Source organism: Dermacentor albipictus, chromosome 2 (assembly GCF_038994185.2).
Source record: "Dermacentor albipictus isolate Rhodes 1998 colony chromosome 2, USDA_Dalb.pri_finalv2, whole genome shotgun sequence".
In the NCBI taxonomy this organism is placed as follows: Eukaryota; Metazoa; Arthropoda; class Arachnida; order Ixodida; family Ixodidae; genus Dermacentor; species Dermacentor albipictus.
Genome location: NC_091822.1, coordinates 93,895,931 through 94,017,826, shown reverse-complemented (window position 1 = coordinate 94,017,826; position 121,896 = coordinate 93,895,931). Strand labels below are relative to the sequence as shown.

General features: G+C 46.5%; 1 protein-coding gene and 1 long non-coding RNA gene across 7 annotated transcripts in view; both read right to left on the bottom strand.

Annotated features, from left to right (window-relative positions):
* Window positions 1–358: 358 nt before the first annotated feature.
* Window positions 359–64,301, bottom strand: LOC135902744 (uncharacterized). 5 transcript variants are annotated; one of them, XM_065432962.2, is made up of 6 exons: window positions 63,772–64,300; window positions 35,816–36,042; window positions 9,577–10,049; window positions 8,816–9,002; window positions 5,264–5,349; window positions 365–869 (listed from the first exon to the last, which is right to left on the bottom strand). In XM_065432962.2, the coding sequence occupies exons 1-6, from the start codon at window positions 64,229–64,231 to the stop codon at window positions 446–448; spliced, it is 1,857 nt and encodes a 618-aa protein (XP_065289034.1). In that variant the 5' UTR covers window positions 64,232–64,300; the 3' UTR covers window positions 365–445. The 5 variants fall into 5 exon arrangements, 4 of the variants coding, with proteins under 4 accessions (XP_070389088.1, XP_065289035.1, XP_065289036.1 ...); XM_070532987.1 differs by lacking the exons at window positions 35,816–36,042; window positions 63,772–64,300 and adding an exon at window positions 12,534–12,628 and having other exon boundaries at window positions 359–869; XM_065432963.2 differs by lacking the exon at window positions 5,264–5,349 and having other exon boundaries at window positions 364–869; window positions 63,772–64,301.
* Window positions 64,302–113,664: 49,363 nt separating this feature from the next.
* LOC135902746 (uncharacterized) overlaps window positions 113,665–121,896 on the bottom strand; it is a 17,442-nt gene continuing 9,210 nt past the window's right edge. For both annotated transcript variants that reach the window (XR_010564582.1, XR_010564581.1), the window contains exon 3: window positions 113,665–113,866. This is a non-coding gene — a long non-coding RNA (uncharacterized lncRNA). The remainder of the gene's footprint in view (window positions 113,867–121,896) is intronic.

The following is a 121,896-nucleotide window of genomic DNA, read 5'->3' as shown; positions in this document are numbered from 1 at the left end:
ATGTTGCGAATAGCCCCGTGGAAGGTTGGGTTTCGGAGCGGACTGCACACAGCGGTGGCTGCGCGTTTCTTGATGTCATACAAGACTTGCTAAAATAGCTGCCGCTGTTGGTTGGAAAGGCTTAGAGGCAGCTACTCGGAATTGAAATTTAGGTTTATTATGTACGCTAAGAGCGACTGTTTATTGCGTATATAGCTATGTTCGTCGCAGTACTCTCAGTTACAATGACACAAAGACAATTTAAAAAAAATCATATGGCCTTCTGACAGCGCACTGGCTATTTGCAGCCAATGGTGAACAAGATCATCATGCCAGGGTCGATAATTGTGAACTATTTATTAAACTGAGCACCATACGCTCTTTCACGCACAAAAACGCCCTCGCCAGTTAATTCTTCGCGATCTCTGCGACGTGCTTTATTTTTTTGCCTTGCTCGCGGGCGGCCTCACTCGATGTGGTGCAGCATCTGGTAGACGAGCACCGCATACGTGGCCAGCATAGACATGGCGGTGATGGTGCTGCCGCGGTGTGCGTCGAAGCAGTTCCAGCCCGACATCTCCACTCGTGCTCCTCGCACGGCCGTGGACAGCATCAGCAGCTCCTGATTCAGGGCCATCTCCTCGGCCTGCGTGCGGGACGCAGAGGCGCCCGCGTGGTGGTCGCAGCATGCAAGGCGCAGCACGTGAGGCGTCAGCGAGTCCTTCGCCAAGCGTCCGGGCTCCGAGGCCGCAACTAACAGGGCCACGAGGAGGACGACGGCCAGGGTGACGTCGATGGAGGCCGCGGCGTACGCGCCTGGCTCGTCCACGTCGGCGCGCGACATGATCCAGGGCACGCCGAAGATGAAGCACAGCACCGTGTCTCCGCACCTGAGCGAGAAAGTGAAAAAAAAAACGATGACAGTGTGTACACTTCCAGCGTGTGCCCTTCCTTCTAGCATGGCCATGCGACAACGACAGCAAAGGTTCAACCATATTGAGTGAATTCGAGCAAATTGTGGAGCCTTTTTTAATATGTTCTAAGGGGATAAAGAAAGACAGCAGACTTACTCGATCTTGCGGAATCACACCCTAATTTTCATCGAAGCTGTTTTTGCATTGGTAACTTAAGTTAACGATTATTACACGGTACAATTTAAGATGTTTCCCGCTAGTTACTCGCACGTTTGAAGACTTGCCCACACATGACGCTTTCGAGCACTAGTCGACGGGATTTTTTGCTTACCGAGCCTGCAATTCATCCCCGCACATTTACCGTGTCATCTATTTGTTATGAAGTCCCCCCAATTTCATCTGAATTTGACGTTGGTGTCACTTACCGTTCATCTAGGTCTAAAAGGGCGTCGATGGAGGCACCGTTCTCCTTCGTTCGTAAAACACACCTATAAAGCTCCGAAGCTCCTCAATACGTAATATACTGCAAGGGCAATCAATAACTGACCGATACACCTCGAACATCACGTGGACATCAATCATAACTTTCACTTAAATTTCACTAAAGCTAAACAAGCGTTCTCATTTAGCTTATCTATGAAACCTGGTAACAACCTACTCTGAACTGCCTAAAACACATGAAAATATTGAGAAAACGAAAGGTCTGTAGTTATATACACAGCTTCCGATGTAAATTAACTTAAATTTTAGAGTTTTACGTGCCAAAACCACGATCTGAAATTGAGACACGACGTAATGGATTATTCCGGATTCATTTTGACCACCCAGCGTTCTTTAACGCACACCCAATGCATGGTACGCAAGCGTTTTTGCCGTTTTCCTCCATCGAAATGCGGCAGCCGCAGCCGGTATTCGCGCAACGCGAAAGCCACTACGCCACTGCGGCGGTTGCAGCTTCCAATTCGACAAGAACTATGTTTATCTGCGCATTACATTACGCATTATTTTCAACAAATGTAAACTCGGTGTGACTTGGAGATTTTTCGAAAGAGCTGAAAATACAGGGAATAATGCTTTGTCTATAAGCTTCAAACGCTTCATAAAGGCATTTTTTTACAAAGGGCGTGTTTGATGCATACAAATTGACCTTCGCATATAAATCGTGCATTACGTTTTGTTCTTTCTCGCTAAATTTGATCTGGATGGCTTTTATAGTTCCCCCAGGCCTGCGGGATAAGTTCCGTGCCGTTTGTAAAACACACATATAACGCCGCAGAGCGCCCCTGATAAGTAATCTATTGCAAATGCTGTAAATAAACCCCACACCTAGCCCTTCGCCTATGTATCGCCCACAATATGCAGCTTACCTCCACCAAATGTAAACAAGTTATCTAGTACGTTTTTTGAAAGCGCTAGAGAAACATAACACTCACCTCAATCAAACTCACTGATACATTTGTTTTCGCTCAATTGCTCGCGTAATATGAGTAGGTCAACCAATGAGCATAGCTTACCTCGGTCACACACAAATGCTCGAAGCTGGTAGTGTCGTAACGAGTGACGACCTAAAGAAATATGACGAGCGATATTAGGTCTATTCTATACTCCACTACTACACTTCGAAGCATCTACGTTCTAAGCCTGGAGCGTAGATAGCAAGGCCCCGGCCAACACAGCTGCTTCGAAGAGAGTGTGTCGGAAGTCATGAGCTGTTTTTCGGAAAGGCGCACTGGTACTTACGTTCCAAACATCACGGTTTCCATAGCAACCGTGCTCGTGAAACTCTCGCTGATCCTCTCAGCCATCGAAAAGTGAGACACGATTTTTCGGCACCGGTATTTCTCGAAGCGCATTGCTTTCGTAGGACATGGTGAGTTTGGAGTGGGGTGTGTGAGCCTGAATGTTGTCTTTCGGGTCGGTGGGTGTGTCAGCCGACAACACAGCCACTCAAGTAATCACGGCACGGGTCCTTGTCGTCTTCCTCAACGCGCCATGGCAGAACGCATGGGCGTGTCTGCTTCACTAGCACTGTTACAGACGTGGAGTAGGTTTCATTCTTACGCACGCCACAAGCGCACACTTCCGATGGCTCGAAGCACTGCAAGTTCAGTGCTCGCGCCATTTCCTCCGGCGAGCTGATTGGAGACACAAAGGGAGGTGTCAAACCAACATGACCGCACTTCTGTCTTCAAAATCATGACTTCAGAGCGTCTCCTTTTCTCTTTCTTTCCTCCATAGTATGGAGCCTTCAAAAGCACCCCTACGAACAAAGCTGGAGCGCATGTGCGCATAAAGACAAACAGAAAGGACGAAATCTGCCCCCAGTATTCTTAACCCATTAAAGACCAGCGTGGTCACGGTAGTCTGCACAGTGGATTTCAATTAATTACGATTAACAAAACGGCACCAAAATCGCCTTTGACGTGCCGTTTGACAGATTAGAGTTCCCTTTATGGATACCAAGTGACAGCAGCTGTCAGTCGTTTTGTTTAAGCCCCTCGCAAAGGAGGGAATAAGTGTTGCTCTGGGAGGAGCGTTGCCATGCATTGCTCCAAGGGGTAAGCGTGTTTTTTTTTCACTACATCTTTAAGCAATAGTCAGATATCCTTACCTCCGTATTGTTCTTTGAATATATGTGACCTTCGATGAGCAGTTGTGAAGGATTAATGTTCGATTTATCCATGAACCAGCGTGTTATCTTGCGCGTTGCCATATGGTCACTCTGGGCCTTTAGGCTACCTAACTGTTTATTTATTTTTAACTGCATTCTCATCCCTTGCACGGCTGTTGGCGTGTTCTTGCAGTGGTTATTTCCTATTTTATTGTCTGAATAGGTTGATGTTGGAAGAAATAGCGAAGCAGTCGTAGAGGAACATGACGACGTGTCAGTGATTTATATCAAGCCGCCAGAGGCTAGCACCTATTCGGGTGAAAACTCGGCCGATGAAGACTCAGGTGGGCTCATTGACATTCTAAGCAGGGCTCATCGACATTCTATTAGCCGGCGCTGAAACTGTTTTCTCCGACGGACGCCGCATTGGTGGATGCAACTCGGACGATGACGACCCCGGCGAGCGAGGTGACAGAATATCAGAGGTTTCTTCTTCTGTAGTTGATCTGGCCATTCCGGCAAAATTATCCACTGCTTCTAAGTGGACGAAGGGTGATCTCCAGACAAGCCTTGGCATATTTCCCGACCCAAACTTTGCTGCTTACAGGGACTTTTCACCTGTTGAGTTGTTCGATCTTTTTGACAACGCCGTACTCGATAGGGCAAGTACTCGTATGTTGAGAAGAAGCGAATCAAGGTGGCCCATCAAAACACTGTTGCTAAGTACGAGATTTATAGGAGGTACGGCCCAGATGGATACAAATGCAGGCCCCTATAGGATTGCAATCCGTGGCAAAAAGTGGTGGTGGCCGATTTTCACTTCACTTTGTGATGTATCTATCAGCAACGCTTGGGCGCTAATTCGTAGCACAGGGTTCAACGTCACGCAGGTGGAATTCCGCAGGCAAATTGCACAAAGCTACCTGATACGATGGGACAATAAGCCTAGAGGACCTGGTCAACGCAGAATACCAAAGACTTGTGATGCCCTGACTGGTACGCGGTGTGACCAAGTGGCCCACTTTGTTGCACCGATACCTAATGGCAAGAGGGGGAGGTGTGCATGAGATAATTGCAACAGCGCGGTGCACACACAATGCACAAAGTATGACGTCGGCATGTATATTCCAAGATTTAAACCATATCACACTAAATAAGTGCTTGACTATTCGCTATAAATGTTTTTTGTGATGTTTAATGGCTTGAAATGAATGTTTTTAACTTCGCGTATTTTGCTGTAGCGTAAGGGCCCAGTGTGACCATATGGTCACTGGCTGTATTTCGAAAACTAATTACGCAAGAGTAATAATTTCTTGCATGTGAATTATTAGTATAAATGTCAGTTAAGATATGACATTTATTTCAAGATAGCAAGAAAATAAAGAAACCGGTCCCTAATGGGTTAAACGACGCTCAATTCGAAGCTTTTCCTTCACTCCACTTAGGGGAGCATAGCGCCGCCCTTCGGCTGATCAATACGCTTTCACTTCTCAAGAGTCGTGGATGAAAACGAAATGCCGTGACCCCTTCTGTCGAGGGGTGCCGCTGCTATGTACTTTCGTGAACCGAGGCAGGGTGTTAAGTGGAGGAAGGTTCTACAATACGGGAGTGAAGGCACGCAATGGCACGTCCCTGAGAGCCCAGTGAAAAGGCCCCTGTATGCGATAAACCATACCCGTAGTCAGGCACGTGCGCTTTAGTTCAAGTGGTGCGGGTTTGCAAGTCGCGTCAGTTGCGTGCGCGGGCCGGCGAGACGTACCAGATGAAGAGCAGCCAATTGTAGAGGTCGTCGCAGCGGCCGATGGCACGGCACAGCGACGCATGGTGCAGCCGCAGCTCCCGGACCTGCGTAAAGCCCCGTTAACGTATTGCAGAAAAGCTCCGGTGGTAGTTTGACCATGTCATGGTAATGGCATCCCTAGGTTCCCGAGAGCCTCGTGTCCTGCGTCTGATAGATTGGTTTCGAAAATTCAAAAATAATTCTAAATAAACAAAAAGAGAGGTCGAAAATGAAAACGAAACATGACCGAGCAGCTGAGCGAACCTCTTCCTGCAACGTCACGAGTGGCACACTAGTGGGGAAAGTGCTCTAGGCATGCAGGTCAAACCAGCGTGAAGAACGAAAGCGATGAAGAGTAGACGCTCAGCAGATTCGTGACCGCTCCGGACCATTCGCGGAATGTCTTCGGGTGACAAGTGCCAGCTGCACCAGCTATTTGGAACTGCCAAACAGTGACAGCTGCTATTTCGACGAATTCAATAGCCATGATTCGCCGTTCTAATTCGAGCCGCCACCACGACAGCCAGCGCCCAGAATAACACATCGCGCTGCAACATAAAACCCATGGTAGCACTAACCATTGAAATGATACGTGCTGCTTGCTGTTTTAGGTGTTTTCCCCTTGTCAGGGAAAAGTTTCACATGCTAACTATGGGATATTGTGAATCGCTACTTTCCGCATTTGTATGTCAACTTATAGGGCACTCAATTTCCAGGAACAACGTCGTTGAGTGTCCGGAGCACCGGTGAACTTGTTTACATCGGCTTGGTACAGGGACTGCTCGTCGATCCCTTTTAATATCATGCAGGCCATTCATCCGTAACATGAAATAATATCATAATGTAGCGAAACACTGATATTTTGTGCATCTAAGCACTGTCGCATCATTCGGAGTCGCGCTGCTGTGAGCGACTTGACAATTTCGAAAAGAGCAAGTGGGAGACCGTAGCACGCGTTGTTATTCTTCCTACTCGTCATTCTTAGTACTCTTTTGATGCACACAATTGATGTGTCCTGTAAAATAGACACAGATTAAGACATTGCGCATATGATCGGTCATTTACACAACGCATAGTTCTCTCGCGGAAACGCCGAGGCCAGTACTGGCACCTTTGGCGCAGCTGAACGAGGCAGCCGATTGACTAAGCTTCGTTATCGAAAGTGACTCCGCATGTTGCGAATTTGGGATCTGAGGCAAACAGTGCCTCTAGGATGGAAAATAATGAGACAGCATAAGAATACCTGAAAATACTACCACGGGCGTAGGAACATTTATTTTAACGAAGTGCTGGGGAGGGTGACTGGCAGCGTTCGAGAACACGGCGACGTACCTATTTTGATGGTGCGCCGTGTTGTTGGTTCTCGCTTTTTGTTTGTGCACTGTACCAAATGTAGAATAGTTGCTTTTAAATACGTATGTTCAAGGCTGAACTACAAGAGCGGTTTTCTTCGTCCTGAGGGCTTTATTCGCTTCAGGTAAGTCGCTCAAGAGCGCTTGTACGACCTCGGCGACTGTGACAAGCCCAACCTCGTGACAGAACGCGTTCGGCATCGGTTCAAGCTATGTGCGCTACTGGCGAGGGCTCAAGTTCGCGCAGGCAACAAGCCAAGACGACTTTCCACCTACCACTTGCCCGCCTGCGCAGAATGTAACTTCTCAGGACAACAGCTTCTCACGCGAAACACAAGCGCACCATTGCTGATTATATTCGACGCTGTTGACCCTGTGCTGTGTATGTCGCCTTTTACACATAACACAATGTGGCTAGTAGATGAGGAGCAAGCAAGGCACGTGGCTCGAAGAAATGAACAAAATTTATTTGTTCTGCGCAACTTTCAAACCTGCTCTGTTTGAGGGCATGAGGGAAGTGTGCAGAGGAACGTGCCCAGTGAATTTCACCGACACCCGCTGACAATAATATAAAAATCGCCGGAATTACCCTTCAATGGTAATTCCGGCGATTACCCTTCAATTACCCTTCAATGGTAAACCCACAACCTTCGCATTTCGCGTGCGATGCCCTACCATCGAGCATCGCACGCGAAATGCGAAGGTTCGGGGTTCGGTTCCCACCTGCAGCAAGTTTTTTCATCCACTTTAATTTCCAATAATTTATCGTTTCATTATTTCATTTAGTAAGCACAAGTAATTTCCCCTATGTTGTCCTTGGTGTCAGTGTTTGTTGGCTTCTTATGAACCGTACTGCAGATATCACAGCCATGAAGACTAACCTTTCTCTCCCATTTTTAAAATCTCGCCGTAAAATCAGTCACCTCACTCTATTCCACAAGGCATATCATCACGTCACGCTACATGACGATTTTATTTCACCACGGGAATACATCTCCCATCGCATTGATCATCGGCACAAGGTTAGCATCGAAAAGTGCAAAACTAAAGCTTGTTTTCAGTCCTACCTTCCCCAGACATCTGTCGAATGGAACCGCCTCCCTCCCGATATTGCAGCCATTGAAGATAATCAACGATTTCGTGGTGCACTAACAACCTTTGTTTATTTTGGAGATTGTTGAAAATGTGTTCTAACAAAATTCACTGTATTGTATTGTCTTTGTAACCTATATTACCCAGTCCGCTCTGTAATTCCTTTTGCACTGAGGGTATAATAAATAAATAAATAAATTTAAGGATTAGTTATATTCCGCACATTACTATATCACCTGATTGATAGTCTGAATATGGTCTATTGTTGAGCAGCCTTTACGAAATGCTGCCTGGTCCTTTAGTTGACAGAAGTCTAAGGTGTTCCGGATTCTAAGGGTTCCTGAATTCAGATACAGCCAAATAAACGGTTCCTTCTCTGCGACCGCTGACAGAGAGAACGACAGTATGGTGGACATCTTCCACAAGTACTGAGCTAGGATGGAAGCTTTGCTTCACTTGTGCTCTGGTTTGCCTGAGCTTTACCGTCGTCAGTGTTAGAGCGAAGCTGCTTAGGGGAACATCGCTGGCGTTTTCATGTCAAAGCCGACGTCATGGTCAAAGCCGACGTAACGCGGTGTACGCTGTATCAGCCAGCAATGTAACTGCGTCAGAGTCTCAACTTTACCTTCTCCATCGGCACGTAATTCTAAATTATTGCTAAATAATATGTAGCGTGCGTATGCCTCCCTCGACTAGACAACAAATTCTTTTCGTATTTTCTTTTACCCAGTAATCCGTTTTTCTTCCCACGTCATGCTCCACCAGATTCATGCAGAAAGTCTGCTAAGAGTTAGTACGTCTGCGGTGGTGGAAACTGACGGCTTGATCAGTATTAAATAACAGTCGAAAATAGCCCGATTGGGTGCCCCGAAGCATCGGTGAATCAACGCCCGACGAACGAACGCTAGTAAAGAGGCCTCTATGATACTTCCGACGAAGCACGCGAAGCTCGCTTATGCAGCTTCGCTGTCTTTGATGAAGTATCAGTACTTCATATTGGCATACAACTAAGAAGGAGTACGTTTTCTCTCGCTGTGGGTGTAATATGCAATCCCATACAATATCCATTAATAACAGCGTCGAGTACCTCGGCGGCTGCGAGCTGTCTCTCCTGTGGTTCGGCAGCCTGTCTCACGCTGTCGGACAGCTGCTCGGCCATAGCGCCCAGGAAGAGGCAGAGGGAGACGTGCAGGGCGATGCTCCAGCGAGGCACCGCCATAATAGCCCCGTACAGCAGAGCGTCCAACGCCGGCACCACATAAACTGCTGGTCCACTGGCCAGAAACAAACAAACTTATTAGCAGCAAACGGGCGGTATTCCTCCGTCGTACTCATTCGGCAATGTCAGAACGGTTTGTAGGAGCAAGCTCCAGACAATCTTTGGACATATCATTACGGAACGTGGCCGGCCACTGGCGACGAATGAGCCTTATCAATTACGCAAAGGTTTTTGACTGCGGCCCCTGCTATATCGAAATCTCTTTTGTCACGCATGAAAAATATTACTAATGCCCATGCGGATTACGCCAGCTCTCATAAACGTTAGTGCGCAGAGCAACCACGGACATTTCTTTATTCCTTGTGCCATTTTTTTTTGCGTGCTTGGGTGACATCACGCTGTTCCACTGCAGTCAACTGCACCATCGGTTGCAGCTGTTTGCCAGGGGTACCCCTGACGCCCATGCTCGCCCTTTTCTTGACGCCACATTACCTAGCAACTCGCTTGCTACAGAGTGCTTGGGCGAGATGGGCAAAGCCGAGGCATTGAGGTTGATCAGGCTGCGCCTTGTTTCCTTTTGACAACGTACAAAACTTTCGACGTATAGACAGCGACAAAATGTGCCTCACCCATCACCGCCGTAAGGGTCAAAGCCGTACAGGTACGACACGCAATACTCCCGCGGGCCTCGACGGCGGAGCGTCGAGATACGGAGCCCCACGAACACCACCCAGCTGAGCAATGCAAAGCCGCTCGAAGCCATCACGATGCGGCGCATGGCCGACCATTTGGAAGGCTTGGCGAGGTGAACGCTGGTCGAAGGCTGGCGCCCGAACATGGCGGCTGCCGAGTGACGCAGCAGGGCAGACACCCTGGCGCCGTTGAGGGCTCCGTGGACAGCTGTCAGGGAGGACACGAGCGCCCGGCAGAGGTCGGACACGTCAGGCACGACAGCCATAATGGTGTCCTGGTCGCGCTTGAGGGCCAGATACAGGGAGGCCATGCAGTGGACCGCGTATGCCGCGCAGACTGCTGGGCATGCGAAAGCTGCCGCACGCTCGAGCAGTAGTCTTCGCCTTTTCTTGATGCCGCCTGCACTGGACTGAAAGAAGGTGAAAATCACTGTTGTTAACTTGGCGACAATGTCTCTAAATTTAGCCAACGTGTAGTCACGTTAACGATAATGTCGCGTTTTCTCGAATCTTTCTGGAACTTTTCAGTGGCATTATTTTATTGGCATAAATATCTAGTCATTTCGATCAGTAAAAATAGTGAGAGGGCTTCGGTTGTGTTTAAAGCTGCGCTTCCTATATATCCCTATATGTAGCCCTCCAATTGGTCTCCGTATTTCTAAAGACATACCGCAGACCATTTTATTAGTTAGTCATCTCGCTACATATCAAAGCTGCTTTCCTAAGTTAAGCAAAATTTTAAATGTAATGCCAATTCGCAGAATCAGCTGCTGTTTTCCTGTTTTACCTTCGGACAATGATTTCACCATCGCAGGGGGTAACTTTTAGCTTTCGGTTAAAGCAAAATAAGCAGGACCTACGGGAACAAATTGGGGGAGAAATCTGAGCAAGTATTGATTATTTCTCAATTTTGTTCTAAATATTAGGCGTATTACGAAATAACCAAGCAAGCTCGTGAAAAAAATTATTTACACTGTTGTGAAAGCTCTGTACTTTACGAGTCTTCATGTAACACTAAAGAGAAATGCTAAATCAATTAGCACAGATAAAGTATACATCGGAAATTCTATGTTCAGTAATTTCGCTTTAATGAGGTGATTAATAAAAGAGAAAATGAAGGACAAAGTTCCATTTCTTGAATTTTGCGCCCTAAGCCCAGGGCTGGCGCATCAGTGCAACACCCAAAATCGCAACTATTTCTAATTTTCCATATAAAGATACTGCTGTTGTCTTTGCATATCTTGTGGCAGAAATTGGGACATTGTGTGGGATTACATACATAAGTTTTATTGCGAAGGTTGAAGAAGCAAACTGCCATAACAGGGTACGTATTCACAAAACGTCTTGCGCTAGAATTGTTCGTAAGGCAAAGTTTTCGCAAAATCTGATTCTGGACACACAACTAGCGAAGACGGCAGGCCAATGGCGAAAAGCAATTACGAAATAAAAGCTTTGTGAATTCAGCCTCAGGTTACTATGCTACGAAATAAAGAAAGAAATGCAAATATTACACAGCGATACAGTAATGGACAGGTCCGATAATTAATCGCGCAAAAGAAGCCTCGGAAACATTTTACAACGAACAACGGAAGGCGTGCAGATGGTACACTGCGTCAATTCACATTTCAATTCTATGGCGAATGCCTTACGACATAGTAAATTACCATTGAAAATAAAGCAAAAAAATAAACGCCACAAGACAACGTCACGAATAATAGAATGTCAAATTAAATTCAGAAGACCCTACTGAAAACATTAATGACGACATTTGGTTACATTCTCTTACTACCTTAAGAAGAAAAAAAAGTTTTGGTATCTGGGCCGTTCAGGCTTTATAAGTGTTCTCGAGTTTTACAAATATAAGTCGGTGGCTTTCTTATTTTAATGCAGTCGATCTCTACCGATAAAAAAAAAAATTGGAGGACGCTTAAGCTTCGCCTTCAAGAGTGGGACGCGACAGCGTTCCCGTCGACCCGCCAAGGGGTATAAGACAATGCGCTACGGCACAGCAATCACTTACGATGCGCCCCGCATCGGACTTAGCGCCCACCTATCACGCGGTGAACGTCGAGCAACGCAGCGTTCGGCGCGACAACGAAACGTGCGCCTGAGCGAACGAAACGAACCAAAGAACTCGGTGTCTCGGAGGGGAAACGATCTACGCCAGCCAAACGTCGTGATCGGCACGGGCAGAGAGATAGATAGTAATCTAAACCGGAAGCACGGCGAAGCGTCGTCAGGGGAGAGGGAGTCCCGCGACGCGCCTGGCAGCGGTCCCAATGCGCGCGCGGCGCGCCTCCTGTCGGGGCAGCGCCGTACATTGAGAGGAGGGGGTCTTCTGTGTTTGCCGCAAGATGGCTCTGCGTGTGCGGAAAGCGCAAAAGAAATGCAGCGGAAACGCACTTCGCAACTCGTGTAATTGTGACTTCTGTACGTTACATGTTCATAATTACCGATATACACCGCAGTATAACTTTCCACGGCTGGTTTCGAAGGCAACACCGCATTCACTAGAGGCGCGTTTGCACCGCTTGGAAGCATCGAACTCGTGGCTGAGTGGTAGCGTCTCTGTCTCACACTCCGGAGACCTGGGTTCGATTCCCACCGGGCCAATCTTGGAAGTTGCTTTTTATTTATGAAGCGCCTGCCGTGATTTATCGCTCACGGTCAACGCCGCCGACGCCGACACCCGACGCCGACGACACCGGCTTTTCTGCGACACGAGCTCCTTAACGCTATCGCGTTAAAACAACTTGGCCCACTCAGGCACCGCCAAAATCCGCCAATCGTCAGGCCGAGGTTGCGTCAGCACTCGTCTTTCTTTTTTGCGCCGCTTCTCACTTGCTATAACGCTACGAGTGGCTTTTTAAATCTATAAGCATTTCTATGCCTACCCAACCAGGAAACCCGTTACGTCCGTCGGTACGTCGTGAAATACAATCGCTTTCAAGGTAAAGCCCACAGCAGCGAGGGAATTGGCCTTCGCGCTGCCTCCTGATTCAACGCGAATTAACTGACAAGAACTGAGCGCACACGAAGGTATCAGCTCTCGGCACACTCTGTCCCCATCGCAGATTTCTTTCAAGATAGGGTTCGCGCGGCCGTGCCATACGAAGCTGCCGCCGCCGCAGTATGGTTGATAACGGCTGGTAATGGTTCGCATCAAAAGGAGGCAGCGTCATCGACCACACCTACGTACGAGGTCTACCAAACGTGACACCGTTCAATTGCGTCACATGATGAGCACAGCACGCATCGGCCAGGGCTCATTTTCCACGAAGCAGCGGCATCATCGAAACACACTATCATGCGAATTTGAAGATGATGAACAATAGTAACAAGAATAACCGAACAAGATAAAGTGTTTAATAAATGTTGTATATGTTTGCGTCATTTACAAAATGTCTTTCATCATTTCGACAGAAGACGAAGTGCCTTTCAGGCAGAACACCGAGCCTTCCAGCTTTACTTATTTTGTGGATTTTTTTTTGACTTTGCCAGTGAACTGCTATTTCCTCCTTAACTGTGATAGAGATGGAGTCTCACGCATGTCCGCCGGGCTCGGCAGTGCCAGTGGTGGCTGCCTCCAGGAAGCGCAACGGCACCGAGAGCGACACTGACAGCGACGACACCATGCACTACTATGTCAGCGATGAAGATTCTTGTGACGAAGCCTTCGAGCTGGTGCGGAGTCGTAAAGCAAAACGAAGGTTTCACAGCGCATTCTCGAATTCGAGTAAGTCCACCGTGAGATCTTCGCGGAATACCGAGGAGCTCACCATCCTGTTCACGCCAGTTCTCGCCACTGACAACCTGAGACGCCTCCACAGACAAGCCGTGTCTTCACATCTAGACGCGTTGGTTCCGAATGAAATCAAAGACATCAGAGTGACTACCCGTAAGAACGTCCTAGCGATTGACGTAGAACACGCGGCTGCTTTGGATTCTTTGCGCAATGTCACGGAACTTGACGGGATGAAAGTCCGCCCTCATATTCCGCTGGGCAAACAAATCAGTAGTGGCGTAATTTACGATGTTGATGAGACCATTGTCGACTCCTATTTGTCGATCTTAAACAAGCCTGCTACAGAAAACACCAGCACCACAAACGCGTTTCGTCTCGGCACGTCACGGTGTGTCAAAATCATATTTAAAGGGAAGCTGAAAGGTTTTCCAGAAAAAATGAGTGAACATCTGTACATAATGGTTTTCAACCCTCCGAATTCGAATATCGTATCGAAATTGAGCGAAAGAAAGCCCAAATATATTTTATTTCGCCGAAAAGTGCAGCAGCGGACACGCCCAGCTCGCGCGTCTCGTTTCCGCCTGTGATTGGTCGGTGCGCCTCATGACGTCAACTCTGCCGCTGCCGACCGCTGCCGCTACACATGAAGCGCGGTGCCAGGTAGTTTGGTGCTGTTTTTCTGAGACGGTAATGGAAAATTTAGAGAGACTGCGTTTTTCTGAGGAGTTCGGCGTTACTCCCTACATGTACGAGCCGATTAAGAAGAGCCGGCCTCTCGAAGGAGCAAACGATGCTGGTGCGAGCAGTGCTTTCGACGCGAACGAAAGCAAAGTCTTGGGATCTCCTCGTGTTGGAAATGCTCTTTGGTGAGTATGTTTTTTGCAAAGTGATCTAGTGATCTCGCCGATCTTTCACCGATCTAGTGAGCTAGTTGCCGGTCAAACAACTGTAGTGTTGTGTTCCTGCATGCCTCCTCGTGGAACGTAAGCGGGGATGCGATCGTCGGCATTTGTGCGCTGTCCAAAGCTGTCGGCAATCTACAAAGACGGGTTAAACGCGCGAAATGCTTCCCGGTTCATGCAGTACGTGTAGTGACCTTCATCTGTTGACTACCACTCACGTTGACTACCACTCACGTTGACTACCACTCACGTTGATTACCACTCACGTTGACTACCACGCACGTTGACTACCACACTACATACACGCAGACGCACCAACAAAGGAATGCAGGGTCGATCGAAGCAGATTACGATGGCACGCACGCAGAAACAAGCGCGGTCAGGCACGGTCGCGGGCGCTGCGAAGGAACGAAGCAGAGTTGACATCACAACACCGCGGTTTCCGGTCTCCGCTCCGCTCGCTCACTCAAAGGGGGGCGGAGCTACAGCGCAATTTTACCCGACGATTACGTCGCTCCTAATTGAAAAAAAAGAACCCAAATTTTACCTACATGGTTTATAAGGGTCCCGCATCCGTATATGAGCGTCTTATTGAATTCGACAGACTCTTCAGCTTTCCTTTAAAGGTGAATCGCTACCATCACATGTAAATTGGGCCACTTCCGACACGCAGTTCGCCCATTCATACCAAAACCGCTGCAGTGCTGGAAGTGCATGAAGTTTGGGCATGTGAGTAGCGTGTGCAAAAACACTACCGTCTGTTCTCGCTGCACTGGGCCCCACACCACTAACACGTGCGAATCCAGCGTGCTGAAGTGCACAAACTGCAGCGGCCCTCACGATGCCTCCTCGAAGGAATGCCCTTTAATTCGCAAGGAAATGGCAATATTGAGCAAAATGGTTAGAGACCACTCGTCTCACCGAGGAGCAGCAATATCTATTAGGCGGCGACGATCGCGTCGCTGACGTCGATCACGAACCTCCAAAGCCTCTGCAGAGCGCCAGCCACGTACACTGCCACCTACTCTTCCGCCCAGGCCAAACGCAGTCAGATCAAAGAACAAAGATGCAGCGAACAGCCCTGCTGCTGACGCGTGGCCTGCACTCCCGAGGCTACATGCTCCTACTGAGCGAAATCAGACTTCTACAGCAAGGGACACTTCGACTGTTCCTGATAAACTGACGGACCAAGATCAACAAATTGTTGTCATGATCAGCTCTCTGGTGAATGCTATTCGTCTTCTTCTGGACAAGATACAGACACCAACAGCTCGAAGTGCGTTGCAAGTGCTGGATGCCATCAATCCCGTTCTAGCGAGCCTTCAGAAGTCCAGTGCTTGAGAACTTCTACAGCAGAACCATGGCTCATCTACAGCAACAGCGATCGTTCCGGGATGATGTCAGAAGTGCCTCCATATTCCAATGGAATGCGAGAGGCCTAAAGTCACGTATTTCGTATTTTCGACAGTTTGTGTTTGACTACCACTTTCCTATACTGGTGATCTGTGAACCGAACTTAATCAGCCTCCATAAGACTATCAGGATATGAACCTTTTGTTTCAACAACGTGTGTCCGTAGTAGTAAGGTTCTGGTCTACATTCGCAAGGACCTAACGTATTTTTCGCAACCCGTAGCGCCACACGACGGTAACCAATACGTCTGTGTTAGTATGAAAAAGAAGAGGCTGTCTTTTACTATTATTGGCGTCTACCTATCCCCAACAAGTCAGTTTGACAGCAAAAGACTAGAAGATATTATGACTACTACTCCCGGTCCTTGGATAATAACTGGGGACTTCAACGCTCACCACCATATATGGGGAAGCTCCAGGATAAATTCGAGGGGCAGGTCACTAATATCCTTTGCATCAGGCCACAACCTGTGTCTTCTAAATGACGGAAGTCCGACATTTCTGCGAGGAACAACGTACAGTAGCTGCCTTGACTTGACTTTGGTGTCACGTTCCCTGACTTCGAGCGTGCAGTGGTTCACTGATACTGAAACCCATGGAAGTGATCATATTCCGACCTATGTGAGAATCAATGGTCTAGACGCCGCATTACCGGATGCATCACGCCAAATCGATTGGTCAGTCTTTCAAGATCGATTAGAAGACACCTGCAAGAAACATATCCCACGAAGATTAGAAAATATAATTGCAGACGCAATGCAAGATTGCACGCGTTGCTTCACACATTCGAAAAAGCGTACAGAGAATGTTATTGAATTGGAAAGGCTTCGTCGCCATGCTGAAAGGAGGCACAGGCGCACGATGTCAATTCTTGACCTCAGAGAAGCTCGGCGCATGCAAAAGAAGATAAGACGCCGAATGGATAAGCTAGCGGATAAAATATGGAAATGCTTTTGCGAGTCACTAGACCCCCGCAAGCCATTGTTCCGTGTTTGACATACCCTACGGGGTCTTTGCTCAAGACCCCAGCAACGACACCCTTTTAACACCCTTGCTCTCTATCAAAACCGCCGTGAGATAGACGTTGCAGAGGAATTTTGCGCGCGAATCGCCGGCGGCACACTTTTAGTCTCTGACATGGCTTTAAGCTACATCCCCGGTCCACGAGATGCCAGTATGGAGGCTCCATTCTGTATGGAAGAGTTAGAAGTTGCTATGGCGCTCTGTAGGTGTTCGTCTTCACCAGGGCCCGATAGCATAACATATACTGCTTTGCGCTACCTAGGCCGAGAAGCACGAAGAGAACTCCTCAGACTTTTTAATAGTTCGTGGCAAGATGGTGTCGTCCACAGGAATGGAAATGCAGCCGCCTGATACCACTAGTAAAAGCAGGAAAGTCGCCGCTCGAACTGGCATCGTATCGGCCTATAGCACTTGCCAGCTGCGTCGGGAAACTCATGGAACGCATGACCCTCATGCGTCTCGAGTGGTACCTAGAACACCACAAGATTTACCCTAATTCTATGGCGGGATTTCGACGAGGCCGTTCGTCGACTGACAGTGTCATCGATTTATTGTCATCTGTAGAACAGCAAACATTTTGGAAACAATTATCAGTAGCGCTCTTTCTGGACGAGAAAGGCGCTTACGACAACGTTTCCCATCAACACATTCTGGACGCATTTTTGACAATTGAACTAGGAGGGCAAATATATCGATGGATCAGAAACTACTTGACACAAAGGTCCTTGCTCGTACGTACGGAAGATGGTCCTACTACCGACCACTACATATGCCGAGGAGTTCCCCAAGGTGGGGTTCTAAGCCCTATTCTTTTCAGCCTCGCGCTTCTTGGGCTGGTGGAATCCCTACCGGAAACAGTGAGTGTCTCAATCTACGCCGACGACATCTGCATCTGGTCATCAGCGGTCACTCGTCTGTAGGTTCGCGCAAGGCTGCAGAAAGCAGCAACACAGGCATCTCACTATCTTCACACACAAGGCCTTACCATCTCAACAGAAAAATGTGCGTTAGTCGCTTTTGCAGGAAAACCAATGTCTCGTTTTCCAGTATGCATTAATGGCCAGCCTATTTCCTACAAGAGAAATAGTCGGTTTTTGGGTGTCATTGTGGACCGGGACCTCTCTTGGAGCCCTCATGTTGCCAAATTGAAGAAGAAGCTCACATCTATTGTTCATGTCTTCAAGTTTATCGCCGGGAAAACGTGGGGATCGTCAGTGGGCTCCATGCTACAGTTATATCGAGCACTTTTTATCGGATCGCTACGTTATAGTTCTCCCGTGCTTGCTAAAACATGCAAGTCAAATCTTTGAGAACTACAGAGCGTGCAAGCACAGGCACTACGTGTTTGCCTAGGACTACCGCGGAGCACCTCAATAGCAGGAACCATTATAATGGCTCAAGACCATCCGATCACGTCTTACATTAGCATCGACACGCTTAGGGCCCATGTTCATCATGTTTCACGCATGCAATCAAGCTCTCCTGCCTGCCTGCCTGAACGACCACCACAGGCGTCCTTCTCCAACGAGGTCAGCATCCATCGTGCCTGTCTACCATCGGGCTTCACACCCTCAGCACGTTCAACCTCAGCTTTGTGGTGTTTAGAACAACCTCAAGTGCGTCTCATGGTTCCAGGGATAAGAAAGAAGACCGACCTGCCTACCTTGGCCCTGAAGCAAGCAGCTCTGGATTGTTTGAACACTTTCTACTTTGACTGAGTCCACATATATACTGTGGGGTTCTCCTCCCGTGCTCTTGGGACAAAGGAATGACAACACAGTAGTGCAAACAATCACAAGGCCCCGCAGGGGCGTCTGCGCAAGCAGGCGTTTGGTGTGTTGCGACACCACGGACCCGAGCACACGGGGGTTGGCCCCTCCCGCGTGTAGCCGTGCGCGGCTTAGCCGTGTCTGGGGAAAAGGGGATCCTGGGGGTTGAGCCGATGCTGGGTGTTTGGACCTTTAAGGCCCCCCGGCGGAGGCAACACACCTCTTCGGCCTCGGCTTCACATAGACGGCACCTCCAGGCTGACCCACCTGGGGGAAATCGGCAGTCGCCTTTTCCTGTCTCTCTCTTCGCACACCTTCGTCTTTCCCTTTCCCTTTAAGTCTTTCCTGTCTTCTTTTTCTTCTGATAACTTCCAACATTCCTGGCGGCGAGGGTTAACCTGGTGTGCTATAACCTACCTTGGTTATAACATATGTGGTTATAGCGACGACGTACAGTTGGCATGGCAGGGCTTGTTTCACCACATACCTTGCCTTGTCCCCTTGTTGGGCTCGGTGGTGGGTGACTGGCGTCGTCGCTGAATACTCAACACATGTCATGGGAACTTCCAACCCTTTTTCAACCGATCGTCTCTCTAAAAGGGGGCGCACCGATGCTACATTTCAATTTTCTTTCAAAGCCACTCAGACATTCCCGAAATTTCACGTTGTTCACAGTGAAAAACCTGACAAGAAGGCAAGAACGATTTCACCATTCGTTGTGACGAAGTATCTCACAGAGACCATTGGAGGCGGTTATAAAATCACCAAGCTGGCCAGTGGCGACTTATTACTCGAATTGAAAGACAAAACACAACATGACAAGCTAACGAACCTTGTAGAACTTGGAGACATCCCCGTCAGTGTAACAGCACACCGAACCATGAATTCGTCCAAAGGCGTAATTTCTGACATTGACTTAATGGACTTGACCGAAGAAGAACTCCTGGAAGGATGGAAGGACGAAAACGTCATAAACGTACAAAGAATAAAGATCAGACGGGACAACAAAGAGCTGCCAACTAAGCACCTGATAGCTACCTTTGGCTCTAGCACATTACCAGAGACATTAGAAACTGGATATATCAAAATCAGAGTACGACCGTACATCCCCAACCCGCGACGTTGCTTTAAATGCCAGAGGTTTGGCCACGCTTCCCAGAGCTGCCGAGGGCGGCTAACATGTGCGAAATGCGGCATCAACGATCATTCTGCAGATGACTGTAAGGCTGAGCCCCGTTGTAGCAATTGTAATGGTGGCCATCCTGCATACTCTCGAACATGCGAAGTCTGGAAAAAAGAAAAAGAAATAATTGCGATAAAGGTAAAAGAAAACATAACTTTCAGAGAAGCAAGACAACGCATCTCATCAACATTTACACAGACCGCATCTTTCGCCGAAGTGGTACGTCGGGGGGCAGCACCACAACGGCACTTGGCGAACGCCAGCACCACGCATAGCGAGCGTGCGGCAACGCCACCCGCCCCCACGGTGGGAGCAGCGAAGGCTGCCCTACCTCTCCCGAATTTGACCACAGTGGAGGCCTCTGCTAGTGCTGGCACCAGTCAGCCCAGCTCCGAGGCCAAGAAAAACCCACCAACCACCAGGATGGTGGGCTCCAAGGCCTTGTCTTCCGAGACTAGGCTTTCACGTAAAACACACCGCTCGCAAGAGCGGCTGTCCAGTGCCTCTCAAGAGGCCATGGACACAACACCGAGTCAGAAGGCGCACTTGACGCCTAAGGAGCGGCGCGACTTTGTCGACCGCTCCAGGAAAGACAAAACTCCAGTTACAGGGCCTCAAAAGGGCGCTGTAAGCTAAATCAAGTTCTCTTTGACACATAGCACAACATTTATTTTAATATGGATACACTAATTATTCAATGGAATATCAGAGGCCTGCTTTGCAACCTCGATGATATCCAAGAACTCCTCAAAAAACTAACTCCAAAAGTGCTGTGTGTCCAAGAGACTCATTTGAAATCTAATCATAAACACTTCCTACGTCAGTATGTTATTTTTCGGAAGGATCGCGATGATGCCCTCGCATCATCCGGTGGTGTAGCTATCATAGCTGACAAATCTATAGCCTGTCAACACTTACGGCTACAAACACCCCTTGAGGCAGTGGCCGTTCGTGCTGTACTTTTAAATAAACTGATAACCATTTGCTCTTTATACATACCGCCGCATTTTCAGCTTCACAAACAAGAATTCCACACATTAATAGACCAGTTACCCGAACCATATCTTGTGCTTGGAGACCTAAATGCCCACAGCAATCTATGGGGCGACTCGCGCTGCGACGCGAGAGGTCGCTTGATTGAACAGTTCCTTTTTTTTCCTCAGGTGCATGTCTTTTGAATGAGAAGGAGCCCACGTATTATAATGTGGCAAACAAAACATACTCCTCAATAGACCTTAGCATTGCATCTCCTACTCTTCTACAATACTTTAAATGGAAAGTTATTAAAAACCCTTACGGGAGTGACCATTTCCCTGTAGCTCTATGCACACCAATGTCTAATGAATGTCCCCCACAATTACCTCGCTGGAAAACTGACTCAGCTGACTGGGAAAAGTTAAAAAAACTTGCTTCCTTATCCTGGGACGACATGAGTGCTTTAAGCATAGATGCTGCGATTGAATATTTTACGGGATTTCTCCTTGACACCTCCACTAAATGTATCGCTGTAACAAGTGGATTGTCCACAAAACGCCGTCTACCGTGGTGGAATGATGAGTGTTGATTAGCGCGTAAGAAGCAGAACAAGGCATGGCGTTTACTTCGGGATTCTCCGACGGCAGAAAATCTAGTCAATTTCAAGCAGGTCAAATCCCAGGGTCGAAGAACGCGGCGACAAGCTAGAAGAGAGAGTTGGAGAAAGTATATATCAGGCATTAACTCTTACACGGACGAAACAAAGGTTTGGAACAGAGTTAATAGAATAAAGGGTCGACAGTCTTACTCTCTGCCTTTAGTGAATACTCAAGGCGACAGCATGGAAGATCAGGCGAACTTTCTTGGCGCACATTTCGAACAAATATCCAGCTCGTCGCACTACTCTGAAACATTCCAAAGGTACAAAAGGCAAATAGAAGGACAACCATTAGAACGGAAAAGCACAAAATACGAGGCATTCAATAGACCCTTTTGCATGGCAGAGCTTCAGGCAGCCCTAAACAGCTGCAACCAATCTGCCCCCGGATCTGACCGCATCCTATACGAAATGCCTAAACACCTGCCGCCTGAAACACCAAAAAACCCTTCTTTGTCTCTACAATTCTATATGGTCGTCCGGCCGCATTCCCTCTGCTTGGAAAGAGGCCATCATAATTCCTATTTTGAAACAGGGTAAGGACCCTTCCTTGGCAAATAATTATAGGCCTATAGCACTGACGAGCTGCTTATGCAAAGTTTTTGAGAAGATGGTAAAGAGCCGCCTGGTCCACTATCTAGAAATAAACAAGAAATTAGACCCATATCAATGTGGTTTCAGAGAAGGCAGATCGACGACAGATCAGCTTGTGCGCATGGAAATGTACATCAGGGATGCCTTTGTCCACAAACAGCTTGTATTATCAGTGTTTCTTGACATGCAGAAGGCGTATGATACTACGTGGCGCTTCGGGATCCTTCGGGATCTTTCTGCAATGGGTATTCGCGGCAACCTGCTGAGAATAATTGAAAGCTATCTCTCTGACAGGACATTTCGTGTTAGAGTTGGCAACGTGCAGTCTCGACCATTCACACAAGAGACAGGTGTACCGCAGGGTGGAGTACTGAGCTGTACGCTATTTATTGTTAAAATGAACTCTCTCCACACCGTATTACCTCGCACACTCTTCTACTCCGTCTATGTAGACGATGTACAGATAGGGTTCAGGTCATGCAATCTTAGCATTTGCGAGAGGCAGCTTCAACTCGGCTTGAATAGACTCTCAAAGTGGGCGGACGAGAATGGTTTTAAATTGAACCCCCAAAAAAGCACATGTGTCCTATTTTCAAATCGGAGAGGTGTATTACCACAACCAGACATTAACCTTAATGGAGAAAGACTAACTGTTAGCCCTGAACACAAATTCTTAGATGTCATCCTGGACACAAAGCTTAACTTCGTTCCCCACCTAAAATATCTTAAAGAAAAATGCCTCAAGACCATGAACCTCCTCAAGTTGCTCTCTCGAACAACCTGGGGCAGTGACAGGAAGTATCTGCTGAGCCTGTATAAAAGTCTCGTACAATCACGCCTCGACTACGGAGCCGTGGTGTACCACTCCGCAACAGAGAGTGCGCTAAAGATTATCGAGCCAGTCCACAACCTCGGTATACGACTGGCAACAGGCGCCTTTAGAACTAGCCCTGTTGAAAGTTTGTACGTTGAGTCCAATGAATTGTCCTTACATCTACGCAGAACATTTCTAAGTTTATCATACTACACGAAGGTAAAATCAGACACCGAGCATCCATGTCATTCCACAGTTAGCGACCTGTCCACTTCCAGACTTTACACTAACCGCCCACGTATTAGAACTCCATTGAGCTTGCGCTTGGAAGCAATGGCAGAAGAAACAGACATCCATATCCCAGAAAATATCCTTATGCCTCCCACTCGCCTGCCACCTCCTTGGGAATGGCAGACCATGCAATGCGATATCTCTTTTATCGAAATAACAAAACATGCACCAGAGGCACACTTACGGTCACACTTCTTCGAACTGCAAGCGAAATACTGCTGTGCCGAGTTTTATACAGATGCTTCCAAGTCATCTGCAGGTGTCGCGTATGCAGCTCTTGGCCCATTTTTTTCCACCTCCGGTACTCTAAATCCCAACACAAGTATTTTTACGGCTGAAGCGTACGCAATACTTTCAGCTGTAAAGCACATCAGACATAAAAACCTGAATAAGGCAATCATCTTCACAGACTCATTAAGCGTAGTAAGGGGTTTAATGAGTTTTCGAAAACATAAAAACCCGTTTTTTAATAATCTATACACAGAACTATGCCTAGGCTTAACATACAACCAAAACATAGTCATATGTTGGGTGCCTGGCCATAGGGGCATAAAAGGTAATCTAGCTGCTGACGTAAGTGCAACGTCAGTCGTCTTTAATGAAACGGATGTGAATAAACCCATAGCAGCTACAGAACTTAAGCCATTCTTACGCCACAAACTGAGGAAGCACTGGCAGGACCAATGGGATAATGCAGTAGAGAATAAGTTACACCTTATCAAACCAAAATTAGGGAACTGGATGTCTGAAAGAACAGCAAGACATAAGGAAGTGCTTCTTTGTAGGTTAAGAATAGGACATACTTACGCCACTCACTCCTACCTTTTGACGGGAAGCGAACCTCCGACATGTACCAAATGTGGCAAGAGGCTTACAGTTATCCATGTTCTTATACAATGCACAGAAATAGAGGCAGAAAGAAAAAAGCACTTTCCCTCTGCTTATCTCCAACACACACCGTTACATCCAGCATTCTTTCTCAGCAATGAACCCCTTTTTACTTTTCAATCAGTATTAAACTTCTTAACTGAAACGGACACCTTACAAGTGATTTGGCCAGGCTACCTGTAGCACGGCCTCCACCAGGAGGTCGTAGCTGCAACGAAAGCATTATTTAGAGCACGTGTCTCCCAGCCCTTGCTTTCAAGGCCTTGCTGAGGCACTAGTGCTACAGATTCTACATATTTTACTGATCATCCCTATCTCGTGGAACATCTATTGTCATCGGAGAAACGATCAATCACTGTCATTTTTAATATGTAGATATTCTTGTTTTACGCACTTTAGAGCGAATAAATTTTAGGTCCTTTTACATCTTCATTGCACCACATGCATGTTTTGCGCATTTTAGTGAATATTTTAGGCCACTATACAGCCGCGTTTTATTACTCCTCGCATTTAACAGTCACAAATCATTGAGAAGCACTGATCATCGACTTGGCGCTCTTTGGCCACATCTGGCCCTTGCGCCAAAAAACTCTACTAATCAATCAATCAAACAATCACAAGGGCATTTATTGCACCTTTCATAGATCAAAGCCTGCTAGCCGAGTTGCTATCCACAAAACATGCCGATCGTCGCGCGACAAATCTAGAAGTCCGACTCAGCGCGACCGGAAGCGAGCGAATATGTTCGCCCCATGCTGGATCCCAACGCCTGGTCGTTCGCGTCTACGGTCACGCGAATAGTGGCGCGTTCGAATGCGGCCACGCGAGGCGGTCTCGCAGAAGCATGGGTCGGCGCGCGGGACGTCCTCGCTGTTAGCCGACCCGCCGAAAAAGAGAGCGAGCTCCGTGTCTCCCGGCGCCCAAGTCACCCCGCAGCTGCGCGACACTCGCGCCATCTCCCGCACTGCGCCCCAACCACATCGACCGCCACGGGCATCACGCAGGTCACGCGGCGAAGCCGCACTACGGGAGACGCGCTTTGCGGGAAAAGCATCGGGACGCGCGAGAGTCGCGCATCAACAATACGGATAGCTCTTCCACTCAGACCAGCTCCACCGGCACCGTGGTTATACCATCACGATCAATTAGCGTCCAATACAAGATTTCTCACATGACAACATCGACCGGATCGGAGGTTGTTGCCCTCCGAGGTGCCGTTGATTACATGAACAACCAACCCGCTTATCGGTGGGCAATATTCTGCGATTTGAAGGCGGCCTTACAATGTCTTCTGTCATCTCTTTGTCGCGGGTCGTGTGAACAACTAGTGTCGGAGATACGAGAAATGCACCATCGTATGATAGCGAAAGGACACGACGTCATGTTTCAGTGGCTGCCTGGCCATTGCGGTATCTCCGGCAACGACCTCGCTGAAGAAACTGCTAGGAAAGCACACGAAGGAGTAACCCTTGTTTCTGTACCTTTATCGCGGACCGACGCAGCCCAACACAAGGTAGCAAGGCCGCAAGGTAGCACACCTTATGACATTAGAGAAATGGCACACACCTCAATTCACCCAAGAACGATTGCATTGCCTCGATCCCTCTATGCCATTGCGGCTGGTACCAGGACATCTGCGAAATGAGGAAACAATGCTGTGCCGCTTACGCTTGGGCGTCGCATTCACCAATGCACATACGTTTCTTGATTGGAATGACTGATAGCGCCAACTGTAATGCCTGCGGTGCCGAGGAAACTATAGAACATTTACTGTGCTACTCCTCATCTTTTCAAAACGAAAGACATGACCTCTGCACAGCTCTCAATCAGCTGAATAGAACACCGTTCACCTTGAAGAAGATCTTGGGACCATGGCCTCGCATATCGCAGCTACAAAAGGCCACAAAAGCTCTGCTGCGATATTTGAAGGCTAGTGGACTGAGTCAGCGTCTGTGATCCGGACTGAGTGACCGAACGATATCCCCAGTGGACTTTCTCTTCTTTTAATCTTTCCGTCCCCTTTTCCCTTTCCGCAGTGTAGGTTAGCCAACCGGGCTCAGTCCTGGTTAACCTCCCTACCTTTGCTTTCCATTATCATTTGCTCTCTCTCTCTTTCGTCATTTCATCCCACGTCCACATCTATAACATGACTGAACATAGCTACTGCTCGCCTCTCCTTCGTCGTCTCATGTTGGCGGTCTCAGTTAACATTTTGGTGTTGCAACCACGCTTCTCAGTTTAACGATTCTTTCGCGGCGTTTCTCCACATAATACCAAATACAGCAGCATACGACAACGAAATAGCAGGTGATTAGTAGCTAATGCTTACGCGTCACTTGGATAGCTTCCGATGAAAATTCTACGTGTAAGTCTTTTTCTTATTGTGCATATTTACTAACAGAGCTTACAAGTTGTTTTTGTATTTGCCGTCCATTTACAAAGGAAGAAATGATTCGGTAATGCTTGAGCGAGGACTCAATCTCGGTTATGCGAGCCCTTTTACCTATCTTTTGCAGGGTCATTTACATGGGCGAGGAATGCCTCGTCAGTACTCAAGCCAGCGCAACTTCAGCCTTTCTTCTACTTCGCCAGCCTAATCTTTATTAATTAATTCATTTATTTATTATTCTATTTATTTATTTATTTATTTATTTATTTATTTATTTATTTACCTACCTGGGCGCAAGCAGGAGGGGTAAGCGTAACAAGCAGTAGAAAAGGAATCGAACATATTTAGAACGCAAACAAATCAATATCAAACTATAGAAGTGTGACATCAGTAAATAAAAGAATCTGTACTGCATATGAATCACAATAGTAGAATGTTTTATTCGCCAATAGTTCGAGGAAAAAATGAACTTTTAATATCTTTAGTTCATGCGTGATAGGAAGTTGAGGATTCGGGGTGATGATGTCAGGTTTGCCATGGTACTAATGGATGGATAAATGGGTAAGGCACAATGAGAATTCGTTATGAGGAGCGTAAAGACTCGGAACTTTCATCCGATGTTGCAATGTCTGGCCGCCATGCGTTTCCATGAAAGTTGTGGATGAGCCGGTTTAACGATACTCAAAAAGATACACCGAATTGCTTTCCCTTGAGCTATCTCAAGCGCGTTAATATTGTGTTTTGTGTGACGATCTCAGACAGAGCAAGGCTGTTGATCTTAGGTCTGATGAGTGACGAGTATGCATGAAGTTTAGTTTCGGGAGGCGCCTGTTTTAGTTTATGTCGTCGAAGAATACAAAGATTTCGCAATGAGACAGCACATATGTTAGAGACATGATAATTCCAACTTAGGTTGTTAGTTATTACAATATCCCCTAGTATATGGATTCATAAGTTTCAACAACAGGATGAGTAGAAAAAGCAGAAGGAAACATTAACTTACTTATCTTTTCGGTAATCTGCTTTCAAACAATTTTTTTTATGATTAAGCCTCATGTACAATTTTTCACACCATGAGTAAACGTTCTTTAGGGAAATGCTCAAAAGTTCCTGATCCTCTCGCCAAACAATCTCGTTATTCAAATTGCACTCGTCTGCAAATAAACGAATTTGTACTGAACCTTAAGCAACAGTAACTATATCGTTATTTTAAAGCAGGAACACGAGTGGTCTCAGCGCACGTTGCAGTAGCCAGGAAGTAACCGGTAAATATTGCGACAGTGACGGTTAACGGAAACAGATTGGACGTGGTTTTCTAACTAGGCGGAAATCCAGTTTATTACGAAAGAGGTGAGGGAGGCCAGTGTGAGTTAAAGGATTAATTTGTGGAGCGAAACAAGATCAAGAGCTTCTTGAAAGTCCAAGAAAATTACGTAAGTTTCCTCAGATTCACCTGAAACGCTAGTTAAACTGAATTGCTGTGGTTAGTTGTCCCAGCGTGGAAAACTCTTTCCCGAAGCCATGCTTAAAAGTGGAAATAAGGTTGTTGCCTGGCGGAATACTGGTTACGTAGTTAGCACCGATATGCTCAAGTGGCTTAAAGCAGGAAGAAGCAAGAGATATCGGGCGATAATCTGCTAGCTGGGGGCAGTGTCTCCTTTTTTTGTGTGTGTATAAGCGCTGCGCGTGTCATCGGCCACTCAGTGGGGAAATATAATGCGAAAATCTAACAACGAAACGTTCGTCTGCCTAATTTCTGCTCTATTATATTTGATTCATTTCACTTCATTTATTTCTTCTTGGGAAAGTACATGCTCATGAACAGCTCTACGCATTAGTATTGGTGCACTTGTGTTGCACAAAGAACATAAAACCGAAAAGAAAAACAGAAGCTCTCAAAGAACAATGGTACAAAATGCAACAAAAAATATCCGCAGGGTTGCTGAAGGGATGTTGAGGTTAAGAGTATCTCGGCTACACCCTTTCGCTACCTTTTACAGAAAAAACCAAGGCGTGGATGATTATATCAAAATATATCAATTTATCGAAAATTGACAATCGTGCTCCTACAATCGCTAGACTTTAAGAAGGTGTTTGTTTGTCCTAAAAGTAGACAATCCTGTACACTTCGAACACCTGCAATACCTAAAAAATATTAATTGGGCGCTTGCTTCGCTTTAGGTCCAAGTAACAGGCTTCATTTCTCGCCTGCAGACACGATGTGCTGTCTAAGACGCATGTAAATTCTTCGCTCTTGCCTCGTTGCTTGCTCCAATTTGCGCTCATCACTATATCATTAGGGAATAGGCTAGCAAACTGGACATATTTCTAAGGAACCTCCCAACCATCTTGTGTTGCTCTCTCTTTTGTTTTCACAAATTTCGTCTGGCTTCCAGTGGCCTAAAATACATTTTGCGGTGTCATGATGGCTGCCCTCATTGCCTGGTAAGCTTCTGGCGAAGGACGCAGAGCGCTAGTAAGGACATGTATTAGGTTTATTTTCGTTTCGTTCTTCCCGTTTTCTGTAATAATTTAGTGTTTCAGCTATTCGCACAACTTATTTGCTTTTACGGTCGCCTTATGTGTTTATATATGGCGTATGTATATATGACGTGTTGCACGATACGTCATTGGCTGCAAGTGCTACGATCCGAGTCTTTCTATGCGCTTCATCGGCATAACATGGCTCTTTCGTCTCGTCCGGCGCTTTCATCAGTGAGTCATTCAACGTGGCTGAAAAAGCGAATACGAACGCCGCCTATATTGAAAACATGAAAATAAACCAACTGATCAATAACCATGAAGGAAGCGCACGAAGGTTGCACTTCCATGCGAAGTATTACAGTATATATGCGTTGCACGTGCTGTAACGGATGAATCTAGGCATCAACCAATATAGTGCAAGAGAACGGAAAGCCTGCAGGTTACAACAAAACGCAAGACGTTTGAATTTTTACGGGTAACGCAGAAAATAAAAGTTGCATTATCATGTCAACGTGTATGACAGTCCAAATAATGCGGCTATTACTGCGACAACAGAAAGTTATTTAATAAATGAATCTTACTTCGAAAGGCACAATAAAGCTGGATACATCAGCTTCCCTTACAAGACGTGCTTCTTATAAATCAACGCATCAAGAGCATGCGCTTGGTATGTTGATGTGATATTGATGCTTGACGTGATATACAGGGTGCTTTTTTTTTAGCTGAAAGAAATTTTTTAAAGATGGCCTATGGCACATAACACAATTCTAGCCCTTCATCTGAATTACTCGATGAGGCGGCAATTACTTCTACGAGAAATTAAAATGAACAATAGAATAATTAACGTAATTACGTTAAATAATGTCTTGCTTCATTTTTACGCCACGTATTTCAATCGACAAATTATAGCGGCTGAGTTTTCACGGCGCATACACTTGGAACGAATTCTCTGAACCGCAGCAATTCCGAGATATTAATTTTCAAAGTGTCTGACAAAATCCTTTGGCGTTCCAGTTGCTCTTTTCGGAAACCACTGCTTTGTGCATTGACACACATAAGTAACTGGAACAACAAGGTGTTTGGATGGACACTTTGAAAATTAATATTTCGGAGCTGGTGCTATCCAGCGACTTCGTTCCATGTGGATACGGAGTGCCAACTCAGGGGCTACACATTGTTTGTTTGTTTGTTTGTTTGTTTATTTATACTGTCAGTCCAAGGATGGACCATTACAGGAGTGGATAGAAATACAACACATATACAAAATATCGGTACATGTTGAACAAAGAACAAAACAATAGCAGTATCTGTAAAAAGTGACATGCAGTGATCAAAGACAAAACACTCGTAATATGCGCATCAGAAACAAATGCTATGATGCAGTCATATCCGGAAAAATAAGATTCTCTAAACCAGCAGTAAAAGCACTGACAGAGGAACATGTGACAAGTGAATTGGGTAATTCGTTCCATTCCTTGATTGCCCTAGGAAAGAAACTATACTTGAATATATCATTCCGTGTAACTGGCGGGTGTATGTATAAACTGTGCTTGTGTCTGGAGCGTTGATCTGGTGAAATTATACAGAAATCAGTGAAATTAAGTTTAACCTGGTTATGAACAATTAGGTAGAAAAATTTCAGCCGGTCAAACTTAGTCCTTAGTTCTAAAGCGGATAGGTTTGCACGTCTGCATAGCTCTGTAGGAGAGTGCACGCGCCGATACTTATTAAATATGAATCTGGAGGCGAGTCGTTGAACTCTGTCCAATTTATGACGGTTGGTTACAGTGTGTGGGTCCCATACAATGTTAGCGTATTCAATAATTGGCCTTACTAATACTTTATATGCCAAGCTTTTCACTTCAGGAGTTGCGCTGTACAGTCTTCGCCTGAGACCCCATAAGACTTTATTTGCTCTGCTACACACCTGATTGATATGCGCATTCCATCTCAAATCTTGAGTAAATATTAGTCCTAGATATTTATATTCTGTTACTCTATTTAGTTCCTGTGGACCTATGCTGTATTTGTACCACAAAGGCACACATGATTCGTAGATTAAAATATCTGGCGTAAATTAATAAATTAAAAGTTAATTAGCGTAATTACGTTAAATAATAAAATGAACATTTTGACTTCTAGTAGAAGTAATGGCCGCCTCATCGAGTAATTTAGAGCAAGGGTTAGAATTGTGCGGTCTGCCATGGGCAATCTCTAAAAAATTCTGTGCAGCTAAAAAAAAAAACGCACCCTGTATAGTCTGCTATGTGAAAACTAATTGGCCTGTTTCGCACGAAGGTTGAAGCTTTGAACGTGATAGCAACGTATACAGCGTATACAGTCTCGTGCGCGACCGATGTCCGTGCTGCGAACGGCACTCCGGTGACGTCAGTTGGGGGAATCTCCTTTGTCTTCTCCCACGCTACCGCTACGATTACTTCACCTTCAAGCTTTTGCTCGAGCTCTGACTGCGTGCTCGCATAGCAAGGCGCTATCCAATTTTTATCGCTTTTTATGCGAAGCATATTACGAGGGCTCAACCCAGCTCCTCAGGCGCGGCGGTGACCATGAAATCACGTGACACCGTGACGTCACGACAGAGGAGAAGTGGCTTTGGCTCAACGCTTGCAAGACGGGCTGGGTGGGAATCGAACCAGGGTCTCCGGAGTGTGGGACGGAGACGCTACCACTGAGCCACGAGTACAACGCTTCAAAGCGGTACAAAAGCGCCTCTAGTGAATGCGGTGTTGCCTTAGAAACGCGCTGTTTCTAAGGCGTGCGTCTCTTGCTCAGGCGCACATTTCGTTGCCGCGCCGAACGCTGCTTTGCTCGACGCTCACCGCGTCCAATGCGGGGCGCGTAGTCGCTGCCCTGTAGCCCATTGTCTTACACCCCTTGGCGGGTCGACGGGAACGCTGTCGCGTTCCACTCTTGAAGGCGAAGAAGTAATGCATGAGTTGTTTCTTCGTCTAGCCGAACCAAATATAGCCAAGCAACAGCAGTTCACCAGGCTAAACAGTGGTTCAACAACTAAAATAAAGGCTAGTATGCTTCGCATCCTGGGCTTAACCTTACCTAAGCCACAGCCATTTTTTTTTCGAGTGTTTTATGAATGCCACCACTGGGAGGACAACAAAGCTCACATGTATAATGTATCTTTCATATCACCACCCAATGTGTTAGCCCGGCGGCAATCGCCTCGCGCTGCCACTGGGCTACAGCTCTAGGTGGCTTATTCGAGTGTGGCCGCGGGGGCCACATCTCGACTGGGCCAAACGAAGAGATAAAATTACAGTATTAAGCCATCTCACGATGACTGTCGACGGTATTGCGTTAGCATTAAATCAATGTACCTACACAACGTATCGCCACCGTCTAAACTAATTATGGAGGATGCGCGTACTATAGCGGGACTCCTCTCTCGCGCCTCCCTAAAAACACTCAGCGCCATTTAGTGACGCCGCGCGAAGCTTCCGAAACGCATGGAGTGCCGGTGCGTGCGAACGCTGACAAGCGCGTCACGCGGCAATCGAGCGCTTTTCTCGCGTTTCTTCTTGGACGCACTGTGCCATCTAGTGGCACTGCGCAGAAGTACGCGCATGGCCTCCGAGACGAGACGCCCGGCCCGTCGGGGCCTACGAAAGCTGAGAATTGTTTCCTCGCTTACTGCACACTGACTTTCCTCGCTTAATCTCGCTTACTGCACACTCGGTGGCGCATGCTCAGTGATTGATGTCGGCGAGATATTGATATTGATATTGTAGAGAATCACATGCCTGGCGCAGCTCACCAAAAAGCTGGTGTGAAAGGTGCTGTGTGAAAATCGGCTCAGATCCAGTGGATTTGTGTCGCATGGTGCTAATGCGTCTGGTTGCTATCCTTGAAGAAACATTGTGACGTGGTTTCGATATCGTTCACGATGGGAGAAACATGGCGCATCTTTTAAGGGAATTAAGAATTTAGAATTGAGAGTAAGCGTTTCTGTTGCTGCCCAACGAAGAAACCCGTCACTCTGTCACGTAATACGAATCGCTGTTGTGGAATTAATGTATCAAAAAGCTATAATTTCGGAATGAAAAACCTTGACGGTGGTGTATTTCGAACCTGCGATCGCGCGCTCAGAAGCCGATTGTCTTACTATATTCACCTTCTGCAAGAACGGCGGCCTCTTAGATGGCTGCCACGCATCGCCAAGTCTCGGAGGCCACAATTACACTGACTTTTTCTTTATTTATTTATTTTTGCGACCAGTAACGTTGCATGCATCATCCAGCGATTTCACGCAGGTACTTGCACCGCTGTTTACATGTTTGCGATGTTTAGCGGACAAAGCTGCTTAGATTTATGTTACTTTTATTTAAATTGCTATCCGCTACAATTCAAGGTGCAACTAAGCGCAAAAATCATACCTACTGTTAATGAGAAAGTAGAAGTTTATGGTTTGTGATATTGTACTTCAAATAACCCACACCAAAGCAGAATTTGAGAAAACCAGCGTAAAGTAGTGCGACGCAAACATGACGTAAATAAGAGACATCGCAACGCTGTACTAGCAGACTTTTTGTTGTGTTCGAGTCTCAATTGTTTCGCTGATTTTCTCAAGTGTCCGTACAAACCGACTTGCCCAGGAAGCAGCACTTTACAAAAAGAGCATCATATATAAATGCGTCATGTTCCATTAATATCCATCAGCTTGCTGGAAAACCAAGAGCACGAAAATAATTCTTGCATCAAAATTGTGAGAATGTGGCAGAGACATGTGACCAGGAGGGAACTGTGAAATGCAAGTGTTGGAACATAATGGAAATGAATGGTGTGATGGCAATACACATTACACAAGCTTAACAGCACACACAAAACTGTGAAAGTATCCAGATAATTTAGAAAAATCTACACAAGCAAGCTAGCAATTGATATGCTTAGAATGGGATTGTCTTAGGAAATATAAATATGACTTTCTTTATTGTGCATACTTCTATGAATGAGAATGAATTAAGGTAGCAAAGATATAAGAATGGTTGCGTGCGAAACTAACATGGCTGCATAAGCAATTGTGCATCTGCCAACATTGTCGTCTCTAATGTGCAATCCACTTAGACCCCCACTAAACGGCTACAAGATATTGGCATAACAGTGAATCAGGCACTTCGACTGTGCTGGGGATCTTCAGCTGTTCTCTTCGAAACCTTGTAATCGTCTTCTGATACTTGGAAACATGCCCTTGAATTTGCATACTGTCCTTTGGCTGTAAAGTGTAGGTTGAGTCAAGAATAGTGGATATTCCTTGCAATACATAGAATGACAGAAGTACAAGGTAAGAAATACTGGAGCGTTCAGATTTTAAATGTGGACGTTCCTTCTTGTGTTGAATATTTTTTTTACCTTACACAGGGACTATCTGTGGTATTATTGTATGTTATCAACGACAATGGTTGTCAAAGAAGCACGATTATATATGGCAAGAAACAAGAAACTTTCTACGGTAAGCACTCCACGCACAATTCAAACAAGAAAACACGTATCCTAAGCCCAATGCAAAACAGCCAACAACGCTCGAGCTCACAAAGCATGGTACAAAGGTTCAGACAGCGCGCATTATTGCCTTACTACAAATGTTGCACGTGCAGGGCATTAGAAATAGCCATTATTATTACGGAAAAATGGTACACAGTATTTTTCGGAAGCCTCTGTGCTCAACCTTCTTGCATAAATCAACATAAACTCTTCTGCTCTGATTGGCATGCGTTCATAGGCCGCATTTTTTAACGAACCGTTTCATTTGCCTATATTTTTTACTTCGCAATTGTTCCGTCGCAGTTATCGCTGGCATCGCCACTCACTGCTGCGCATAATAATAATAAAAAATACATCACAGTCTCGCGACAAGGCTGAAGTAATGAATGCAATAGCAGCATTTTAAAATACTGCACGAACTGTTAGACTCGTCGCTGTAGCGGCAGCAAGAATTGAAGTAAACGTAAGCTGAATAAGTCAAAGCGAACTGTTGTATTTGGGCTCCTCTGTTTGTATGCTGTCATCATACGATATCATTTATGTTTATTAATTGAAGCCAACGTACTTCTTAGCGACTTTACCATGACCTTTTCGTATCAGGTTTGTTTCAAACCTCCTTCCTGGGCCGAGCCCGGAGGTAGTGTCCACGGCGGCACCAATAAAATTACATAACTTTAAGGTTTGAGCTCGGCTATTGTAACGCACTTTTAATATTTAAGTCTGAGAAGTATTAAGATAAAAGACATGCGCTGTCGGTGTTTTGTTTCGAGACATTTGTTTGTGCGCTGCAAAGAATGTAAGACCTTGTCTGAGCAACTTCAGTGAAAGGTTGGGGTGGCAATATAACCCGCATATACCGCATGTCATATAGCACGGCATGACATTTGGCATACATATACCTAAATGTATACGAAATGTCACGGCGACGACTACGGCGAAAATTCGCTCGGTGGGTCCATATAATTGCGATCACAATAAAAAAGAATGCAAAATTAGGTTCATCGTTAGAAATAGGTAGCAGCTGTTTAAAGGTTCAATGCCGTCATGCCACCGTCACTCATTCATGTGGCCAACATTAACACAACGAAACACAGTCTTTAACAACGTGCAAAAGAACTTCCTCCGGCCTTACCATGAAACGGCGACGAAGCATTAGTGTCAGACGCTGGCAGAAGAGCCCAACAACGAACCTCAGGCGTATTTTACGGGGTATGCTGGCGTCGGGGTCTGAGTGGGCTTCGCACATGCTGGGTCGTGCCGCCTGTCAAACTGCAAGCCATGACCGCAGCCACCTCCTTGGCAAACATGTAGGGCCACTTGCCGGAACAGGCGAACCTCGACTTCGGGCGCGAAACGGCTCGAGTGGTCACTCTTAGCGTTTACTATGTTACTCTATGCACAGCGCGCGGGAAGCTATCCGCTCTCGGCGCACCCAGACTCTGTCCCCCACCGCAGATCGCTTTCAAGATAGGGCCCGGGAGGCCGCGCTCAGATGCGCCATATGCAGCCACCGCCATAACATTGCAGGAACGTACCTGTCCTCCATGTCCGGAGCCAGAGAAAGGAAGGCCGTGCAGCTTCAAGACCCAGAAAAGCTCTTTGAAGAGTGCGTCGACCCAGACGCTGTTATTCTCGAGATCGCTGTTCGATGGAGGCTCAGGGAAGTCAACTACTGTTGCCGATACTGTATCGACATAGCGCCGTCCCCTGGGTGGCTCACTTGTAGCTTCAGACGGGAACATTGCCTTCATGTCGTCGTAGCCTGTATTTATTAAAAGCTGCTGCGTATTAGATGCCATATTCATATTGATGAAACCTGTTCGCGAGTCAGCTTGTCAACTGTGGCCACTTGCGTGACATTGTTTGACTGCACACGAGTGGTAGTACAAGCGTAGAGCGTGGCACACCAGGACAAAAGAAGTGACAGTGCACACTATAGCGCCAAATTTATCCTGTCACTTTTATTTTGTCCTTGTGCGCAACGCGCTGCGTGTCTACTCCTTTCAATGAATCATCAACAAGCCAAAATTGCCACCTAAACCATACAATAACCAACGTATTGCAAACAGGGTGTCCCGCTATCTTTAGGCAAGGTGGCATACCCCCTCCCCCCCCATCCCCGCCCACGCCACCACTCCTCGCACACATTTCTAACGCAGCGCAATATCAATGCTGACACTTGGCAGCTATTCGGCGGTCAACGCTTTGCTGCCTTTTTCGCTCCTTTTGGATTGCTGTAGTTATCGGCATCTCCTAGAGTGTGAAGGCCAGTTTTGTCGTCGATTCGGTGCCCCGCGCGATTAACTCGAGGAGCGTTCAGTTCTCACCATTTATTTAACGGTAACGCGCATCGCTGTTGCTTGGTTAGTTCAGCCTTCCTTGTTTAGACTGAGCCAGGGACCAGGAAAGGGAGTCGGTTCGTGGTCAGCTGGTCTGTATGCTCGTGGAATGAGTTGCGGCCGCAGAAAACGCCAGTTGCATTTAACTTTTCCTTTTGCTTCATTATTTCATCGCGTGACGGCTCGCCGCGACGCTGGCAGATCCTCTGGACCATATACCCGCGATAGGGGTTAGAAAAGATGGAAAATAAAATTATGCGAGACAGCACCCATCATCAAAGCTTGCAATAACCCTTAAACCAAAAAGCAATATGACTGTCACCCGTTACCTCGTCTGGGATTTGTGCAGCATTCTTCGTGCAAAATTGGCAACTGTAAACAAGAATCGCAAGGGATTGAAACATTAAGCGATCTACTAAGGGAGATAGCCAAGGCAAGACCCAAACAGGAAGAAAAAGCGAAAATGAACAAATGTCGCAGTTATTTATTAAAATATTCATGAATCGACATCTTTTCATTTAAAAAGGAAGCAGAGAAAATGCCGCCGGATGTGCAGAACAATTCCGTGTGTTTTTAATGGCGCTTCTACAGTTATCAGTACAGCCGCCTGACGTAGCCACTTCTCTGCGGGGCGCAGTATGCCTAGAACCACAGTATCCTGCGCTCTACGCGATTGTACATATGGGACCGGCGGCCACGCATGGGTACGCAAGTTCCCAAATTACAATACGACTCGGTTTTGGCACTTAACTTGGTAGAGCAGTACACGAGGGATCCAATAGAACTGTGATTGTCCCGCAAAGATATGTTTCTCTATAATTCTTCCAGAGCTAATTCAAAAAACGTTACTATAGTCAGATACAACTTAACTCTACGGTGAAGGCCCGCTGACGGCCTCACAACCGCCAGCCACTGTCCCTCCGCGAGGCAGCAAATGATTAGTACTTCAAATTTTCCCGTTACCTAAATATGGTGGTAACCAGAAAAATAAAATTATTACTGCGTAATTTTACACGTTTTCCTTTGCCTATTATAATTATTTCTAATTATTTATTTACAAAGTACTTACAGGCCCCCATAGGAGTCTGACGTAAGGGGTGTATAAACGGAAACAGTACTATAAAAGCTAGTAAACATCAAGTAGCATGCGGCATTTATACATTTCTTATTATTTATTTACAAAGACCTTTAGGCCCTTACAGACCTTAGTGGAATGTTGAAAGCCTAATTCTTTATTGAAATAAAATGCTTGCTTCTCTGTAACTATTTATTTTCAAATTTCACTTCAGTTGGCAGTGAAGTTTCATAAGGAAAGCAGGCTCGGCAGTCAAACGAACTGTACCGCAGACTTTTGAAGAGTAAAATGCTCAGACTCCATGTACTTTGTCCGTATCTGTTGGACAGCTCACCGTTTCCACCGATAAAAAGACTCTTCAAGAACAACAGACGCCCTGGAGGTATCAAATACGACGCCATTTTGAAAAGGCCCCATAAGGATGATTTTGTTTGATTCTGTGCTTGGCTCGCGAAGTAACACAACCTAGCGCGGTCCGTGTGCCTTGGTTGCCAACTGCTGCTTTTTTTCAGTTGAATTCTACTATAGCAATCTTTATTTTACACTTTCCTTTGTAAACATGTTATTGCACACCGTAAGAAATGTTTACAGCCTTAAGGGTGTTTTCTAGTCACACTGGTACACTCTAAAAACAGTTGCACGCTTCGGGGTCTGTAGTTGCCAGATGACGATTATCGTCATCAGTCTTGCTTGCGTTCCCTTTTTTTTTTTTTTTGAAAACGCGGCGCTCGTTACTTTCCTGATGAGAATGCTATGTCATGCTTATAGCGCGCATGCCATTCGTGACTTGGAAGTATCGGCCTCTCAGCGTTAATGAAAGGAAATGCACGCAAGGCAAATGACAATTATCATTGTATGGCGAATATACACCCCAAAGGGTGCAACTGTTTTAAGAGTGTAAAACCCCTGTCACACAGACGCGGCTAAAGTCCTTTTAACTCCCTCCAACCAGGGACGTCTTTATCTCGAGGGAGATGCGCGACGTGTCACACGGCAGTCCTTTAGCAAAGGAACTTTAAGGAAGTTCCTTGCGAAAGGAGATGGACGATCTCCCTTGCAGACTGAAGGGAGTACTCTTGTTCCCAGCATGCTTGAATTTTGAGTCAAGAAATCGCCCTCATTTTTATTAATTTCACTTTTACCAGCAAACATAACTGTTTTTATTGCATATAATGAAGTATTTCAGCACTGACAAAGATATTTGAGTTGAGCAGCTACATTCGACTCTCGAACCGGGCGTTCTCGGAATGGCTGCTGCGTTTGCCCTGACTTCGCCTTTTTTTGTTGTTTTGGTCAGCGCGATCGCACGTCTCGCGCATGCGGAATGAATGATTCACGTCTTTCCCAAGTCCTTTTAGCAATAGTTAACGTGTTTCTTTCACGACTGCGTACGAGGTGAGCAGCGCCTAATGGGCCCCCAGAGGCAGCTTTCAAAAGCTCGCTTATAGGCCGTGTAACACGGGGCTAACTCCTTTGAGGTGAAACTTCCTTGTGGTCCTTTAACGGAAGAAAGTTTGAAGGAGGTCCGAGTTGCCCGTGTGACACGGGTATAACACCTTATCGTTAGGGCCTTACCAAAATTTATAGAGGACGACACTGGAGCTATAACCAGATGTGAGATGACAAAAGACGTAGTTGAAAAGAATGTAATCATTCTGACAGCTTTGGGCGCACAAAAATATTCGACCTGAGAGTTTCATATCTCTCCCGCATAAATTCTCTTGTCGCATATCTCTGTGCTCCCTAGGCTGTCAGAATGATTACAGAGTTTTCAACTACGTCTTCTGTCATCGCACGTCTAGTTAGAACTATCTTGCATCATCCATAAATTTTTGTAAGGCCCTAACGGTAAGAGTTAACCAGGTCGACACGAAAACAACCTTAAGGGTGTAAACATTTTTAGAGTTTGGCAGTGTTGTTCCTGCTTTTTTTTTCCTGCGCGAGTTCATTTGACGTGGTTGCTTGTTTGCCAATTGAACGAGAGGTGTATCTCACATGTACGCCGGTGAGATATTCTTTATTTCATTTTCCTTTTGCGTACTTATGCGTCTTTATGGGGAATGGTGGGCGTTATTCCCATGTGTACCAATAAAGGTATCGGCCTCCCTCGTTCGCATTGACAAGTGCAATATATTTCTGCATGCAGCAGGTGACGTCAATGTGATAAAATCGCACCAGCGTCTTTTGTGTACGCCTGTATCAGGTGCACCCGTAGAAAGCTGTAATATGCCTATGGCCAAGTTAAACCTCTTTAATACGTTTCTTTCGTATAACGGACTTAGAACGCAATATTCTGTGAATATGTGAGGCGCCGTGCGACGTCTCGTATGATGATGAAACACCTCTAGCTGAATCGCCATCCGCCCTAGCGCGACGCGACGTCAGTGCGCCACAGAGCATCCTATAACCTACTGACTGCGCATTGTGTAAACCGCACCTACTTGAGAGTGGGGGGGGGGGGGGGGGGTAGTGCCAGTTGCAAAGATGTTTAATTGATGTTGCACACTATATATTGAGACCTCTACGTAGTTTAAAAAAGTACAACGCGCCATTCTTGCTCAAACGTTCACTACATGGAAGATGTTAACGTGTACAGTGTGACCTACATGCCTGGCCAATCAAAGCGCGAACAGCCTAAACATATATGCACGTGGGCTTGCCTCACATCCGTTGCTGAAAGTCACACGGTCGACGCTGTGGTCGGCGTGAAAACAGATTTATTGAGCCAAATGAAATAGCAAATTGGATCTCAGTACTTTCACTATTGCCAATGCATCGTCAGGTGCTATAGTATTCAAAAGTGGAATAAATACAACATGCGTAATTCTAGATCCTGAAACCTGTTTAACTTTGACTGCCTATTGTTGTTCAACGTGCATCCCAAGGTTGACGCACTGAGATCTTTGCATGCAGCCCCCTAAGGAATCCGCTCATTGCTGCCATAAATTTAACTGGGGTGCCATCGTAATTAGCGCCAGAAACCCTTTACGCCGAGGTGAATACACGCGCGTACTTAAGTGTCGTCAGAAGTGGCGGTCGAACGTGAGCAACAGCTTCGCGACATGGTTTCCTGCAAGTATCGCAGAGTTTTCATAAGTCCGATCTTGGCATAAGGTGAGCCCATATGAACTCCTTAATTTGCGAAACATTTCTCCGACGTCGCTTAGCACAAGGAAAACATTGAACCGTACTGCTTCTCTAGGCAGAGTGCTTTCCCCAAGTCTCCTATACTGATATGCTACTAATGATGCAAGGTATCGCTGTCATATGATTATTATGTAAGGTATCAAAAAGAAAATAGAGTATACTATACTTGCTAAACAAGAAGGTAAGCAGTGTTTCTAGATTAAGTTTCAGCAGTGAAGTATGGCGATAACTACAAGAACGGTATTTATGCAAGCTCCCCAAATGCTGCGTGCGCAAATAGACTGTCGAGGCCATCAATGCCAACTATGAAATCGAGGTTATCACGGTATGTCGTCCAGTCTTCACGGAACACGCTTAAATATAAAGACAAATACCGATCACCAATAATGGAGTATTGTTAAGGTTTCCGCTCCAACACGGTATCATTGTTTATAATCAGACTACGAACGACAAAATAGTCGTCTCAACAACGTGACCGGTGCATCTGGAGCATACAGGTGACAAATCATTCCCAACCGGAGCAATGGTAGATACCTTGCAACCTCTACACGCTACGTCTCTCGGTCACGTTAAACGACGTACTTTAGCGACAGTTCTGTCGAATTTTTATGCTCATCATCAAGAAGTCTCTCATGTGGGATCCGGAACGTTATCACAAGTAATTTTTTTTTTTAAGGTACGCCGGCTTGTTTTCACCTTCCTCAATGCCAAATATGCACGGAAACACTTCCCCAACTATACATACCACGGGCTGCACACGACCCACTGGGCAACAACTGCAACACGGAGAAAGCGCAAGAGCAGCAGAAGACTTTCCTATGGGCGACACGTGTCAGACTGCACCAACAAAGAACCAGTCGTACTACTAGGTTTCCAGCTAGAGCTGCTTGGAAACGGAAGGAATGGCTAAAAAAAATATCCTCTACGGTCACCGATATGTGGGCGTCCTACTTCTTCCTCTAATATGTACATGGATATGTTATGCAAAATCGAACGGATGGCCTACACGTCAAATAGCGTGCATGCTCAGCAGATGACGACGTGGGCCCATACACAGACAGCGTAGCCATTTCCTTTACTCAAGGTTGTCTTCATTCTGGCCGCACGTGTGCTATAGTAATTCGCGTGATCCTCTCGGATCATCAGTGGCCGCGCGCTTAAGTACTGCCAAATGAATTTTTCGAAGATTGGGAGCTGCTCTCATACCTAATGATTGGGGTCATTGCTTATAATAAAGCAGAATATTCTTGTACTGTTATTTCTGACGTACATACTTACATACATACATACATACATACATACATACATACATACATACATACATACATACATACATACATACATACATACATACATACATACATACATACATACATACATACATACATACATACATACATACATACATACATACATACATACATACATACATACATACATACATACATACATACATACATACATACATACATACATACATACATACGTACGTACATACGTACGTACGTACGTACGAAGCTTACTCACTCACTGATTGCGCTCGCGTTATTCAAGCGCAGGGGCTCTGGCACACATGACATGCTTTAAAGAGTGGCCGGCAATTATTTCCCGTGAGTTTTATTTTATTACAGAGATATCGTAGAACTTCCTTCATTGTTCATTTCACGTTTTACAGTTAGACGGTAAAAAACAAAAGCAGCGCTGATTCCATTTTCTAACGAGCATTTTATTTTTCCTTCTTGTAGTGTGCCGAACAAAGGACAGTCGATCGTGGCGCCGCAGCGGCTGGACATACATCGGAGAGCGAAAATTTCGGAACGAGAAAAATATCGTAGCAAATCATTTAACCTTGGCCAAGGTTTCCACAACCCGCCGTGGTTGCTCAGTGGCTATGGTGTTAGGCTGCTGAGCACGAGGTCGCGGAATCGAATCCCGGCCTCGGCGGCCGCATTTCGATGGGGGCGAAATGCGAAAACACCCGTGTACTTAGATTTAGATGCACGTTAAAGAACCCCAGGTGGTCTAAATTTCCGGAGTCCTCCACTACGGCGTGCCTCATAATCAGAAAGTGGTTTTGGCACGTAAAACCTCATATATTATTATTATTATTATTATTATTATTAAGGTTTCCACAACGCAGGCATAAATGCTTTCTCTATAATCATCGTACGGCTCAAAAACACTACTGCTTGCATATTCAGTAGCGACCATAACTTGTTTATGCCATGCTCCTGCAGGAAATTTCATTAACTGCGTGATCATGGTGATACTACAGTTGTCAAAATTTGCATTATTTATTTATTTATTTATTTATTTATTCATTACTTTTCTAAGGTTCGATTATTCTAGGCAAGGAGCATGAGAAACACCATTCATAGCACAAATTTGAACATTATGCAAAAGGTGGAAGTAGCGAAATAATATTCAGTACTGGAGCCCATCACACTGAAGTAGACATGCAATAAGTCTGTTGAACACGTCAAAGAACAACTAGTCAAATACATCAGGATGGAATGTATTACATTCCCTTTTTTCCAACCAGTGGCTCTCGATTCTCAAGCGTCGCCTGCACCGCATTCTCAGTATGCTCAAGCAGTGGCCGCGGGTTCAATCGTCAACCGCGGCAGCCGCAATTCACCGAAAATGGAATGAGGTTACACTCACGTGTTCCGATTGCGGGCTTGGGAAAGGGACATTAAGCAGTACCACTGTAGGCAGTTCTGACCTCAGAGGTATGATTGCAAAAATGTGTTTGATGATAATTAGTGACAAAATGTTGAACGCTACCGAATCCAATCAATTGAGGCCAACCTTCCTTACCCTTTATTTCCTTTACAGTTACATAAAAGTGGAAGGAGCAACATGAACAACTATTAACATCCACAACTTGCAAATTACTACAACACAGTATACATAATCAAATGCTAAATTTTCTTGATAACCATAATTTTTTAACCGGTAATCAACATGGTTTTATAAAAGGATTCTCGACGTGCACTCAGCTGATAGAAACAATCCACCATTTTGCAACAACAATTAACCATGGTACACAAATTCATTCTATGTTCATAGATTTTTCAAAAGCACCTGACAAAGTTCCTCCCAACAAACTACTTTATAGATTACATAGTGTTTTCAAAAATAATCAGCTAACTGAATGGACTGATGCATGCCTAACCTACAGCAGAGTTTGCTTCCATTCGTAACAGTGTGTCTGCATCAGTAACGGTGGATTCTGGATTACCCCACTGCTCGGTGATAGGGCCACTTCTGGCCCTCCTAATCAATGATATTGTACGAGGTATTGCAGTTCATATTAAACTTTTTTGCCAACGATTGTGTTTTGAACTCCGAAATAATGCCAAATCGAATCAAGCATTGCTGAACAGTGCCCTTCAGAAAATTGCTTCTTGGTGTCGAGAATGGCAGATTCTGATAAACGTTGAAAGAACGGTTTTCGTCAGAATAAAACATAAAAACAAACATTTGCACTTTGAATAAAGTATTAATAAGGCTGTCCTGTCTGAAATTAGTAACTGTAAATATTTGGGGCTTTGGATTTCGAATGATCTCTACTGGAATACTCATTAATTCTCTCACTGCAAATGCGAACTTAAACTCTTTTTCCTCAGGCGAGCACTTAAGCTTTTTTCCCCTTCTGTTCACCCCTTGGCTTACAAATTTGTTGTGCTGCCCATTTTAGATTACTCTGCAATGATGTGGGACCCTTTTACAAAAACTAACACCGCCAAACTAGAGCAGCTACAAAAAAGAGCCGTGCATTTAAATTTATTGTGTGTGTTTACATTTACCAGTGGAAAAATTGCAGGGAGAAGCAAAGGAAGCATCACTTTAAAAAAGTATTTATTTTTTGGCGTACAGTGTCGTGTCATCTTGGCTTCAACGCCTCCTTTGCGGGATTTCTGAGCGGCGAGAGCCAACTGGCAGACTTGAGAGCCAACTGGCCGGCTTAATTGCCCACTAGACTTTCTGCCTTCAGGAGCAACCCCATCCTGTTTCCAAGGCGCGAACGGGCTATCAAGTTTACTACAGACCTACAAGACTGTTTTTTAGCCATTATGTGCGCCCTCCACAGCTATACTTTGGGTTTACTTCCTTTTTGCTACACTGAATTAATAAGTGAACGTGTTTTCGAATTAAATTCTCTAATAATGTTGTATTCTTGGTATCATTATCGTACATAGTCTACACAGAGTACTCAGCCAACCTCTAATGAAATGCGTAAAATTTTTTTCTGATTACGCCCGCCATTGTAATGCAGATAATCGTAACTTCAAGTCATTTTCTCAGAAATAAACGCTGAATGAAACGCTCACGTCATCCTGAACACGATCAACAAGCGCCGTAGTGCTCTAACTTATGACGCCTCTATTCGCAAGCTTATTCGTCTTTTCTTTTTTTGTGTGTGTGGGGGGGGTGCTCTTTTACCGTACAAATGTCCCCCAGACGTCTCTGATGTGATGAGCACGATAATCATTGCGCTACCACCTATATACTGTCACTTTGTAGTGGTGTGAAGAACACACTTCCAAAAGAGTGAGTCACGACTATAACTCATTATCAGGTGAGCTTTCGCTGGAAAACACTCAAAGGACAACGATGGCTGCGCGCAAGGTAGTGCTTCTTCTTAATCTGATCTACGGATCATGGCATCGGTTCATCAGATTGGAATGTCCGTACATTGCAGCGCGATCTCGGCTCCTCAAATGTGATGGAGAATGTGCGCCAGTAATGGCTTCACGTGCGCAATCTGATAAGATAACCCTCCTTCACTATAGAATCCGTGACAACGTACTGGATATTAGAAACACGTGCAGGCGCGTCTTGGGCTAACTGATAACTTCGGAACAGTAGCTAGAAGCTAAAGAAAGCTCCACGCTCCCGCACCCCCCCCCCCCCAATAAAAAAAAATTTGTATAGTTACGCTCAATATTAGCGGAAACATAGTGCTCGTTGTAAAAAGGGCCCCCAAGACTGCACAGTGGTGCCGACATACCAAAAATGCAAGTGCTAAACACTTTTCAATTACTGGTATTTATGAAACCAGCCCTTCGTGGTTCAATGTACCCCTGTAGTCCAAGGGCCAGTTCCAACACGGGTATTGTGCCGAAGCTCATATTTACGTCAGCATTAATTGTCGCACAAGCACAGTATTTTCTCTTTAAATCTTAACATTAGACAGCCAAAATACACCGCCAAAAGCCAAATACAGCGAAACCCTAATCCCAATACTTCAGGAATTTTTGTTCTAACGTACATGTTCGCGCTGATCCATATGTTATAAAAATATATGTTATACTGAAAATGTATTCAGTGCTTTCCTCGAGGCAGCTGTTTTTATTCCTGGTGATGCCAGGAAACAGAGCCTGATGCCACCAGCGCTCAGAAATCTCATCGAGAGGCCACAGTGTTTTCGCACACCCTGTGTGATGTATGGTAGCGCTCACGTGCTTCTTGTATCGGTTATAAAGGCAGAAGTGCACGGTTAGGCACATGTGCTTAAGCTCATGAAGTTTATTTGCGCCAGATAACCTATCCGAGCTTTCACACTTGCTTCATAAAAAGCCTTCAGCACCACCCGTATTCCAGCTGCTTTTAACTGCACCAAACAAAACTATTAAGCCAATACAAGTATTGGGGATATCATTTTATCATTAGAGCGCTCAAGGTGGTAAGCTCTGCATGCGGAGTAACTTGAGAAGTTGTGTGCATCATGAACAAAGCTACGGTAATTAGATTTTCAGTAACTGATCTTACGTGGCTAAACAAAATGAGGAGTTTGGAGCCGGTCCTCCAGATTATCCAGTCGAGAGAAGAAATGTTGATTAAACATGCTTCTGTAAGAGGCATGGGAACAAATATTTTCCAAGTAAACGCTCTTGGAAGGCGTAACTGACACAAAAAAGTACATCTGTAAAGTCACAGAAAGAACAGTGCTTCAAGATGGGACACAAAGGAGGAACCACACACAAACTGCGCTAACAACTTGAAGCGCTGTCCTTTCTGTGATAACAAAGCAACTAGCCTGTCAGTCAATCCTTGCAAACCTTACCGCACATAGCCTTTTGAGAGGCTGTCATCAATAGTATGGCCCCGTGACCATGTTCCTTGTGGCGAGTCCGCTTTCGATTGTAATGCACGCTGGTTTTAGAGCGCAGCTCTTTGGCGTCCGTTCCTGGGTTTCGCGTCGTCGTCGGCGTTGTCGTCGGCCTCGTAACCAGCTCCGCCCCCCTTTCATCCCCCCAGCGCTAGCAGCGACCGACTGATACCGCTGGATGCCGCTGACGCCGCTAGAGAGTCAAGATAACGTGACTGCATAGAACACCGTCGCCGCCATGCAGAAAGAGGAGGAAAGGGTCCCCCCCCCCCTGTTCTTGTGTGGCGGATAGGGTGCTCTTCAGTTGCCGACGCGCCGGTTATTTCACGTAGGCCCCGGCACGTCGACGAATACGTGACCACCTTCCCACGGCTAGACCTGGTTCTTAGCGCTGCGGAAGCGAGGGTATCATATTGTTTGTGTCGGCATCGGCGGCGTTGTCCCTGAAACCAACTCCGCAGCTGGGGTTGACTCACTATCGGCGTCAGCGGCATCAGTCAGTCGCTGCTATCTCTTCCCTCCTCCCTTTATCGTGTTGTCCGCTTGCTGCGCGCGCTTCTGCCCCCATCGTTTGCCGCTGGGTGTACACGCCGCCCCCTTCCCCCCTCTTCCTGCGAGTCTCCGGTTGTCAAAGCGCCGGCTCGAACTTAATTCCTTTCTTCGCTCCTCCTCCAATGCAACCCCTGTGCGGTGGCAATCAGAGAGCCAGATCGGTGGCGGCGGATCTGTATATGTGCACCGCCCGAGCCGAAATTGCCGCTGCCGTTCGCCCTGTGCGGTGGCAATCAGAGAGCCAGATCGGTGGCGGCGGATCTGTATATGTGCACCGCCCGAGCCGGCTGTGACAACCTCGCGAGGCACTTGTATAGATCTCGTCTTTGAGAATCAAGCATTGGTGTACCAAGTCGAACATATATCAGTCTATTTCTCCGACCACAAAGCTTCCTTCATGACTGTCAAGAACTGTTAGTGGAGTCTTTGTTAAAGGAATACGTGTGAAAAATTAAAAAAAAATTCTGTGATAGCGCATACATGTGTTGCTCGATTTCTTTGCCTCAATCTATCGAAAAGGTGAAACAGCTTATTTGCTGCGCTCAAATTTCGCATTAGGAAGTAACGTAATCGTCGGTAATTTTTTTTTTTCGAAGGCAAGCAGTTCAAAGCTTTAGTGTCAATATAGCAGTGAACGTGTGCCACCGAAAGCTTGCTTTGTCGCAGATGCGATGCATGACGCAAACGATCGAGCAGATTTAGCGCGTCGCTGACATCAAGACAATGTGCTGCCGCCAAGGTAAGAAAGATAACGAAAGGGAACACATTGGTAGCTTGGTAGCTGCTCACGAAGCCTTGCCAATGGTGATTGTGCCACCGTGACGTAATCTGGGGCGGCTGTATTGACGGATGAGGTGGTTTCTTTTTTTTTCATTTTTTATACAGCAAAGCGTCAAGAGGAAGTTTTAGCTCGGGCCCAACTCCAACGCGGCCTATTCAAACAGATGTAAAACACAGAAACAATTTTCTGAGATAACCACTTGTCCGATTTTAATGAAATTTGTTGGATTCGAGAGAGAAAGGTAAATTCTAGTGTCTATTGGAAGCGCAGTTTCTATTTGGGGCCTGAATTTTGGTAAAAGAATTTTCAGAAATTCGAAAGTGCGAAAAGAATAGAAGAACTAAGTTTATAAATTATGCGCGTCATGCGACGCAAGTGACGCGCATATCCTGCGCCGTCGAGACACCGCAGGAGAACGTCGCTGCACGTGGTTCACTTTCTTGCCTTTATTCCTCTGTGTACACGTGCGGCTTCTTCGATGTCATGGGCCGATTTTGTGTGCCAAACTGTAGAGGAAACTGCTACAACGGGCCAAAGGTCAGGCTGTTTGGGTTCCCAAGGGATCCCGAACGAAGGAAAAAAATGGCAGCGGGCAGTGCGACGGGACGATGTCGACGTTAGAAAACTGAAAGATCCGCTGGTAAGTTTAGTCTCGCTTTTTAATTCGTGCAGTGATGATTTATATAAACAATGTAAAATGAAAGTGTATTAGTGCAAACTACGATATTCCATTGTTATATAAATACGTTTTCAAGTGACCATTTATTTACACGTGTAAACCACGTGGGCTCGCGTGCGTTTGCGATGGTGTGTGTATATTCATTCGTTGAATGGCTCATGGGTCAGTAAAATGCGCTTTTCACAGATCTCGCACTTAGATTTATAAGCGTATGTCACAGTTTTGCAGGTGTCAAGGTGTGTTCATAATATGACGGCGGTGGTTGTTTCGCAGGTTTGGAAACGGCATTTCAAACTCGAGCACCTACGTACATCAATATGCACGGACTGCGACGGACGGGCCATCGAGATTCAAATGAAGCTCACCTGGCTTCCGCCTGATGCCATTCCAATGACCTTTCCTGACTGCCCACAATATATTTCGGATTTTCGCCAGTCGAGAGAAGACCCTTATGCAAAGCGAACAAGTGTGGAGAACGAACAGCTTCAAAGGGCCTTAAAGCAGTCAGCTTTAGCGCACAAGAACGAGGAACAAGAAAACAAAGTTAACAGCCTCTAAGACATCAGTTCACGCCTGCACAAGCTAGGAGGAAAAAGGTTTTGGACAGCGGTACCTTGCGAAAGTTGCATGATCTTTGCTCACATCAATGTGACAGCAGATGCTCCCGAGATTTTGGTGTCAGTGACTGTGTCGTCGGATATGTCTGTGCGTGTGTTTTGGAGTGGTGCTCGTCTTACATCTGACAAGTGTTTTGAGATCCCGGATCATATCCACGATTTCCGCGTGCTTGTTCCGCTCTTGGCTAATGTCGAGGACCACTGCACTAAAGGAGAACCACAACAAGTGGACAAAGGAAAGGCTGCACTGAAAATGGTGATCTCACTTCTTGGTGACATTTCAAGTGGAGCTAGACCTTCTGGAGGACGAAAAGGTGGGCGTTGTGATGTTCATCAAAGAGAAGTGCCATCTCCTCACGAAGAGTAATAATGCTGTTCGGTACTCTGCGGAACTTTTGGTGTTGTGTAGCATTTCGTACACTATTTCACCGCACGGCCAGTGGCGTAGCAACCAGGGGGGCCAGGGGGCCGTGGGCCCCGGGTGCAAGGGGCCAGTAGGGGGGGGGGGGTGTCATGTACGTCTGAAGACACCCCTCTTTCCGCCGGCTACACCCGGGGGGGGGGGTGTGACAGAAGACCTATGGGCCCCGGGTGCCAGACGACCTAGCTACGCCACTGCGCACGGCTACAAGTTTTTGAGGAGCAGTGGAAAGTTAGTGTTGCCTCATACCGAAACAATCAAGCCTGTCTGTGGTGCTCATCATGTTAGTCCTTTAAAGGAGCAAAATAAAAAGGGCTTCCTAAAATATATGAAAAGGAGGGCAAGACTGCTGAAAGCACATGAAAAAAATGCAACATTAATGGTAGATGAAATACTTATACAGCAGTTCTTTCAATACAAGGGTGACAGTATAACAGGGGCTGCTGCGAACTGTCTTGAACCTGCTAAGACAGTGCATGTATTTATCGTGCAGCCTCTCCTGCCACCATTCAAAGATGTTGCACGTATCCTTCCAGTGTCAAAAATTACTGCGCAGGAACTGCATGAAACTGTAAAAAAAATAGTCTTGAGACTTGAAGCGAACCTTCATATCGTTGGAGTCATCACAGACAATAATTTCATTTACCCGAAAGTAATGGCTATGTTCAGTGAGGCCCAGAAGCTCGAAATTGTGTACCCTCATCCAACTAATCCGCAGCAGCCACTCTTTGATATTATTGACTTTGTGCATTTGCTGAAATCTATCAGAAACAATTGGCTAAACCAATAAAATCCTGACCAATGTCTATATTACCCACCTTTTCCCTGTGGAACCACAGAAAGTAAGAAAATAAAGGGTGCTTCATTCACATCGCTCAGAAAGCTTCATGAGGCTGAACAAACTAATACTGTGAAAAGGGCTTTTGGGCTGGCGTATAAAGCATTAAATCCCACAAATATTGAGAGGCAGAACGTGAAACTTGCTCTGCCTATTTTTTACTTTTTTGTTTCATCTGCTTTGAGGATAAGAGGCGAAACCCTGCATCTGACGCTTGCAGATGGTACTGCAGAATTCATAGACCTAATTGTGCGATGGTGGAGCATCGTCAACGTCAAGACTCCCCATAAGAGACACAGAGAGAGAGAGATGCGTGGCAAGTACCAGTACGTGGAATCAATGGTGGGCAGCTGCAGTTCCTCGACACATTTATTACCTGGCTCGGCGACTGGAAAAGTAGGTGTGTGCATAGAGGTGCGTTGACAAAGGAGACCCACTCAGCGCTCCGGCTTTCCGCACACGCCTTGATCGAGGTGTCAAGATATTGTTTGGAGGAGCTCGGTTTTACGGTTTTACCGATCTCCTCGAAGCTCGCTTTGGAAAGTACCGGAAGCTGTGCGGGTCCCATTACAATGTGTCGATCACAGAAGTATTTGAAGCTGAGACAAAGATCCGCCTCCAGAGCAAACTTATCTCGCCAGATATACCAGCATCCACTGATACTTGCAAAGAGACGTGTGTTGAAATGCTGATTGACAAATATAACATAAAGCTAAGAAGCTGCGGCCTAAAGAAGCCCCAGGAAGACATGCCGGCATTGGTGTACATCGCTGGCTACTGTGCCTATGCTGCTTTGAAGTACCAGCCTTGCAATGACTGCTGCGATTTATTCACAATTACTGAGAGAGAGCTTGAACGCAGTGAGCAAGTGCTGGTTGATAATATGAGCAGAGGCGGCTTGAAATTTCCACAGCCATGTGTCGTTCATGTGGTGCTGTCCACCAATATTGTGCTAGAACATATTACAGGCAAAGAATATAAGAACATGTTTCATGCAGAAAGTAATCAGAGAGCTGCACTTCTAAGTGTGATGAAGTATTTGCTCTGTGACAGTGAAGACTTTGACACTTGTGCAACTGGTCACAGTAAAGAGTCAATGTTAAAGAACATCCTTAATCCAGCAGTAAACACTCTGGTGAAGAATTACGTAGCCTTCAAAAACGAGAAGGTAAACAAAAAAAAAGAATAATGGGAAAAAGAGAAAGTTCATTACCCTCAAGTGAAAATGATGTGTGATGTCAATATATGAACTGTGTGTTATGTTGTCTTGACTTCTCTCGAATTAAAAAAAATATTCTTCATTGTGAAGTTAAGCACATTTTTCTTATTAAGCTAGTGAAATTGATGTATGTCATATTTTATTGATGTGAGGGTAGTGTGTTCGAATGTCATTCTGTGATAGTGCAAACCAATGCCAAATAAAGTATGTGATATGAAATGTACAGCTGTCTTTGACAGACAGAAAAAATAAAAAATGTTTTTCCGACCCATCCTCTTTCTAGGCCCAAATTCTGTAGTGGATATTGTTTTATGGGGGCCATTGTCCGCTTTGCTCCGAATGCCGAAGTTGACTTGGAAAGAGCTTGTCTTAGTTCCTTAAGTCACGCCAGTGCTAAATTTATGCTGGATGCAAACGAATTCCGGATGTATAACTTCGAGCATGCTGCAGTATTGTCCTTTTTTTATTTCTCTCCATGGCAGCAGAAGCGGAGGCAGACGGGCTGAGTGTGGTGACGTAACGGGAAAAGTGCCGAGGCCTTCTCCTAGTCTGGGTGGTACTAGCCTGACACGTCGAATGCATAATTCTCTCGTTACAAGTCCAGCTCGCTCTTTCAAAAACACTCGGCGCGCATTTCTCGTCTCTCTTTCTCGCCTTCTTTCCTTGTGACTGATCGCACTGTGACGTGTCGTGTTTGACTGCACAATCTCTTGGATCTGACAACTTCTCTAAGTAATTTTGGCGTAGGCGTTTGCGCTACATAAAAAGTGTGCAACGTTGTGCCGACTTCATGATTGCAGTCGCTAATTACATATCGACATTTATTCTCCGCAGCAGAAATGTCATCGTTGTTCTGACACACACCACATGGTATGGCCATAAGTGGTTACGAATGTACACCACAAAGTCGCTGGCCGAAACTACAATTAGTGTTTCTCACGCTCATGCTCGTCCACTATACCTATGTAGAGCCCAACAATCGGCATGTGGTAAGCTCGCGTCGAACGGCCGTTTTAAAAATAAAGACATTGCCGCCATACGATCCTCTTCAACGTGGTCATCGGCACGCTGTCGGCGTCACACACCTGTGATCCCGGCTCCCACACACACAGCAAGTCAATTTGCAAAAGCATGTTGGTCTATCTGGAAGCGATTTGCGAAGCCTCGAACAACACTGGACAGCCTGCACAATGCTTCGCATAATACCGGTTCCCTAAATGCGTGGAATGTGCACAACTTTTTTGAGCTAAATAATTTAAAATTGGATTCTTGGTGTTAGTGACTACGATGTTCCTCTGGTGAGGTCCCAGATTCTATTCTCGACCACGGTGGTCGTATCCCGGTGAATGCAGAAATCATCAACGCCTTTACAATGTTTTGGTTGGCCTTCCAGCAAGGTGGCCCAGCAGGATGGCCCCTCTCAATCAGCAACGTTTTCTGCGAAGCCCAAATTGAAATACAGCAGGTTCTCAAAATGATTCCGTAGCTCTCCATGACAGCGTACGTCATTGTCACTGCGTTGCACGTGGGCAGGTAAACCCACTCGATTAGGCATTGCCCTTTTCTTCATGTTACATACATTCAAATGGCCAACGTTTCACTGTAGCTGAAGCCTAAAGGAGTACTGACACAACAATTTTCGATCGTGTCTGTTCTGTGCAATAAGTAGCTAATGACCCAGTAATCAGGACACGAAACATCATTGGCTTCAGAGTACAACACGTAAATATTTGGAGCCTTGTTCGCAGTGACTATTCCACGTTTCGGCTTGAGAGAGCAACGAGATGGGCCTAAGAAGGAAAGTAAACACAGCTGGACACGTGATCACACAAAACTGTGACGCACGCATGCCGGCTTCGTGTTGCCAGTTCGTCTGCTACGCCTGCACGTGCTTTGCTATGTCGTCACCATCATCATCGTCCTCGTTCTCGTCCTCCGGCGGCGACTATTAGCTGCTTGCGATGGTCGACGCCAAATTAGACGTCGCCAACCACATTTGATTTGAACCACTACAAAGCAACGACTCGGAACGTGCGGCTAGCGACAGCTATAAATATATCTACGAACCGGTACTAGTACGAGCCATTCGTCGAAGGCAGTTTGGGAATGAAGCATAAACCGGAGCAAGACAAAAGGCGAGGTAAAAGTCGACACAGCATCAGGCTTGGGGGCACGTAGTCTTGGTGGAAAGTCATCGGACAGTTCTAAGCTCGGCCGGTTGCTTTTATACTAAGCGCGCTCGAAATGAAACGAGCAAAACTGGCTGCTCTTGAGTTGGGTCCATTCTAAGCGTCCAGCGGCGCGCACGAACTTGCACCACTTCCGCCGCTTTTAATTTAATTGAACAAATTTTAGCCGATTTTTGTGTCGCCGTCAGTGGCGAAAGAGGTAAGCGTCACGACGAGGGGAGAAAAGAAGACCGGGACGATCGCAGTCGCGAGAAACTTGCTCGCAGGACCCGCCCCGACGGTAATGCAAACTCGTGACGTAGCGTTTCCTCGGTTTCTTACATTGCTTTCTTGATGTCGTTGTCGCGAGGTGCTGCGTGTTGCGGTTGGCTGCGCGCACGTACTTTAAGATTGATTGTAAGTATATTCTGAGATATATTCGCCGTTGATATGTTGCAGACGATGTGTGTGTGACCACATAAGTCAATATCACACGTTAACTCGAATTCGAAATCGTGTCAGTGCTCATTTAACCAATATAAGGCATCGCAGTCCCAATCCTGCAGCCAACGATTACAACCGCAAAAGATGGAACGCCTCGTATCGATAAACAGTAAACGCCTCACTGTAGGCGTCATTTATTATTAAGTACAGTGTTTGAAGCCTTGTTCGCAAAAAAGCGGTCTTCGCTAAAATAAAATGCACGTACCTGTCCTATAATACGCGCACTATAAAAAAGGTACCCCCACTGCCGGCACGCTATTAATAGAGCAGGATGTCGTGCGTGAAGGCGCCGAATGTGAAGAGATGTGGGAAGTGTCGCCGCAGGGGCCTTGCAGTGATGTCCTCCTTGCATCCCTCCAACGCCACGCCTGCGGAAGGCAGGCTCAGCATCTCTCTTGGCAGCCATAGCTGCCATGCTAGGTGGGATGTCTGGGCACTGGAAGATGGGCTGGACGCCTCCTTTTTTATGCAAGGCTGACTGCAGATGTTCGTTGTCTGTGCGTTGTCAAGTGGGCTGGGTGCCTCCTTTTTAACGGAAGGCTGGCTGGAGATGTTCGTTGGCTGTGCGCTGGAAGGTGGGCTATGCACCTCCTTTTTTACGCAAGGCTGGCTGCAGATTTTCATGGGCTGCGTTCTGGAAGGTGGGCTGGCTGCCTCCTTTTTTACGCAAGGTGGGCTGCAGATGTTCATTGGCTGGTTGGGAAACAGGGGAGAAAGGCTCTGCCCTCGAAGAAACTGGTCCCGGACGCTGTACGCTGCAATTGGAAAAATATGAGGCGACGTTGGCTGCATTCATTCATGAGATAGGATAGGGTGTCCGGTGTTTTGGTACATGCAAAGGCCTTTGCCGATTACTCGGTTACAGGAGGCTTAAATCAGAGCGGCCGCATCGACGGCGCCACCTGCTGGCGCAAAGCGTTACCAGAGAAACGTCGCCATCGCCTTCGAGATTGCACGGGTTCACAGATTTTGCTCCGGTCGTCGGAGGCGGTTTGGGCGAATTACCGGACATGCAGAAGCATAAACGTGAGCGGCCGGAGCGGTGTAGCCGCCTGGTGGCTTAGACCTCAACCAGAGACAAACATTACCAAAATTTCAGGAACCTGCTATATCCTGCTTCGTTGCTGGTGCAAATTTTCGGCAGCGACGTAGTTGTAAAGACGATTACACCGCTGTCGAAAATTACAGACCTTAAGCGTGCCTGCTATTCCGCCAAACGGGGGTTGTTCGGGCGGATTACCGGATGGTCTGGGGCGTAAACGTGAGCGGCCGTACCGGTGCAGCCGCCTGGTGGCGTAGAGCTCAACCAGACAAACACAGAGCTAAAATTGCAGTAACCTACTATATTCTGCTTCGCTGCTGGTGCAAAATTTCGGCAGCGGCGTAATGGTGAACACGATTATACCACGCTGTAGAACATTTACACTAGCAGAATATATAGTAACTGGCTCTGTGTTTATGTGGTTGAGCTCTGCCCAACCAGCTGGCGCCACCAATCTTGCGGCTCACGTTTATGGCCCCGCTCATCCGGCAAAGCGCCCGCGCTCGCCGGAATACCGGACGCACTCAAATTCTCTATTTGCACCAGCAGCTAAGCAGCATATTGTAATTTACTCTGTGTGGGGGGTTGAGCTCTGCAACACCAGTTGGCGCCACCAAACCGGCCCCTCACGTTTACACCCCCGCTCAACCGGCAAACTGCCCGCTCTTGCCGGAATACCGGACGCACTACAATTCTCTAGTGTTATGTTGTCCGCACCCCGCTGCCTTGAAATTACCGCGTTATGCAAAGGCTAGCAGTGACCTCGGAGTCACTGCAGAACCGCAGTCATTGCAAGTGTACGTAATGGTACAATATAATGAAGTAGGTTTGAGGTAATGATCTCGATCTTGACAAAATGAGATATGCAGAAGAGTAGATACCGATAGATATAAAACTCGACTAATTAAAGCAGGCTAGCGGACCTGTTGTCCCTGCCCCGTTTCAAAGGTGATACCAACAAAGATCATCATCATCAGCATCATCATCTGGCGGTAGTTGTACGCGGTAGTCGAAGGCAAACCGCACGACATCTCAACGTGCGCATTGCCTCTTTTTACAGCGAAAGCTGTACGTGACTAACTTTACGTTGTTTTTTAGGCGTGCGGCACCAGAATAAAATCACCATGTGGGACAAACCCAGTGATAGTGCAGCAAGGGTCCAAGCTCAACGGCACATACCCCTGTGGGCTCGGAAACCTCTAACGCGCCCTTGCATCATCATGTGGGCAGATCCAGGTGAGTGTGCAGAAAGGGTCCCAGTTCAATGGCACATACCCCTGTAGGCTCGGGAACCTGGAACGCATCCTTGAACGATTCTTGTCACATGTGGGACCCAGACAGGTCCCAGGCACACGGGTAAGAACAGTTGTTTTTGAAATATTTCTAGTGCGTTAGAATTTATGATGCCACACCTGTGATCATCAACGGAGACTTCAGCGTGGACATTTCTAAGTCAGAGAAGAAATGGTTCATGCAATACATGTTGGAACAGTTAGGCTTGCAAGGTTACTTTAACTCCACGATACCTACCACGCATCACCGGACATGCATTTATTTGATTCTAGCCAAGTACCACTGAGCGTATATCACAGTGATCATAAAGCAATCGTGAATACCCTGACTAAATAAGGAGTTTCCATCGAACATCAACCATTGCCTTTAGAAAATCGTCCATTCAAACAAGTGACAAGCATTCCACTCTGCGAAGATTGAATGGCAGAGAAAGTTGACGACTGTCAAAGCTCTCAAACGAAAAGCAAAGAGCTTTCGCTATCATTGCATCTTCACAGAGTGGAATATTAGTCATTTTCATTTCTTCCGGCATAGTTCCTCTGCATATATCCCCGGCTATTTTGCAGTTCTCTCTCGTGCTCTGCATCGAAAATTTTGCCATCACAACCGTCTAGACAATTGGTCCCTTTATTTAGAACTGTAGCTTTAGAACTAAAGCCGCCACCTGCGGTGAGACGGAACCGAGCGGTACTAGGGAGTATCATTTCCTTTGATGTCGGTGCAAAAGAGGTTGCATTCGCCGGTGATATCACGCCAGCGATACTCCACTTGTGCGTTTTCTGATTATCTCGTTCACATCGGGGCTCCCAATTTCTTTAACAGTTTGTTAGATAGCTTTGATGACCGTGAGTTTAAGGGCTAAATATAGCCCAACGCAGCGCGCGCCCACGCTACGTCACGTTGGCGAGAACAGCGCCTATAGTTCGATACACTGGCCCAGCCAACGTAACCGGACGCGGCCAACGCGCTCCAAAGCACCCGGCGTCTAGATGGCTCTTGCTCATCCGCGCGTTGGTAGCGCCCACGACACCGATCTATGATGCAATGCGCGAAGAAAAAATTCGGCAGATCTCATGACCTGCAGGAATTCGATGTTATGCGAAGCAGTGTGCGAAGAGCCTATCAAGTTAACGAAACTACCATGGGAGCACCAAGACGTAGGTGGCTGTTTCATGACCTGCATGACACGCATGCCACATGTCATGAATGATCATCTATATTCGTCATACACTCTTGTCATACTATGCGAATTTGTTACTTTAAAGACGTAGGCGGCTGTTTCATGACCTACATGAGACGCATGTCATGACAGTCATCTTATGACCGATCATCTTGTTCTCCATACACTCTAGTCATACAATGCGGATTTTGGTACATACCAAATTAACAAAACGGCCATGAGAGCCCCACGACGTAGGCGGCTAGATAGATATTGACAAAGTGGCAAATGTTGGCCAAGAAATACTTTGCATTTAAAACCGGCGCCAACGCTGCTTCGCCGGGAGGTGAGGCCCTACCCCCTCCGCACGCTAGGAGAAAAGTGTGGAGGAAATGACGCAGTGGGTTCTCCTTCTTTTGCTGGTTTTTTATCTCTTTGCTATACCGGCCACGCTTTTCGGGCCACAATGGCGGCTTTGTTATAGTTTTGTGCGCTCACACGTGTTGCTCCGTGGGTTTCGTACCGTGGCAAAGGCGCCATGCGGGCAGGTCGGCGTTGGTCGCCGTGTTTTGTCACACTGCGTCATCTGGACCGTGCTCTACCGGATGTTGCTGTGGCCAGGTGGGACAGGAGGAGCTAAAATTCGTGAAGTGAACGCGCATGCAACGCTGTGTGCAATGTACCGCGCCATGGCAATGGCGACCGACGAAGTAATATCCGCGGGAAATTTTGCTCTCTTCAACGGAATCGTCCTAACCTGTTATCACAGGCCGAAACCAATGCGTTTCAGAATCTGTATAATGAGCGCTTTGCAGGTCAGTCATTGTAGCTTTTGACAGCGCATATGATGAATTTGCGGCACGTAGAACGTACGTTATGAATCCATATTTCGTGTTCAGTAACAACTTGCTTTTGTGCATATTAAAACACATGTTACTTAACTGTTGCTTGTTCCTCGCAGTACTCGCGACAGCACGAAGCAGAGCGCTTTCGAGGTTCATGCACACCCGCACAAGCGTACCTCAATACACGTGCTGATAGAGCGTTACACAGAATATGTGCATTTTCCTGACCTCGGCACCGTGCGCCTGCCAGCCGACGCTTCATCCTGGAAGATGGGAAAGAAGCAGCTGCTTTGGCTGAAGGAACGAATCCTCCCTACCGCAAACGTATGTTATCTGCGTGCGTGAGAAGCGCAGGAAAGTGAAGGTTAGCGGATGCGCTGCAAGAGTCGGCAAGGCTCCACAGAACGTACGCCTGCGAACACATCAAACGGCTGTTCCATGGTCGCATGTAGGCCGGTTCCACACGCGTACTGTTCTACACCGTGCGCCGGCTATCGCAAAACTTTGGTTCCGTGATGCTTCACTTACCGTGGTAAGTAAGAAGGCACCTCAGGCCGCAGTCAATGAATCTAAACGCGGAGTCAGAAATGACATTCTGCCTCCTCGCTGACGCGCTGTCGTAGTGATGCGGGGCCACCCGAATTTTGTTCTATAAAGCATGACAACTCCTCAGGCGAGAATGAGTTTGTGCTCATAAACTCCAAATGGATTGCAAATGGGTCGTTGTGTCATACGTGTCTCCATTGCCAAGCAGATAAAAGCAAGTAGAAGGTAGTGATAGGTAACCTTCTTTATAAAACACACAAGAGCTGGGCAGCGGCCTTTACCTGCGGTTGATGAGGACAGTTCAGTTGGCTGGCCTTATAAGGCATGCTTATTTTCATAAACGCCGGCAAAAGCAGCCGATCCGACCTCACGGCACAATTTTCGAAGTTCATAGTGAGCTTCTTTCAACATGACTTCGGCAACGGCAATGCAATGAGACATCGCAATTGCTTATGGTATCTTCGACTGGTCGCTTCTATCCTCCGAATCAGAGTTGGGCAGATCCGGCGTTCCCCGAGCTCAGAGGTAGAGGACGAGCGCGCAAGCCGAACGTGCGACTCGCTCTCGCAGGAGGCAATGGCAGATGCTAAACCACGTGACTACTACCAACGTCCGATGTTTCGCTTATCGAAAGCTCCCGGCGCTGCCGCGAAAACCGGCAGACGCGCCGGCGGGACGAGCGTTCGTCGCAGTGGCCTAGGTTGCCTAGGTTACGGTGGGCCATCGCCAACAGCAGCGACGCGGCTCTGCGATGACGTTTCAATCTCTATGACTGCTCCGACGACAGGGCTCGGAGCGCCTCAGAGCGTTCGAAGAAGGAGGAGAGCAATCGAGAAGAACCAGCCGAACGCAAGGCGGGCACCCTCTTTCAACCAGCCGAAGACAACGCCGCTCGCGAGAGCGCTCCAGAGTGCTCAGAAACGACCAGTCCAAGATGGCATTAGTATTGCTGAGCAGCGCGCGCGTCCAAGCAGCCCGGTTCCCCGCAGCGCAGCGTGGTTTTGTGAGAAGTGTAAACAAGAGAGAAGAGCTGTACCGATAAGTGCAGCCACGCCATGAGCAACGTCAACTTCCAGCTTCACTTGAGCTTCACAAAGGGTGACGTCAGGGACTCTCCTATGTTCGCTTCTGACCCTTGCGGCCGCCAGGAGTGCCGCGTCACCATCGCCGCGCGTCTGCTTCGGCTGCTGCGATGGATGACGGAGCACCCTTTTTGCCGCTCACGACACCGTCTGCATGAATGTTAACTTCCAAGAGTCTTTGGCAGTCGAGCATTACGATACAACATTTATTTCAACTCGGCCAATGCCAAGTGAGATTCTATTTACTACGAATGTAACTGTTCCGTGTTGCGCTTTTGTTGCGCAGAAGCTCATGGTAGTGGCCCGCAGAGATTTGTGCCTAATTTTTTGTTACCGTTTTCCCTTAACACAAGGTACTGTGTTTCTTTTCGCGTACCATGCACTCACAAAAATCAGCACCGCTGCCGAAAATGTATGCTGTAATCACGTTACGCTGGCAGACTGCAGACGTCACGTAGACTATATATGCATGGTGGTGTCGGGAATAAAATGGGAAACCATAACCTCCATAAAATGTATTTACGGCAATGGTGAGACATTGTACACCCAGGTGCGATTTTGAAGATGAGGCCGTACCAATGGATCCACACACGTAAAAAAAAACGCACACAATAAAAATAGGCAAATATTGTTGTGTTGAAATTGAGGCCCCTTGCTCAAATAAATAGCATAGGTTGGCAACTCTCTCACATAGCTCTTAATGTCCAGTGAATTGGCCTTCTGACTGCGGCGATTCGTTGCGGCATCGACGCGTACAGAGATTTCCCAGTTGCAGGCTCTTCTCTCAAAGCGTCCCATGTTTGATGAATTTCGCTCAAAGGAGCATCGGCGTTGGCGATGTGGAGCTTACGGGCTGCCAGGCGCCTTTACATTATGCCCCACAAATTCCCAATTGGGTGGAGGTCGGCGCCACACGGAGGCCGTACGGTAGCCGCAGCACACCGCACGAGTCTACAGTAGCCTCCATAAGGCGTGCAGTGTGTACTTGGCTGCGGTCGTGTTGCAGCCGGTAGTAGCCGTCAGGAAATGGTCCGTCCAGCGCGTATGACACAAAGGTTTCCTTGATAATTTCACAGTATGACGGGGCATTGAAGTTTCCATCAATTGTAACGAGTGGACTAAGCCCGTTTTTGCTGATTACCCCCCCCCCCCGCCCCCCAGACGGCGACGCTGCAACGGCCACTCGACAGCACATGTTGCGCGTACTCTGCACGGTACCTAGAGAAACGAGAACTGCCAATATAAAACATGCTCTACTTACGACGAGTGCTTTTTTGACACAAAGAATAAGCTTTCTTAATAGGAGTTCGCGCGAACGAACAAAAAATGAAATACTTTACCACTGTTATGGCTGTTCACCTTATTGAACGATCAGTACGTTTGAAAAGTTTCGCATAATTAAAAAACGCGAGAAGGCTGCTACGGGAATAAGCAATGTCGATTTATGTTCTGTTTCCTATCCATAGCTGATACGCGTTATGTTAAAGACCTCTTCATTCGCCCCTGTAGTTTTAGAGGCCGCCAAACACGCTACTGCAGCTCCCACCATGTACAAAACGTAGACACATCTGTAAAGATGACTTCGCCCCATTCTTCTGCGCTCCAGTGCTCGAACGTCCGAGCAAACTGTAATCTTTGCTGGCGTTGGTTATCGGATAGACACGGCCTTCGTGCCACCACACAATTTCGGAGCCCTGCATCTTTGAGGCGACTTCGTATTGTGTCGTGTGGTGCATTAATGCGTACCTCCTCTTTAATTCCCTGGGCGTTCAAGAACGAATCTACAACAGCCGAGGTAATAATTAGTTGGCCTTCATCTGGTGTCGTGACTCTCGGCCGCCCGCTGGGAGGAGCGTAAGCTATCCTGCCATGGTCATCCATGAATGCCTTTACTACACGGGTCACGGCACATTTAGATCACCCCATCTGGCCGCATATTTCTTTCTGAGGCACGCCTTCGACAAAGAGCGAGCAATGTGCCTTCGTTCTCTTTCTGGAACGTGGGGTGGCATTGTCGGAGAACACGCGCAGGAGACAGCGACGAGGAGGAATTGAGCGACAACGACTGCTTATTGTCCCGTGTGTTCCAAAATTAAAATTTAATCCCTGCTCGAAATAGCAGGCATTGCTCGTCGAACACGTCTGCTCCACGTCTGCAGACGACGTCGTGCGCTGCGAGAAAGGTGCTCCGTCATCCATCGCAGCAGCCGAAGCAGATGCGCGGCGATGGTGACGTGGCACTTCGGCTTTACATATGCCTCACAATACGCATCTGTCTGTACCAAGGCGTGAACTAGCTATTTAACACTTGAGAGGATACAGTACGCGCTGCAATGTGTAGTCGCGCGATACGACGATTATTAAACCCCCATGGGTACACACAGTACACTCAGCACAACTTACAACAGAGTAAAACACAAATGACTCACACGCGGAGGCACCAAGAGGGACAAGAGCTGTGCTTCCGCCACTTTTGTTTTATTCAACCTGCGGTTACTGTCGTTCTAGTGTAGCATGAGGATCACCGCGGGTTCTTCTTCCGCGCATTTCGCGTCATTAAGCATATAGGGCTTTTAAGAAAACGCTCCTTTTCATTAAACAAACAGTAATTTCTCTTGTGCTTTCCTTTGCTTCACTGGCCGGTTGGCTTAGTGTGGTCGTTACTACAGTTATGTCAAGCCTTTCTGCCCTGCTCGTCCTTTCGCCTGTATTGTGATGTCCTTCTTCCGCTCTCTCTCTCTCTCTCTCTTTTCAATCTCACTCGAGAAGAGTAAAGCGTCTGTAATGTGACATGCGTGGCTCTTTTCACTGTACATGGGTGGAGCGCCGACCTCTAACCTCGAATCCGCCAAGAAGCCTCTAGCCACTTTCGCACATTATGCACTATCGGTAGCGTACAAAGTGCCTAAAACTGGCGGAAAGAGCGATGTCACATTTACTGCGCAGAGAGGACAACAAAACTGGAAGCCTTCCGACAACCCTACACTGACTCGCGAAACAAGCACGGCTCGCAAGAACGATTAGGTGGTCCAAAATCAAGATTGCTTTAAGATCGCATCAACTCACCTCTGGGTTTCGCGGCGTCTTCGAAACAACGTCTACAAGGTGAATGCTCCTCTTTGAGGATGATTGACTTCACAGGTTGCCTATGAGGCGCAGGCGTTGTGCTGGGAGAATAATTTCTCACTTCATCTAAATGGGACATCTTGTCCAACGTTGCTTTGCGCTTCCTGCCGCGGCTGCGACGGTGCCGGCAAGATGACGCCCTGTACTGCTTTCTGATGACGGTCATGGCTTCTCTTGCTCCTGCCCGTCCGACAGTTGGACAAGTACGCGAATAATCTCCGACTTCACAGGGGCAACTTCGGCGCACAACCATTCTCTTTCCGCCGTAGTTCATCATGTAAAATTGACAAAGGTCCATGTAACTGCACGTCTTGCTGCTAAAGGACGACGCACAGAAGCGCGACAGCAAAGCCCGCAGAGGCTTCAGATTTCCAGAAGCGTGCGCCTCTTCCGCGAGCATCTAGCAGACTGCTGGGAGGCGAGCAGACGTAGACGCATGCGCGCATGCGGAAACGCCATCCGGAGCTCCGCGTCTGCCAAACTGAACGCGGGCGGCGTTCGTGGCGTCTGCTAAAGTTTACGTTGTTTCGCGTCTATAGACAACGCTTGCGACGCCGCTGATGTTGTGGCGGGCGTCATGTGTATGCTTGCGAAAAACGCAGCCTCGTCTTGACGCTTAAGACGCGTTTATAGTCGACGCTAATGGCGCGTGGGCGAGCGTCGCTCGAGGCAGGGCGCGTGAGAGTGTGTTAGCCGCGTCCGGTTACGTTGGCTGCGCCAGTGCGTCGAACCATCGGTCGAACTAGAGACGCTGCTGTTATCGCTAACGTGACGTAACGTGTGCGCGCGCTCACGCTATGTCTGACTAGATTTAGCCCAATGCGTTTGCGGCGCCTCGCTAGTAATGACGGTTTGAACCTACAAGACGCGCGTCGACTTGGCTCACATTTTCGCCTTGGTATACATCGTTTACTGTTTTGTGAGGCAGCCGGACCACCGATATTTGTCTGGAGAAGATAGTTTTAGAATAGCGTTTGTCGCCTTATCATATTGAATCATTATTGTTTTGAATAGTTTCCATATTCTATTACACTTTTCGAAAATAAAGATTTTCTTTCTTCCTTTCTTTCATTCTGTCTTTCTTTCTTTCTTTCTTTCTTTCTTTCTTCCTTTCTTTCTTTCTTTCTTTCTTTCTTCCTTTCTTTCTTTCTTTCTTTCTTTCTTTCTTTCTTTCTTTCTTTCTTTCTGCGTTAAACGCTTGCACCTTTGCGGGACGTTTTGGTGTGCACCCTTTCAAGACCTTTACTTTAACATACGGGAACGCAAACGCAAGAGCGTTATGTTAAAAGTTAACTTTGCTCAAAGAGAAAGTGCAGCAGCCGCGGAACCTTCCACCTCTAGATCCAGTGACCGAGCTTGATGCAACACGTGCGCGATGACAGGCTCCGCAAGCGCCGGCACAGAAATTTTGATATCGTAATTTCAGCAGGGTTCATTCGCAGCTTGCTGGTCTGATCTCTTCGAGGGTTTGCGGTTACACTCACGCTGTGTGATCACAGCCCCAAAGAAGGTTCTCTCTTAGTTTCTCGGGAATCATATAATAGACACGAGCACAAGTAGCATATCATTGCCTCTTTGGTAACCATTTCTTAGTCCACAACATGGACAAAATCCAGCTTGAGGAACTGTTCATTCCTAAGAGCGTCCTTTTCAACCAAGTGGTCTCCGCTGTTGCTCTTGTCGGCGCTGAGAACAATGCTACTTTAGACCCTCGTGATTTATAGTTCCGAGTGAGAAAATAAGTGTGCTTGTTGACCTTATCTGAAGCAGAAATACGGCCACTACTTGGTGCCGACTCCGTTTTTTCGCCATCGGAGATGAGCTTCCGCTATAGCCATGCCACTCCCCTTTTCGTCGTAGAAGCTTCAATATATGTTAGCAACTTGCAAACATGCAATAACAGAAACCTGTATCTCCTCACTGCAAAAACTGGCGGCTAGATATAACAGTTTTTCGTTCTGCGTGCTTTATTTGTTGCCTGCCGTCTGCCGCAAGTATACCAGACGACATGGGCCACGTCTGCGTCATGATGCGGAGAAGTGGCGACCTACGCTCCAGACGGGTCGGTCGGCACACCTACTCCTCTCGCCACTATAATCCTGTTGTTGCTGTGCGGACGCTGTCGTTAGGTCTACGGGCGCCGGAATGGCCGAATGATCTAACCAAATGGACGCGCTATGCGGTCATAACAAATATTTCAGGTGAGTTGAGAGAAAGCGAAAGCTCGTTTCAATATTTCCTGGTGATCAATGCCAGTGATAGCGTAGCCGTCACGAGAATTCGTGCTAATCGGGAGCATTGGGTGCCGCCTTGCTGGACAGCACTGTTTCTTAGCACGCGTAAACATTCGATATCTGTGCTCGCGTCGCACTTCGACGCGTACGATCGGTCCGCTACCATCTGCCCTTCTGTGAGGCGCGCGGACGCGAGCATTTCCGCGACGGCAAGCGCGCGTGTAGTTTGGCCTTTAGGCGTTAGTTACGACTTTCGTCTGGTCACTGAAGTGAAGGAACTTCATCGAAATTCGGGACAGAAGCTGGAGCCAGCGACGTTGGCCTAACTAGAAGGCCATTAATCTGCCGTGCTGGGGCGGCCGCGTGGCGGGTTTGAGCAAAACTTTCACTAAGGAAGGCACGTTTCGCACATTTAGATTTCCGTTGATTTGTAGACTAACCATGCAACGATAACTTTAGGCAAACTAATTCAGCGTGCCATGCGTTAGCGTTTAAATTATGCAGCACAGCATAGTGTGTCTGTTTAGTCTCTAGTTAGTTAAGTTTATTATTGCTTTAGTTAAGTTATGATGTACTTGATATAGTGAGGTATATTTGGCCAGTATACTGAGGGAGTTGCATATGTTTAGTTCAGTTGTTTTTGGTATTTCGCATGTTTAGTTAGATTTAGTTTATTAGGTCATTTATTTACTTGCTTTGGTTAGTTGCTTACGTGAATAACTCCTCATTAATTAGTTTATCTCATTTTATTCAATCGATAGATAGTTAATTAGTTTAGTTGGTAAACTAGTTAGCTTCGTATTAGTAAAGTTAGCTAGTTATTATTTTTATTCGAAGTAGAGCTAGGTTAGTTTAGCAAGCTGGGATACCTAGTTAGCTTAGTTTGGTGAGTTAGTTTTGTTATTGAATTAGATACCGTAGTTAGTCATTACATGCTTTCTGTTACTTATAATAAGTTTAGCTAAGTTAATTATTAGTCAGGTAAATTAGTGAGTTAACTTGGTATATTTAGATATTATTGCTGACTTACTTAGTTTATTGAGGTTTAGTTATTTTTTCTTAGTATAGTAAGGTTATTTATTAAGTTAGTGCATTAGTTCAGTTATGGTGATTTGTTCAATTAGTAAATTAGTTAGTCAACTAGTTATAGGTAATGTGCTTTAGTAAATTATGTTATTTAGTTACCTTAAGTTGTCTTTGTGAATTCAGTTATTCAATAATTAATTTAGATAACTCATTAGTCATTATCTTTCAGTTAGTTAAAGGTAGTTGACTTGGTTACGTTAGTAAATAGTTAGGTAAATTGGTCAGTAAAGTAAGTACAGTTACATAGCCACTTGTTTGTAGACAAACTGCAACGGGGACGTTAGGCAAACTAACTCAATGTGCGATGCATCAGTGCCTAAATTATGCACCGCAACATTGTGCGATGGACGTTACAGACCCCCCTTCTTCAGATCGAATTTCTCGTGCAGAAAGTTCCGGTCAGGCAACTGTTTCTATTTACAGTAGTCTCTAGTTACATTCATTATTTCTTTTGTTAAGTTTAGCTTCTCTAGTTAGTTATTAATCAATGGGTTAGTTCAGCTAGATTAGTTGCTTCAGTAAGAGTTAAGTTTGCAAATAGCCAGTTTACGAAAATAGGTTAATGGCGTTAGTTTAGTTTGTTACTTAGGTAACGAGACTATTAGTTATAATTTAGTATGGTTTGTAATCTTCTAGCTTAGTTAGCTAAGGTACTTAGTTTAGTTAGTGATATGCTTTAGTTATGTAGCTTAGTATAGTCATAGTTATAGTAGTTATTAGTTTAGATAGTATCCTTAGCTAATTATAGCAGAGCCTTTCTATACTTTTATCCTGGGGAGGTATTCTCTGAGAGTCCACCTATAGCGAACATGTCCATTTCGTCCGCTGTTGAAGTTCTGATTGGCAGGGCTGGGCTGCGCGTCTGCAGCAGCAAGGCGCCGCAGCCAATCATCACTTCAGCAGCAAACGAAATAAACGTGCCAACTAGTTGGACTCTTACAAAATACCTCCCCTGGCCAGGAAACCTTCACCCGAAGCTTAAGTCGTTCGCATCGCGGGGACACAACATTTGCGTTCACGGTGCACACGTGGTCACAAATAATAGCATTGGTGTCAAAATTTTTTTTACGCCAATGTCTGCTTGCTCCAGCAGTGCGGTGCGCCCACTGCGTGCGCTACCATGGCGTTACGTGGTAGTTTCGTGACCACGAGGTGTTACGCTTGGTGTGGTGCTATCCCTATTCGCTTTTGAAATGGCTTCCTTTAGATGATAGTGCTGTCTACATTAGGACTATTTTTTTTACCTCTACTCCGTGCCGGTTCGTACAGAGGAATGTAATGCCGTGCAGGGGCTATGACGTCGTATGCTGCACTCGGTTCAATGTAATACAGCCAATCACAGCTGACTGCGCGTCGTCTTCTAGAATAGGACCTGATCCCACAATTTGCCAGACTTCGCACTTACTGACCTGTGCATGTACCTTTGCCTGAAACTAAACGCCAATGTACGAGTTCCCTTTCATCAACAAACCTGGGCAGACTGCAGCTAAATACATCGCGAATGCGCAGTGCACGAAGATAACTTCCCTTCGCGTACAGTTAAGCACGGGGTCTTAAAAAACCTGCGCCATCCGCGAGTGAGATATTTTCACATTCTTCGAACCTTAGCTCATCTTCCTCTGTGACACAAGGTTACGCCAGCATTTCGCTGCTGTCCATGTAGCGAATATTCACTACCCTCACTCTATCAGCGCCGACAGTCACAGACGATTGGTGCCACGCGTTCTCAACGCCACATAGAATATGACACTTAATGTCTGAAGGAAACTCTGGCGCTAGTGTCTACGGGAGCTGCAATTGGGGCCGTTAAGCCATCATGAGAATTATGCAAAGTACTTATATTTGCCTAAGCTTCGTTATTTTGGCTTAAAACGGCTTTGTGACTTGGCAAATTGATAATCTTAAACAGCATACTGTCTTGTAAACGCAATAATTGACAATTATTGTGCTTCCTCACAGCAAGTGCCAGCACGCGCTTAGAAAACCACGATCGCTAAGAAATTAAGAAAAAAATAATTTTGTTGTGCCAGTGTTGCCTTTTTGACTGATAACTAGATTTAGCACGAATTCGAAAGTTCAGGCGCCAGGCGTAAATTATTTTTAGATAGAACGCGTTTACTTTTGTCGCTAATGGCGCTGTATTAGTGTGTTTACGTGCCTAAAAGTGCAAATGCGCATTATTAGTAACTAATCGCTACACGTTCTTTTACGCATGGCAAGTGCGGCACTGCATATTTATGAACTATCGCTCAGAGTTGTGGGGGAAAGGGTGGGGAAATGCAGTTTTGCTATTTCGCTGGTTTCGCTCGGTGTGGTGTTTGGTGTTGGTTAATAAAAATTTTGTTTAAATCCGCATCTCTACTACAGTGTAGCGATATGAGTCACACAAAATGTATTTGACATCGTATTTGATATTGATACAATATCTTAGTGTACTGGGAAACGCTGCGTGGAGTGCCAAAATGCCTCTGCCCCCCTCCACTGTTACGACAGCTGTTGGTTTTCAATGTTGCAGCTAAGCTGTATAGCTTTACATCCCCAGTGAGCCCTGTCGTTTCCGTGGGCAAACACTCGGGATGCGCGCGCCGCTGCGCCTCTGGGTTCCTTGCACTACCAGCAGATGGCGCTCGCCTACGCACATCCCACCGCGCATGGTGGCGCAACCCACCGCCCCGTTCCAAAGGGGACGCTCATAACATCCATCCATCCATCCACCCATCCGCGCGAATGGGTGGCGAAATTTGCAGCACCATGGGCCCCGACCTCGCTCTTCCCTTTACTGCTAAAATAAAGTTGCTACCGCCACCAGCGGCGGCGCCGGCTGTGCGGGGGAAACAAAAGAAAAGAACAGAAAGCTCGCCTTCGGGAATAGCGTTCGCCGGAACCGTTTCCCAGTAAATGTTACTGTTGCACAAGCTGCAGTTGCCAGGACGTGGCAACAGTAGCATACAAAACAGGGAGTGACGTAACTACACTTGCGTATGTAAAAAAAAAAAAGAACCCGCCTGGCAACTGGTTTGTGTTGGGATGGTGCTATGGGAAGGCCACGTATAGTGAAGACTCATGAAGAGCAGCGTGCATACGAGCCGTGGCAACAGTGTGCTTACGAGAAAGATTTAGCTCGCAAAAACGCTTTTCTAAGATAACCCCTTGACTGATAACAATGACATTTGTTGCATTTGAGGGAAAATCTTGACTTCTAGTGGCTGTTGGAAGCGGAATATTGATTTAGGGCCTCATCTTTGTTAACAGAATTTCAAAGAATTCGCATGTTCGAGAATTATAGACGCACGAAGTTGATAAATTATTAACTCTGCATCAAGTAGAGATATCGCGGTTCTGTCAACGGCATCTTTTAGATCTTTCAAAGCGGACAACTTCCACGTGTCAATTTATATCTTACGAGAATTTGTTACATTATTTACAAGGGTTCTGCAAAAGCTGTGCTTCCATATTAGTATTTTTTAAATTCATGTGCAACATATCAATTTTGTCCGCTTTTTATGTACCATTATATGCAATTCACAGAATTGTCATATCATCTTTCCTTTCTGAGTTACGGAGTTGTAAACTTGATAGCTTCGTTTTCGGGAAATGTTCAACATTTGCAAATTTTTAATAAAACATTGACAATCAAAATAAAAAATTCGAAACCAACAGTCGCTAGATTTTAAGTTTTTTCTTTTAAATACAACAAACCTAGTCAAATTTGGTGCAGTGGTTGCCGAGAGAAAACGAATTCTCCTTTTACATCTATTTCTATAGGAGCCCCCGAGCTAAAGCTTCTTCTTAAGTACATCTCTCGTCTTTTTTCTCTGGTCCGCCCTTTGCAGGTACACGAGGCAGCGGCGCAAGCCAAGTCGCATGTTTTTGAAACGTATTAGGCTAATAACTAGGTAAACTGCATATGATTGTCGCCATGTGAATAATTTCAAGTGGCACTGTAAAAATATTTCCTTAAGAAAAATTTTCTGGCAGCTGCCTTGCCAGAAAATTTCTGTAAAACTCTGTTTTGAGCTTTTCTGTTACTTGATAAGTATTCTTCTGTTAACTTTAAAAGAAATTTAGATTATAAAGAAAATCATTCGGTTTGTATTACAGAAAAAGTTCTGCTTTTTGTTCATATTTTTCGGTTATGTCGCTTTTCTTTTCGTTCCACTGTACAGAAATTTGACGTGTAGAGCCAATTTTTTACCGCGAAGAATATTGAGCGAACCACGAGTTTCGCTGAGACCAACGTTTGGGCAAGGGCATTTCTCGTCGTGAGAGCAGTTGCCGCACTGACGAAGAGAACTTGCTACGTCGAAACGTTGCCTGCAGCCGGCATTTCTTGTTCGGCCACTGTTTATCACTTCTAGCCTCCGTCTTCTTGTGAACTTCGGTTGTGTTTGAATTTTCTATCATGTGTCACTGAAACTTTAAAAAATGATAAATATCCTCTAAACCTGCATTTTTACTGAAACCAAAGATTAGACCATGCGGTAAAAGCAGAAAATGTATAACTGTAGCGCAGAAGACAAAGCTAACGAGTAGCGGTAGTACGTGTCTCCGTTCTTCTGACTTTACTCAGTTTTTTGCGCTGCTGTTTAATATTGACACGTGTACTTATATTTATCGGGCGACCAGGTTTCGCCGCCTAACAAATCTTATCGCACAGCGCGGGACGCGCTTGCATGTATCCGAAGTTTCTGGAAAGTTATCGATGCTTCTATCCGCAGTCTGTTATCGCCGAACCTTGTGTTATCTGATTTATTCGCCTGACGCGAATGATGTAGAATTTTATGGAAGGCACGCGGGTCCCAACGATTAGTCTGGAACATTCGACGCCTCTGTGGAAAAGCCGACGCGCTTGACCCGCTGATCAGATTTTCGACGATCGCCGACTGTGTTCGCCGCTATCGTTGTGCTTTAGGTGTAGCCTGTTTTGTGGGCACAGGTTCGCCCAATAAAAGCTAGTTTTGTCTTTCACAGTACTGCTACTGTGTCATTTAACGTCACTACCACGTGACAATATGGTCAGCACTTTCTCTCTCAATGGCTGTACGAAAAAAATGTAAGTTAGGACATTACAGAAGAAAACGATTTTCTTGCTCATTTTACATCAAAAGATACTTCGGCAGATAAATAGTAAAATCAGAATAACAGTAGTTCTCATGCATACTAGGTTTAGAAAACAAGCAACACGACTTGTCGCCGAGTTGTTATGACAGCTTACAAGCCTATTTGCCAGGCTATAGATAAGCTTGCGCTTGCTATGGTTCACACTTATGCGTAAAGAAAAGCAGAAAAAAAGGGCACGCCCTTTCAAACAAGGTGAGCGAAGTACGTAAATACTCGTAGCTTTGTGTTTAACAGGCACTGATAGCGAAATTAACGCTTGCGACCCTGTAAGTAAACAGTTCTTTAATTGGTCACTGCGTCTATTCATGCACAATCTCGCGACACACAATAGCATCTAGCTGGGTGTGCAATGTTCATTATGTCACAGTGTGCAGCTACTGTCAAGTCCAGATTGAAGAGTTGTGCGCATTTTGAAAATTCACATACAATCGAATGTAGTTGTTATTTTGTCAAAGGAAACTGTTATGGAAAGTCAGATAAGGAATGAAGCGTACCGTCGCTGACTGACAAAATAACAAAACTGTTTTAACCTGAAAATACGTTAATCTGATTTCATCTTAACGCTTGCTTTTTATAAACCAGAGAACCAGATATTCCATGAAGCCGCGCGTGACAAGGAGCAGGTGGCAGCTCTAACACTCTGGTAAATGATGCTCCAAGGACGAGCCATGTTACAGTTTGTTTCATGCAAAAATAGAAAATTGTTTTGTTTTAAAGCGACAAAATCTGATGGCAGAATAAGCCACATGAATACAAGAGAGAAACAGCAAACGTCTTATGACTGTAAACGAGAACGAGCTTCCATATCACACCATAATAGTGCTGAAAAATTACTCAAAGTGGCATCGGCATTGCGTTATTCAACTGTTGCTTTCAAGCTCAATCTTGAAGACTGAACTGAAAAATAACAGTGGCGCTTCATTACACCTATGGCAATAGCTTGATTGTACAGACCTCAGTCGGGCACTCTAGCACAAGATTCATTTGTGTGAACAGTAGTCAACAAAAGCCATGCAGCTTGCGCGTATCTCAGTACTTTTGCGAAGCCACTTACAAATAATTTTAGTATACCAGCCAGATGACTATTTCTTTTGAGGTAACTGCAGAATATTAGTGCACAGCCAGTCAGTGGCACCGTATACACTTTGAAGCAAGCAGCACTCGCCATGGAACAAAGTGTATACGCACCCACAGACGCACCCAAAATAAACAAAGCACACACACTACTCCATATTGGTAGTCCGTGTTTGTTTCAAAAGTGTAGAAGCCTATATAGAACCTATATAGAACATTATACTGAGAAGCTACATTTTATTGTTTGAGTATGCACTAAACTAGATTATGTGTCAGGTTAACTGAGGAATCTGTGGTTTTCCTTTTTTAAATAATGCTAAGCATACAAAAAAGACATTCGGAATGACCATGGCTTCATTTCAAAGGAGCCAACAATAAAAAGAAAACTAAGAAAGCGAAGAATCCCATGTGGGGCTCAACCTATTTAGTGTAAGGCATTTACCAGCCTCACACTGTCTTGGTTGTTCTGTTGCTTTTGTTTTTGTACATGCGTCATATTCGTGAAAACTTATTAACAAACCGCGTGCACAACTATCGTTGAAGCATCTTTTTATCATTGCAGACAGTTAAAATGTCATATCAGGATCTAATGACCCTATTGTCTGATGAATTCCTTTGATTTTACTGATATACAGTATCTTACTATTAACATTAGGGCACATTTTGAAATTGCGGAATTGAAGCCGATCAATAGAGAAGTGATGCTTGTTTAGTGGAAATCGTAAATCTATCACCACTTTTGAGATCATAATCATCCATCACTAATAGCATCTCAATTATCGACCTATTTATGTTTACAGCAGGACGACGACCTCCCTCTCCCAGCGATCTCATTACTCCTATATTGCGCCACGTCACCAATCTTATGTCTTTCGAGAATTTCGGGATATCAGGCCTTAAAGTCTGCAATGAAATTCATGGGCGTTCCAGGTTATAGATTCCCGAATCCACGCATGAAACAGTTCAGGATGAGTTTAAATGTAATGCCAGTGCATTTTTCAGCAACTGTTGGAGACGGATATCTTGAAGGTGGCCCTATTCTTCGAATTTCTCTAGTGTATAACGGATTGATTACTAGTTCGCCTCAGTTTCGAAATTGGAACATTTGTCCGAAAGATAATGTGTTACGAAGCTTTTTCGTGGATCGTTTTAATTAGCCACCTGGAGAGGGTGATTTGTCAGTCAGGTAAAATTCCCTTCAGGTATTTCTCCTCAGCAGGCTGAATTGCGCTCTTTGCTCCATGCGCTTTTCTGAGCATGAAATTATTTTAGCTCCCGTTGTCGGCGACCTTCGAGTGACCTTGAGCCAAACGCTACAGGCGTTATCAGGGCACTCAGACGAGAGCATCCGGGCATCGTTCTGACAGCAAAACGAGATCATCCGCCTAACCAGTCAAAACTTAACAAAATGTGGTCGCTGGCTCCCAACCCTATGCACAGGAACGCATTACATGCGCTGTTAGGATTGGAGGGCTCAGTCCCATCGCTCGCAATCAGTTGTCAAGATTGGAGTAGGGCATGAATTAGAAGGTAGCTGGCCCGTGGCGTCGTCCAACTTATCCACGCTGAGGACGTTGATGAAGGGAAGAACGGCTTCTCATCGAGAACGTGGAATATGAGTTTATTTACAGTATCTACATAAGGACGTTGCAGTTCATCAGTCTAGCATGACTGCGAGACAGAATACGTCAGTCGATCATGACTGCGAGAGAAAGTACTCAGAGCAGCCGCACAAACGGTTTATAAACGCTCGGTCCCCCCTTGATCCCAAGGTGACGCAAACGCTCGTCCAGGCATCGTAAGCAAGCCGCCTCTCTGCGGGACGGCTTACACACACACACTTTCGCACAGGTTCATGGTCCGGAGCCGACGTCAGACGGACTTCGCTGAACTCGAGGCTTACTTCAGGAAAGGCGCCTTTTATTCCCCCGAGCTGACCCCCGCAGCGCGCCGCCAGGTGCCCATTGTCTTGCCTCTTGAATGGCGCGTGGGAAGGAGCCTCGTACTACGTTGCCTCGGGGACTCCCTCGTACACAGCAGACCAGGATGGCGGTGGCGGGCTCAGGCACAAAGCCTGCTTCGTCGCACTCATCTTGGCTCCAGCGACGGAGAGTCGAGGACGCGCGTATTGTTTTATGCGAAGCATACCAGCCGCACAACCACGCTCTTCCTTGCTTCGCCGCGCGCGGCCGCGTAGCTACCATATGACGTCATAACAGCTGCAAAAGCGGAGGCTCAACTCGTGCGCTCGCTTGCGGCCGCGTAGCTACATAGCCGGGTCTCAGCTCGTGCGCTCGCCTGCGGTCTCACAGATGGTACTGCGGCCCAACTCCCGCTCCTCCCGCTAGGGCACTGGCGTCATAACAGCTGCATAAAAGAGCGGCGCGCTCTCCAAGGTCGATTCAAATAGGTCGCGAAGCTTCGGGAGAACAGCGGTTCAGTACAGATTGTCACCGACATCAGCATGTGGGTTTATGGGAGCAGTGATTGAAGCGCGACTATGTTTGGAGGGAAAAAACATTGGGAAAGAAAAACTTGTGTTTTAATTCAAACGAGACACAGTTAGATTCATTCAAAGAAAATAAAATTCTTAGTCAATTTTATATATTCGTGACGAGTTAAGAAAATACAAGTTGAATTTATTATCATTAATAAATGCATTTCTTTTCAGCGCCCATCGCTACAGGGGGCGTTGACGCCACCATCACTCGCAATGCAATGCACGTCTTGAAACGGGCAGAAAGGCGCACTCGTGAAGTTCACCTGTTGAAATACGCCCCCCTCACAGTTTGTGCTTTCTCTTTGTCGAAGTTTGTCTGAATTTGTTGACGCGGGTAGCTACATCGCTGCTTAATCTGTTCAGTCAAAAGCAGTGAGTTACGACCACCAGATAACTGTGAAGTTGTTTTCGTGCGACTGCGCTGGCCGACGGGCTTGGCATCCGACAATAGGTTCAGCACTCTGCACCTAGAGCTTTAGTCGGCCTCCAAATAAAGTATGTTCTGTGCAGGGATGCGATTTCGACAACCTTACGGCTGGCCTTTTCCTGCATCGCTTTCCATGCTGAAAGCTCGAAACGCCCATCAAGTCGAATGGCTGGGCATTTGAATATATAGCTCCGAATGAAGGACAACAAAACAAATTTCGCGCCTTCGAAAAAAAATGACGTCACTTCTGCTTTTAACGGACATGGCGTCACATTATTTGTCTTCCGCCGGAAGTGTTCCCACCACATACAGATGGCGCTAAGCCCCATGAACCGCCGATGGACCGCCATGTTTTGAACGTATGCGCTCCTATGGAAGCTTCGCTACCACGTATATTTACCTTGCGCTCTCGTCGAGGCCAATTGTATAGCGCGATGGCGGGAAAGGAAAGGGCCGCTCGTCAGACCGCAAAGCGCAAGTTACAAAGAGCCACGGAAACGGCCGAAGAATGAGAAAATAAAGGAATAAGCAGAGTAACGCATGAGTTGTTTCTTCGTCTAGCCGAACCAAATATAGCCAAGCAACAGCAGTTCACCAGGCTAAACAGTGGTTCAACAACTAAAATAAAGGCTAGTATGCTTCGCATCCTGGGCTTAACCTTAGCTAAGCCACAGCCATTTTTTTCACACACAGTCGACTTAGTGACGCCGGGGCTAGAGGTTTGCGGTGGCGTTCCGGAAAAGTTGACGTCGCTGTCGCAACTGGCTGGCAAAACTTGCACCTCAGCTGGGCCATTCTTAACAGCGCTAGTTACTGCCCAAACAATTTACAAAAGAATGCTCCTTCCGACTTCTTCCTAATGTTTGTTCACATCACTTCAGCTGTAACTTCTAGTACCCTGAAATTTAATTAATTTCCTATAGCGACGTTCAAAAGGCAGATACAGGCCACCACACACTTCACTGTCATCTTTTTGCACTGAGAGAGGGTTGTCTATGCTCTTCTCAGTTCGAGTGGTCCGTGAGTTGGCACCAGACTATGTGACCAAGCCGGCAGCGTGCGGCGCGCCACGGGTGGCCTGTTTGTCCGCGACGATACTTACAATGAGGTTCATTTCAAAACAGGTTCGTGTACTGTGGTGCGGTGTGGCGTGGTGGAGCGTCCCGTTGCGAACATGCACTAAACACTTTTGAGGATTGTGGCTAGTATAATTTCCAACCAATCTGCTCTGCCAGTAGCCATTTCATGTTTGCTTCTACTCTAGATTAGGGAGTGCCATAATTTTTTTTCGAGCAACAAGAAGAAAACAAAAAAATTACTTGCCATTCTGGACCTGCGAAAGTGGATGTTCAGCGAAGTTGTTGCAAAACTACTACTACAACTGTTGATGGGGGTACCCAATACTTCATTGATGGTTCCGATGCTTGTTTTGAACTTGTTCTTTATTGAAACGTACGGTGTTCTGTGTGTTGTATGGGTGATTCCAATGAATGTAGGCGCTGTTCGCTTCACTTTGCTGGGTGCTTGTAGCCTCTGCCTCCAAGGGGTAAGAGCCATTGTACTTTTTGCTTGCTAAGAGGGGTATGCGCAATTTCTGATGATGACAGATAGTTGTTTTGAGCTTGTTCTTTATTGAAATGTATGGTGCTCTCCACGTTGTATACGTGATACCCATGAATTTATGCACTGTTTGTTTCATTTTTCTGAATCCTTGAAGCCTCTGCCTTACGAGGTAGACTAGCCATTGCATAGCAGCAGTGCTTATACAATTTCCGTTCGTGGACGGACACAAAAAATGCCGACCACCAAAAGTTTTCTTTTGGTTTTACAGCTTCGCTGTAAAAACAAAAACACATATTCGCAGCGTAAACGTGAAGCTGACTTTTCTGTAACTGAGACACTAGACTGAAAGTGAAGTTTGCTGCCCCGCAACGCAGGCTAGATGCGCTCAAGACCTGTAACAGTCAACAAGAAGTCAGGCACGATAGGCATCCAGGCATCATGGTGTCTGCGCGACGCTCGGCCACGCTGAGTTCGCACACTCTCCGCAGAGTGCGGGAACAAGCTAACGTCTTCATCCTTTGGGTGCAGGAGCCCACATTGTCTATCACAAAATCCTGGACTGTCTTTACTATCACCTCTGGAAATGCCATAGACGCGCACAGAGCATGAAAGGCAAAACCATATTCATCGTGAGCACCGTGCACTCCGAGCTCTCGTGTATCGTATGCACTACGTCTCGTCTACTGTAACATTGAACAGCAGAAACGAGAAAAAAAATCCGAATGTATACTACAATACCAGATATTTACAGCATTTACCATATACAACACTTACATGACCCTTTGAGTACACTATACATCGCACATAAATCATATTTCAGCTATTTTTCCATCAATATTGTTAAGGCGAGATGTCAAAAAGTGTTTATGTACAGTATGTATACATCTGGTGCGAATGGCACCGCAGAAACAAAGCTCATAGACGCGGCACAACTCGTCCTCTTTCTCGTCTTCTGTGTAACGTCTTACTCGTCCGCAGGACATTTGGCTCATAACATTACCCTGCGGCTGCGAAAGCACCGACTCGGTGCAGTCAAAATACAACTGCACGGAAAAGGCTCACAGCACACACAGGGTTATTCAGTTTCTGGGGCAAGATATGGCTTCAGACGGACGACGCGCGATGCGAGTCCGAGGTGCAACCGATTGGGACGAAGACGACCGAGTGATTGCGTACGCTACGTGGGTCGCTTGCTGGCACACTCGATATAGGCCGGTGTACAGGAACAGCAGCGTTTCAGAAAGCCCGACACGGCGCCCTGGGCACCACAGGAGGACAAGGGACCCAGGGGCAACGTGGGTAGTCCTGTGATGCCTCTTGTATTGCGTTTGCTAGTTGATTTGCGACTCGCTGAATCGAGCGCGCGCAACTTGACGTGCATGATCAGCATGGGCAACAGCCTCTCGAGCATACTCTGTAGGGGGGCGCGCGGACAAAAACACTAGCGTGTCTATGGGAACGTAGGATTTCGGCCGAATAAGAGAAAGGAGGGCTAATAACCCGCGGCCTCATGTCTTGACGTGTTATACGCGTATGTCCCAAACGGCAATGCAGTAACTCAATCCTCAAGCCATTCATTTGTATGTGGTAGGCCCTGGTCAAATTGTGTTGCGTCGAGCGTGACCGTAGAATGTGCTCGATAACCTTGAAATGAAACTGTCTGCCCTGTCGATTAGGGGTTGCCAAGGTGCACCATGCTGCAGAATGACGTCATGGAGTGAGAAGTCCGCAAAGTCAGTCGCGCAGCTGGTCGGAAGTGCGCATGTGATCGCGAATCGCGTCGCATAGTCTGTAGCGAAGGCGACACATCTGTTTCCTGGGACAGACAGAGCAAACGGCTTATATGGTACGTCTAGAGGCTGAAGATGGCCAGCAGGCGGGGGGTAGCGGCTCTTTCCGGCGCTGACGAAGGTCACAAGAGGTCACGTACCGACGCACCGAGTGGGACATACCTGGCCAGTAGAACCGACTGTGTGCGCGATCGTATGTGCGCGTAGCGCCGCGGTGCCCCGCACAACAGAGACTTGAAGGTGTCCATGGTCGAAGATGTCTTGAGGAAAAAATTAAGCACGTAACGGCGGAAGACGAGAAAGAACTTTCACTATTTGATGAACCTGGAGGCAAGGTTCAGACTTGACACTTCTGGGAGTGACCACATCCAACCTATCATCATCCAATTGGGTGAAGATGACACTGAAGAAAGCTACTTTGACTGCGAGCTGTCTGGCATTGAGCTACTCGACGAAGCATAACAGCTTCTTATTAACGAAAGAACAGCCCTTATTAGGGCTACCAAAATTCTTCTGGTGGGTTCGCAGCAGCCAACCATTCTCTCGTGACATCTCAGATAAATAAGCAGTTCATGTGGTGACATTCTCCTTTTAATGGAACCTCAATTCTGAAAAAGCAACGTCCTGCACAGATCATGCTCAATTTAACGTAGTAGTTCTGCGGAAACCCGGAAGAAGGATTCATGCTCAATTTATGTACTGGCATGGAAATGTGTTTAGATGTTATGAAATCTGAATTCAAATGCAGTTATTAGCCCTGAATAACTATGCAGGACCCATAATGGCTCATTCGGGCAGCCACTGTCAGCTTGACACGAAAAAGCCGTAGCCAATGCGAAATTGACAGCCACTCTTAGTAGCCAGCACGCCGAAGCGCATTCATATGTTTGCATTGCTTATTTTGGTTATCTGGCTAAGGCAAGTAATGAGAACAATTATGAACATCATTAGCTTAGTGAGCTCCAAAGTGCTCACTAGGGCAGCCATTTTCGAGTTGACGGGACATGTGGTGAAGTAGCAGGAGCCAAGGCGAAATTGACCGCCAGTGTTGGCAGCCTGCATGCCGAAAGGAAAACAATAGCAACCGTGTTGGAGCCATCGTCAAGGTTTACATGCCCCTAAAGGACAATACACGCAGCCAAGCAATAACAAAAACACACCGTTGGCTCGGTTTACTCCACCGCACAGTCATTGTTAATTTCATCAAGTCACTTCAACAACTAAGTTCAATGCAGAGTTACATGCCCCTGTCAGGTGACCTGCTTCCAGGTAGTTGTGCTGCACTTACTGTTCTTTCCAGCCTGTTGAGATGAATAATGCCAATGTGATCAGAAGGCCTAAAATGCTCCATTAAGCAGCCACCATCGAGCATGACGGGCCCTGTGATGAAATAACAATAGTCGATGGCACGCTTGAAAGGCAGTTTGCAGTCTGCACTTCAAATCGCAGTTATGTCGTAGCCATTGTTTTATTTGTTTATTTGACTGGGCAAGTAACACGAATGTAAGCACAATTATTCACCTTGAATAGCTCTGCTTGCATTGCGTGTACTAAAAATGCTCAGTAAAGTTGAATGTGTGTTATAGAGGCAATTTTTGAATTCACAAGCAGTCGGCATAGCGACGGCCAGATTCAGACAATTACACTGGTGAATTAATAAGTGGTAAAAGTTGCAAAAACTCACAGTGCAATGCTTTACTGGGCTCCATTCACTGAAAAAATGTCTAACCATGAAATCGTCAGACAGGAAATGACACTCCAGTGCACAATGCTATTCGTGTTGAAAATCTGTACCAGCATATGTGACGGGCACAGAAACCGTGTGGTTACTAAGACTGGAAGCGTGAAAAATGCAACATCATAGCGAGGTGCTGTTTCGGAATATGGCACCCTTTCATGTGCACTCCTGGCAAGCGGCCGCATGCACTGATGCGTAAAATTGAACAGAGGTAAGAGGCAATGTTTCTCTGCAACCCACATGACGCATTTAAGAAACTGTATCTGTAAACCTTTCTGTTTTGATAGGTGATCAAAATTTGTTTTGTTCAAGTTGACTAATCACATTGCTGCAACAACGCAAGAAGCAAGGACAGAAAAAAAAGAGAGTAGGCAGATAGAGAAGACTAGGTAAACCAGTGAGAAAGGTTTTAATTAGACGGAAGAGGCCAGCCCTGCAGTTTACAGGAGTTGGTGCTTTGAATGAGATGGGTTAATGAAAATGTGTAAAAAGACTTTGCTGAAAGAAAACTAGCAAAAACAAATTATAATATAACATAAAAGGACAGGGATAAGAGTAAGCGCAAGCACGACTGGAAGCAGACACATATTCACACACAAACGTGAAAACTAAAAACATCTCAAATATAAAGAAATGTGGGGAGTAAAAAATTGGACAAATGCAAGAAAAACATAAACACGCACATTTACAAACAGATGCGGGTAGAGGTATAAGGAGAGGGTTCACAAGCTGCTGTGTCTACCTTCTCGCATGTTTTTTTTTCTTTTTCTTTTCTTTTTACTCTTCTCGAAACACTGTCTTGGGAATTTTTAATGGCAACATATCACGAGAATCGAAAAGCAGCGCGGAGCTGGTTTGTAGGAAACGGTATCGAGCGCTGGCAGCACACGTTAGGCGTGACTGTGCCACAGCACGCATTCTACAGCTTGCGCGTGCAGTGAGCACTGGTGGACAGCAATCAATCGATGGTACTACACAACGCTCGAACACCGCCGCTAGACGCTAGACTATGTCACTGCTGACAACGATCGTTCGCGCTATGTTGACGGCAACAAATCTCTGCGTTGGAGGCTTCTTTTGCAAATATTTTCTGTTGAGACACTCGTAGGTTTGTTTCATACGCGTACGCTTTTCTTATTTCCTCTGAGAATGGTTTTGCTCCATCACTTCACCCCGTCCGACGAAAAACGCAGCGATACAGTACACGAACACACCCGCCACTAACAGTAGGCACCAGACTTTGGCAAACTTTCGTCGTCGTAACTTCACTCAGGAACAAAATAAAGCAACATTGAACAAACACGCAGGATGCGTGTTTGTAGCGGTGTGTCGCCGCGGGATCCTGTCTTCAGGCGAGGCGTAGCGCAGCGTCAGCGATGCGCGCTGCAATGTTTCTTCGCCCAATCACGGCTCAAAATAAACGCACGCGGCACAGATGGTGCATCGTAAGTGCGCAGTAATATCTCCGGCATAATGGACTATCACAAACAGCTCGGGAATTCACTCTGACGAGGGGCTGACGCACACGGCTGACGCGACTTCGCCCAGTTTCGTCGTCGTCGTCGTCATCTGCTTCGTCGGCGGGGTCATCGGCCGTCCGGCTCATGAGGTCAGTCCAGAGTGTGCGCCTGTTGGTGAATGATCGTGTGCATCCGCCTCGGAGGAGTAAACACCCCCGTTTTTCTAAAGTTGTACCCGAATATAGACCTCTTCATCGAGCGAGGAGGATAGGGCGCACGGAGATAACACCCTCTAGAGAGGTGTTGACGGAGAGCCTTTCCTCCTCTCTGGCTTGGGCGATCCGGCGCGGCGCTGCTTGAAAGTATTGCTATCGCGTGCAGCGGAACGATTTCGAGTTGTTTTAGATCGTACTTCATGAAATTTACGCCATGTTCGTTCATATAAGGTCGTCAGGGAAGCCTTTTAGTGTATAGGTAACTATAGTAGGCGGAAATAGTCTTGGGAGTGAAAAAGTGTGACGCGCTTTATGAGGCGCGGTGTACGCACATTATCAGTCGCGGTGTGTGTATATGTTGTGAACTATCTTGCTTATATCAGATTTAAATTAACAAAGAAACCGGGTGTCTCTGTATTACCAGCATTAAATGATAAATCAGCTCACTGTGATCGCTTGGCGTAGGGAGTACAACAGAAGAGCGCATGGTCGTGCACGGCCAACCTAAGGCAACCACGAAACATCTAAGCGGCAGGCGCTATCAAATATTTGTGATGCACCGGCATCGTTCTCGCGCACTTCAAGTCTAGTAGGCTTGAAATTAGTATATGTCTACGCTAGCTTTTCTGCACGAGGCATGAAGCCGATGGCGCTGCTCAACACAGTGATCACTGCGGTTGGTGAACCAGCACGATACATATATGTAAAATGTGCGCTTGGGCATTGCCTTTTTGGCCTGCATACAGCCGTAATATATGAGAGGGGTCGCATCAAAAGAATGCGATGGCTATTCTGGGGACAAAATTTCCGTAATACGTGTGAATGCGTCGTAAAGAACTCAACGAACACGACCCCCACCCCCCACCCCACACCCAAAAAAAATCGGTTATCATCCTCTTTCTCTAAAAAGCAAGAGAAAACGGGCTGACTCCGCAATACGACGTCGCATAGTCGCGCCGCACAACGTTTATAGATATATAAATGCTGATGCCGTATGCTTGGACCATGCGGTATATAGAACAAAGATATCTGTAATCCAGAACCTGCCGTTGCTTAGGACGCTCGCGCAATTCGTAAACAGTCCCTTTGCTGGACAAGCTTAATTCAGACTGTAAGGTATGCTGCTATTGCTTGCCAAAACTATTTTATTCTGGGGCAGAAACCTCATCCACCGAACCAAGTAGTAACGCAGTGTATCCTGCAGCGAACAGTTTGAACGCTTGTCAAATTGTAACATCACAGCTCCTATCGTCGCAGAACGGTACCCACGCTGTTACGATCGTCGCGTATGTTTCATGGCTCCTAAACCATAGCTTAGAAATAGAGGATAATACTGCAATAAGGTCACATCAGTGAATGGAACATTCAGAAATACACAGTTGATCTCCGAGGCTGATTTTAGGCTCAAATATGCGCGCACACATCGCGCTGCGTGTTCCGTCCATCTCAACGCCAGCAGAAACTCCGGCCATGACGCCTTAAACCACTTCAGCACGTCTCACAGAACCGTTTATCACGTAGAAGATGCACGTCATACTAAACAGACCACACGACCGCGAAAACAAACGCCAGTACCTACCGCCGAGCGTATACCTGCCGTGCAAAACACCGCTTTCACCCAAGCCATTATGGCGCTGCTCATTGGCGGCGCCACTGCGTTCAGAATATGGCGGCGCCTACGAAAAAAACGGTGTATATAGAACATGTCACCGGAGGCAGCCATATTGAATTGGAGATGCAAGCGAGGTGCCTCGATGCATGCGCGACCACCCTCGCTAGCGAAAGACGGCAGCGACGCTCACCGCTCTACTCAGGCAGCTTGTAAGCGGACCGTGTTTGTCGCTCCGCTAGCCCGTTTGCGGCTAAGTGGAGGGCGCATGCGCATTCGCGCTTCCGCTCAGCTGCTGAGCTGAGTGTAAAAATACCAAAATAAGACACTCTATTAATCTACGCAATGCGTCAGTTATCGCAGCGCGCGGTGCGCTGTGGGACGTCACAACCGCCTAAACGGACACTGGTCGCCTATCCTAACATCTTGCTATCATCGCGATTTCCACAGCAAGATTGGTAGCGACGGGCGTAATGGCGGGCACGCGACTATGCGAGGACGAGCATGCGCTATGTCATGCCTCGACATCAGGTTCGTGCAGTTGGCGCAAGAATACAGTTTGGCACGCACTCACAGATTCTGTGATATTTTGGCCCCGCCTGTGAAACCATTATAAAATATATTTCAACAAGTATATAAAGTCATTAGAGTTCTTCACTTTTAAATAATTCGAAGGAACGCCTAAGAGGAATGCTGATTCGAGCAACACGGAAACTAGTGTGAATATTCAATGACGTCAATGGTGAAAAATTCAAAGTCATGATTATGGCCTATTTTATTCTATAGCTGTTCTGTAGCATCTTGCGTCTCGTTTGCGAAAGAATAAATGAGGCTAGTTGGCAAGCATTAATTTTACAAGAGAAAGCTCTAAAGTTTTAAAGTAGCAGAGACGGACGTGTCTTTTGCGCCTTTCTGTGTTTTGTACTTTCGGGTCAAGGCGTTATGAAAATAAAGCACCTCATTTTCTATTCTACAACATCTTTTGTATTTGCTTATTGCAGTGCTATTGGACACAAAGTAAAATGTAGACCAACACAAGAAATAACAAAACCTACCGTATTTTCTTTCTTTGCATTTGCCCATTTCATTATTTGGCCATCTTTGTGATTCTTTTTGTGCTATTGTCCGTGCTCGTTTAGCTATCCTGCTCATGTCCTTTTTTTTGCCTGTGTTGTTGTGTCCGGTGTTGCACAGCCTTAATTCCCTTAACGCTGCCTAGCTATATAGCAAATTAATAATTGTGATGATGATGCTCAACATTTCTTTCAAGAGGTATGAGTGGGTAATCATACATGCCTCACAATAAAGTGCTCAATAAATGTTCCTGTTCAACGCGAACATTGCTGTTATATATTAACATATTCTAACAACCACGCAAAGAGACAATACACAAAGACAAAGGAGGCCATGGAACAAGACGTGCCCTCGCACTTTTGTTGTCTCTGTTTACGTTGTTGTTGCGGTCTGCAGTTTTATCAGTTCGCCGAACTTGTCACTCTATTGCAACATACTAACATATCAAGTTCAAATCCATACACCGTGAGTAGTCATTGCTTGTGAACGAATTCAGTATTCTAGTCATATCGCTCACGATTGCACGTACACATTGTCATCTTCAGTAGAATAGCGTCATCTATGCTGGCATTGACTTTCGTCTAAAAGCTTGTATTTCTTTATTACAGTCCGGAGTCAGTTTATCTAGAGCTAGAAATTCACCATTTGTGCATGGACGCGGAGCCAGCCAGCTGTTTCTGCATGTCGATATACTTGAGAAGTGTCATTGTGCCATAAATTAGAAGTACGTTTCATTTGGATAAAATATTTATTTAGTTTTTGCTTCTGCAGAACATAATCAGCGGATAATCATGGGCACACAGGCACCCTACGACCACACCTTTGGGGATATGTGCGCGTGCTCGCTATCTCGCCCTGTCCGGCAGGTCAGATAGCAACTTCTTTGTCCTTTTCCTTGTCACTTTCGCTAACGCACTCCGCCTAGAATCGCCGTCGTGGATGATGTAGGATGGCCGTTGGCGACGGGGCCCACGCACTGTTGCCTCCACTCCAGGATTCATGGCGATGGCTTTGTGCAGCATCAACCTCAATTGAATCTCACGACGCATGTCGCTGCCAACCGGAGCATCTAAAAGGTGTTCCAACTTCTTGGTACCTAATTTGATTAACTCTAAACAGTCCAACTGCTGGACATTGTGGATGCGCTCAGTAAAGTTTGGCATATGATGGACTCTTCTGCAGCAGTAGGTCCGAGCAGGATACTTGGAGGAATCGCACCTGGAAGGCAAAAAAAGATATGCACATTTACCGTATTAGGAGGACGCTTTAACTCGTGGCCAAGTTCGTTTTTCTTTTTTTTTTGTCTTACACGTGTGAGACGGAAAAATGGTGTCACTAGATAGATAACGGCTTCGCGTATTTCAATAAGATGTGTCGGATTTTACAGAGAATGCCAAGCCCTACATGCTCTGCGCAAGAAAATTTTCATTCGGGGCCTCATGCGTTTTACAAAGATTGCAAAACATTGATAGCTTTTTATGTAGTACCAAGTTCACATAACGGTTTCTCTGCTCCTAAAATACTCATCGTAGCTCTAAATAATTTCAAGTTTTCAATTCTAGGATTTCGCGTGTTAAAAATAACGGTCTCATTATGACGCACGGAAGTCTCAGAGTCCACTGCAATTTAGCATGCATCATACGACGCGCACATAAATCAAAGTACTCCAGTATTCCCGCGTTACGCCCCCATCGAAATACGTCCGTCGAGGCCCGAGTCGAACCCGCGACTTCGAGCTCAATACCGCAACACCAGCACGATAGACCCTAGGGTACGGGGTCAGGAACACATAGCACATATGTAAACTGCATCAGTCCGAACATTCGAAGCAGACAAAGTGGTTTACGAGCGTATGACTCACGTAGAAGTGCCGTAATTTAATGATGGTTTTACTGAGTTCTACTCAATTAGCGGCATATTTCAAAGCGCTTTATATTGTATTACATCATCTTTCTCCGCTCTTGATGTCTCAATAGGTCAGCTTAGGGAATTGCGATATACTTTTTCTGACGGCATTACAGAGTTGTAAACTTGTGGACCCTTCTTTTTTCGGATTTCGAACATTTTTGATGCAAGGCATATTAGTGTCCAGAGTAAAAAACTTGGTCTTACAGTCGGTGCATTTTCGCATTTCCTTTGAAACGCTTTAAAATAAACAATTTTCCCTTTTCAGGAGCTCTTGAGCTGAATCTTTCTCTTCCAGACCAACTACAACGAAACTTTGGACCACGCAAAAAGCTTAGTTTCACATGCTGTAGAGATGGAGTGGTTTCTGTACCAAATTTCGCATTTGAGGTACGAGAAGATGCGCTACCGCATGTTCTTATAAACGAAAAAAAATTTTTTATGGCTGAACTGAAAAAAATACTACCGCCATTACCGTTCCCCAGAAATAACGCATAACCCGAACGTTTGGAACCATCGCGGCTCCTCTGCGTGACGTGGGCTATCGACCGATTCTAAAAATCTTTCTACGCACGCGCCAAGCCGGCGCGGCCCGAGTCGCCCTTGCGGTGGTTATCGTAACTAGACTTGGTTGGAAAACAATGCGAAGCAACGTGGCTTCTCCGGACGGTGTTGCTACGGAAAAACTGGTTGCTACGCTTGTGTTTTTAAGGCTAAAGCCTTTCTAAGCTCATGGTGAAGTTTTTGTCAATAGTCCTTACAGCTGGAGTCTCCGCCGAAGCGTCATCCCGCCATATGAAGATAAATTAAAGACAGATTCAAGAATGAAAAATGATTGCTAGTGACAGTTAGTGAATGACAACGTTACAATAGAGATTGGTAGAGGTTGATAATGACTACTAATGGCTTGTAATGACTAATGACTTGTAATAATTACGAAATGACCAATACGTCTGACAACTTGTAACGACTAAAATTCATTAGAAATGACTAAAATGCTTAGTAATGGCTATACTAATGACTATGAATGACCAACATGTCTAACGATGGCTTGGAATGACCACAATAGATTACGAATGACTAAAAATGCTTAGTAGTGAGCAGTAATGACTAAAAGAAAGAAGAGAAGGAGAAGAGAGAAAGAGAAGGAGGCGAATAATAAGAGGAGGAAGAATAGGCATTCGCCGTTCACCTCTTCAGAGAGGTATTAAGAGACCCTGTAATTTTTTTTTTGTTTTTCGAGTATGCCGGTTAATCCGGTCATCGTCGGCTCCAAGAACTACTACTATGGAAACGGAAACTCGAGCTACTTCCGATTTCCTTTTGCAAAAATGTATGCGATGGGGGATCTGTGGATATCTGCAGCGAGGCGTGCGAGCCCGGACGGCTCATTGTGGCAGCCAGCAGAGCATTCTCGAATCTGCGGGGCGCACTTCATCACCGGTAAGTTTTCTTCAAAAAAAAAAAAAAAACTCCGAGAAATCATCGTGTCGTAACCTCCCATTGTCAAACGTAGGCCGGCTGTAGAATCTGATAAATCATCCGGACTATGTGCCGGCATTGATCACGTACAGCAAGACTCCAGGCGAGGCTGCTCTACGGCGACACAACCGCTGCTTTTAAAGGCAAAGGGACTACGAACTCAAGTTGACGAACGAGCGGACAAGAAAATTTGTATTGCTGTCCTGTGGGTCGCAATGTTACCTCACTATGAATAGGGACTGCGAAAACCGTGTAGGATATCGTCAGGCTGTGTATTCGAGTTCGCTCAGCTCTGAATCCTTCTGGGGCCGTCACTAGTATGGTATCTACCGTCGCAGGCCGTGTTTCATACGTTTCCTTGGTATGCAGACTAACAAGACAGCGCAACTACAGAGAATTTTAGGCGGACTGGCAGCGCCGACAGCGCTATAGGGAAATGTTCCTAGATGTAGGGATTTTATGTATTGTTTAGGAAAATAGGGAAATTTGGGAAAATGTAAAGAAATTTTTCACCCACGCATTGAAAGAGTGAACATCTCACATGACGACGCGTTTTAAGTTCAGTCACTGCGAAAATACCTCTACTTTAACGTGCAAAGTATGACTTGGTCGTTCCAGACCGCAATGAACAAATCTGGTAAATTAAGCGACAGGCTGTGGAGGCCCTGGGCTGTAAGAAAATGCTGCTACTGCGATTTTGTATTCCATACCTCTAGCTGTGCAGTCGATGTCCATGCACTCTGAATTAAATATTTATCATGAAAGGCGAAGCAACAGCAAGATGCAACATCAAACAAAGCGGCACATTTGAATTTGGGCATAAGGGGACACAGATACCCCATAGCGCCCAGCGCAGCAATGCGGTGGCGGCTCTAAGTAGTCGACTACGTACGCGTATGCGAAAATTCGCAGACAAAAGCCCAAAGCCAGAGCAATGTTCGATGATGTCACAGTGGTCACATGCGTGGGTGAGTTTCTCTTCGAAGGAAATAGTAAAAGTTGAACGCGTATCCGCTTACTTATCTACAAATTACGCGTACCCGCCTGAGTGTGCGGGTGCTACACGTCAGCACACGGCATGCAAAACAAAAAAAAGAAGAAGTTATTCACGTCTTCTTAGATTGGTGTCGCCAAGTGGGCAACAGCAATAAAAGTGGTCGCTAGCAAACAGAAAAATGGAATCGTGTACAAAGATTCGCTAAGCGCGTTAAAAGCACCTCGCTTAAAGTGCGAGCATGAGTCGCCGATAGGGGGATATCCAAAGCATACTTTCTTGCGCAAGTAAGTCTATTTCATCTATATTCGGTCCCAGGCATACCCGATGATAAAAACAAGTGCTTAAGGGCACATCGAATGCAGCACAGAACATGCTGTGTAAGACTACAGTACCCATTAAAGACAACCTTCGAGCTGTTCGTCACGTTCTCACTTGTAAATGGCAACGTGAAGTGGACTTGTAACGAAATAGAAAACTTCTCTTCGCGAAACCTTTTCTTGGTCAATAGAAATTCTGTAAGCACCAAAGGCGTCTTATAAAAGTAATCCTAAAGTGCCTACGTACAGGACACAAGAATCTAAGGCGCAACTACTTATTGCAAAAAAGGAACAACAGAACATATGCAACGAATTCCAAGAACCGCTTACAGTAACGTACACTTTAATTACGTGCCGTGCTAGTAAAACACAAAGGCAAACCTATCTCAGAGGAACCCAACCTTTCTTTTCTTGTTCTTTCTTTAAAGAAAGTGCCTTCTTCAAGAAACGTTAGAGATAAGGCAAGGATCACTTATATAGTTCTGTACAGCCTGGCTTGCGCAGCGTACTCTAGCGTGGGCGCTTTCTCGCCATAAAATAAACAAATATACCATTAAAACTCTTGCAGCTTTCACGAGGCTCTCATTGACAACCAATTAAACCAAAGCGCCATTTCGTTCCAGTTGGTCGTTAACGACAGTAAACAAAAGTATTATCATTTTTATTGTATTGCTCGATAAGCCGTAGATTGATTAATTACGTTACGAAGCCTTAATTCCCCTAGAACGCATAAATTAATTAATTACGTTACCTTTTAATGCGACACGCACAAGACACGCGCGAAGAGCCGCATGACTTCGGGCGTGAGAAAGGGGCGACCCTTCACGTCACCGAAATTTGCTATGGTGGTCTCGTGGTACGACACCACTGACGCGCGCGCGCACACACACACTATGACGGTGCAGTTTAGTTTTCGTTGACAAGACTTCTGCTCGACAGCCTGTTTGTTCGGCGCTTTCATATTTCATTTGTGCAACATGCGTCCTCCCTAACCACTAAGCTCTAATATGTTTCACCCATAGTGGAGGGCAGTGTTTCGACCGGAAAATATATCTTGGAACAGTTTTTTCGCTATGACCGTGCAATGTTCCAGGGACTGCAGCCATGCTCCCAGAAGCAGAGTGTAAAGCCGCTTCAACAGTTTGTGCTTTTGTAGTAGTAGTAGTAGTAGTAGTAGTACGGCGGCCCTTTAGCCGAGTCCATTCGGCACTTGACTGGACGACAGGAGAGAGGGCGTATAGCCCTGCGTTTCGAAGGAAGGGCCACTTTGGCAGCTTTCGCCGACGCGGTCATTGTATGCCCTTCAACAGCCACACCCCGCCACATCTGCTATAGCAAACGGGATAATTCTCCTCTACTTACGTCCGATGCCGCGTTTTGAACGGGTCGTACTAAAGGTGCTGTATTTTTCTTAAAGGGATAGTGAATAAAAAATTTGTTGCCGAGATTTCTGTCTCCAGTGATAGCTGTCGCATCGAGAGCGACCAAAACAACACTCTTTCTGAGGAGAAGTGCGCGAAAAGTAATTATTTTAGTGAATATTTCTCAAATCACAGCACCTACCGGCCTCCTCCGAAAGCTCTGGCAAAACCGGATATCACGTCACGCTTACCCACCTCGAGGCCCATTGCGAGCGAGCGTCCACACTGAGCGCGCGCAGGGGCGAGTTGTTTGCAGCAACGCGCTAGTTTTGTTCGACCGTCCTATTCGTACCGCTTCCTCGTGTGAGCTGTTCGAAAACCTCGTCTTTCATCTCGTGGATTTGTGGTTTGATGTGTGGAGCAGCCGTATGGTATGGTATGGTATGAATAACTTTATTTAGGTCCTGAGGGATCAGTCTGGGACTGATGCGGGCCACTCCCACGTCGGTACAGAGAGGCCGAGCCCCTCTGCTATCACACGGGCCCTCTGGACAGCCCTGAGTTGGTCCGCCAGCACTTCACTGTGCAGCATTCGCTGCCACCACTGTTCACCTCGAGAACCATCACCAGCCAACGCCAAGCAGCGCCACAGCATGTGTTGTAAATCGAGCAAACCCCCACACTTACTACAATAGACTGAAACCCCGCAGTCCGGATTAATTTTATTCATGATGACAGGGTTAGGGTACGTCCGTGTCTGCAGAAGCCTTAATGTAACCGCCTGCGGCCTATTTAATTTAGGATGTGGCAACGGGAATGCCCTGCGCCCTAAGTAATAGTGCTTGGTGATTTCGTTGTAGGTTAACAGTTGGTCCCTGTACTCAGGAGCGGGAGATCCAGCCCCTTCAGGGAGTACACGGCACACTAATCCTCGTGCCTCCCTGTGCGCCACCTCGTTGAGGTTACGCGGGGCTCCCTCCACTCTCCCCATGTGCGCCGGGAACCAAGTAACGGTATGCGAAGTGATATCCCTACCCTGCAGCAGTCTGTTAGCCGGTTCCGCAACAAGTCCTCTCGAGAAGGCTGTAATCGCAGATCGCGAGTCGCTAAACACCAAAACTCTTCTAGAATCAATTAGTGCTAGAGCAATAGCCACCTGTTCAGCAACCCCCGGATCTTTGGTATAAATGGAAGCAGCATTTCTAACGCTCCCTTTGCCATCGACTACCACCACCGAATAAGCATTTTTACCATTAATCCATGCGGCGTCAACAAACGCAGACTCCTCCTCCTGATCCTTTGCCTCTCGCAACAAAGCCCTAGCTCTCGCGACCCGCCTCCCTACATTGTGCACGGGGTGCACATTCCGCGGAAATGGGCGAACCATGATATTTGCCCTAAGGTTCACGTTCAACTCGTGTAGGGGCGCCCTATCGTGCGACACAGCCACCGATTCTTCAATTGACTCTAATATATACCTACCCGGTGGTGTACCTAGCAACCGCTCCCTCTGTGCGGTACGTTGAGCCTCAGCAATTTCATCTAAAGTGTTGTGCAAACCCAGTCGTAACAACATATCGTTTGACGTAGTCATAGGCAGACCAAGCGCAGCCTTGATGGCTTTTCTGATTAATGCTTCCAATTTATTTTTCTCCCCCCTATTCCAATTTAGCATAGCTGCCACATACGAGAAATGACACATAATAAATGCGTGAACTAAGCGCATCGCACCTTCTTCTCCTAAACCCCTATGCCTATTAGAGATCCTTCTTATGAGTCTTATGGCCTCCTCCGTTTTCTTGGTAATACGCTGAATGGTTCTAATGTTCGATCCGTTCGCTTCAAGTACAAAACCCAGGACCCTGATTGCTTCAACTTTGGGTGTTACCGACCCTTCCCTAGTATGAATTCTAATGCAAGGCTCAACTTCCGGTACCCAACCCCTCGGCCTAAGACCTAGCTTCTTTGATTTGAAGATCAACAACTCCGACTTTTTAGAGGAGCACTTGAGCCCCATCAGACCCAGATACTCCTCCGTAAGCGTTACCACCTGCTGCAGCCTAGCCTCAAGCTCTCCATCACTACCACCGACACTCCATATAGTAATGTCATCCGCGTAGATAGAATAGCCAATATCCTGGACAGTGTCCAGTCTATTAGCCTACTTCGACATCGCCAGATTGAATAACATAGGCGAGAGTACGGATCCCTGCGGAGTACCACAGCAACCCAATTTAACGACTTCCGATTTTATCTCCCCAAACCTGAGAGATGTCTTTCTATCCGTAAGGAAAGCCTTGACAAAATTGAAAAGCCGCTGCCCCAAATTCAAGTCCGATAGCACCCGTAGAATGAAAGAATGTCGGATTTTATCGAAAGCTTTTTCCACATCAAGTCCAATTAGTGCCTTAGTATCCATTTGTTTGTTGTATACATTTGTTGGAGCAGCCGTGTCAACGCCGCAAAATGCCGAGGGTCTGCTGTGCGCATGTGAAAACGGCAGGCAGCGGTAGTGTTCTCGCGTACTTGTTCACGCTGTAGTTTTTCGCACAGGTGCCGTTTGAACGTAATTTGTCGTTTGTTCGACGTTCTGAGCCAGATGTTTGGCCAATTCTGCCAGAATGAATCGAAATCCGCATCGTCTGAAACGACGGCTGACTAAAAAAAAAAAACAAAAAAAATATCGCCGACATGAGACTGGTGGCGCCATCTCGCGTGCACCAAGCGAAGGAGTGCTCGGCTATGATGAAACAACGGGACGCTGAAACCGCTGCGCAGGTACTCGTTCACTCTGTGAATAACAAGACGCTCCCTGCTTACAGAGGCGCATTTCAGTCACTGCACATGCCTGGCTTCAATCTTCACCCGATGCTTGATCGCATCTATTCTCAAAACAGCTACTTGCGCGCATCAAGCACCTGCCGCGCTATAGAGTCGGCAGCCGACTGTTATGCTCACGCCGCCGGCCACACCTGCTCCGATGGCGTAGGTACAGGGAGGTCTACAGGCGTCAATATCTTCAACCATATCTACATTTTTTTTTGTACAGTGATACTCACGGCACCTGTATTGTATTGTATTGCAGACATGACAGGAGTGAGTCACAGAGAAACGATGGCGCGAGGAACTCGTTTTCGCCCAACCGCGTCGAATGTGCACAAGACCTCTGGAGCTTTAGCCTCTTGGCAGCTGTAATTATCCGTGACTCCCCCTCAGAAGCATTACAGGAACTGCAGCACTTCCCTTTCTACTGACGTGCCAGCCCAGAGGGGACGTAGAGAACTATAGAGAGGAGGGAGGAGAAGAGGCAGTTCCCATACAAGGGCGAAGGGGGGGGGGGGAGGTGACGTGAAAAGGCAAGGAAACCCTACTACTATGCCACAGCAGCTGCGGGGATTCTGGATAAGCTTAAGTTGAAGATACGGTACAGGTACGTTGCTCCTACTTCTGGAAAATAAACACCGTCCAAATATGTCAAGCGGGCAAATTACGTCGGGCCTGCAGAAGCAGAGCCGCATTAATTAAAGCGCTCCGCACGGTCCAGGCGACAAGACGGCAGCGGTCGACCGTGAAATCAACACTTGTGTGCCCGCCACGATAGCTTTGCGGCTAGGACAGTGCTAGACGTCGTAAATTTTATCCCAATCGCGGCAGCCGTGTTTCGACGGGGGCGAAATAGAAAACGCACAGTGCACTTTGATTTTGGGACGCGTTAAAGAGCATCACGGTGTCGAAATTAATCCGGAGTCCGCCAGTACGACGTGCCTCAAAACGAGAATGTGGTTTTGGCGCGTACGGCGCCATAACGCAATTCAAGTTTAATACTTCTGGCATGATGCGATGTGCCATGTGATGAAACGACAACACGCAACTCTCCCGGAGGTTATAAAATATGGCGCACAACAACGCCTCAAACAGACACCTCTCCCTGTGTGTTCTGTGCAATACGCAGACAAACAACAACAACAACAACAGTGGTGTGCGCAAGGTAACGTTTTGCATCAACGCACTACTCTCGTGTTAGACCAAACGTTGAAGAAATTAAACATTCGCTGTCAACGTCGCCGCTAATTATTGTCACTCAACGCAAGCAGCACAGAAAGCTTCGCTTACATCGATTCCCACAGTGCGTGGGATCTGCATTTTTTTTTTCTTTTTCGTTGTTCTTCTCAAGTAATTCTGGATTCGTGCCGTAATTTTATGAACTCGACAGCTACTTAAAGAAACATAAAATTGTTGGGCTCAAAATTTTCGTGTCAGTACTCTTTTAAAAAATTATTGGATTTTACGTGCCGAAACCACGTTTCGATTATGAGGCGTGCCGTAGTGGGAGGCTCCTGAATAATTTGAACGACCTGGGGTTCCTTAACGTGCATCTCAATCCAAGTATAGCGGTTTTTCGCCCCCATCGAAATGCGACCGCCATGGCCGGGATTCGATCCCACGACCTCGTGCTTAGCAGCCCAACACTATAGCCACTAAGCAACCACGGTGGATGCACTCCTTTAACAGTGACACGTAAGAAAAAGCTTTACCTGGGTGCCAATTCTACTTCCCTTACACAGATACAAGTAGCGAACAGAAATGCTCTTACTAGACAACTGCTCAGCTGATTTGAAAAAAAAATTCGCACATATAAGAAAGTAAGCTGAATTTTACCGAGTGCAAGAATCAATTTTTTTTATTTAAGACCTCGAGAGGTTTACAGATTTCACTGAATGCCGGTGACAAAAAAAGCAAGAACAAAGGCGATGTTTACAAATCCGTAACTCTGCACCAAAAACACATCTTAGAGATTATAAAGTGAATGGACATAATTGTACAGCTTACGTAAAGCTCTTAGGAAACATGCAAGGATTTGGCAAATGCCCTCATCTCTAATCATCGGCATATCTCGGACTGGCACACACAGTACATCAGTTTTGCCAGCTTTGGATACCTCAGCATGTGCTGGTTACAGAAATGTGATACCAATTTTACTGCAGAGTTAGGGTTCTAAACTGGACTGTTGGATAAATAAATGCTCCTTACAATCCCTGGAGCTCAATATTTACTTTTAAGTAGATCAAGACGCATCAAAATTGGTACAGTCGATGACGACAAAAAAGAAAAAGAAAGAAATACGATCTCTTCGTTCCCGTCTATTTAGATCGGAGCTCCTGCGGTAACACGGTCCATACGTTGGTGATCATTATACTTACTCGTCAGCTCTGCCCGGCACGATGAACCGAAAGTTCTTTCTCTTTTTCCGCACTCTGGGTGTCGCCTTGCCGCCAGAAGTGCACACGTCGCTAAAGGGAGACGACAACTTGGTACCGGAATCCCACGGGGTTTCCTCCACATCAGGACACATGGTGATTGCCGACTTGAGCACTGACTTGAGTTGAATCAACCGACGCAGGTCTTGTGGCGCATTCAAGGTTTCCCGAAACTTCTCGCTAGTCACATTAAGAAAGCGCGAACTTCTCGTCATTGCGACGCTTGTTACAAATGGGATATTAATCTTGACGAGGCACCTATCACGACGGGCTATGATGAGGACGACTGCGCCGACTGCAAGACGAGTAGCCCTGTAAGCGGACTGGAAAGAGAGACTGAGAGGGAAAAGGAGGTCTAAAGGAGAGGAGGCAGACACCGCTTTGTGTGGCGTACGACGCCCAAGCAAGCTCTGATCCCCGCTGTCTGGCCATTTCGCCCCCTCTCCCCTCCCTCACTACGCTGCGCCATGCTCCCTAATGGGCTGCAGAATATAGCGTCTTTTCCCCTTCTTACAATCACAATCAATCGTCATTTTTCAGCGCTCTTGCTCAAGGCAGTGCAGGGTAGGCTCTAAATAATGTAATCACTGGAGCGCAACACATACATCGATGCATGATTACGCATGAATAATAAAACCACCCCCTTCCTTATTAACGGGTAAATAGTCAAAAGAAACAGATAAAATATTCGCGTGTTATATTACTGTTGATAGCAACACGAACGAACGATGGTTCTCCGGTCCTTCATGATTTCTCTCGCTGTCGTTACGCTCTGAACACGGGCTCAGTGACTGAAAGTTGGACGCTGAAAGTTACACGGTGTGTGCGTGTCTCTGCTTCCCCGTCTGCGCGCATGTGCGCGTGAGTGTAAAGACGACACATATGTGCTACGCGTTACGTCACACAACACGTGTTCAGCCAAAGGGATAACGACTGCCGTTGAGTAGAATCTCTCGATATTAGAGTGCGTTATGCTTTTGGCTGGACACGTGGTGTACGAAGTAACGTGTCGGACGGCATAGTTTGGCGATCTACCGCAAATTTGACGTTTCCGCTAGAAAGTGCTGTGCCCTGGACGTCCCCTCTGTTTGTGCACGAATTGCATTGCACTGGACAGTGACGAGATGCCAACATGCCCTAATTACTGCCTTGATCGGCAACACCAACGCGAAATCTTAGGGGATTTATCAGCTTCAATGGTTTCGCTGCGGTATCAGATGAAGACGGCAGCCGATACGCTCGAGGCGCGAATGTGTAGTGGTTTCGACAAAAATGTAGGGAAAAAATAACATTCAAATCTGCGAGCTTCACCTATTATACGACGGTGAACACTGAAAAATAAGAGCAAGAGAGGTTAAGAATGATTCGGCAGCAAGACAAGTAGTTCTTTAGCTATGCATGGGATTGTTTGCAAATGATGAGAAACAACCGCACGAAGTTAATAGACAATGACGTCAGTGCAAATAGTATTGAAAAATTAATAGTGTTTTTTTTAAATTTTAATGGTTAATCTTAAAGATAGAGGGAATTGCGCACCTAAGAAAAGAGCACTAGTCAGAGGTGGAAGCCCATTGTACGCATTCTAACGAAAAAAAGAAAATATACCCCAGATTTCTGCTACGCTTTCCTTACCCTGATTGTCTGTTCGCCTAATATAATCGTTACATAGAAAAAATCCAGATCCTCTTTTCACTTGATCCTTCGGGCTCAACCCGGATTGTGAAATTCTTCGCTGTAAATTATAATTGAGCAGGTAGGCGCGTAAATTTCTTTAAGCAAAGCAAAGCTAATGTTCACTGGCTTTGCTGACCGCGGCTGGTGCTGTCTTGCTGACTAACTCAGACACAGGACAGCACTCGTAGAACTGTAGTCCCATCTGTACCACCCCCACAAATTATCCGCTGGCCGTCGCTCCGTACTCTGGGGAATTACGCCGTGAAACAACCGGCCATTCCCAAAATAGCTCGAGCGCAACAAACAGAAGCCTTCAAACGCATAATTATTTTATTCAAGCCATTCTATGCCTCGTTTCCCCAGGTTTTGCGTGTCTGCCCTGTCGGTTTCTCGCCTCGTACAGTCGGAAAATTCTAGATATAGTCCAATAGTAAAGTGCGTTGTCCCCGGAGACGGTGTGGTCTGCAGTAGCGAACGTAACGTAGGTTGCGTGGCGGAGGTTTGAATGCCAAGCTGAATTGCTGAGCAGAAATATCGCTATGCCGTATAGCACGTTATAGAAGTAGAACAGCTTTATACCATTTCATTTGCCGCTTCACCAAAGTGTTGCTTCACAGATTACAAAATCAACTTTGCAGCTGATTAATGTCTTATTCTTAGTGACATTTTTGTGGCAATGAAACATCATAATAGCTGCGACCGCTGACCCGAAAGCAGCATGAAATAAACTTTACCACCCATCGCCGTACAACCAACAGGCCAGCAATTTTGGTGTGCGCTGAGTGGTCAAAATTAACACATCATTTTCCACTCAGTTTTCTCTAATCGAAGATGCAGTTTAAGCTCGTTATCGAGTGCAACAAAAGTAAAGGCTTTCGTATTCTTAAAGGGCAACTCCGGCATTTTTTAAAACCATATTAGGATATTGTCATCTCCAAATGGCGTTGACAGTCCTGTCACCGGTAGGGTGGTTCAATTTGCTTAGAAATTCATCAATACCGTTAAATAACCAATAAACGAAGTACCAAAACCAAAACAAGTGGGTGCTCCATGTTGAGTTCATGACGTCACATCCTGCACTACCATAATATAAACAGGCAGTACACGTGGCGCTAACGCCAAAGAAACGAAGTTGATGATGCCTCCTGATGACACAGCTAGCTTTTACAGATCTTCCGAACTAGACAGCAGTGGTGTTGTAGTCTCTGACGTCACAAAAGCAGGGTGGGCAGTAAAAAGTCATGAATCAATCAGGAACGCAACCAATCTTTGAAATTCATGTTCAAGAATGCTACATTACTTGCAGCCTTATTTTTTTTTTGGCACGAATACTCACAGGGCAAAAGCGAACGCATATTAAAAATTTTATGAAGATCAGTGGATATAAAAAAAATCACCGCAGTTGCCCTTTAAAGGTAATGCTCTTCCTTGGGACAAACTAGCACCTTTAAGGCGTAAACATGCGCCGGGCAGGCACGTGATTTGTACGCCGCGACACGCTGTGGAAAATGTGAACAGCTGTATAGCATTTATTTGGCACCTTTATTAAAGATTCCCCCGCATATATTTTCAAATGTGTCATTGATATCCATAAGTTTCTTCGTCGTCTCTTTTTGCAAGACGTGCAGATTCTTCGAAGATACCTGCTAGTGGAGGTGCGACGCGGGCTCAACGACAACACTGCCGAGACGGGCGTTTGACAGGTAGAGAGAATGAAAAGGTCACTGAGCCAGCACGCCAGAAGGAAGAAAGAGAAGAAGCAGGTAGAAAGCTTGCGACGTTGGCAATAAATCACACTAAGCTGAGCGGTAGTATCGTTGTGTGACAACCAGTGGTGCACAAGCGGGGTCGAGTTTTCAGCAGTGAACTTCATGTTGCTAAAATCCGCCTTTTTCATGGCCCTGTGATGGCCTTTGCCGCACGCCGCTGGAAATGTTTAGGAAGGGTGCCTGGACTTTCGCCGGTTGATTTGTTTACTTGTGCCATGTATATTATGCGTCGGCTGTGCGTTTAGTAGACCTCAAAGGGTAATGGCCTCTCTGGGGCAGCATGTCGTTCCTGGTAGTCATGTAGCACTCAGCGACTACTTGGTGAGCAGGCCTGAGTGCGTTGTTGTGCTGATAAAGGCACGCTGAGTTCCGTGTGCCGAAGTGACTGCCTCGAAGTTCGTTGGCGCTGATGTTGGCTCTTGGGCACTTAGCTTTTTGTATTTATTTTACACATTCTTTAGAAATTTTCCATATTCAAGAAGTCTTGAAGCACAGCCTTCCGCGTCAAATTTTCCAAAGCGGTGCACTTGTTTACATCGACATCTAAAGCCACAGATCATTGTTTCGATAACTGTGGAATCGGCGCACCGCTCATATGACGCAATGTCAAAACATAGCAAAACTTGCATAACTGCGCATATGAGTCGCGTTGTTCCAAATTGAAACGAGTCAATATGAGCGGCCGAGCCGCTTAAGCAACGGCAAGTGCCATCCTGACACATATATTGCAGGCTGTTATTATTATTTCCATCATACTTAGAGCTTGCGCGTTCCATGAAGTATTATTAGAGAATACTGTGTTCGGAATAAACATTCATTCATAGGCAGTGTAGTTCTGTCGCGAAAACGCGGATACCATCGATGACAGCATTGGTGTAGCTGAGCGAGGCGGTTGTTTATGCTGCTGTACCGAGCAAACCGTCTCTTGTTTCATGTTTGACGCGGAGGTAAACCGTGCTTCTCTTGAATTAAGAAATTTGTCAGCACAAAAACGCGTACTAACCCACCTATCTACGTAGCTAATGTGACTTGCAGCTTTTGGGAACAGTGACGTACAGATATTGGAACAGCGTTGTGTCGCCGCTCGCCGGTTGTTGTGTACGCGCCGTGCGAAGTTAATAGTAGTTGATATGAAATCGTTATAGGGTCACAGCTGAGCTATAAAAGCAGTTGACTTCATCTTAACTGCTTATCTTTAAGTTCAGGTCCACTGGTAGCGGGTGCACGAACTCGACGCAAACAGGCCTAACCCAACCTTCACTAAACAGGATCAACATTGGCTCATACTTCCCTCTGCACAGCTTGAAAGGACTGAAGTTTGGGAATTTCAACTTCGAAGCCATGTTTCCGGCTTTTCAGCGCGAATATTTGTATATACGAGCGAAGGGACAGCGGCTATCGTGTAATCGGTTCAACAGCCGATTGCATGGGGTTCCGTTGAACGATCGTGGTCGGCACACTGATTTTGTCGGTGCCGTCGACAGAATTAAAGCCCGTCGCACTACGGTAACTCGTGCCCGTCGGTTGAGTCGTTGTGGGCCTTATAATAAAAGGGTCTCAGCGACAGATTATTTGCGCTGAATAGTTGCTCAATCGTTGGCGTCAGCGTTTTGTCGGTCTCGCATCGACCCAGTGTCACCGGGCTGTTCGTTAAGTCAGACACGCGCTGCCACCGCCAGCAAGAGAGGGCCGATGCTGCAGGAAGACTTCGTCAGCAACGTGATGGTTTTGAATTGCCGCCCGAGTGTAACGCAGGGGTTTTCCGATAAATTGGTTAGCCATGAATGCAAGGCAGTAACTACTTGGTTCACGGTGCGCTCCCTGGTCGCTTTGGTTTAAAGTGGAGTTGCAGTCGTACGCTAAGCACGTTTTCAGCAGCGCACCGTCGTAGATCGAGCTACGAGTGGAATTTCTACGTGGTACACGGCACTAGCGTTTGCTGCAGTGTGTGTCCTGGCGTTTCTTTCTTTTTTTAGTTTCTTCCTTTTTTTTCGTTCGCGCGGAGGGGGAACTTTCCCCGATTTCAGGCCGCGCGCGCGTCTCTTCGGAAACGCTTTGCGACTAATCCACTAGGGCGCATGCACCGTCGCGCCGTGAAAAAAGGCCCCCCAAAAATGAGAAAAATGAGAAAATCTCCAATGCCAGCGAGAAGAGCGCATTCGCCATGGCTTTACGTGCGCGTGCCAGCGCACGAGAGCTGCATTCTACGTACTGACATGAGCCTACCGTGAGCGGCGAGGAGCAGCTCGGGCGTGTTGAAGCAGGCTGGAGGTCACGAGAGAGAATGACAGAGAACAATAAGAGGACAGGCTTGCCCCTTCGTCCACAAAAAATTATGGGGTTTAACGTGCCAAAATCACTTTCTGATTATGAGGCATGCCGTAGTGGAGGACTCCGGAAATTTCGGCCACCTGGGGTTCCTTAGCGTGCACCTAAATCTAAGTACACAGGTGTTTCCGCATTTCACCCCCATCGAAATGCGGCCGCCGTCGCCGAGATTCGACTCCGCGACCTCGTGCTCAGCAGCCAACACCATAGCCACTGAGTCTTCGTCCACAGATTGAGAGAGACAACTCTTTATTGATGCCAGCAATGATGCCAGCAGGGGGTGGGGGGGGGAGAGGGGGGGCGACGCAGCCTTTTTCCGCCTAGCAGACGGCCGAGGTTCCCTGGGTCTCAGCGGCTGCTTCGGCTAGCTGGACCGCCTAGACCTGGTCTCGCTGATTTGAGGTGAACAACAACGTCTGCCACTGCTGCAAGGTTTTGAATTTTGCGGTCCTCGAAAGGAGCCGCCCTCGAGAATGCCGTGGCATTCCATGGCATGATTACGAGACACGCCGTAGTGGAGGACCCCGGAATAATTTTAACCACCTGGGGTTCTTTAATGTGCATCTTGATGCGTGGTTCTCGTGCGTTTTTGCGCTTTGCCCCCATCGAAATGTTGCCGCGGCGGCCGGGATTTGATCCAGCGCACTCGGTCTTCGCCGCGCAACGCAAAATTCACTAGGCAGCAAAGGCGGGTGCGGTGATTATTCTGCTGCCAGGGCAGTGATGGTTAGTACGCAGCTGAATGTAAAAAAAAATGTAGAGGACGTCAGAAATTTGGAACATGTCTGGCAGGAATTTAAAAGGAAGAGGAACAGACAATCCCCTCCTATTTCTCCCAAGTCTGCCTAGGACTATACGTGATCAGTCATATATATGCTGTTCAAGAACACGCCGCATTATTTTGTTCTGAGTACAGAAGCAAGCACTGAACAATGACGCACAACTTGTGGGGATCTACGCTCGGCAGCCTCTTTTTTACAACGTTGCCTTCCCGCAAACGTCGGGATTACCGAGTGCTTCCGTTTTTTCCACAACTTTATTAGCCAATCGGCAGCTCGGCAGAATGCACGCAGGTAGCTTTTTTTAAAGTCCTAAAGCGTGCTCATAGATTTAATTACAGTCGATTAGTTTATATACTATTAAGCTTTTGAACATGAGAACATAGGTTTAATGGCCTGTGTGGTGGGGCATTTCATATAGGAGCGAAAGCGTAGACGTTTTTGTACCTAGATTCAGGGAGACGTTTAGGCACCTACCCACCCAGAGTGTGTTTGCGCCCGTAGATCACAAGCATATACATTTATATTATACAATCACAGCTGGTGAAACGTATTCCCCACCCCTTCACTGCATGCGCCGTTCCTTATATCCCTAATGTTGCTTTGGGATATCAACAAACAGTCAAGTTCATATATATAAACCAACCAATAATTTTTCTTGCGAAATTGTGTAGCTTAATTGCATCGCGTATGTCTCAGCATTAAACAAATGAAACGATCCTTTAATTACCACGCGAAATTAAGTTCCTGAAGGGCGTTTGGGAGCGGATGATGGGGAGATCTTGTAAATGTAAGATATATTTCTTGTCTTGTGTAGAAGGTCGTGCCACGGATGCATCAGGTTTTTCATCCCGGCTTCTAGATGAATTCACCAAAGAGCAACCTAGAGTGGCGCAAAAAAATGGCCGAGTGTAATATATTTCGAAAACTTTTAAACGTTATTTTGTGGCTAATTGTCAACGCTCGAACTTATTCTAAAGCGTCTTAGAATATAATAGCCGACTCGATGGACATGAAATTTCTGTAGGTGATCCCAGGAGCCCACCTGATGCTTACATGAAGATGTCTGAAAGTATATACTCTCTTATTATTGTAACACTTAATTACTGAACGTCACAAATGCCCTTGCAACTTGCATGTAGACATGGAGTTGGGCTCTTACTGACGGTGCGGTGCGTCTCATGACTTGACACATGCTAGCTAGCATGGTTACCGTAAATATCAAAGAATAAATCGCCGAAACTTCGAGTTTTACAGCAAGAAAACATTCGTAAAGAATAGGGCGGCCAGTTTGAACTACCATTCAATAAGTTTAGCGTGCGAAAAACAGAAAGAAAATAACCTGTAATGGTGGACCCATATGAGTCACTGTTTCAATTCACCTACGCATGATACTGCCAGACCTGACCTTAATGTTTGAATGAGAGCTCTCTTTGCCTGGACAGCGAAAAATTGTCAATCACCAGATGGGCGGAGGCCAACCCCTCTCAACGTCATGACTTTCTAATCCCGGAATCTGGATGACATTAGTGCACCGTAACCTGGATCAGTTCAGAGAATTTTAGTGCACTAAAAAGAAAACAGAGGGAGAGAAATGCGGAGCAATATAATAGAGTTGTTTCATCGTAATTGTGAAAGTGCATGCTACCAACTGGCTTGAAAAGTACGCTAAGGATCAAAAATACGCTAGCCTATACTCTTAAGTTACGACGTCAGGAAAGGCGCAAGAAAATACCGGTGAGAACGACGCCTGGATGCTGCCACACCAGATTTTAGGCGGCGTCCGCTCAGGCCTATTCATTTTTTTTTTTTACTGGTAGAGATGGAACTAGATTGTATTTTAAAGGATTCAGAAGCTCAACATAGCCGCTTTCGAAAACATTTATCGAGGTACGACCTACAAAATGCAAAAAAAAACTAAATTTGTGGCGTCACATTGACCTATGCAGCGCTATGGTTTCGACGCTAAATTCAGAACATTAAACTTTTCTCTTCCTTTTCTCTTCTCGTGAATCGCCTATCACCAAAAACTTGACCAATACAGAGTTCTGAAAGAACTTTGTCATTTTTGACATTTTTGATTTATTGTTTTCCTTTGGTGTCACTTTAGGCGCGCTGTTTCGCACACTCGATGGCGAAGCACAATACTAGTAGTCCTTAAGGGGGCGTACCCACTCACGCGGTTAGAAAATATCGATAAGACCAAGTTCAAAACAAGTACGAAATCAAAACACTTGCCCGAGGGCAATTTTTCTCGGTCGACTTGCATTCTGTGATTTACAGCATAGTTTACGCACGAAGTGAGTATGCGCATGGAGTAGCTGAAGGTAAGTGAACGTCTAAGTTATTTTTGTTTCAACTACTTGACTTGCACGCGGCCTTTGATTCAGATTAGGCGTGGCGGCCCATTCATTCCTGCATTTCCTTCCTGTGCTTTCGCACCGTAGCGCTCCCTTTAGTGTTTCATCGTGATGATGAGTTTTCTTTGCGCCGATGGTGAACGTGCACAGTAACGATGGTCCTGGCTAAGGGCACGAAACGAATAAGCTGTCCGCATTCTGAACGAAAGCTAGGGCTTGAGAACACTACATTTAGATCACGAGTTGGTACATGGTTCTGAGAAGGGGGGTTCTAGCGAACCTAATAAAAAGGAGCAAAACAAGCCGAGAGTAAGGCAAAGACAAAATTGAAGTTGGCACTAGACCTAACATTGACTTTTTTTAAGGTGAATCGTTGTTCTCAACAGATATAGAACGGCGCATGCGTAACAATGCTCACATACTTACTACATAATACTTCACATATGGTCAGGTTTGCCTGTTTGGTTGTCAGAAACAGTGACGGCACGCTCGCGTATTCTTCGGTACCCAGCTTTTTGATATCTGTTTCAACCACGTGCATTCAGCTCTTTGTTGAAGGAGTGCATGTCACTTGCATCAGTCCCGGGCTGGCATCAGCAGCCTCCAAATATACGATACTTTGACCGTAACCGTCCTTCAGTGCCGAGCCTCGATGAGCCTGGCGAATAGTGGCAGTTTTAGAAAGCAGATATATGCTACCACAAGCGATCAGTTTGAATGATAGGCTTCGAGTAGTCGGAGGTCCGTGACACGTACGAAAACTGGAACGGAGAGCCAGCGTCTCAGGTTATTTTTGCCGCAGTGAGCACACGTGGTTGCCGCGGCAGACGCCAGGCAGAGGCTGAGAAACGAAACTCGCTTTCTAACCACACCCTCTCGCATGCAGGGCGCTGCGGCGTTGCCTGTTGTGCGCCAGCTGACGCTAACTGTTTAGCAAGCTGTCCATTATGGGGGCGAAATGGGAAAACACCCGTGTACTTAGATTTAGGTCCACGTTAAGGAGCCCCAAGTGGTCCAAATTATTCCGGAGTCCCCCACTACGGCGCGCCTCATAATCAGGTCGTGGTTCTGGCGCCTAAAACCCCATAATTTAATTTAATAACCTCCCTGCAATGTACGCGCTGTCGACTTCTTTGACACGATATACATGGTTGTAGTCGTAAAGTTGAAGTCTTTTCTCAAGCGTCAGTGGTCCAAAATGGGCCTCGATGTTTTCGATTGCCTTAAAACTGCAATTTGGAATGACCCACACGTTTCAAACAAGCGCCGCAAAAGCATGCCGCCGTAGCAGTGGTCGCCGCGGTATTTCGCGGAACTGACGTGGTGGCGCTGACGGCTGAGCCAATCGCGGCGCCGCCTGACCATTGAAAGTAGCCCATAGAGATGAGTTCAAAACGCAGACACACACGCGCGCGCGCGTGCTCGCGCAAAAGTGGTCGTCACACGGTGACAGACCGCACACACTGGTTGCACGTTCGAGCTATGTAAATGGACCTCTATTTCTCACCCCTGTAAGCTGGCTGCCTTGAGTAGCTCCGAAGAGCGTTGCTAATTTAGTATCGCTTCAACAAGCTGCCTGCATTTTGAGCTCTGAACCATCGCTTGGCGCACGATTACAGTAGGGGCCTATCAAAGGAAAGAATGACTTCAGCCTCGGCAGGGCAGTACCGATGTTCTCCGAATTGTACACAAAGAAGGAAAAGGAATAAGTAATGACGATAAAGGCTCCCCGACTCCGTGAAGCATGCAAAAATGCGGTCTGTAGGCGAGAGTTCTTGGGAGCGCCACCGCGATTGCTAGGGCAGACAACTTAAGGCTCAACCAGACGTACGCGTTCCGATGCGTCCGCACACGCCGCACTGACTCGACGTCGCGTCGCGCCCGACGGAGGAAGAGGGCGCGCACCCAATCGATGCACGAGTTGCCGCGCGCAGCCGCGCGTCTCGCCGCGGCGGCGCAGTGTTGCTAGCTTGCCATGTTCAAGGCAGTCTAGCCTTCGCTTAACGGACACGTTAAGCATGTGTGTTACATATTGCAAGAAAACACAATAAAAGCGGGGAAGGCGAAGCTAACTTCACCACAGACTTCACGACGCGCGCGTGGAGCCGGAGAGATTGCTCAAACACATCACGCTAGGCATCTCGGAGACGACGAGCGCGCCACCTGTCGCTGTCATGACAAAATGCCGCACCGCCATACGCGGCGCAGCCCAGCCGATGCTGACACCTCCCATATAGCCACCCTACCCGGGCTTGCCTGAACGTCGCGCGATGAGTCGTTCCAGAAGTGACGTTGGCTTGCCGTGGTCATGTGAGGTGCGTCATGCTACTGACGCGAGCGGCAGCTTCCGGCGCGGGCGCGAAAAACCTAGCGGTTGTAGGTCTCGACGCCGCCGCGCGCCTACACGCGAAACAGCCTCCGCGCCTGACGCCGTACGCGCCCAGGCGTGGTGCAGCGCGTGCGGGCGCATTGGAACGCGTACGTCTGGTTGAGCCTTTAGGTGCGAAAAATGTCCATTGACGGCCAAACTAGTTGACGCCGCCAGTGGGCTCTACCGTAGAGGAAAAGAGCGCAAAACGTGTGCCTGCGTATTGCACGCGAGGGAACAAGAAAGAAACAGGTGCTGGAAGCCGGTGGCACAGGCGTCAATTTGAGCTAAATTCTGGGAATCACACACAAAGAAGAAAACTAATGCCAAGGAGAAGAGATCAGAAACAACCATAGAGAAAGAGTAGGTGAAAGGGACGAGGAGGAATCACCTGTATTAAATAGTAGGGGAAGGGGGTGCCAGGTCATGAGCGGCAGGCTAGGTCGGGGCCCAGGGGGCCGCAGCTGTCTCCGTTCATTCTGCCAGCTTAGACTGTGATTCTTGGTCTACACTAGGAGAGGAAGCCGCGGGAGAAAAGGGCAAGCAGCAGGACGTGCTCTCGAAATAATAGCCATTGATTCCAACATGGCGAATTGCAACAGAGTTTCACTGGAAAAAATCAAAAAGGAGAGATGTGCCTAGTTCATCCATTTCCTTGGCGAGCAGTCGGTAGGGTAATGAGGTAGGCTGAAAACAAGACCCCAGAATTGACGTAGGATTGTCGCTGTGGAAGAACGTTTTATAAGGAAATAAATGGAGCGCCCAAAGGAAAATTGCGCAAGGAGGGAAAAAGGTAAGGGCTTTTTGTCCTGACGTACAAATAAGCTGTGTGCACCACGCCAAGGTTACGCTACCAAGGAAAAAATGGTTTCATCCAGGAGGACGTGCACGAGGTGGCGCGGATTCATAGTTGATATTCGTAGCGTGACAGAACGAGGAGGGGGTGAAGAGACAGGACATGCATTTTTTCGCAACTGATATTTTTTTTTAATTCATAAACCAAACGCCGAAGTTCACCGTCAGCGCAATACCAGAAGTTGCGGTAAAAGACGTCAGCGCAGAAAGGCATCACAGGAACTGTTGGGGATTTGTATCGAACTTTTCAAAGCTTTACTGATGCGTGGCTGATACGTCCATCTCCTAATATGTTAATCCGGAAAGGTTATCATTACTTTTTTGGTTAGTTGGTTACTCTGGCGCGACAGAACAGCTGTGTCAGTTAGTACGAGAGTGCGCCCGCGTCCCGACAACGTGTGACCAGATGGATAATAAATCTAAAAGTGAGCAAGAACGCTGGTGATTCTATTGACGCGCTTTGACTGAAGGGACACTCTGGGATTCATATGATTTACCACAACATGCCAAGTCACATGACAGCACTACTGCAAGAGATATTGTATCGCGTGGTTTATTTTGCACGCGTCCTTTTTTTTTCTTTTTTAACCACCTGCTCGCCGTTCTTTTGCCTACGAAAGGCAAAACTTTCCTTATCTTTAGTAGTGCGGAAAGAAAAACAATGTCTGCTGCTGATTTTATGGAGGTAATAGCGCACTCAGGCATCTTTAAACACCGAAAGAACCACACCCAGCTTGCATTCGTTTATTTATTTATTTGAGCATTATACTTAGCTCCAATCTTGGAATTCCTGTAGGTGGCAGAAAGCATCATAAAAAATTATGCAGATCTCACGTACTGTGGGAATCGATATAAGCAAAGCTTTCTGTGCTGCATGCTTTGATTGACGATAATTCGCGGTAATGTTGACGTCTAAAGCTTAATTTCTTCGACGTTTAATTTAACACAAGAGTGATGAGTTGATGTTAAACGTTACTTTGCGTGCACCACTGCTGTTTGTCTGTGTAGTACACAAAACACACAGGGAGAGGTGTTTGCTTGAGAAGTTGGTATGCGCCATATTTCATACCCTCTGAGAGGGTTGAGCATAGTCAGTGACTCACATGGCACATCACATTCTAGCAGAAGAATCAAACTTGGATTGGATTATGGGGCTGGTCATGCCAAAGCCACAATCGCATTAATAGTCACGCCGTAGTGGCGCACTCCGGATTAATTTTGACACCGTGATGTTCTTTAACGTTTCCCAAACTCTAAGCGCACGTGCGTGTTCTATTTCGTTCCCGTCGAAAGGCGGCTGCCGCCGTTGGGATCACATCCACGGCCTCTAACAATACCATAGCCGCAAAGCTACCATGGCGGGCACAGAAGTGCTGATTTGACGGTGGACCGCTTCCGTAGTGTCGCCTGGACCCTGCGGTGTGTTTTAATCAATGCGGCTCGGCTTCTGCACGCCCTGCGTTGTTTGTCCGTAGTTTGACATATTCGCATGGCGTTTATTTTTCAGAAATACCAGCAACGTGCTGTACCGTACCTTAAACCTTATCCAGGTTTCCTTGCCTTCTCACGTCACCTTCCCCCTCATTTGTATGGGAACTGCCTCTTCTGCTCCCTTTTATTTACAGTTCTGTCTACGACCCTTCTGGACTCGCACGTTAGTAGAAAGGAAAGTGCTGCAATTTCTGGAATGGTTCTGAAGGGAGTCCTGGATAATTACAGCTGACAAAGGCTAAGTGGCTAAGGCTAAGAAACGTGCACGTGAGGTCATTTCAAAATGCCAACGAAACATCACAAGGCGATGTGATTGTCCAATCATTACCGTTTTACAGATGTCTCTTGTTTTTCAGTCATCGCAGTGAATAGTTGGCTCACGTATTGGTCACCTGATTGGTCAATGTGGAATGTTTCGACGATTTTTGTTGTGTCTTCGTTTTCATTCGTAAACGGAATGTTAGTCCTTTTTTTCCTTTGAAATTCCACAGTTCACTTTCACGACCTGCATCAATGCCCGCAAGATGCATCATTGCATCTTTAAAAGCATTTATATTCTGAAAAATAAATGAGTATTCCCATCTAGGTCAACACTGCAGCTCATGTAAGTGGCCGCTAAACTGCTCCTTCCATTAAATTTTACCGCGTCTCAAACTGTCAACTGGAGGAGACAGGTGGCTGCGAAGTCAACGTGTTGCACAGGAATCATGCAGCTGCGGTGGTTTGCTCAACATAGGCGCATAATATGAATTGTAAGTGTCATGGCGGTGTATTTTCGCTTGTCATGGTTTCTGTCTATGTGTGCTTTCACCATTTGATTCCTATGGTTATTTAAGCTGGCTGTCTTCTAAAAACGATGTTTCCTTCACATTTGCCTTTGTTCGGTGTACCACTGTATATAAAGCATAACTGCTGAAAGGCAGTGTTTCAAAGCATCGATTTCAATAATGTAGGTGTGGAAGCACTCCGGAGCTGATATGCATGCGAAGAGTAATGTCTATGGACAAATTATAACCTTTGCAAAAAGATTCTTCAAACAAGTGCCCCAAAAGCGCTATACAACCGTTATATACGAGTCCAGTAAGCTTATATGCAATGTTTCCCAGCGTCTTGAGAGAGAGAAACAAAACGCATTTATTGAGCAGTTTCGTATATGGGATGGATTCGTGTTTCAGGTGCGGTTATGTGCCATTTTGGCTCGATCGGTCGTCTCGACCAGTGAAGAACGTTATATGGCACCACCTTAACATTCACTGGAAAGACACCTGACGTTAGTGGTATTGTGTACATAAAGTTTGCTTATGACTTGATATAATCTACGTGTTTTCTAAATAATTGTCCTCTCTTTATTTTCATGTGCTGTATAAGGCGTGCATGCTGTTCTCGGTAAACTGAAGGGGTGACATGGTTTTTGTACGTTGCAAGAGCAGGGGGCAAGGTATATGTGGGTTATGCGTAAGCAAGACAGCTCGAAGTGTGTGGGTTAATTACATAATTTGCAGTGAAGTACCTACTGCAAACGATCCAAAGCGTGAAAAAGGGTTGCGAATGGCGCAAAAAGCCAGCTTTCATGGAAGTACAATAACCCCTACCGAGATCAAATTTGTTGAAAATGGCAATGTAAACATTATCGTAATGTCCATGCAAAGATAAATGTGGGTTGGTGTAGTGAAGCCTCTGCTTATTTAAATTATGGGGTTTTACGGGCCAAAACCACTTTCTGATTATGAGGCACGCCGTAGTGGAAGAGTCCGGAAATTTGGACCACCTGGGGTTCAACGTGCACCTAAATCTAAGTACATGGGTGTTTTCACATTTGGCCCCCATCGAAATGCGGCAGCCGTCACCGGCATTCGATCCCGCGTCCTCCGTGCTCAGCAGCCTAACACCATAGCCACTTAGCAACCACGGCGGGTGAAGCCTCTGCTAAAGATTTCCTAAGCAAATGTTGGAAAGCGTTATATGCGGGCGACGTTCTCGTCGACTAAATCAGTGGTTGACTCCTATGCGGTAGACATCGTAAGGTGTGCAGTTTACTACAGCAAGCTGGTGTTTGAAACGAACAGCCTCGCTGAAGCTTAGACTGGGATTCTGCAATGTCACACATGTCTGTTGCTCTTTTAAACTTGTTTATTTGAACTCCGCTTTACCCTCACAGAGAGCTCCACCATAAGGTGCAAATACAATCAGATTTGGCCATATGGTAGTTGCGATTGCAGCTTTATGCGCAAATTTGTGAGCCATCTTAGTCTTTAATCTCGTTCCAACCTTTGTATTAATATGGTCTTAGCTCCGCATGAACCTCTCCTATGGCGTCCCAAGGCCAGGGCCCGAATAGGCTTTCGTCCTCAGGTTCTCTTCGTCATTAGCTGGCTGCATTTGTAAGCAGTGTGTCCGGCACCATCATTGGCCGCCGTGAGCTGCGCAGTGAAACCGCAGTCATGCTCATCGTTAAAATTAGTATAATATTTGTATAAATACAACACAAGAAAAAAATATGCCGTGGTGAATAGATTTCCTGTGACAGAGACCACTTATATAGCGAATGTCGCATCACATTTGACAGGCATACTTGGCTCCGTCCCTAGTGGGCATCTTACGACAAGCTTCCCAAGTGGGTAGCGTTGTAACAAGTTTGGACCCAATTCACAGTAGCTTCCGCTTGGATAGTTGTGTTTAATTGCCCGAATACTGAGTTTTCTTTTTACTACTCAGTATACTGTGTGTGCTTTGTAAAATTGCAATATGACATTGTAGCATTATTTCCATGCTATAAAAAACGTCTGCAGTGGCTCCAAAGTATGATTTCGGAAGCAGAGGTCTTCGAATACTGCAAGGAAGAATCTTTTTTTTTCTCTGCCATTTGTAATGACAGACATCCCTCAGCGAGGACCGACTAAGTTATGTTACGAATGAGTACTGTAATTAAAGTTGCAAAATTTTAATCGGGAAATATGTATTCAATAAAGAATGGAGAATAAGAATAATGTCAGAAGCGTTTCCGAATGCAGTCGATTTATTATGTATAGGGCAGGCTATATGCACATGGTATATACAATAGTTTGAATAATATCGATGTGGTTGATGGCATTAAAAAAGACAAGTCTTAATAATGACTGTTTCCGCGTTTGCAAAATCTTCTCAGCTTCCGGGCCAGGACAAGCAGGCCTGGAAAGTTCTTGAACGTGCCGCTTCGGTACCTGCAAAAAAAAAAAAGTCAGATGCGTCACAATGTTGCACTGAACTGGCAATGTGAATCTTATTCGGGGCAGTTAATGTCGCACTATTTTCTCAAAGCGTTTTTTTCTTCTAAATAACTTCAGTGCGGAAGCCTCTTAGGCTTACGCTTTATTGTGGCCGCCCCGGCAACATACGACACGGCCGGGCACAGTTTACAGGACTTGATCCTCAGATACAGACAAAAAGATAATAAAAGTGAAAGCGAACAGCTTTATTTGGCTTCCTCGCCCACTTTCGTGGTTTTCCGCGACTTCTACCGCCGTTGCAGATGCGCCGATACGACGAGCACGTGTTATCGCGCAACGAATGTGTTGCGGGACGCGTCCGTAGTCGAACGCCAACTATTTCGGTGCCTCGAGACACAAGGGCTCTAGCACATCAGCTTTGGGGCCTCTGAAGGCTTAGAAAATCTCTGGTGGAGCGCTCGGGAAAGATCACCCTCCTCCCACCAACCCTGTAGGAGAGGAGGATGGCAATCGCCTTCCACACCAGCACTCACGCCGCTGAAGGCAGCACCCGTATGTCGACTCGGCCTAGTATTTATACAAACCTGTACCATCGCCATACGTGAGATGGTTAACGACTCTGATCTCTACGGAATTACACCACGAAACACAAAACGCGACCTAAATATCCTTACGGCAACAAACGTACGCCTTCAAGCGCGTCATTACATTATTAAAGCGCAAGTCCATTTGCTTACATTGACCATTATACGGTCGGTGGTTCCTGGAGGAATTTTTTTTTCAGCCGTTACGTTCGCTTTTTGAAGTCGCTACAGCGAGTACATGAGCTACACACTTCTAGTCACGTGGATTCGATTTTTTTAGTTAGGCGTTCAATTTACAGCTACATATGACATTACTCTCAGGCGGATATATAGGGTATTTCACCGAACACTTTCAAAAATCTTTAAGAGTTGCCTGTGGCAGCTGTCACAATTCTATTTGATGAGCTGGTCTACTCGAAGCGGCGGACAATACTTGCACAAGAAATGTATATGCAAAAGTGAGTAATTAATAAAACTGCACCAATTAATTTTTAATTAATTACGTTATGGTCCATATTGAAATTTAAAAATTCTAGCCGTGGAGTTCGCAAAGCGGACCCACTTGGAACGAATTTTGAACATGACATCAGTTTCGGGATATAAATTCCCGAACGTTGTGGAGAAATGCATTGGCGTTCCAGTTAATTTGTTAACAAAACGTCGTTTCATGCACTGAAGCACACAAGTAACTGATATCTGTTGGCAAAATTTTTTACGAGGCCTCTATTTTGGCGTTTTTATTATTATTCACTTAATTTGCTCTTTTCGCTTTGTTCTTGCATGAGCCACAAGAAGGGGGAGGTTTCAATTATTAGCATGTAGCTTGACTCACGTAACGCGCAATCAATTATATATAGAAAATAATAAACATTATATATATATATATATATATATATATATATATATATATATATATATATATATATATATATATATATATATATATATATATATATATATATATATATATACCTTCCTACAGCAGTTCTGATCGACAACAGTTGCATATTGAACTGTTTAATGTATGCCTACATATACAGTGCAGCGTACATTGTAATCCGAGAGCTGCAGTAAGTTTTTTTTTCTACATTATTCTGCCGGGGCGCTGCCTTAAGAGCAATGTGCCTGTCTATACGGTCATATGCGCACTTTACTGAATTTTACTACTTGATTGTTTGCGGTAAATACTGAACAGAAAATGTTGCTATTTGCAGGCATTTTGCAGCAATTACCAACGAAAGCTTCAACATTCCTTCTCTACATAACTAAAAACCATCGAGCACTTAAAAAGACTGTTTTCAAAATACAATACCAACACGCATCACGTATACATAAATCTGAATCCCCGTCATTACGTGTTTTTATTTCACAATTGTTGTTGAGCGCTGCTTGCACCTTTGCTTTCGTTCCTGTCATAAACGTATGTAACTAGTAATGGCGCACCGGACTCTGCACTCTGCATATTAGTGAACAGTGAAGCTATGGCCCAGCGATATGCATTTTTGAGACCGCGCTGTAAAAGCTGGTGTTAGGTACTTCTCAAAGACAGACCTTATTCAAACAGCCATCGAACGCCACGTCGCGGCAAGATGCGTTATAAGAATACGAAAAAAATGAAAACAATCTCCTTAATAATGACATAACTGAACAGCATATCAGCGCTTCGATCACGCATTGAAATCTTGAACTGGCACAGAAGGTCACGTATAAAGGACTACCACGACGATTCACCGGGATCCCTGGATGGGATATTTTGCATTGTACTAAAAGAAACTGCCATAACCATCAGTTATCGGTCCCTTTATTATTGTCATTTAGTAATGACGGTGAATAATGCAGCTGTAATACTCTGAATGATAAAACTGACATTTTATTGGGCGAAGTTGTGCCCACAAAAGCAAGTTACACTCAAAGCACAGCAATAGCGGCGAACACGGTCGGCGATCGTCAAAATCTGATATGGCCATGATATGCCGGTCAAGCGCGTCGGCTTTCATGCAGGACCCTTCGAAGGTTCCACAGTAATCGCTGGTGCCCGCGCGTCCTCCAGAAATTTGTATAGAATTCCCCTCGCGCACGCAATAACATTACACAAGCTTCGGTGACAATAGAGAGCAGAAAGAACCATCGATAACATTCGCGAAACTTCCGATACACGCGGGCGCGTCCCACGCTGAGCGATAGCATTTGTTAGACGGTCAAAAGCGGTCATCCCAAAAAGATAAACACGTACACGTGTGAATGTGCCCCCTCTCAAAAAGCTACACGTCATAACAGGAGAGCGAAAAAACAAAGGCCACTTATAAACAGTAACAAAACAACAAAGAGACAAAGTCCAGAGTAATACAGTCCGTAAAAAGAACATCCAAAGTTGAGCTACACAAAGACCCAAAGTTTGTTAGCGCTGCAGAACGGTTTAAATCGCACAACATGGACTATGTCAGATCGTGAGCGTTCCCGCTGTGGTAGCGAAATGCCGTCTGGCACGACCTCATAGTCGAGTGTGCCAATGCATTGGATGACCTTGTAAGGTCCGAAATAGTGGCGTAAAAGCTTCTCGCAAAGTCCTCGTCAGGGTACTGGGGTCCAAACCCAAACACGGTCGAGGGCTGGTACTCGACTTATCGTCGTCGAAGGCTGTATTGTCAGCTGTCTGTCCTCTGGTGATACTTGATCCGCAGGCGGTCGAGCTGTCGGGCTTCTTTGGCGTGCTGGAGATAGGTGGCGACGTCTAGATTCTGTTCATCGGTGACACGCGGTAGCATGACGTCAAGAGTCGCCGTCGGGTTCCTGCCGTAAACCAGCTTGAACGGCGTGATCTGTGTCGTTTCTTGCACCTACGTGTTGTAAGCGAACGTCAGGTACGGAAGAATGGCATCCCACGTCTTGTGCTCGACGTCCACCTACATTGCTAGCATGTCGGCGAGAGTCTTATTCAGGCTCTCGTAACGCTATTCATCCATGGGTAGTAGGCAGCTGTCCTCCTGTGGCTTGTCTGGCTGTATTGCAGAATGACTTTGGAGAGCTCCACCGTAAAGGCCGTTCCTCTGCCGGTGTTGAGGACCTCTGGGGTGCCATGTCGCAGCAGGATGTTCTCGACGAAGAATTTGGCCACTTCGACTGCGCTACCTTTCGGCAGAGTTTTCGTTTCAGCGAAGCGGGTGAAGTAGTCCGTCGTCAAGATGATGCACTTATTTTCGGATGTCGTCATCGAAAGGGTCTCAACCAGTCCATGCCGATAAGCTGAATTAGTTGGCAAGGAGGCTTCATCGGCTGTAGTAATTCTTGTCGGTAGTGTCTTGGGTCACTGACAGTCTCATCATGTCTTGACGTAATGGGTGACGTTGGCGGGAAGGCGCGGCCAATAATACTTTTCCTGTATCCACGACAGCATCAGAGAATCCGAGGTGTCCAGCGGTCGGATTGTCAAATAGGGCGTGCAGTACTTCTGGACGTAGCGCTGAGGGAACAAGGAGGTAGTTGGCGCGCACTGGTCAGAAGTTCTTCTTTACGAGTAGATTATTTTGAAGCAAGAACGAAGGCAATCCTGGCTGAACTGCCCTAAGGACAACGTCGGTGTTCCCTTCCAAACACTCGACGAGGCTTTTAGCTCCGGGTCTGCTCGTTGCTGTTCAGCCAAATCTTCCGTGCTTATTATTCCAATGAAGGCATCGTCGTCCTCGTCGTCTTGCGGCAATGGGTCAATGGGGGCTCATGATACGCAAAAGGCATCAGAGTATTTTCATCCGGGCTTCTAGATTACGGTGATGTTATCTTGCAGTCAGAGGCTCCACCGCGGCAGGCCTTTTGAAGGGTCCTTCAATTTGGCTATGCAACACAACTCGTGATGGTCGCTGACGTTTGATTCGTCTGCCATATAGGTAAGGCCGAAATATTGCTGTAGCCCAAACGATGGTGAGGCATTCCTTTTGAATCGTAGACTAATTGCCTTCCCCTTTTGACAGCAACCGGCTAGCGTAAGTTATCACCCGTTCAAGTCCATCTTTCCTCTGGACAAGGACGGGACCATGGCCTAGGCTACTGGCGCCATAGTTGATTTCGGTATCAGCGTCCTTGTCGAAGTGCTGAAGTACCGGTGGCGACTGCATGCGTCGTTTAAGTTCTTGAAATGAGTCGACTTGAGGCATTTCCCACTGCTAGATGTGTCAGCGGCCCAGCGATGCGTGAAAACTCCTTGACGACAAGGAATCTACACACTGCCTTCTTGTCGATGGGTTGCGGGAACTTTGCGATAGCAGCTGTCTTCTGCGGGTCGGGACGGACTCCAGATTTGATGGTGACGTGGCCGAGGAAAACAAGCTCATCGTAAGCGAAGCGGCACTTTTCCGGCTACAGAGTGAGCCCTGATGACTTAATGGCTTCTAGTACTGTCACAAACTGGCTAAGGTGGTCATTGAAATTGCCGGCGAAGACGACGACGTCATCCGCGTAAACAAGACAGGTCTGCCTCTTCATTTCTGTTAACACCATGTCCATCACGCGCTGGAATGTTGCAGGCGCCGAGCACAGTCCACATGGCATAACCTTGAACTTATAGATACCGTCTGGCGTGATGAAGGCGGTTTTTCGCGGTCTTTCTCATGGACTGCTATTTGCCAGTAGCCAAACTTGAGGTCCATCAACGAAAAGTACGTAGCCTTTCAGAACTGATCCAATGTGTCGTCTATCCATGCGAGGGGTATACGTCCTTCGTGATCTTTTCCAGTCGACGATAATCGATGCAGAAACGTAGGATTCCGTACTTTTTCTTCACCAAGACTACAGGAGATGCCCACGGGCTCTTCGATGGCTGGACGATATCATAGCGCAGTATTTCGTCGAATTGTCGCCTAATAGCTTCACGTTCTCACGTCGAAACTCGCTAAAGGCTCTGGCGGCGTCCTCAAGCGCACCCTTCAGTTATTATGCGATGCTTTGCAGCTGGTGTTTCTCGAATACCCGATGACGTCGAAAAGCAGCCTTTTCTTCGTCGGAGTAGACTTCTGAGCTGTTCCCGTTAACTCAGAAGGAGATTTGGATTTAGGTCGAAGTCTGATTCGAGAACTATAGTCGTCGGGTAGACGCGGCAGAATCTGCGAGCACAAACGCATTGCTGCTATCCATAAATTTCTCGATGTATGCGATCATCGCGCCTTTGTTGATGTGCTTGAACTCCTGGCTTAAGTTTGTCAGCATCACTTTCGCTTTCCTTCCGTACAGTCAAGCCCTCTCTCGCGACGCAAATTTCACGGTCGAACAGTAGACGTTGGTCGCCCTCGATGACGCCTACGTCTGCGGGTGTGTCACTGCCGACGGCAATGACAATGCTGGAGCGAGGCCGGATGCTGACTTGGTCCAAGTTACTCAAGGCACGCTGACTGGAAGGCATCTCCATCGGCATCGCTTGGTCTGATGACAACGTTATCGACTTCGACCTCAGCTGAATGATGGCACCGTGTTGGTTTAAGTCTCGCGATCACTGTTGGAGGACAACGAGAGTTTTAGGGTAGGTCCGGGCATTTACTATAATTCTTGAGCTGATGATTCCTGTCAGCGTTATGGGGTGTCCTCTAGCTGTCCGAATTTGAGGGCCGTCCCATGCACTCAAGGCTTTCTTCAGCTTGGCGGTGAACAATCCACTGATGACGGAGTAGTCGGCTCCTGTTTCCACAAAGGCGGTGACTGTGTGACCTTAGAGAAGCACGTAGAGATTGGTGGTCCTTTGTGTTGCGTTGCAGTTAGGTCTTGGCTTCGGATCACGGCTGCATCGCGTTGAAGTGTGGCTGGTATACGTCGCGTCGTCAGTACTTTGGTCGGTTCATTCTTTGCTTCCAGGCTTCGTCGGAATGGCGGCGTGTCGTTATGGCGTCGAGATAGTCTCTCCGGCGTCTTCGTCGGCGGCGGAGGATCTCCGTCAGTTCGAGGAACAGCAACCGAACCTCCATCAGTTGTTGCTTTTAGATTTCCAGATATGGGCTGATGGGCCTGCCCTGGGCTGGGCCAGTGTATGGACGAATCCGCGGCGACAGGTAGCGACCTGGTGACGGCGAACGGGACGGTCGTCAAGGCTCCACTGAGTAGCGGCGATGTAGTCGGCGATATCACGAGGGCGTTCACCTTTCTGAGGGTGCGGTGCGTTAAGCATGAACACTCGAAGTCCCATCTCCCGGTAAGGATATCGGCGGTAGATGTGGCCGGCTTCTCCGCAGTGATCGCAAGGCGTACGGTGGTTGGGGGCTCGCCAGTCTTTCTTGGAATGCCGGGCGGGGCGCTGGGTTGGCGTGATGGCGGTGGTGGACGACGGAACTGTGGTGTCACTATGACTTGGCGCAAGCGCGAAGGGGGAACGTGACAGCGGGCTACGGCAGCGTACGTCATCGCTTCCGGCTGAGGCTGCGGCGATTGAGGTACTCCGAGTGATTGTTGGAGCTCCTCGCGTACGATGTCGGCAAGCGAAACCACTAGAGGCTACGAGGACGGGAACAGGTTCTGAAGCTCCTGCCGCACGACCATTCTGATAGACTCGCGTTGGTGGCCAGTGATTGAAGTCCGGCGTAACTTGTTGAGTTCGTGCGGCGGTTTAATTGTTGGTTCCGCATTTCCAGTGTCTTCTCGATATTGGTGGCTTCGCGGAGGAGCTGGCTTCACGAAGCCCACCAAAGACCGTCGACGGTCTTTGGTGGGCTTCGTACCATTCCGGCGAAAAGTTCCTCTTTCGCACCATGCATGAGTAGGCGGACTTTTTTCTCCTCGGACATTTTCGGGCCGACGTGCCTGAATAGACGGACCATCGATCTGCTCCATGAAGATAGGGATGGTCTCATTGGGCAGCCGCGCTCGGGTTTGTAGTAGAGCTTGCGCTCGCTCTTTTCGCGGGACGCTTGTAAATTCCTGCTGGTAGCCGCTTCGAAACAGGTCCCATGTCGTTAAGGTGGCTTCTCAATTCTCGAACCATGTCCTGGTGACGTCTTCCAATTAGAAAAAGACGTAGTAGCTTGTTGTCACTGTTCCAGCTGTTAAAAGTAACGACCCTCTCATACGTCTCCAGCCACCTTTCCAAGTCCTCAAATGTTGAACCGCGGAACGTCGGTGGCTCCCTGGGCTGCTGCAGTACCATCGGTATTGGCGACACTGGGGCTGTCATTGTAGCTGCTGCCATGGCTGTGCACATCCTGGTTTTCTCAGGCAAAGGTCCGTGCGTCTGGCGTAGTCCTTGCAGCCTGCGGCTAGCTCGCTGGTCCTTGGCGACGTTGGTGTTGTCTTCGGGGCTCGAGCTGGCTGATGACTTTGCGGGGGCGTTCGGTATATGAACGCACTAGCACTTCCACCAGATGTCACATAGTAGTGACGGCGAATAATACAGCTGTAAAACTGGAAATGACGAAACTGACTTTTTATTGGGCGATTTTGTGCACACAAAGGCAAGTTGCACTGAAAGCA

Excerpts from the sequence above, each read along its gene's own strand:
- LOC135902744 (XM_065432962.2), bottom strand. The coding sequence starts at position 64,231 with ATGCTCGCGGAAGAGGCGCACGCTTCTGGAAATCTGAAGCCTCTGCGG. Across the intron at positions 5,350-8,815 it reads GACAGCTCGCAGCCGCCGAG|GTCCGGGAGCTGCGGCTGCA; the intron begins GTACTCGACGCT and ends GGCTTTACGCAG. Across the intron at positions 870-5,263 it reads AATTGGCTGCTCTTCATCTG|GTGCGGAGACACGGTGCTGT; the intron begins GTACGTCTCGCC and ends TTTCTCGCTCAG.